The following is a 107649-nucleotide window of genomic DNA, read 5'->3' on the forward strand; positions in this document are numbered from 1 at the left end:
CCTATCCTATCATAATCTTGTATACCAAACATGACCAAAGTTCCCTATGTTGACATAGCTTAAGAGGGAAAAAAAGTTTCGTAGTCTATGATTGCATATTAATGGCCAGGTCTTGAGAAGTCAACTGTGCCTGTTTTGAATTTTACTGAAAATGTATGCAAAAAGAATTTCACGGGAAAGGATATCCTGGAATGACACCTTTGTTTGATCAAATTAAAACATAATGATTCTGAGGCTCATGGTTCTTGCATCAGCTTTATGATGATATTAGGACTTATGCTATTGCCTTTTGTTTTGATATCATAGGTAGTTTAACTTTATTAAGTTTATTCTTGGCAGGTTTTCAAATATAGCAAGCACTGCAGAGTCTGTGACAAATGTGTTGACCATTTCGATCATCACTGCAGGGTATTGGTGGATCTTAATTTGTTGGATACTTTTTTCACTTCATCAATGGTTCTGCTAATGCTTCTTTAATTCCCTTGGTTTCTGTAGTGGCTAAACAATTGCATAGGCAAAAGGAACTACCGACAATTTTTCACTCTCATGGTTTCTGCCCTTCTATTGGTAAGCACAGGTTTCCAACTTCTGTGTTCAAATCAGATCAGAATCATCATATTACATTATATAATACTCTATATTTCTTTGAGATCCCATATTCCTTTATAGCCAACCTCTTTCTTAGGAACATCTCATATACTGATCTTTGAGAACAATTACACTATGCTTGTTATTTGATAACAACAATATCAGCTTGTATTCTTGTTACCAGCATTCCAGTAATCAATAAACAATAAACGATGTTTGTTGCTCACTTTGGACCGTAGAATTGTCCTCTATTCTCTTGTCGTATTATATTTCAATTGAATGCCAAGTTCTTGAATAATTCCTGTCCCGTATAACATCATGAGATTGGTGCCATGATTCCACAGTGCCAGAAATGAAGAAAACCCAGAGTAAGCCTTTTTATTTTCTAGTCATTTTCATTTTAATTGAATATTGACAGGTATATACATGGTTTGTCTACCTTGGGCTTGAGATTGCAGCTTATTCTACAATGGTCGACTGGAATCCTTGTACTTATCTGCTGTTTCATTGAGAGGAAGCAGTTTTCTTTGGATATTGCATCGAAGTTGGGAAGCAGTTTCTCTTTGGTTCCATTTGTTATTGTGGTTGTAAGTGTTCTGTTAATATATACATTAATCCTTATTTCCCCCATCTTTTGTCCTTTTAATTTACACTGCTACTACTCAAGGCTATATGTTACCAATTCTAATTTATCTTTTTAGCTTGCTTTAGTTTAGCATTTAGGAGATCACAAAAACAAATCTATTAATTACTAGCACCCTTCAATTTAAAACGTTGAGCTAAGTAGTGTAATTTCTTACTTTTACAGGCGTTGTGCTCCATTTTGGCTATGATTGCAACATTACCTCTTGCACAGCTTTTCTTCTTTCACATTCTACTCATGAAAAAGGTAAGCTTGCCAAAACTTTTCTACCATGTGAAGGTTGTTTTTGTTTTAATACTCTAGTGGGAGAAGGCTTGAATTTCTTCCTGTCTTATCTTGCAAAAGTCAAATCCTAATGAGTATTAAGAAGTAAAGAAGAAAAAAACCAATGAGCTAATTAGGTCATGCCTGAATGTGTCTCAGGGAATCACCACGTATGATTACATAATAGCTTTGCGCGAGCAGGAGCAAGAGCAACAAGGAGTTGTTGGTCAGCACAGTCCACAAATGTCTCCTGTCAGCTCACTTACTGGATTAAGTAGTGCTAGTTCCTTTTCTACTTTTCACAGGGGTGCATGGTGTACTCCCCCACGCCTGTTCCTTGAAGATCAGGTAATTTTGACAAAACCTTCATCTTCAAGAGAATTAATATGGATTTGAAATTGTACATTGTACAATTAGTTTATCTTTTTGCTGAAGCTGATAGTTGTTTGTGTATCGGTGCTAGTTTGACGTTGTTCCTCCGGACACAGCATCTGTGAGTTCATTTGGAAAAAAAATGGCAGGGGAGGAACCGATTAGGAAGAAGAACCCCGGAGCAGTTAAGATCAGTCCATGGATGTTGGCACGGTTAAATGCGGAAGATGTTTCAAAAGCCGCAGCTGAAGCAAGGAAAAAGTCAAAAATCCTGCAGCCTGTGGTGAGACATGAAGCCCCTTTTGGGCCAGAAGCTGACAGCAGCTTTGGCAGCAGTGGCAGGCGAATGTTCCCCAGACCTGATGGCAACAGAAGAAGAGCATCTAAGCGGGTGCGTCTTCCAGCTGACCTGCCCCTGGAGCCCTTAATGAACATTCCTGCTAAAGCAGCTGAAAAAGGTTTCAATGACACATCAAGTAGTTTGGCACCTCTTCAGCGGGAAGCTCTAAGTGCTTTCCAAACTAGCGGAGCAATGTCAGGCTCTGTTGGGATTGTTGCCTCTTCACCCGAGAGCAGTTTAGACTCACCAGATATTCATCCATTTCGAGTCTCTTCATCAGGAGCTGAAGAATCAACACGACTTACAGGTTTACCTCCTGTCACAATGGGTGCTCAGAAGGGATTTCCATTGTCGAGATCTACTAGTGATGGGTATGAAGCATCTGGTGGGGAAGATAGTGATCGAGTTCCTTCCAGAATGATCCAGAGATCAACAAACTGGAGCAATGTTCTCTTTGGTTCTGAACAGGATGAGAGGGTTGTTAAACTAAAAGCACCATCTTCTTCCAGCCAGACTAACAATAGAATGCTGTGACTTATTGTGAATCAATGACGTTAATTGATTTGGATTAAAAAGTTCATTCTTTAATTTATGGGCGTGAGAATTACAAGTACCAGAGAGACAATCCTCGTTCAATTGATTTGGAATTTTTTGAATATTGGCCTTTGAGATCCTCAAAGTCAGGGCCTCATGGGAAGGGATGACGACGGCTGTAAAGACGACTCTGATTTCCATCGAGGCAACACTAGCTACAGGAGTTTCATTGAAGAGTCAGTTATTTGGCACTTGTATTTGTAGGATTGAGAAGAAGGAAATGTGTTTTTGTATGTCCTGGGTATAACACTCCGTTGTATTTCCGCGTGGGTTTTAGTGAAAGTGATTCCTCATGGTACTTCTCTTGAACATTTCCTGATTTTCTGGAAGAAAGTGAAAAAATTTACGTACAGCCCATGTCGAATCACTTCTCTCTTCATAAAGTTCACAATGTGTGCTCCGGCTGGCCGTCTTTAGCCCATCTGAGGTCCATGTGGTACTGCATCCAAGCTATGAATATATGGGTTTAGGACTTTTTCTGATGTTAATCTACTCAATGTTTTTGTGTTCTTCCAACAAGGTTGTAGTTCATGCAGATGGATCAGTTACCACACCGCAAGTTCGTCTAAAACATAAACCCAAAACAAAAACAGGCGGTGGCTTGTCTCGGTATACCAATTATCTGTCATTAAAACAAAATTTCAAGTTGCTATAAACAAACCAATCCGTGAGGATTGAATCAATCCCAGTGTTGCCATCTTCAGAAAGCAAAGTGGTATTGCATTCATGCACACAATCTTCCATGCCCCGAAGTCATAGTATGTCGAAGGCTCGAAACAACCACCATTAAACCATGCGATGGTTGCTGCTGAGCCACTTAAGAACGCAATGGATCAAGACAACATCCGTTCAATATCCCAGATGCACCCCACAAATAAGGCTACTTATCCAGTTGTCCTAATTTCTTTAATTAAAGGATGAATAGCAAAATCCAACGAGGATGCCCCTGTTGGCGGAACAAGAAGCATCTTTTATTAAACATGGAAGGCTTAAACGAGTAAGGGACTTGGCATAGAAGTAAATGAAATAGTCCAGAAATGTTCATCCAAGTAATAGGCTTTTTATTCAAATCATAATATGCTCTCATCCCATTCAAGCAGCATAAAAACCAAGATTTCATTCATTCTTCAAATCGTTCCAGCCCCAGCATTTCCTGTAACAGTTCAAAATCATGGACAAATACAAACAAAACTAACAAGCTAAAACCTTTTCTCCCAAATGCAAAGAGAAGCATCATCAACAAACTCAAACACGTTTAATATTTATTGATGCTTACAAATCTGAAGCATATCTTTACATTGTTCACACATCTTTCTTTTCACAAATACAAGTAAAACTAGAAAAACACTAAACGAAACAACAAAAAACAGACCTTAAACAAAACTCAAAATTCCTATTTCCATCAAGCGTAAACAATAGAAACAACATGAGGAACTTTCCCATCATCAAAAGGCAAACTTACATACTCTCTTGCAAATTCCTCAGCAATCTCCCCAGCAAGTTCTCCATGTATAGCCTTGGAATAAATATAAAAAACTGTACTTGCAGCCAAATTATAAAGCATAAGAAACATTAAGATAGAGGAAGAGGCCACAATATCTATAACAAATGGCCAAGTTTTCCATTTATCAGCAGCTGAATGAAGCCATCTTAAAGTTGAGGCCCAGGTAAGAATCCCACTCAGTAACCCGAAAAGCAGAAGCATCGAAAAAGCAACCTTTTTCAGTCCCTTAACTAAATTTTGACTTCGTTTTAATGGTTCATATCCCCAGCTTGATTCAACCACGACAATAACATAAGCAAATACCCAATTCACTTGTAAATAGAACACAATAAACATGAAAATAATCACGAAAACCATACAAAGGGAAATGAAATAAGGTGAAGAGAATTCAATTTGGAAGCCTAAGATTTGGGTTATGCTGACTAATGAAAAAAGGATCAAAGCCAGAACAAAAAGGACCCCAGAAATGATAAGCTCGGTTACAAGGAGAGTTGAGAAAAGGCGGAAGAAGGAAGTGAAAGCTGACTTGATAGCGGATATAAGCTTGACGGGTCGGCCATAAAAGCCGTGGAAAACGCTGTAAGTAATAGAACCCGTGGCCAAGAGAGAGAAGACGGAGTTGAAAAGGGTATTAAGGAGAGAGAAGATAAGGTATTTAATGGGGAAGATTGGGGGCTGTTGTTGTTGGAAAGGATTGCTAAGCGAGCCAAGGTGGGTTTCGATGGTGGGAGTAGAGGATTGGGAGAAGAGTTGATTGATAAAAGGGAGGGTGAAGAGGGAGAAGGAGAAAGGGAGAAGGAAGAGGACGGAGAGAGCTAGGAAGTGGCGGGAGTGGGAGTTGATTATCCGTTTGGATTCGGATAAGATGGCCCAGATATCGATATGGACCGTCGGAGCAAGTGGAGTTGCCATGGCGTATGAAGGAGGGACGACAGACGAGAAGATAGAAGATTTTCGATGCAGGCAGGTAATTGAGATGCCCTACCTTTATGCTACTCGGAACAAATCAACGATGATTTCGACAGAAGTCCTTTTGGACAGATTCAATTGGCGGTCAGTATACGCCAAGTCCGGTCAACTTTTGGAAATGTAATATAACTTTCTTTAATTTTTTTCTATTACATTTTTTCAAAAAAGAGTTGCTGAGAATTATATTATTTAATTTCGATAATAAAATAAATACAGATTTAATTTATCACTAATTTTTTAATTAATGTAATTTTATCATTATAACTTTAGAACAAATTTTCTATCATATTATTAATTCTAGAATAAATTTAGTAAAAATATAACAGTCAAAATTTTTCATTGAAAATTGTTTTATAATTAAAAAATATTTTTGAAAAGGACGTGAAAGTGAAAATTCTTGGAAGTCACTTGACCGTGTTTTTCATGTCATAGTTTTTAAAATTATTTTTGAATTGTAAAACAACTTCTAGCACTGAATTTTTAATTTAAATAATTAAAACTCAAAATATAATTATATCTAACAAAAAAACTTAAAGGATAATTTGTTTGGGCTTAAGAAGCTATCTCTTAATCAAAAGCCCTATGTCTCTTTCTGGGCCAGTAGATATTTGTTTGAGCCTGGTTAATTCCCTGATGGGCCCTTAATCCAATAAAATTAAACACGTAAACAAAAAAAATGATAAAAATAATCAGATCTAATAATTTGTTTATTTATATCTTTAAAATTTTTATATTAATATTATATTTTATAAAAAAATTACCTACCATTATTAATGTAAAAATATAAAATATAATTTTTTATTTTATTAAATTTACATATAATTATTAAAATAATTTTAATTCGTATTATTTTTATATTTTATTTTATAAAATAATATTATTAGATAAAAAATAGGACAATCTGATTTGATTTGAAAAAAGGTCTGAGAAATCAGAATTTTCCATCAGTTAATGTAAGACAAATCTCATTAAACTGACGACCATATGCTTGTTTCAAGGACCACCGACCTACTGTAAATCTTGATGGGACATGAAACGTGGTAATATTTTTAAGTTTTGGTTTTGTCAGAAGCCCGATTTTTTAAGATTCTTGCCCCAGATTCGAAAACTGTCAAAAACCAAAACCTGTCGGAAAAAAAATTTCCAATCTTGAAAACCCAAAAAGCCCATTACAAGCTGTTACAGAATAACGAACGCCGGCACCATGGCATTGCCCCTCAAAAGTGGCAGCTAACTTCCTTTAGGCAGACCCTTCTTGCGATGCAATATATATAAAAACAAAAAAATTGCACAACAATTCATGCAGTATAACCCACCAGGGCCAAAGCCACGATACCCGAACTGACACGTTTTCTAACCAATCCTTTGACATTGAATACCCGAAATTTCCCCTTCAATCCTACAATCTTCATGCTTTTCACTCGTCAATTCTTTGTTTGAGTATTTCCACTGTGTTTTTTTTGTGACTTCTCAGCTGTTCCATAGGTGGGTCCAGCTCTTTCGGATCTGATTTACACCTTTTGTTTTTCTATCATTTCCAATGTTTAGTTAGCTGCGGGGATTGATATCTTTTATGGGTATTGATTAAAATGGAAATTGCGAGCGTTACTTCTCCACGAATGAGATTAGATCACTTAGAAAAAGAAGGATTTAAGGAAACCCAAGGAGAAATTTTTGAGCTAGAATCATCCCATATTGTTAGTGATCATGACCACCAATTCCATTCGATGAATGCATTAGAGATCTTAAGAGAAACCGTTAAGATTTTGCGGTACAATTCGTTCGGTTTTATGATCATCGCGGCTTTGTTAATTTGCCCAGTATCTGCAGTCCTTATGTCTAATTTGTTAGTTGATCAATCCATTGTGAAGAGATTGACTGTTAGGCTTTTGTTAGTTGCCAAAACCAGTGGACTTCCTCTGAGACCTTTTATCAAACAGCCATGCCAACGTTTTGCTGAGACGGCTGTTTCCTCAGCAATGTGCTTCCCTTTGTTCATCACATTGTCTTTGTTATCAAAGGCCGCAGTGGTTTATTGTGTAGATTGTACTTATTCGAGGAAAACAGCTGATATTTCAACGTTTTTTGTGATAATTCGAAAGTTTTGGAGGCGGCTTTTTTCTACGTATGTGTGGATGTGTATGGTAATTGTTGGTTGTGTAACAACTTTCTGTGTTTTTCTTGTTGCGGCATGTAGTGTACTTTCTGTTATTGGGTTTACGCCTGATTTAATTGTCTTTGCGGTGATAATGATGGGGCTAGTATTCTCAGTTGTTTTTGCGAATGCTATTGTTGTCTGCAATATTGGGATCGTAATCTGTGTTTTGGAGAAAGTTTCAGGACCACAGGCATTGCTTCGAGCCGGTGTTCTAATCAAGGGGCAGACTCAGGTTGGTCTTTTGATATTTCTTGGATCTACAATTGGGTTGGCATTTGTGGAGGGGTTGTTTGAACATAGGGTAAAGACGTTGAGCTATGGAGATGCGTCTTCTAGGATCTGGGAAGGGCCTCTGTTGGTGATAATGTATTCGTTCGTGGTGCTTGTTGATTCCATGATGAGTACTGTTTTCTATTTCAGTTGCAGATCTTACACTATGGAAGCCTCAGCAGTTGAATGTCAATCAATTCTGGAAACCATAACTGCTTCTGCTGAATCATTGGGTGTTCAATGACATCATCGTGTACATTGTTATGCCATCGGCTAATATTTATCGAGTTCATAACATGAAGATGGAACTGCCATGCGATCAGATGTGGTTGCCAGTTTCATTCTTGGAGTACTGATGAGGATTATTTGTTGTTGTTTTGTCAAAACTCCAGCAAGAAGGGTCTGCAGCTCATGGCTGCTAAAGATGATTCTCTCAACTCTTCCAAAGTTATTCATGGCTCAGGTGCACGCAATTTCTTGTGATGTACCAGTCATAGAATGAAAGAATAGATATACAATAATTTGATTCAACTTAAATGGATAAAAATATTCATCAACCACATAAGATAGAATCTTTGATTTAAATGGTTCCATTTCAAGTGGTTGGACCTTTTCATGTTCCTTATTCTATCCTTGTACTTCCTTTTGTATTCTTTAGTGCTTAATATAATAGTAAAAACAGTGCTTGGAGTATTAATTGATCTTAAGAATGATATTGAGCATTGACAATGAATTGGTGTGGAAAGTATGTTTGTGGATAGTGAAAGCATTAAAATTATATTAATGAATCTGCTTGTTATTGAATAAATGCATTCTTCATTAGGACCATAACATGTAAATGAAATGACATCAGAAGATAAAATAAATGGCATTTGTTTTTATAATCTGTTTTGAGTTGCCTAAGCTTGTGCTATAATCTCTTTGTTTTTAAGCTTGATCTGGCTCCAGGCTTGAGGAAAAAAATAAGTTTCTGGAAGAAAAAGTGGGCACTGGAATAAGTTAAGCCCCTATCAAATTTTACCTTAATTGTCAATATAGTAGAAAAATCTATTTCATTTGCTGCTGAATTAAGCAACATGAAAATTTCCAGATGCCTGGAAACAAAATGTTACTGCTTTTATGGAAATTTCACATTTTTATCGTTAGTACTCCCAGAGTCGGTTCTGATACTACTTGTTATAGCCGAGACTCAAACCCCAAACTCGTGCCATTCCAGGACGTGGGAATAGACTCTTCCTCATCTCAGATCAATTTAATAGAAGAAATGGTGGTTCACATTCACTTATAAGATATTGTCCGCTTCAACTCATTAGAGTTCAGGTTTTGTCTCACAAAAAGGATCTCATAAATTGAAAGTGGTATGAACACTTATATCTCAAAAACAATTCTAATACATAGTTGATATAAAATTTATGGCTCCTCACTAAAACTATGACACTTGTGCTTGGCATCGAGAATTGTTTCTAGCATGAAACAATCTCCACTTAATTCAGAGTTTTTATTGGAAACTAGAATTTCACCTCAGCTTCGCTTTGGGTTTTTATGTATGGATAGACGTCAAATTGGATCCATCTTCAAATAAAATGTTAAATTTAAAAAATATCTGAAGTAATTTTAGAAATCAAACATGCCAAAAAAAAAAAAATCAAGGCAATCAATATCAGTTTAAAATAAACAAAACAATCAAATATTTTTGACAACCCTTCATATAAATGAAAAAAACTTTAATAACCCAAATAACGAATTAAATTCAGAATTTAACAACATGCAAGAAGTCAAAATATATACAATGAAATGGAACTTTACTTGATTCCATATGCATTGCTACTACCCTTGATCAAGAACTCTAGTTACAATGACAATCAGACAGAATCTTTTTTATTTTGCTGGGGTGGAGGGATATGGGCCAGGGCCCAGGAAGGAAAAAGGATCAAGCCACCTTGCAATTTGATCCATAGGTGATATATACAGTGCCCAAAATGAGCTGTATCTTTGATTTTGTGAGCAATAACAGTTTGAACAATTTGGAAAGCTGGTAAAAGGACCTGGCCAATCTTATCACCCTCAACACGTCATTTCAAAAGTCACTCGGCTCTGTTGGTGCTGAATGTAGCTTTTCCATCAAAATCTTTCATGTCCAATGGCTCTTATCTTTATCGAACGTGCAGGCTGCAGCAAGCAGAATTTGTGGCTTTTGATCTTTGTATTTTTATGGCAAGGGCACGTGGTGGGGTTAGGAAATTCTCCATTGGTAAAAATTAGAGCTTCCATTACATCAAAATTGGTACGTGTTGGCTCATTGGCTATGTCCTAGCCAGCAATATAGCATGTTCAAGTCTAAGAAACTTGAGAATAATTGTGGGTTGGGTAGGGCTTTTAGTTGGGCTTGGTTGAAAGGGTATTTTGTTAGAGGCTATTGCGAAGTAAGAGGTTGGCATCAGTCAGATTCATGTAAAACTCCAGGATGGATGGGACAGAACATAAAACTGCCATTTAAGTCTCAGTGAAATTAGTCCTCGAGGGGATGCTTCTGACCGTGGGATCATCGATCAACCTCTTCAAGAATTACTGACAAATCAAAACGATGCTTAGACATGAAAATGGAATTGATGTGACCGGTAATTTGTTAGTTTGATGTTTGATAATAGGCATGGAGGGTGTTTCGGAAAACAGAAGGACCGCACTATCCTTTGCATAATCAGATCAGCATCAGGCGCCATCAGCCATCTAAACAACAAGGTTCCATCACCGACACAAGGAATCAAATCCACCACCCTCTCTTCCCTTTCTAACTATCAAATATCCACTCACTTGGTGTAATAACCTGTTCTTATTTCCAACTTTTCCTTTTATAAATCGGCTCCTAACCCTAAGAACCAAAGAGATAATGAGGATAGACTTGTCATGCATCTAGTGGCTTATGTAGAGGGACCCTACTTTCTTGTTCTACCCCATGTTTGGTTTCAGATGCCAGAGTCCTTTCTGTCCCTTGTTGTGGCAGTGCAGCAGTACTTTAAAGCCATACAGACTACAGAGGGATAAAAGAGTAAAAAAAAAAAATCACAACCGACATTATTTATTATGGTGATGGCAAGGATAAAAAGAAAAGCAAAAAACAAAGAGAGGGAAAGAGAGAGAGACAGAGGGCTGAAGAGACAAAAGGGGAAGTCGAAAGTCAGACTTCAGTGGGCTTTACTTGAAATCCCAATCTTTTCTTGGCATTTGCTATGTTTTTGTTTGCTTCTTCACTTCTTTCTCTTTTTCTGTCCGATGAATAAAGCTGAGTTGGTTTTTGTAGTATACTTTGGTACTACTACCATACTTTTGTTTCTGGGTCCCACAATAAAGCATTTTCCCACTTTCTTATTTTCTAATGTAATCTAATTTTCCTCTTTTTTTTTTTTTTTTTTTCTTTTCCTGTGCAGAGAAAGAAATACGAATAGAAACCCCCTCAATCTTCAAGCTGATGCATGATGCAGCATGGGATTTGGAAAATAGGTAGGAGTAGTAGTAGCAGTAGACTAGCAGTAGCATGAACATGCACTGACCAATGCATAAACAGATATTGAGGTTTTCATACTCAGATAAGTACTTTATTTTAGTTTATATCCAAGTCCTTTTTTCGTTTTTATATAGTCCCGAACACTGTCTTTAGATTCCATCTCCTATACTATATCATAGCCATATCAATTATCATATGTCATATCCCTCCTTTTTCTTTATTAAACTGTTAAATATTTAAAATTTTATTATATTATTTCATTAAAATTTTAAAAATTATATTTAATGCATTTGAGATTTAAAACTCAACACTTTAAACTTTTTCTTTTATCAGATATTAATGATTACTACAATAATTTTAATGCTGTCAATGCAAATCATACAATTGCTATTTTGAGCTTGGCATATTTGTCAACACATATATGATTTGCCTTTCAGTGACGCATGGTTATTGTAGACAATAATAGGGCGGATGATAGTAAATAAGCCATATATTTTATGTTGTCAGTGCTATACATATATATGGTCAAACTATAAATTTTTCTTGGTGAATTGGTTTCGCTAAGATATTGGAAATGTCACAGCCGTCTGTACCAACCAAAACAAAGTAAATAAATAAATGAAGGTCGCTCACACTTACAGTTATGGTCCTCCAATTTAACTATCTATAACCATTTCTTTTTCTTGCTTTTTGTTTTCCTTAATAGAATGATAAATAATTGTTTTCTTCACTTATGTTTTCAGGACACGCTAGTGAACTGTACCAAGTATTCCTCCCAGAGTTACAGTGGAATTCTTGCCATTCATTACTCAGTTACTCCTTTTAGTTTAAATCATTAATGATTTGATGATTCTACACCTAATCCACATGAACTGTCAAGTTAGACTCCTGCATTTAGTATCATTCAGATTTTATAGAGCTTATTCTTTATGGAGTTTTTCTTACAGTTCTGTATCTAATGTTTTGTTAATCAGAAGCAGATTAAACTTTGATCCTTTTCGAAAGCTGGAAAGAACAAGAGGATATTCCTGCAAGGTACAAACTACATAGGAAAGACTGTTCACAATGAAATTTAACATTTGTCACTTTGCTGCGACGAGGATGTCCAACAATTTGCAGGATCAAATTAAGCTACTAAGAATAAATTCTTGAAGCCTGCCTACAAGTTGTAATCATGGAAACTGGCTCGCTAAAGTGGTAGTAGACTTTCATTTACTGCAACTACATCTGTGAATGTGAGGAATACAATTATGCAGTGTGAAGATCATATAATTCAAGAAATCTTGACAAGATGGAGCCTGTGATCATTTTAGCAGTAAAACATAAGCTTCTTAACATTCTCACTTAGTTTCGGTAGAGGTGTTGCCTTTGGAGGAGCTGCACGAGAGATTGTGGAAGAACTTCTCAGAAAAGTTACAGATTCCGATCGCTCTAGGTAAAGCCTGCCCCTATATGCAGCCAGGTGGGCATAGTAAGCAGGCGGCACCAAAGAAACTGGCTTGGTGCACCTTACAAACGTGTAGCATAGATTATAAACCAGCTTCTGCAGTTCATCAGAAGTGAATTGGTTCTCATCCCACAAGATATGGTAATGGGTTGGGCGGCTAGTACCCTTCACCCCCCAATGACTACAAAGATAGAAATCGAATTCCCTTGGATGGGTTATCACAGTATCCACTACGGTCCCTGGGGGAATATTTTCATCAAAAGGTTGGTTTTGAGTGGAAGGATCAATTTCAAATGGAAACAACCTTGTATGATGCCTCTTCTGAACTACAGCAAACGTAATGGGCGGTTTATAACCTGGAAATCTTGCACAAGCCTCTCTAACAGCTTGCAATTCCTCTTTAAGCACCTTATAGAATTGAGTTTCGCTAACGCCATCTCTGAAGAAGATTATTCTATTGGGCAATTTGTTTACTTCTTGGTAGAAGTCATCCAGTAATTCCCCCACCATTGCAGCAAGATCCTGAATAATTTCTTGTCGATGTGTTTGAGACCTCATTCTAGATACATACTTGTTTGCTGCAGGCCAGTTCATGCTACCAACCACAGCAGCAACGGATGGGCTGAAATCATCAAGCGGGTGAGGATGAGTCACATCAGCACCCATAAAGATGACAGGTTCATCAGGCCGGAGAAGACGTGGAATCTGAGAAGGTAATGAGTTGTACAAAGCAACAGTGCAACCTCCAACTTTGGCATTGATCTTCAGGGCTAAATTTGCAAGAAATTGAGAACTCAATTTCCCAAGGTTTGGATACAAGCAGCACTGGCTGACGACTCCCACACTGGTCTCTGCTATTCGCTTCAAATCTGCATACCCTTTGTGCTTTTTCTCCATTATACATATGAGCAGCTGGAGATTGTTTGAGGCAGCTCTATGGATTTTCTTGAGCTTAGATTCCAAAATAGTCACATTACTAAGCACCTGTGTTGATTCAAATTGGGGACTGACGATTGTGCTTTTGTTAAGAAAGATACCCAGCTGCTCACACCTTTGGGATAGCTGGTTTATGAATTTAGGAATGTTAGACTTTTGATCAGCAGTGCCCCCAAAACTTATAAGTGCCCACCGTTCTATTTTTGTTCCCTGAAATACATGGCTGTCCAGAAGGTTCCACTGCCGATCACGGCGGGAAGGTGTAATATCTCTTATGTGGCCACTTTCACCAAGCTTAAGCTTGGGAGGATGAAGAATTCTCCCATTCAACCGTGTCATTTCTCTTGAAACATGGAGTTTGAATTCTTCTGCTTGGTTGCCACTGTCAAGAAAAGATGCAAATGCTTAGAAGCAATCAATTGTAATCAAGAGAATCTAATAAAAATCTCTTCCAAGAAATCCATAACATTACCTTGTTGGCCCTACAGGTCCTCTCATGATTCCATCAATTATGGCTTTTCGTTCTTTTGGTCTCTGGCAGCCCATTTTAAGAATCCTTGCAGTCTGATCATCTGAAAGCTTCCCCAGAAATTTCTGGCCTTCACAAATCATACAAAGCTCCATTGGAAGATAGCATGGTTTGCTCCTACTGATCTGCAAGCATGGCAAATTCCTGAACTGTATATCGTAATTGTAGTGATCCTTAAAGTAATTAACAAGCCTCAAATTCTTCCCATCCCTGTCTGTGAAGTAAAGGTTTTCAGTAGCTTCTTCAGTTAAGCCATAAACTCTGTATCTTTGAACTGTTTCTCTATGGCAAACAAAAACTCTGATATTCCTCAATGCCTTCTCCACTTCTTTCCGTTCTTCGTCACTCAAACTCCTTGACTTCCTTTGAGAAAGGTCTCGAAGAAAGTCAATCCGCTTCTGCAGGTAAGGGATTACTCCAATACTCTCATGGAAGGCAGTGATGGAAAAATCAACATTGAGAGCCAGTCCTTGTTGTGTTGGCCTAAGACTCTGAAAGAAACCTCTCCATCCAATAGCTCCTCCTCCAATTTCCTTAGTACCTCCCATTGAACTTGAATAAAATGACCTCCCCACAGATATACACTTCTCCATTGGGCTCTCCCTAAGAACAACATCCAAAGCATGGAGATAATCTTGAGGGAGTGGGATCCAATCATCACCTTCCTTGCTCAGGTAACTACTCAAATCCTTTCCATCAAACTTTGAAACAGGTCTGATATTAATTCGAAATACTTTAAGCTGATTCTGCTTTTGTTGAAAGCCATTCAATTCCCCAAAAGGCAAACCTGACTTGGTGGTTGGTATTGGGAGACTAATAAAGAACTCAAGCTTATCATTTTGGAATTCAACAGGGCTGTAAAAATTCTTTCTGCCATCATATGCTGGACGAGCACCAGCGAGCAATCCTGAGTTGCTTTCTACCAGTTTCTGTTTGATCATTCTAGCAACCTCCTTGGAAGGATTAGGAGATATTTCAACATCATAATGGTAAATTTTTAGAGAGGGATCAAATTTGACTAGAAAATGGTTGGCAAGGAGAGAGATTACTGGCCCTTCTACACCACCAGAATCTGGTCTCCTTGCAGCCACTAGTACTTCCTTCGTAGTACTCATGATTTTTCTTCCATCACTTCTTTTACATGGTAAACTTGTTCTGCCTTGAAGCCCCTCTGGAGCTGTTTAGGTTTGTTGAAAACAGAAAAGTTAAGGACTTGAATACAACTACTTTGATATAAAGTTTTGAACAAAAACCAGCTAAAAAAGCTTGAATACTTGAAGCTTCTATAATCAATAAACTCCAGTAGTTTCAAGTATTAGAATTAGCAAGATATATCATTTCTAGCTATAAAATTTTATTTCTTGCATTTAACTAAAAATGAAATAGGTAAAGGAAATACATTGGAACAAAAGAATATAATAAAGATTCTTTTTTAATCTGTTCTGTTGATGAAGACCCTTTCATAATATTTAAAACAAAAATCAACTATGACCTTAAAATGATAGACATGCAGAGGAAATATGGAAAAAGAAATACTAGCAAAAAAAGAACAAATCAAATTATTAGAGTCACCTGGTGTAAATGTTACAACTGGGACTTGGGTATCAGAGATAGAGGAGGTGGCAAGAGGAGGATCATTAACCTCACATGAAACTTTCTGAAAATGGGTTTTTGTTTGAAAGGTTTGGTTTTGAGAGAGAGGTGGAGTTGAAGCCAGTTGCAAGGGTATTGGAGGAGGTAAGGGAAGCAAAGCAGGGTAATAAGAGTAACTTTGGAACTGGTTTTGGTTAAAGAACCCAAAGTGACTTGAGTATTGCAACAATGGGTGCTGGTAATGATGCTTATGTGGGTTGGTTCTGCCCTTGAAAGTCCTGGTTTTGGTAGTGCATTTCTTGTTGCTATGGTGCTCTTCGGTTTCTTCCATCATTTGATTGTGAAAAAAGCAACAGTTTGACAGAAATATAGGCCTGTGACCATGAGAAGGAAAGATGGATACAAAGGGAAGAAGTGAAGTGTTTCAGCGAAACTGTAGTTATTACAGAAAGAGAGAGAAATAAAAAGATTGGGTTTTAACTGCTGAGGTTCTTTGTGTCTGGTTCTAATTCATAAGGAGGCTTGATGGTGATGAAATTCAAAGCAAAAAAGGGCAGCATGGGGCTGCCTTATAAAAGAAAGTGAAAAAGGCCACAGCAAAGAAAGGGCAATCCTATTTGGCTTTATGCAGCTCTGTGTCATAGAGCGCATTGCAGATGATAGGCTACTGATATACCCTTCAATGATCCATTGACTATCTGTCAAACACATAAGGCTACTCCAGCCTTTTCCCTCTTCCTTCCAACTTTCTTTTGCTTTTTTTTTTTTCTTTGAATTTCTTTTTTCAGTCAAATAAGTGGAAAAATATTTTTTTAATGAAATTTAAGACACCTGACAGTGATTGATCAAATTTTTTTGGTATGATTTTAATAATGTTATTAAATATTAGTAACATTATTATATTAATCAAAATTTATCATTATCATTTGACTTATTCAAGATCAATGTTTAAAAGATATTTAAACATTTTAAAAACATTATGCAGATAAAATTAAATAATAAGTCATGAGGAATAGGAAAAAGAAAAAAAGAATTCATAAACCAATTATATTTTTGTTGATTCTAACCCTACTCCTTTTTATTAATTTTTTTTATTAATTTTATCACAACCATTGTTATTATCGTTTAAGTAGCTGAAATTCACAATCTACAAATAAATTTTATAATATACTACTAGACAGTAAAATTAAATGAATATAGGGCTTATCAAAGCCTTTTTGGAATAATACCTTCGGCACCCCAGATTTTTTTATTCCGTGACATCAATCTCTTACGAATTTTTTTCATCAAATCAAAAGTTACACCAACAAAATTTATTTTGTGAATTTGTTTGTTACAAATTAAAATTTTTGTTAAGTTAAATGGAAATAATGAGTAATGGATTCTACAGAATTTCTCGTGACTTCAGGTAAGATAAAGAGAGAAAAAAAAAGAGGAGCAGTGTTTTACATGTTTACAAGTATAAAGCCAAAGCATAGCCTCAAATCTTCAATAGGAGGGTTCATCATCAACCCGACAGTTGACCTATAAATGAAATTGGAGTCTTTTCTTTCCTGTTCATGTCTTCTACCTATAATAAAATCTTTGTAATTAATTATCTGCCATAGTTATCCCTTATGGCATGCCATTTTTTTTTTATCCCTCTTTGGCATTAGGCTGCCTTCATAGGTAACAATTTAGGATTAGGAAGGAGAATCTTCCATTTCCTTTTTCTTTTTGAGTAGCAAGAATTTTTTTTGGTTTCTTTTTTCATATATTCTCACTTTGAATCCGTCTAAAGAGGTTTATTTACGTTGAATTTAACTAATTCAAGAAAAAATATTTTTTCTAATTTTTTAATGGATTTGAATTCAAATAAAAAATACACTATCTTTGTCACTTTAGCCATCCTGTTTATGTGTTCTTCCATTAGATATATAATTATACTTTGCACCAAATCTGCCAATGCCCACAAACTGTTGGCAGATTCTAAAAGTTAATGTAAAAAAGGTTTGTTCATGTTTACCAAAGGCAATCGACTTCATAGATAAGAACACAGATGTGTGCTTTCTTTGTCTCTTCTTACATATTCCTTTCCCACAAAGGAAAAAAAAAAAAAAGGCATTTCAATCCATCACTCCTACTTCTAGCCTCCCTTGGGCCACATCATTTTTCAACATGATTAATGGAAGTGGGGAGGATAAGTCATAACACAGGCACTTGGGAAGGTGGATTTTGATCCATTAGAAAAATTTTAAGGATAAACCCAAGGTTTGGAATGTGGTGATGGGACAATATGATTAGTGTGGAGCCTTGAACATTAGAATATGTTTCTTTTTAGATTTTGGACCACATCATTCCCACTATACTCAGCCTGCTTCTGTTTGTGAAAAATCTTCATCAGCCTTATCAGAGTATTTGACACAAAAAAAAAAAAAAAAAAGCAATAGGATTGATCCGGCTACAACGGTTTTTGAGTACCCACAAATCCAGATGTGGCACAATCAAAATTTTGTTGAGAGTTAGCTGCCCAATTGAGTTTCAGCTTTACAGTTATCAGCCAACGGGAAAAGAAGGTTAAATTTTGGTCAATCAGCAGCGCCCAGCCGCATCAAAATTGAAACAATGTCTTGCTTTTTAGGTTCCTTTGGTTATGGATTCAGAGCTGCTCGGTTATGTTTTCAGACAAGAAAAAGGGATTTTTTTGTATTAAAAATTTAAAATAAATAGATTATTCAATCTTCAAAATAATATAAAATATATGGTATTCGATAATTTAAAATAAATTATTAAAATATGATATATCATATTCGATAATTATAATAAATAATTAAAAATTATGTATTTAAAATTATTTTAATAAATTATTATCCGTTAAACTTAAACTCTAAATTTTTACATTAAAAATGACGAATTTTTATCAATTAAATTGATTTATCGATAAAAAAAAAATTAAAACAATCGAAACTAATCATAACAGTTCATCATAATTTCATCATATTCACATCATACTACTATTATTATAATTTATTTTTTTCCCTTTTTTTTTTTTTTTTCTGTTTTCCGTGCATTGCGTGGGAGGGGATTTGTGGGAGTAAACATAAATTTGGTAGGTGTTACTATCAATGTATGCAATGCAAGGGCATTTTTCACATTCATAGAAAGAGCCAAATAGAATTGAGACCAAAGTGTTGCGTTTGCGACAAAAGGTCAAATCATTAGTGGCTAAGCTAGTTGTTTACGTGACATCAGCCCATTTAAATTAAAGACTACATTTTTTTAAGAAAATCCAAAGGGAACCAAAGGTTCCCATTAGCGGAATAAATTATGAAAAGTTATGATTGATTGATATTCTTATTTGTTATTAATAAAATAAAAAAAAAGTAATAAGAGCATGTTTGATCGAAGGAAATGATTATCATGCTCGAATACAAAAGAATTTGAATATTAGTATGTTGGATATCGTTTATCGTTTATATATAAAAATATAAATTTTAAAAATATAAATAATAATTGATTTAAATATTTTTATAATTTTTAAATTAATAAATTTATTTTTAAATATATAATTTTTATCAATTTATTTAAGTTTAATTTAAATTAATTAAATTAAAAATAGAGTTTATATGAAATTAAATTATTTAAAATTTACAATTTTAATTTCAAATTGGTAAAAGTGATTGGTTAGAATAATTTTAGTAAATATTTTTATAAATTTTAATTTGAATGAATTTTTTTATTATTAAACTCTTTTTTTATAATAATACTAAAAAGTACTAAAAATCGATTGACTAAACTACTTTTAATAAAATTTTAGTTTCAAAAATGTTAAAAGATATCGATTAAAATATCAACAATAGTTTTTTATACATTTTAATTTTAATTTTTTTTTTGTTATTAGACTCTTTTTTTATAAGTAAAATAATTTTTATATCAAATGAAAATACAGATAAAACGATATCAAAACTTAGTGTGCATAGGAATAAAATAATTATGTGAAGTTTGTTTATTTAGTTGTTGTAAAATAATTATATATGTATCTTATATTGATAAATAAATTCATTAAAGATAATCATAATTAAGTCATTGAAGTATAATTATTAATTTTTTATTTTAATATATTAACTATATATGTATGTTAATAATTTTATTATTTATATGTTTTATAAATTAATCATTTTTTTAATTGATAACATAATTAAAATTTGTTAATCCTTTGAAATAATTTTTTAACGTATTATTCCTACAATTAGTTTGACCTCTATAATTTTTTTATATTTTTTCTCTAGAATTTTATAATTATTATTCTCATAAACAAAAACCAATATAAAATCAAATGTAAATTAATTGCATCCCTTTTACTAATAATTAGCATTATATGATTTATTGAACATTTTAATTGAAATTTTTACTTATAGAATTAGATAATTTAAAAGGTACTCAAGCTTGGTTCTATTAAATTACCATAAGAATTGTTTACTTTGATTGAAATAATAATTTATTTAGTTTTTACTTACAGAATTAGATGATTCAGAAAGTGCTCAAGAATTGTCATAAAAATTATTTACCTTGATTGAAATAATAATTTTATTTAGTATTCTCTCAACTTTTATCTTAATATGCATATTTATAACTAATTTATATCTTAAAATTATTTAATCTTTCTCAATTATATTAAATTACTCGCTTTTCTTGTTATCAAAGTGATTGAACGATCTAACATAAATTATTATAAGTAAAAAATTATTAAGTGAAGTAAAATTAATTATTTTTTGATAAATTCTTTCAACATGTGACAATTTATTAAAACTATCATTAGAATATGTTTATATAAAAATTACATTTATTCATGAAAATTTATGTTATTAATGTTAAAAATAAAATCATTAAAGATTATATAAGTTTTACGTAACAAGTTTGTTATTTTCATAATTATAATTGTATAATCATCATAATATATACCAAAAACATCAATAAATATTTTATTTTTAAAAATAATCATTACGCAAAATAAAACATGTTATAAAAATATTAATTGGTGATGACCATTAGCATGTTACATGTAAAGCATATAAAACTTAGAGAAAATGAAAATTGGATTGTCAGAATAAAGCTAAACAAAGTAGCTTTTCAATTCAAAACTGAGATGACAACAAGTAATTAAAGCTCAATTAATAAAATTAATTAGAAGCTTGTTTAAACAATGGAAATGGGGAAATGGGGAACATGATTTAGGCAAATGGAGAGGAAGAAGATCTTTTGACGATTTGCACTGAAACGAGGAGAAATCATATGTAATTATGTTATAGATTTTGGGGTTTGAATAACTTTTCTCTTTTAATGGGAAAATTTCTTTTTTCTCTTTCTTAGATCATAATTAATCTTAATGCAAATGAAAATTGAAAGAAAGATGAAGAGAAGATTGAGAATTCAGAGAATCTTGACCAAATTGAGTTGATATCTTGACTGTTTTAAACAAAACTAAAAATTGATCATCAGAGGGTAGGTCTTAATGATGATTTTGGACCAAAATAAAGACATAATGATTATGATCATCTTTCTCTGAATATTGGCTCATTTTAATTTATTCCTTCATTAAGACCCATGTTTCCAATGTTGTCATGTTTTGCAACACTTGTCATTCTGTTTTTATTTATTTAAGGAAATTTATGTCCAATTATTTCATTCAATTGATCTGATCAATCTGTGCTTTTACACTAAAATCACCAAAAACTCACTCCAAGTGGATCATTAATATATTATTATTCTTATAAAGCCATGATAAAAGTATATGGGTATTTTACTAAATAATATATTTAATAAATTACTAAATTTCATCAAATTAATTTTTTATTATTGCATTTAATACAATAATATTACAATTAATCATAACAAAATCCTATTATATTTTTTTCCTTTTTCTTCTTCTTTCTTTGTAGGAGGACAGAAAATATGAGTCAAATCTAAGTACCCTGTACCTTTTACATTGTATAGGCTACATCTTTGTTACCATTAGACTCTGATCAAAAGTCAACATCCTAATCTTTTTTACAAGCTTTCCTTATTTTGGAAATTGATCTCTTAATCTTATTTAAGCAAATTTTTAGCAATTATGAACCCTAAACTTAGTCTAGCTAAGTAGTTCATGTGATTATGTAATAATGTTCGTGTTCAAATTTAAATATATCTAATTTTTTTATTCTCATATTATATTTTTTTTTACTGAAAAAATAGTGAACATGCATGCAATTGGGGTATTTATCATCATAATCCAATGGTTGCTAAGATTATGGAAAATATTCATTAATTGTTGATTGGAAAGCAATTCCTTAAGCCAAAAGAAAAAAAAAAAAAAAAACATACGAAAGACTTTGTATGTATGGGAATGAAATAAACATTACTCTCCAAGAGATGATGAAACATTATTAAAATTAAGAATGGTTATTACATCTGATCGAATATTGATCAGCTTACATTATTTTTTTCATTGGTTGTTCTTGGAAATCTTGTTTATTGACCTTAGATGGAGAATAAATCATGGCTGTAGGTAAATTAGTCAAAACTAATTACTCATGTAGCAGATAGGAGGAAGATCAAGGGAGCTCCATATTTCTTGATCATGTTCTTCCTTTACTTCGATTCTCTTTTCATCTTCTGTATTGGTATAGTTGTTTCTGATAAGGTTAGATTGTTGAGATAATTTGTCATTTCCCTTGGCATTGTTTTCTGATTCATTCTGCTTCAGCCTTGAACATTCAAGTATTCCATTGAAGGCGTATAGAGATGCTGAGAACTTCCGTTCATACTTCATTCTCTTCATCGTCTCTCTAAGCATCCACGGCTCATCCACATAAATATTCTCTTGCTGCTCCATTAGATTCACCATTTCCTCTGCTATCTCAAATGGAGAACAGCAACAGGATACTTGTAAAGCATCCACGAGCTGAAAATCCGATAGACCCCCCATATCAGTCTTCTCTTCTTCCGACCCTTCCCTTTTTTCCTCTCTCCCAGCTCCTTCAATATAATTGTTGCCATTACCAACATTACCCAAGTTATTGTCCAAATGAATTGCTTTGAGATCATCACCATATTCTGTTTCAGCAACAATTGACCCAAAAGTCTCCAACATGCAATCACTAATACTAGCAGAATTCAATATTGTAGTTATTGTAGAAGTGGTAGAAGTTTCACAATTATTGATATCAATACTACAATCTTCAGGCACATGGATGAAATCATCAAAGCAAATTTCCTCTCCTCCACCTGCTTCATACCCTTGATCGTTAACAAGCAAATTGGAAGCCATGGAAGCGGCACTGTTTCTTGCTTTGAGCCTAAGCAAGAGAAGATTGGCGATTTTCGAGGGAAGAGCTGGTGTGGAATGAGAAGATAGGGAACAAGGCCAGAAATTGGTTCGAGTATTAGCTCCACGAAGCAAATAAGCTGCTTCATCATAAGCTCTAGCAGCTTCTTCAGCAGTGTCATAAGTTCCCAACCACATTCTAATCTTCTGTGTGGTATCTTTTATCTCAGCTACCCATCTTCCTGATGGCCTTTGCCTCACCCCAACAAATCCTTTTCTTGCTCGCCGAGCTCCACCTAATGCTGCTACTGCTGCAGCATTATCCATCACCATTTGCCCCAAATTCGTCGCCTTCTCTTCATCACTTGCTTTTCTCTTCCCCATCAACCTTGTTTCCTACTTCATCATTGTCTTGCTTGTCTCAGCTGCTGTCAATGTACTTATAAGGGAGATCAGATTAGGAATCTGTTCAATGGGATGATTACTTGTGAGAGCTTTGTTGTAGCTATTTCTTTGTACTATGCTTAGTCCGGCTTTCCTATTGAATTTTATGCATACCTTTCACTTTCATGGAAGGAGGAGAATACAAGGAAAGAGTCATTGAAGCGAAATTTTTACTTTGACTTAGTTAGAAGGTTGAATTTAAGTTTTCATATGTACTGATCTCCTCATCATTTTGTTCTAAATTATTAAATGTTGCCGTATCTCAATGATTCAGTTTCAATCTTTTTTCACTGTATCAAAAAAGCTCTTTCTCTTTTTATTAGCATTCGTTTTGACAATTAATAATATTTTATTTTTTTCATTCGAACATTTAATTCAATGGTTGATGCATAATTTTTGTATTTGAATTTTGAAGTATGAAAAACAAGTGTGTGTTAGAAAAGAGAAACCTAATCGTTTCTTAAGAATGAAAAAATGTGTTTCAAAAAGTGCTGAGGCTCTTAAACTTTGGAGTTGGGAAAATAGAAACTGGAGAATGGATCAAAGAATGGCGGGCAAATTTCCAAAAGAGGAGACGAAAGTAGATGCCCTCAATGCTTTGAAATATACTATAGTAATATTCCTGGGTTGTGTTTTTTGTGCTGTTCTTTTGTTTCTTTGAAATTACCATCCATGATTAATACTTACGAGGACAATTCCAGTTACAATATTGGCATAATTTCGCTTTGTTGCAATAAATAAAAATTATAGGAGTAAATAAATATGGCAAATGGGATGAGAGCCCCAGCTCACAACCTTGAGTTCTTTTTATTTGATATTGTCAAGAAATCAAATCGTTAAAACCGCGTGATCGCTTTTACTAAAAAATTTTGCAAAACAAAATAAATAAATACTAACAAATAAGATATGAGATGTTTGACTTCACTATTCCAAACCCACCTAATTGACTAGAAAGTTCAACATTCTTTAACTGAGTTAACTCACCCACCCAAGATTCTAGTTTTACCTTAACAATAAGAAAAAAAATCTATCCATGCTTTATAATTTGAATGAGTGTTAAAATGTTTTCCTTCTCTTATACAAATGTCAGTTTCAAACCATGGCTATAATCTCGTTTATATTGTAATTCAACCATTTCGGAGATAGCAAGTAATCAAAACTGTGCAGCAAGGGTAAGTTCCTATCAATCTTTTCTTTGTGATGATACAATGGTGATGAAAGATGCATGAGCAGCAGAAGTTCAAGTATAACACGACACTAAAAGTTTTAGCCTGTGCTGGAGATGGACCTTCAGCTATTGGCCACATGACTTTGCTTTCCATCTTGATCTGAATGCAATAAACTAGTAACAACGAGGATACAGAGAACGAGTGGATATCATCTAAGCATCCAAAAATAAGCTAGCAACCTGGAATATGGTTTTACGATTAATGGCATAAGCAGGTTTTGTTAACAAGAAAATTTGGGGGAATGTCAGGTCAGATTTGTTTTGCCGAGACAAGCTTAGTGGGTTTTGCTATAGCTTATGGTTCATCTACATGCCACTACACAAATAATCATGTATATCTATGAGGACGCAAACAGGCATAGATCCTATGCACATTAAGTGCACTTTTCCTCAGATACCTGTGATTATTGATGCCACAAGAAGCAAAATCTATATGAAAAGGCGGTAAATCATAGTGTTACTAGTTAGGTCAATAAATAATAAAAACAATCATACCTTAATGTCGAACTTCAGAAGCTGATATAAGAGGGCTGTTAAGACTGTCACTATTTGTAGAAAACTGAATTGGTAACAAGGCTGGGTCCTGATAGGCAGTCACTAAATTATCATAGAATTCTGCCATTTTAGGATCATGTCTGTCTTCCCTGTCTCTCTTTATCAAAACCTGTAAGAAGTAAAATCCAAGTTAACATCAAGATAGAGGATTTAACAGCAACAGCCAAAAGACTTCTGTGTGCATGTGTGGGAGAGTGAGGAGAGCAGGAATAGTTACACTTGATGCTACCATCCCATCACTCATTAAGCATACAATATTTTTGGCATGTGAAGATATGTACCTCAGCAGGGTAGGCGATAAAATTTGGCAAGAAACGTTTCCTGCAGTACTCATTGAAGAGAAGTGTAATGACAGGAAGAGGAAAAACTAAAGTTGATGCTAGAGAGAGTTTCTTCAGCGTAAAGATTCCCACTGCAATGGCTTGCATAAGTACGAGAGAAAATATCATTGAATTGTGCACAATAGGCCAAAACTTCCCTGCAGTCTCATACTTGGGTGCATATACATTTATGAACTGCATAATAAATTTGCTAAAGATTAATGCAAGTTAGTCCAGATTAATCCCAGAAAGCACATATCTGTACAAATTGTGAAATACAAATGTCAAAAACTAAAATGTGCTGCTTCATTTCATGTATTTGCATGAGAATTAATAACTAAGGCATACAATTGAAACAGAAATGTTAACCAAAGAGCATATTGAAGGCTTCATAAATTATAATTTTCGATCAGTGACTCAAACTTCATACCTTAATCTTTCAAAGACGCAGTCACATGCAATCCCAAGAATTAGCTTATAAGTCAATGTTTACTATTTCCATAATCATCTTGAAATGCAGGTATATTTGTAGCACACTTGTGTATCAACATAATTATAAGAACTATATTCTTTTCCAAAGGTTTGACTACAAAAAAATCTTTTAATCAAGCAATCATATTGCACCACATAGGCCAGCTATATCTACAGCATATTATCATCCACTGACCAATACAAAAAAGTAGCCTTACATTGTAGTGACATATGATAAAGACTAAAGTAATGCCTTTTTATCTATGGCAACTTAACCAGATGCACTAGTTCATTGTAGATTACTCATCTCACCTGGTAAGTGAATTTTGATATAAGAAAAGAACTTAGCTTAACATGACGTACTTGAATATGACAATTACAAAACTCAGGAAAAATTACATTAGGAAAAAAATGCAAGTCAGATAGCTAACCAACCTGGTTGCGGTAGATGATATAAGCAAGACAGAAGTATACCAAGAGGAAGGGCAAAATTAATGGTGCAAGGAAGAAATATGTAATTCCAAGAAGTCCAAAGAAAAGAATTCTTGGAATGTCTCTATGGTAAGGAATAGATGGAACTTCAAATTCTTCATCCAAGCAACAACTGAAAGGTCTTCTTATTAGACTGCAAATAAGGGGGATTATGCGAAAAAGTTCTGATGACGTACTTGTCCATCCAGATGTTACGACATAAGCGATGAAAAAAGATGCCTACAGAAAGAATTAGCATTGTTATTATCAACAATCCCAGAAAATTAATATGGTATCATAGCAACAGGCCAAATTAACATATATAATAAGTTGAATGAGTGTACATGCACGGTGGGAGAAATGTTAATAGTTTCTGCCTTTAGGTTTAGGACAAGTCATCCTTTTAGGGAACACATTCCTTGAGGTTTAGTTTCCTTCTTCAGCCTTTCTACGTTAAGGAAATATTAGCAATTTGTAAGAATTATTATCTAACAAAATAAACATTATAATATGTTTTTTTTCGACAAGTTTCCATGTGTGGATAGCATTTCGGTAGAATGTTCTAATTTTTTTTCTCCATAAGATAAAAAACATTAGCAATGAGTTGTAAGATTATATTCCAGTACCAGTTTTACTTGCAGTGACTTCCTAAGTTTAGTGACTCAAATTTTCATCTACAACATCGTCCCTCAAATTGGATTCAATAATATTAATGTTATAATGAAATCTTGATCAGTATACACACAATCAAGAAGAAAGTGTCAGTCAATTAAGTTGGAGCAATTATTCAGACATTATTCTCCTGCATCGGTTATGCCCTACGTAGCACTAAAGAAAGAACGCCATTCCAACACCATTCCATTTTCCCCAATTATATTGGATAAAGCTTGTCAAGGAAATTTTCTGCTGAAAAATGTATTCTCACCTGTGCAGGAACAGCAACAGCGAGCCTTGCAGGAATATTCTTTGGATCAAGGATGATATTAATCTGATATAAAACTGATCCTGAAAATACAGTTGCAAAAAATATGTTCCATATTGTGAACCAGAGCACTTTGTTACAAGCACTCTTCTCAATATCACTGTGGCATATATATCCTTGTATGGAGGAAAGGAACTCCATTATTGGAGGCACAATCTTGAGAAACAACTGAAGAATAAGGCTGGGAAGGTACCCTGTAATTACCTGACTGACAAATGTTCTGCAAACAGGACAGGCAATAATTAAACTTTGCATTACTAAGCGAATGAATAAAGAAGGATAAATAACATGAAAATGCTCAGATATTGACATTTACAGCGCATAAGAGAATATGATTAAAAATTGTATATATAAAAGCAACTACACAAAATCATCAGTATTTATTCTGCAATCTTCTGATTAATCAGCATTAATAAAATTGTGAAAGTATAAAAATATACAATGAAATAGTAGGTTACACCATTTACTCTCCTTTGAAGAATAGATCAGAAACAGCAAAAAGAAGTAAGGTTTTTGAATGACATGAGACAAAGAAGTAAAATTTTAATCTGGTCATCATGACTGCATTTATATATTCCATCAATTATTCAACAAACAAGTGAAACAATGAGGGAAGTGTGAACATGCATGCCTAAAAAAGCGGTAAACAGAATCAAGGTTGACTACCATTAACAAAGGTGGTCTAAAAGATGAACTGCAGAACAGAATTATAACCAGATATCAGCTGCTTCTCAGTAGCAAAGCCACAACATCAATCTTGCTTTTTTTTCCCTCTCTCTCAATACAACAGAAGGAACCAGGACATTTACTCCTTATTAATGCAAAAATCTATAAGTTAAACAGATTAATTTCATCCATCTACAAATTGCAATAATCTGGTTCTGCCTGATATTATCAATTGAAGCAATCCAATTTAGCTATTATAATTCTCGAAGGCTTCTCTTCTTTTTTTGAAAAAAAAGTAAGAAAAGAAAAGAAAGATGTAACTTTGCAGAATGTAGAAACAGCTTGCTGGCAGATTTACAAGGAGAAAGCTTGGGCAGCAGCACAGACATGCGGCAATAAAACATTAAAAACAGGAATGATGGTGAAATGACATAAGCTGGAGCTCTTAAACTACCACTTACATGGTTAGAATGCTTTTCAAGAATGGAAACCAAATTTCCAACTGATTTAGGTTAGTAAGACCTTGCACAACCAGAACAGGAATAAGGAATAGAATTGTCAGGAAAATACATGCAACAATAACAACAATCTTAGAAAGCCATCGTCTCATGAATGATGATGAAAAGAAAGGCCAGTAGACATCATGTGGCTCAGGAGCTTGCTCTGCAACCCACTGTGTTGGATTAGTTGATTGTTGCATGTGGAAAGCAATTGCAGCACCATACCGAGACTTGAAAGAGACAAAAGCTGCTCGAACTTCCTTTTACATTGAATAAGAAATGCATCAATAGGATACTCCATGCACCACAAAAAAATTTAAAACCAAAGTAATTGCAAAGTTAAGATGTAATTTTATGTGTATATCATTGATTCACTTGAGGTTATAAACACTCTATAACTACCTTTTAGGTTCTTTGGCACAAATTAGTCTTAAAAAATAAATGGCCACAAGAATGAAGTAGAATATGAGCCAGCATAAACCATAGCAAGCGCAGCACAGTTGCACATTAGGAAATCCATTTAGAAAGGGAAATCAGGAACGAAAAAACCATCATAGAAACATCCTTTTTTTTTTTTTTATTTTCCAGTTTTATCATATTTTTTGGGGACAGACAGTAAAAGAAAATATCACTTCTGTGAATAAAATCCATTTGTAGTATCTTTGGTGATCACTCTAGCAATCTAACAACCACCAATTTTCAGTATTCCCTCATTTTGATTTCTACAGTTACTGAAGGGTCCATCTACTAGTGTCACCTCAGTTGCATCTTATAAAATCATTAGATTCACAAATTTCTTTTCAGAATTTCTTATGCAGCCAAAGTCAATTGCCGTATATAGAACCAGAAGTTCAAAAGCCAACTCTAGTGCCTTTTATAATGCATTACACAGATAATTTTATTGGAGTTCATTAAATTGTTTGCATTACATGTTCCTTTTATTTCAATAAGAAATCATAATTTATATTTTGATAATTTAAGCACTTAGATAAATGTGAGCATAAACAAAATATCCAGAAATTAAGAGCTTTTTGAAGCATTCAGACTACTAGATAAGATTCTGACAAAAGTTGGAAAATATAACAAGACCAATGTTAAAAGAAAGAAAAAAAGAAGGTACAAGCACATACTTCTGCTGCCAATGAAACTTCAGATCGCTCTAATCTCAGATTCTCCTCTATGTCTTCTAATTTCTTTTCATAATGATCCACCAGATCAACCTTGTGTCCAAACAACCCAACATGCCTATACTTCTGCTGATTGGGATCTGACTGTAAGTGGGTAAGCCTTTTATACAATCTTTTTGCATCCTTCTGAGAGGGATTAAAAAAGAACAATGAAATAACTGTTAGAAACATGGAAGGGAGGGATGGAACTTGACTTGCTCAAAAAAAAAAAAATGTAGACAGGATACATCCAGCACAACTAGAAGACTATTTAACCATACATGGCATGGCAACAAACCCACAGGCATGAAAAGAAAATTGCTCAATTATGTTTATTTATCACAAAGAAGAAAAGAACTAAAAAAGAATTAAAGAGAAAATAAAGAACATGGGTAAATGAAAACATAAAAAAATTAAAAAAAAAAAAAATTCTTACAATGAGACTTTGAAGTTTACTTGTTCGATGAACAACCATATGAGAAAGGTATGTAGAAGGATGATACTCCAAGAAAAAGCTTTCAACACTCTCACTAACACTGCTCCCAGCAGAAACAGGTATACCGCGTACTAAAATGGTGAATTGATGTGGCTGAGGTTTGGTTGAGTGAAAAAAATCAATCCTTTTTGCAGTTATATATTTATATTCCTGCAGAAAATATCAGTAACCAGTTCAATATAATTGCTTAAACAGCTCCAAAATCTTTTACAAGGAGAGAAGAATAATGATCAGTAACACCAAACTAAGTTCTATAAATTAGCATCCCTGTGACATTGAGGATAAATAAGGCTTCTACTTGTATAACAAACATAAGACTTGAAACTTCATATAATAGACCAAGGGCTTCGAGGAAGTTGAATTCTGTTAATCAAATTTCTTTGGTCCAGAGAAGTGGACTTACATAATAGAGTAGATAGCAAACAAATGCAGTGACAAGATACACAGCACAAAAGTGAGCCCATAACCTGCCAAAAAAGCCAAAACTAGTAAGTTTTCCTTTGCACTTGCCTAGGCCATAAGCATATAATAAAGATAAAAACTTTGAGGTTCTAAACGACAATCACCATTTCTTTAAGACTCAAGAACATAAAAACATTATCTTTCTTATGACATAATTCACTCTCTCGGGTTTCTTTCACATGTAATGAAAACTCAAGAGCATAAAATAATCTTTCTTGAGGAAGGTTATAGTTAATTTTTAAAGGCATCCATCCATTTCGTTAAGTCAAGTAGATACGTAGAATCAAAGTTCAACTTATCAGATTACACTAGAACTTACCTTTTTGAGCCACTGTTTAGATTTGAAATGGTAAACACATCCAAAGAATTATTTGACAAATCAGCAAAATCAATATCGTTAAGTTGATCTCCTGTGCAATTAACTGGAAGAAGAACAAATATCCCAATAACCCCAGCAAACAAAAATACTCTCAAACTGCAGTATTAAGAGCAAATAACAAACATGAGGTTGAGTCAGAAAAGCACAATTGGAGCTGCAAAATCGAGGAAACAATAACAAAAGTATACAAGCAAATGTATAAGCAAAAATCCATATACTGACTTACCTATTGGAGCTGCAAAAATCACATGAAATCTTAAGATTTTCGTCTTGATGCTAAAAAACACTTCCTGATGAAAGAAACCACTCACCTAAAGGTAATAAGACGCATAAAGACAACAGCATCTAAGCCAGAGGTTGACAAGAGGTCCTCTTCAGATAGCTTCCATGCCCTTTTGACCCAACCAGGAGATGGTATTAGTCTTTCTAGGTTGAAACGACTTCTCCGCTTAGAGCTCCCCTCAGCAAGAAAGCGTGGTATATAAACTTCATAATTACTTGGTTGTTTCCTCAATATTGAATACAATGTGAAGAATAATACACAAAGGCCAGAATTTATTCCCAAAGATGTGAGTAAAGCAGACACAAGCATTTCTTCAAAGCAAGTTCAAACCCTTCAAAAAGATGGCTTATACAAACTCAAAACTGCACCGAGAAGAAGGCAATTCTGTTATATATCCAAATAAAACTTTTCAAAAAAAATGAATTTCACAACAATCTCTCCACCATAAGCTAAAATTAAAAAAAAAAAAAAAAACCGGTTTGCAAGATTTCATTTCATACATGCAGAAATGATAAATTGCAAAAAAAAGCAGAATGATAGAGCGTTTCATATGTCGAGAACAATTTCAATGCTACAAAAAATAAAATACCTCAAAAATCTTGTATCTAAAAGCCAATTAGTAATTTTAATGTCCTCTAATTTTCCTGTATACAGTTTTTAGATGGCAGTGCCTAATTTTTTATACTTCATTTCCTCATTCCTGGATCTCCAAAAATGCAACCAATCAAGTTTTCCATCCAAAAACAAACAATCAAAGAACCGTAAACAAGCAAAGCAAGCTCGACAAATCTCATGTATTCAAATTTGAAATGGAGCAATTATTCAACTCAAATTGCAACGAATCACAAACATAAGCGTAGCTATCTTCACTGATGCTCATGACTTACAGCAGTTATAAGACAAAAAAAGAGACGAAATCAAAATTTTCGAAAATTAAAACTCAGCAATTGACAACGAAAAAAAAAGAATTGGAGAGATTAATCGAACCTTTTTCTTGTTAAAGTTTGGACTGTTTGGTTGCAAAGGCAAGATCTAAAGCCAGAAACTACACTTAATGCGAGCTTGCTTGTTGCAGTGGCTTCTTCTTCTTCTTCTTCTTCTTCCACCACTAAATTACCAAAGATGTCCTTTTGTGTCTTTTCGCTCGGACTATATTTAAAAACTGTTCCATTTTCGTGTTGGGATTATTTTTTTTCTCGCTTTTGTTTTTAACTGAGAAGGGATTTACGGTGATTAAGGAAAGAATTTTAGGAGTTTTGTATTTATTTAATTTGAATAAATAAATAACGACTTGGTTGGTTGGGTTATGGTTTAAGTCAACCGTCTGACTAAATGAGGGAGGCAACAACTAGTCAATCTACCAGCCAAGTTCTTTGATTTTGGCAAGATTTTTTTTGGCCTGCAGGATTAAGGGGGATAGGGATTGCTAGAATGAACCCATGTCTAACAATTTGTTTTTTTTAAGTTTCTCAGCCATTAAATCAAGAGATTATAATAAAATTATATTAAAAAAATATTGTTGATGAATCAAAATTGTAATTTCAAACATGCTTTAATACTCAATTAAGTATTCAAATGACATAAAAATAGAAAAAGTTGAAAAATAGCTGAAACATAGGAATAGTTTTAGATTTCATTTAGATCAATGATAAAATTAATTTTGATAAAATTAAAAATATTAATAAAAATTATTATAATTACAATTGAAAAAAATTTAATATAGTTAAAATTAAAAAAATTAATTTTAATAAAAAAAGTTATTAAAATAAATTTTATTAAAATTATTATTTAAATTCAATTAATAATACAGTAAATTCGATCACATCAGAACATGGTGGAATCCAAATTAATCCTTAATATTCATCCCCTTATTTGGAGGTTTTTATACGTCCAATGCACGACATAGGCCAAAATATCACACACAGAGCAAGTGATATATTTAATCAGGAAAAATTATGTACAAGTGACATTTTTAAGATTGATGCATTTAGATAACATTCCCAAAACCTCACTGAACTATTCTTCTTGTATGGATTTCCTGAACTTAGGTTTGTTTCGAGCCTTTAGTTTATTGAATCCAATAAATATAATCTAAAATTGTGACGAAGTGTAGTTACAAAATAATCCAAAAAAACCTTCTCAATTTATCATATAAGTGAATGTCATGCCAAATGCTTTAAGATAATATATAGAATGCTTCAATTTAATATTAAATAAGAAAAAGAAAATCACTGAATATATAAACATGATGTTGTATATCTTAATAAATTAATTTTGTGGAAAAATAATAATAGCATAAAGGTTTATCTCTTAGCTTCAACAATTATGGGCTTACTTTTAATGAAAAATACCTTAAATCAGGACAATACTTAGATAAAATTCATTAGGTTAAATTCGAAAAGTTTTTAATTAAAAATTGATTTAATAAAAAAATTTAAATCGATAAATTGATAAAATTTAAAGATAAAATTAATAATATATGAAAAGCTATTAAAAATATAATTTATAATACAAATTTGATATGTACTTATCAAACCGTAAAACTTATATCAAAATTTTCACCAAAAAGGCATATATAAAAAGTATATCAAAATATATTAATTTGTTAAAATAATTTTATCCACTTAATTTATATAATAAAATATTTTAATATATCAATTTTGATTTTTGATTTTAATTTTTATTCAATCATTTTTAATAAAAATTTTTCACAATCTTTATTTAAAAAATTTCATCTAAATTTTTCTCCTTCAAAACATACCAATTCTCTATAAACTCAGCATAAATGACATTTACCTGCTTAGGTAAATAGAAAGAAAGAATTAGGCAGATAAAAAAAAATTTAATCCAATAACCAAGCTTAAAAGTAAAAGTGTAGCTATAAAATTATTAAATTAAAAAAAATTTCAATCCTTCCTATTAAACAAAACCATCAAGGAAATTCAACAGTTATATTAGAAAAAATAAAAGAGAAATTTCAATCGATGAAAGGAGCCGTGGCCCACAACATCCTCAAATTCTTGCAACGAAAGACCCAAAACGAAGCTCCGTCGTTCACTGATTGAAGTGGACTGGACATGAAAAACAACAATTCAGTCAATTCCTACATTTTCAAGCCTCCTTCCGCTAGAGATATTTCGTGCCCTCGAAGCAGATTTTTTACCCAAGTTGAATGCTACAGGCTAAGTGGATAAACGTAGAGAACCTGGTATTTCAGCACCCAGTGACACCAACCTTGAGAGATAAACATGGATGAAGCCGAGGCATCAGATGGCTTCAGCGACTGGGAGCAAATCCAGGCCCCAACATATTCAACTCCTCCCTTAACAACATCAGGGGAACATGACAACCATCCCCAACATCAACATGATTTGTCTGTCTTCCCTCCAAGCCGCCATGAAGGATTACGAATAACATCAGACGATGATGATGATGATGATGAAGAAGAAGAAGAAGAAGTTCATGTCCATGATGAATCAGAGGTAAATTCATCAGTGGGCTCTTGGTCGTCTACCGGGGATGAAGCAAATTCACGGCCTTTGAAGAAAACAAACGAGATTGGTAAAATCCTGACTAATTGGATTGTGAAAGTTGGTGCTAGAGTTCGATGTCATATGGCCTTTGGATGGGGGTTTTGGCCAGTTGGGGCAGTTACTGGAGCCGTAGCAGCTGTGTTGCTGTCATTGATGTATGCCAAAGTTAGGAAATGGCGTGCAAGAATCAAGGAAGATAAGAAGGATCGATTGATATTCTTGATTCAAGAGAAAGACCAGGTTTTGCATCAACTTCCTACTCAGAAATTCTAATGTTTTCCTGATTTCTCCATTGCTAGTCAGAGTCATAAGAGTTGGGCTCCAAGTACAACATTTGATGAATAATTAAATATGTTATAACCCATTCTTCATTTTCAATTTTCATGGTGCAGAAGATCAACCAGCTGTTGGTTCAAATTGCTCAGATAAATGAGCTATTATCAGCACGACGCAGGGTTCCAGTGTTTCGAGTCAGCTGACTGACCATTTGGCCTGCCCATTGAGCAACATGGAACCATTTTAATTCAGGATTTCTTTGTAATTTTGAGTCAGCTTATATGAATTTCACAATATCCTTTTGTATAAGCAAAAGAAACACAGATACCAGTCTAATACTACATATTTATACAAATAGATGAGTATTACTATATTCTTTTTATGTTGTAAAATACATAATTATATAATTAGATCAGTTCATAATTTAAAATACGATATATTTATATAATATAAAAATAATAAAAAATATATATATATTTTATGTTTTTCTGACATTAATTTAAATATATAATTTTTGTATAAAATATTTATATTATGAATATATAAATTATATTATCTAATTAAAAGACAAAACTTAATTAAAAAAAAAAAAAGTGTGCTTTCTGCTATACCTAGGAAAAACAGTAGTGGTAAAAAACAACCATGAGTCAATCACATTAATGGGGATATTGCAAGATTCCCGAATGCAACTATTGCAATGAACATGTGACTTCCATTACTAATCAACTCAAATAGAATGCAAATTTTAAAATATTGGTACATATGGTAATTGGTTTTAATCTTTCTTTGTGACTTTTGAGAGCAAAATAAATATGACAATAATAAAATAAAAAATTAAGAAAAGTAAATTTCAAGATAGAAATAAACAACAATTTTGAAACATCATACAAAGTTCGTAATCTAAATTTCATGGATTGATAAAACATGTTTGTTGATACAATGAATCAACACTATTAATGTAAAAATCATTAAACTGCATACATTATAAGATGTTTTACACTAAAAATTGAAGGCTTTTTGTTATAATTTTATCCTTTTAAAAAAAATGTCAATGAAAAAAGTGCGATTCTTGCTTATAAAATCATAATCTATAAAATTACGGTTCAAAAATATATTTCTTCAAAAGTATATTTTATTATTATATTTTTAATTTTAAAAATTAAATTAAATTTTTAATAATAAATAAATACATGCATTTATCGTTAAATCAAATATTAAGTATATTAATATTTGTAGTTCGATTTTTTTTAAGTAAGATTTTAATTTTTTTAAAATAAATTTTTAATTTTGAGTTTTGTAAATAAAAAAAATATATTTATGAAAATTTATCTTTTTTATAAGGTTCGACTCAATTCGATTTTAGATTAGTTAAGATTTAAAATGATCAACGAACACTAAAAAATCTCAGATAAAAAAGATTCCTAAATTTTACATCCGAACTTTGAAAAGAAAATTTATTTACTTCAGAATACAAGCGCAATAAACTTTCACTAAAAAAAAGAAAAATCATTTTTTTAAAGTAGGGTAAGCAATCCTATTTGAAGCCCAAATTCAGTTAAAAGCCCAAAATCCTACAAAGCAAATTTCAATAGACCGTTTCTGTGAGACGAACTCGGATTGGACCAAAAGAAAAAGGTGAGCTACTTCCAGCCTAAAGAGTGCAATCTGAGTTAAAGAGGAAGCGTGTGACTCAGTAACAGATCGATTCATCCATTTTCTTCTCTCGGGGAGGTACGATTCACTCAGTTTACTATAGGGATTTGATTTGTCGTGGATAACTTTTGATTGTTTCTTTTTTCCCCTTAAATTCCCATCAGATTCAAGATATATGTGCTAATTTTCTTTAACTGCCGAATTTATGTTTGTGATTTAGTTCTTTTTATGATTATTCTTTGAAATGTTCTCTTGTTGTTTGATTTCGACGTTTTGCTGTTCCTCCTAGTTAACTCGTATCTCTGTGGTCAAGGTGGTGCCGTTTTCCCATCGCCGCCGTCGCCACCATCGATTTGTCATCGGCGCTGTTTTATTCCTTTTTTTTGTTCCAATTTCGGTTGTCGATCCGTGTCCTAATAAATTAAATAAATATTGTTTCTTTTATTTTTTGTGCGTGCGTCAGATTTATATCCTCGTGGTCAATGGGAAGTCTGTTGATGTCCGAGACAGAAATACGACAGCTTCATAGGTTTCTGCTGGTTAGTTCCAAGGTTCTTAGTGGGTGTTAATTTGTCCTTTGGAACATATCATATGGTGGCTATTGCTATGAAGTAAACCTCACAATCTAAAACACGATAAAATGGTGCCACACGAGCACAATATGAAAATAAGACACAAGGACACACCTTAAATTTGAACAATAACTATAAATGAGTTTAACAAAACAAAAAAAAAAGTATTTTAAGTTTTCGTGTCACGAATTGTGACACGTAATTTTTGTATAAAATATGGTAAATACAGAATTTTAGTATTTTATACGATACAAATACACAAATTGCCAAGTCTACTAATAAGTCAGGTTTTCATTGCACTGTGGACAGTGTGTTTGGAATTCTGAAGGTAAAGATATGGGGTAAAGGGGTGCAAATTGAGGAGGTTAGATGATACCAGAGGAAAGGAGTTGCTTGGGAATGGAAATCACATTAGAGTAAAGTAAAATAGAGAGCTTATGCACTGTTCTCTTTATTATATCCTGATCGAAGATCATTGGTAAAAATAAATTTTGAATGGTGGAAAGGGAGCGCTAAGTGAATCCTTCATCGTTTACTCTTATATTCTTTTGAGTTGAGAGAGATATGTTGATACCTATAGCAAGTTACATGCTTTGTAACTTGGGGGTGCTTATTAGCACTTTGTTTTAATCTCACATGGCTGTTTCTTCTGTGAGAAACTACATTGACATTTCATATTTATTTGAGCCTTACTGAAGTGAAACTTGAGTAGGTAAGTAGAGATCAGGAAAAAGAACCCTGGCGCTCTTTATTCTTGTCCTTTTGCGATATGTTGATATCTATAGAAAGTTACATGCTTTGTAGTTGCAGATATGTAGATCGTAGTGTCTATTGTCCAAAGAGTTGCTAATTTCACACTAGTTTCTATTAGACCTCTGACATGGCACATGGGACAACAGACATTGATTTGTGGTAAAACATGTTCAAAAGGGACTGAACAATAAAACTTCTTGTTTTCAAAATTTTTGATGAAAGGTTTTATGCCCTGTGAAGGTTGGAGTTGGCTTGTAAAAATAGTTCTGGCTTTGTAAAAAAGGCGAGTTGTTTGATGATGCTTGTCTTTGTCTTGAGTAATGAAATAATTTAATTAGTTGCTATTAAATTCCCTTTGACTGTTGTATTCAGTGAGTTGGTTCAATATAAGATTTACTAACTAAAACGGCTGCAATCTATGTTGTCAAAGTAGCTAGAAACTTCTTGGGTCTGTTGACATTTGTAGCCCTTTTTCTACTGGAATTTAATTATTTGTGCAAGTTCATCTATGTCAAATTGAATTGTTGATTTTGCAGGTTTTTTCTAAGCATTTACAATGTCTTCATCATATCTTCCAGCAACCACTGATTCAATTGCTCAGGCCCTAGAAGCCAACACACCATCTGAAGCCATCTCAATCCTCTATCGTGTACTAGAAAATCCTTCATCTGCTCCTGACGCTCTGCGGATTAAAGAGCAGGCCATAACAAATCTCTCGGATCTTCTTAGACAGGAGAACCGAGCAGAGGAGCTCAGAAGCCTTCTGACCCAATTGAGGCCCTTTTTTGCATTAATTCCAAAGGCAAAAACTGCTAAAATTGTCCGTGGTATAATTGATGATGTAGCTAAAATACCAGGAACATCAGATCTCCAGATATCACTTTGCAAAGAAGTGGTGCAGTGGACTCGTGCTGAGAAGCGAACCTTCCTACGTCAACGAGTTGAAGCAAAGCTTGCAGCTCTTTTGATGGAGAACAAGGAGTACTCAGAAGCACTGAATCTCCTTTCTGGCCTAATCAAGGAGGTCAGAAGGTTGGATGACAAGCTGCTTCTTGTGGACATAGATTTGTTGGAGAGTAAGCTTCATTTCTCTCTTCGAAACCTGCCTAAAGCCAAGGCATCTCTAACAGCTGCAAGAACAGCAGCAAATGCAATTTATGTGCCTCCTGCTCAACAGGGTACTATAGATTTGCAGAGTGGAATTCTCCATGCAGAGGAGAAGGATTACAAAACTGCTTATAGCTATTTCTTTGAAGCATTTGAAGCTTTCAATGCTCTTGAAGATCCTCGTGCGGTATTTAGCCTCAAGTATATGTTGTTGTGCAAGATAATGGTGAGCCAGGCTGATGATGTTGCTGGTATAATATCATCCAAGGCAGGGCTACAGTATTTGGGGCCTGAACTTGATGCCATGAAAGCTGTTGCTGATGCCCATGCAAAACGCTCCCTGAAGCTTTTTGAGATTGCTCTTCGTGATTTCAGGGCCCAACTAGAGGAAGATCCTATTGTTCACAGGCACCTTTCTTCCCTGTACGACACCCTATTGGAGCAGAACCTTTGCAGATTGATTGAGCCTTTCTCAAGGGTTGAAATCGCTCATATTGCTGAACTGATTGAATTGCCTGTAGATCATGTGGAGAAGAAACTTTCTCAGATGATTCTGGATAAGAAGTTTGCAGGGACTCTGGATCAGGGTGCTGGATGTCTCGTCATCTTTGACGATCCCAAGACTGATGCCATCTACCCTGCAACATTGGAAACAATCTCCAACATTGGCAAGGTTGTAGATAGCCTCTATGTGAGGTCTGCTAAGATAATGGCATAGGGTTCGAGATTTAGCATTGCTTATATATAGCTTGCTACTCACTTCTAGCCTGAAACAAATTAGTGTTCAGTGACACAAGTGGCTGCTAGATATTTAAGAGTTTTAGTGTTTCAGCTTTTAATGGTATTGCGGCAGAACATTTGATTCAAATATGTGGAGTTGATTCAGACAATCTTGCAATTTGCCATATATTTTACTAGAATTTATGCCAGATTGCCCCTTCTGTGAATGTGCTAGAGTTTGTGCCAGTATATCTTTTAATTTTACACCTTTTTTTAATTTGGTTTTACTTTGACCTAAGTTTTATCACACATCTGGCCAAAAAAAATTTTATCACTAGTTTGTTTTCCTTTTTCTGAAAGTATCGTTAACATATGATTAACGAGGACACAGAAAAGATAATATATTACCCCCATTTGGCACTTGTCTAGATTTTTTAAATTCATTGCTGTATCATTGTAAATTAGTAATAATGTATTTTAATTATGGAAAATCTTTTAATTTTTTTTTAAATGAAAATCCAAAGTGCTTTTACAGTTACTCCATAAGCTTGCACGTTTAACTACTTTCTGCAAACTATGGCTTGGTGTGCTCAGACGAATGTAAAAATAAATGAAGGTGAAAATCAGAGGTAAGAAAAGTGAGAAGCTTCAAGATCTAGTGCTTGAGCTAATTAAGAACACCTTGCTTGTAATGAAGACAAGGGGAGTACTCGTGCAGAGGAGTGTTCTAGGTGGAGATAGCTTGTGGGAACTAACATGGCTACATGTGAATAACATTGCCCTATCTTTGCAGTCCGAGGGAAGGATTAATCCGATTTATTCGATTAGTTGGAAAATCTGGAAGGAAAAAATCCGACTTCTATCTTCTGGATGTAACCCTATAAATTGCCTTTGCTCATAGATGTATAGAAGCATAGAATTAGAAGATTTTACTTGTAATGGTAATGAAGCATTTTGTTCTCTTGCTACTTTTACTTGTGCTGCATCACTGAATTTTCCAGAAAATGCTCGTTCATAGATAAAATTTTGGCTCTGCAACCGGTGGCTTTTTATGTGTACAGTGACCATGGTGAAGACAAGGACATGGTTGTTATGGTTGGATACCAACTCCCATCTGAAGCAGTCTTTCTGGATGATCATCCCATTATGAAGAATTTTTCATAATTCGATCTTCGATGGAAGAAAAAGAGTTCAAGGTTCCACTTTTCAACTTTTACTAATCTCCCATTTGAGGTACTGTCGTCCTCCCTTCCCCATAGACATGCTTCGTTTGACCTTCTTAGTATATTTGTTTAGAAATGGCACTCCTATAAACATTTTGTTCTTTTTCGTTTGTTTATTCATCTCACCCGATGCCACAAAAAGAATTTTTAAATTTCTTTGGAAATATAAATATGGGTCAAAAATAAATTTTTTTCAGAAACAAAAAAGAAAATAATAAAACGCACCGTTTAGGCTCAAAAGAGACGACCAACAAAGTAGGAACAAACACACAGAGAATCTAGCTGTCCAGGGAAGATCTCTATATCTCTGTCAGTCTGAGTTTTACGGTTCCTTAAAGAAGAATAGTCAAATAATTCTCCTCCTTTCCTCTTCTCTTTGCAAACAGTGGGATAAGAATTAGATTTTCTTACCTAAATCCCCAACAACCTACAACATTTTTCTCCAATCGGATCTAAATCTTTGGCTTTTCATTTTGGGTGATCTAATCTTGTCTGAAAAATTTTGAAGATGAGTGAGGTGTTCGAAGGGTATGAACGACAGTACTGTGAACTCTCAGCCAATCTGTCCCAAAAATGCAATTCTGCTTCTCTTATTCTCGATGCAGGTACTTCCTCAATCCATTCAATCCTCCACCCCTCAAAAAGGAAATTTTTTAATATAGTTCTTTATGGTGTTACAACCCTTTGCAGAACAGAAGAAGCAGAAGTTTTCCGAGATAAATTCTGCGATTGATGAGGCTGATGTCCTGGTACTGTGTTCGAAGGATATGTTTGTTTTTGTTCTTTCCTTTTTTTCTTTTTTTTTTTTTTCTTTTTCTCGATTGTTGTGTGATCTTGATTTGGATTTCGCTTTTGTTGGTAGATTCGGAAAATGGACCTGGAGGCAAGGAGTTTGCAGCCAGGGGTAAAGGCAGCACTTCTTGCTAAATTAAGGGAATATAAGGCTGATCTGAATAAGTTGAAGAGGGAATTCAAGAGAATTTCTTCACCTAATGCTAATCAGGCTGCTCATGATGAGTTGTTGGAGTCTGGGATGGCTGATGCTCACTCGGTAATTTCTGGATCATTTATCATCGTCTCGTTTTTTTCCCTGTGCTATATCTTTTATCAATTTCTCTCAGGGAAACTGTGTTTGATTTGATCACATAATTTAGGATGTTTGAGAAATGATCACTTAATGTAATTCTATGCATCTACTGTAACTTGTGTCCACCGTTTTATATGCTGCTGCATGGAATTCGTTTTCAGAAGCTAATATTGCTGTATTGATAATCCTGCTGCATCGCCATTCTGTGGTCTTGGTGTAGTTGGGGGAGAGAGGGTGAGCCTTGGTGCAATCATAAGGTTGCTCCATTGATCTTGAGGTCACAGTTTAGCCACTGTCTCACAGAAGCAGCTTCTCTGTTAAGCATGGGGAAGACTGCATATATCTGGACCTCCCTAAACCTTGCAATGGGTGTGCCTCGTGCACTGGGGATGCTGTTTTTGTTAGTTAGGGATGGTGGAATTTGATAAACGTATTTGTTGATAGTTTGGGATTATGAGAATTGTTCATACCTTCTCATTTTATCAGTTTCAAACACTACTTTTCTCAGTTTGTCGAAGTTTCATTATCACCCTTTGATGACTGCTAAATATGTTTGACTTGCCAATGATTCTGCATGAAATGTGAATGCTTATTTTTAGCAGTTAACCTATTTGGAAAATTTCTTAACTGGGCAGTGACTGATTGAACAGGTTTCGGCTGAGCAAAGAGAAAGATTATCAATGTCAGTGGAGAGACTAAATCAGTCAAGTGACAGAATTAAGGAGAGTAGAAGAACTATTCTGGAGACAGAAGAGCTTGGTGTGTCTATCCTTGAAGATTTACATCAACAGCGCCAGACTCTCCTACATGCCCATGACAAGGTGTTATTCTGATCAAAATTCTTATACATACCATATATTTTTTTTCATATCACTTCTTGAGGAGGGAGCAAAGACTAAATGCACACACATGATGAAGTACATGGGATGTTGATTATTGATTTTCTTTCTTTGTTGTTCTTTTGCAGCTTTATGAGGTCGATAATGCCATTGACAAGAGTAAGAAAGTTTTAACCACCATGTCACGGAGGATTACCAAGAACAAATGGATCGTCGTATCAATAATCGTTGCTCTTGTCGTTGCAATCATCGTAATCCTTTATTACAAGATTTCACATCGCTAATGAATCTTTGAACCGTTTTGCCACTTATGGTTGTTCTTTGTTGCTATTTCTGCCACTTGTATGTATACATTTTAGCCATATAATGACTGCATCCACCCATTTGATACTTCCTTATTGTGTGATGTTGAACTGATATGTAATGTATATTTACTTTAACAATCTGTATCGGTTTTCCTTTTATGTAAATCCATTAAGTGAAACTCTTGGCCACATATATTCTTGTATTCAAGAATGGGCCATCCTTTGGTGAAAGCATTGCACTGTCAGATTGGGTGGGTTGGGTTGATTCGGATTAGACACGGTTAGCTCCTAGCACCTCGGGCTGGACCCACCTCGGAAGAGAAAAAATCTGCCAGATTCGTCAGATATTGAGGAACCCAACTTCCCTTCTCCTTTCTCCCGAGCTTACTGTCTACACAGTTCTCCACGGCAAAGAAATTCCCGTCTTTGACGCCTTGGGTTAGACGAGCTGATTAACCTGAAAAGCTGCTTAAACAGAAGCCCAAGCTTTCAAAAGCTCACTAAGAAGAAACCCACAATTGAAAAAACCATGGATTCCCTGTCGTCAGTCTCGCCATCTATAATTCTTCCTCCGAGCAACCCTTTGCCCATGCAACGGCATCGTCCTCCTCAAGTAGCTGTCTTTTCCTTCGCCACCAATAACCAATTTCCTCGCTTTTCGTCTATCTTTAGCGTGCCTTCTTCTAAAGGGAGACTGAGTCGAGTTTTTTATTGTAAATGCAAATTGAACGGTGGGGACGAGAGAGAAGAAGAAGATGATGATGGTGATGATGTTTATGGTGAGAAAGAGGAGGTTGAAATGGCGCTTCATTTGGACGGTACGATTCCAACTACTTCCAGCGAGTTTGTGAAACGGGTTTCGTCTCGGGCGTATGATATGCGGAGGCATTTGCAGCAGACTTTTGATAGTAGCAGCTATGATGGTAAAAACTGTTCTTTGCTAATTTCTATCTATGCTGCATATTTTGGGTGTTTTAATGCGTTTTTCTACTTTCTGTTGCTTTCTTATTCCTGTAATTTTGTGCTTGTTTCTTTCGCCTAATTGCTTGCTATTCGAATTCTATGTTGAAGTAGTTAAAAAGTGGCAACTTTAGCCTATAGGCAGAGCCTTCTATTCTGTTGAAATGCAGGTTTATTCCTGGAATGTTTGGTCATTAATGAGAAGTATGCCTGGCTCCATCCTCTGATTTCTAGTGAATTGTCTCTGAACTGATCCTTTTCTATTCTCCATACTTTTTTTAGTTTTCGTTGGAACTGAAACCTCAAAGTTGGGGCACCTACCATTCTTCTTTCTTTCTAATTTCCAGGATTTTTGTCTGGTGGCTTATTGTGAATTCAACTTGTTGGCAACTACATTTCTTTAGCAAATGTGAAAGATCCATGTCTTGTTGTTTTCCTTCAAAATAATTAGAAATTTGTGGAACTTGTACCCAGCTACAACATGAGCTTATATTTTTTCTTTACTAGATAATAATTCACGTAGTTGTTATGCTGCCACTTCATACTTCTTCCATAGAATTAACAGTCATGCTAGCTGCATAATATTGACCCTTTATCTGACATATACAAAGTATGAGTTGCTATATCTACTTGGTCTGCAATAGTGGAATTTATGGATGCATATTTTTAGCGTGGGTAATAGTCGGAAATTATTTGGCAACCTGTATTATTTCTTCAAGGCTTGATGCTTTGTCGACAATATGGTACCATATCTTTTGTTTTGTTTCTTTTTTTCACAAAGCTTCACTACTTTTCCCGCACTTAATCTTGTTCAGTATTGGAGGCAAATCCATGGAGAGATCCTGTGAAACCTTTATATTTACTAACTCACAAGGAAAACTAGTTGTGCACAATGAGAACTCAAAGAAATCGCAGGTCTAATTTAGCTTGGAAACCTATGTATCTTTTCTTGAATTATTATTATGATTGCCCTGCCTCACATACTTTTCTTCTAACAGTGAAGTTGAAAGGGAACTTGGATTATTGTTTTCTAAAGGAGCAAAATGGAGTTCTGGAATTGGAAACAAAACTAAACAGCCTAGAGCTGGTTCCAAGTTTCAGATGCAGGTGGAGGATGATAGGGAAGGAGTGCTTGTAAGTGGTTAATGATTTAGTCTTTTTTATTTGTATCTTTCCTAAAGTTAGTTTGGATGTTTTAGCTGTGTAGTGTCAATTGTCGAAGGAAATTAGGGGACTGGAAACATGAATCAAATTCTGGTCTCAATTAATCAAGCATTTATTCTCATGCTTAACATGTCTTTTCTAATCCCTTCCTCTAGCATCTCCATGGTTAAAATTAGTATTGTTGCTGTATGCCATATGGTATGCCTTCATTTCCCCTGCTACTAATGCGCTGATGGTCATGGTGCATGCAGTTTTCCGAATGAAAATAGTTGAAGTTGGTGTTTTAATCTTACAATATTTGCTTTCTCTCGGTTGGTCTGCCGCTCTGGTTGTCAAGTTGAACAACTCCAACTCTTGTGACATAGGTATTTGAAGATGAGAATGAAGCTGCAAAATATTGTGACCTAATGCAGGGAGGTGGCCAAGGATGTGAAGGTGTTGCAGAGATGGAAGCCTCATCGATAGCTACCAAAAACTTTACTGTCTTTCTAACCCTACAATTAAATAGTTGTTTATGATAATAATAATAATCTACTTACTGTTTTCTGCAGGTATTTGATCTTTGTCGTAAGATTAGGGCTCTTGCTGTTATGTTCCGTAAGGGAAGAACACCTCCTCTACCCCAAAGTCTGGAGCTCAACCTGAGAGCCTGCAAGCGATCCCTTGAAGACCGATGAGGACTTGATATGAAGCGAGTCAGGGTAAATCCTGTAGGCCTATGCTGTAATGTAAAATTCATTTAAATACAGAACAAAATCTTAATTTGTGGTTCTGCATTTAGAAGTTGTCAGCATTTTATTCAAATACAAATTTTTGTATGACAATATGTCACTGCAGATTATGATTCCCAATCTTAGAATATAGCTTCTATAAAGTATTGCCAAGCATGAAATGGTCGGTCCAATTTAATTTATATCTATAATCAATATATAAGTATAAATGTGGAGAATTAATCTGTAACCACGGCTATAGATAAAGTGACATTCCCCGTACTTTTGACTTTCCACTTATATATCACCAGAATGCTACCATGCCACGGGGATATTTTTAATTTTATAAAAAATAATTTTTAAATTTTTGGATTTTTTGAATTGAAAAAAGTTTAAAAATCTTACATCTCTGAGTTTTTATAGGTATGTTTGTATTGATTGATTGTTGTTAATTTTTCTTTTGAAATTTATTAAAAAAATCTTAACTCTAATGTTTTTTAGTTTTTTAATTTTATTGTCTTTGTTTATAGGTGATGTTTTATGAAAAAAAAAAATTCTAGATTTGATTAATTTTTAAATAATTTTTTGTGTATTTTTTATTGATTTTTGTGTAGGTTATTATTGCTTTAGTTATTTTTTATATCGTAATATGTTAGTCTTATGATTTTTTAGGTTGATTTTTTTATTGATATTTAGAGAGTTTTTTTTATTATCTAAATGTTTAGTTTGATTTTTTTAAAAAAATTTTGAGAATTTTGTAATTGTTAACAACATTTCCTCCTATTTTTACTCACCTTTTATTATTTATTTATTATTTATATATTTTTATTATATTATAATTAGAATTAAACAAATAAAAAAATATTATTTTAGAAAAAATACAAGTAAACGGTTATTCACATGTCTTATCATATGTCACTGTCCTATCCTTTAAAGGAATAGATTTAATATGTATAGTGATACTTAGTATTATAGATAAAACGACCTGTGAAAATGTAGGAAAACATATTGTTTTTCTAGAAAAGAAAGGAGGGAAAAGAAAATACAATTTCTACGTAACAAAGAAAGAATTACAGAGAGAGAGAGAGAAAGAATGTTATTCTGTTGAAAAGGTAAAACATGGTGACGGATACAAAATTATATACAAAATAAAAAAGTTATTTATTTTTTCCAAATGCATTTCATTTTTTCCAATTTAGATTCCAACCAACGCTCCTCCACGGCGCCATATCAAACAGGAGAATATAATAAATAATAACAGAAGGAAAAAGAAAAATTGCGATCTATTCGATTGGACCCGAAAAAAGAAAACAGATCTTTGACCATGAGCTCAGACAGATACGGTGGAGAATTGCCAGCGCAGGGATCGAGCGGGAAGGCGAGTTCGACATCATCGGCGGAGAAGCAAAAGGAGAAGGCGAGAGTGAGCAGGACTTCGTTGATCTTGTGGCATGCTCATCAGAACGACGCCGGCGCTGTACGCAAGCTTCTTGAGGAAGATCGGTCTTTGGTCCACGCTAGGGACTACGACAACCGTACGCCTCTCCACGTTGCTTCACTTCACGGCTGGATTGACGTTACCAAGTGCCTCCTTGATTGTGGCGCCGATGTCAACGCCCAAGATCGCTGGAAGAATACGGTGCCACTTCAGCCTTTCCTTTTTCTCTTCATTTCTCTAATTTTCAGGCTTTCACTGTTTCCACTGTCTTTTCTTTTCTTGCATTTAACATAAAGTTCTTTTTTTATTTTGTTTGGTGATTGCAGCCTTTAGCTGATGCAGAAGGATCTAAGAAACATAATATGATCGAGCTATTAAAATCATATGGTGGATTATCTTACGTAAGTTCAGCTTTTTTGCTTTGCAATTTTTAATTATTGAGTATTTTGATAACTATTTTCTTTCAATATTTAGTCTAAAATTAGAGTTCTTAAAATGTCTTTTTTTTAATTGCATTTCTTCATTGTAATGAACTTTAATAGCCAACTTTAACATTATGACGGATGATTAATGGCAGGAAATGGCACTTTGATTAATTATGGATCAAGTATCTGTTTCGTTTTAGTCATCATTTTGTACATTTCATACTTGGTTGTTTGTCAGACCAAGGACTTAGATATTGGGGCTGACTCGAAATTGTGGATGGCCTTTAACTTTCCATTCAGCGTTCGTCTGTTTTTCAATCCTTCTTTAAGAATTATTTTGTTTGAATCCTAGAAGGACATCATTGGTATCATTCGTTTGAAATTTGCTAATATTGTCTAAAGTAGATCCTATTAGAGAGGGCTGCTTGTTCAGAATGTTGCATGTGTGTTTCCCTATCCATATTGATGTGACAATGTTTATTTTGTTTACAGTGATTCATGAACAATTTCCTTAACAGTGAAATGCACTCTGATTATGGCTTTTAATGCTTGTTCATTATATCTTCTGATCTGGTTGCTACTGGAGCTAGTTAAACAAGTTTAACTGATGGAAACCCTTTTAGACCTTGTGAGTTTTGCATTTTAGCTGCTTTTATGGGCTAAAAGTTTTTATTTTTGCAGGGCCAAAATGGAAGCCATTTCGAACCAAAGCCAGTTCCACCCCCTCTACCAAACAAGTGTGACTGGGAAATTGACCCTTCTGAGCTGGACTTCTCAAATTCAAATATCATAGGGAAGGTGTGATATCAATTTCTTAATATTGCTAACATGCAGGGCAGAGCTTGTTTCCCATGCATGCAAACTGTTTTAAGTGCAAAACTATACTGGGAAAATTTCTTGTTTCAATTTTTAGATGATGTATCTGTCTTGATTTTAGGCTTTGCTTGGTAAGAAGGATGAAAAGGAGAGGCCTAGAAAATTTTTTATCCAATGGTTAGGTTTCATAACCACCTTCCAACTTTGTACCTTAACCATTGAATTAAAAATTTTCCTTCCTCCTTTTGATCCTCCGAACCAAGCAAAGCCTTAATTCACTTATCAAACTAGGTGTTATGTCTTCTGTCGTTTTGCCATAAGTGCATGTGATTGTTAGTCAAACCATAGAATGCTTATTATGGATGTAGATGTGTGGTGTTTGCCAAGAAAGAATATAATAAAGATTCTCTTATGACTAACATAATGGTAATCACCTCTTTGGCAAGATGGTAAACATTTGATGAAATGGAGATTTAATCTGTATGAATTTGACAATTATCAGGACAATTACATCAGCACTGGCCGTAATCAGAACATGGTCTTTAGTAGTATGATCCAATCTCTCTGCACTTGGAGATGGCTGAATGTATACATTACCCTTTCTGCTTATTAGAAAGATTGATTATTATTAAGTTGATATTTCAGGATATGTTTCTTTGGGCTAATGTAAGTTTGAATTAGCTGTCAAACCTCTATAAGTGGTTTTAGATTGTTGGTGTGTCCCTTTGATGTGTAAGTTCCATCTGTCAGTTTGGAACTTGAATTCATATATAAGCTACTTAAATTCTGGTAGTCAACAATTCAGCATGCAAGTACCTGGTCCATTTTCCTTATACTATCTGGAATATATGCTTTCACTGATTATATCCTATACTGACAGGGGTCATTTGGTGAGATTTTAAAGGCCAGTTGGCGAGGAACGCCTGTAGCTGTCAAACGGATTCTTCCATCACTTTCAGATGACAGATTGGTGATGTAAGCCACTATGTTTTGAATATATCTCTATAGTTTGCTTCCAAAGCCCTTTCCCATGAATGTTTACTTTCTTTAATGTATATTCTCATTGACAATGAATAGTGACCAAAGGAAAAGATAAAACTCACATGAATTCATCCAAGGCATGAAAATTTTCCTTTAATGACTCATACCTCTCCTTGGTGTAATTAGCTTCAAATTTTGAAAGCCACTTATACATTTTACAGGGTCAATCTTTGCTGGTTTTAGATATGATAAATTTCCTGTCAATCCAGTTTGTTATTGTATTACAAATGCAATTCTTTGCGTGTGTTCTGCTGTGCTGGCTCAGTCAGGATTTCCGGCATGAAGTGAATTTGCTTGTAAAGCTCCGCCATCCTAATATAGTTCAATTCCTTGGAGCTGTCACTGAGAGAAAGCCTCTTATGTTAATTACTGAGTATTTAAGAGGGGTATGTGAATGGATATATGTTTCTCATTCTATTAGATGAGAGAATGCATAAATGTTTACTTCTCTGTAGAATATTCTATAAGAAATCTTAAATTTTCTTTAATTACCCTTTCTTAATCTTATCATTATATGCTATTAAAGGGTGATCTTCACCAGTATCTCAAGGAAAAGGGCGCACTTCATCCATCCACAGCCATCAACTTTGCATTGGACATTGCTAGGTATATAAGAAAGCTTCTATTTTAAGTTTATAGTCAGTGCAGCTCCATGTGCCATGCTTTTGGCATCTAAGTAGAACTTAGAGAAAAAGAGTGAAAAATGTAGAAGCATACCATAAATCATGTTGCATTTCTTAACTAGGATAAAATCATTACTTTTCTTTGGTTTTTAACAACTTCTCTCCCTTTTGACAGGGAGCTACTCTACAGAATATGTTTGGCTATGTGACTGCATTTAAAATTCTCTTGTATATGCTATTTTGCTAAACTAGATTTTATAAATTTTGTGGCCAGGGGTATGGCTTATCTTCACAATGAGCCAAATGTCATTATTCATCGAGACCTAAAACCCAGGTAAGTCCGTTGCTATTTCAGTTTTGCTGTGCAAACAATCCTGTCATTATTCATTGACCGTGCGCTTATGTAGCGGAAATGAGTTTTTGAATTTTGAATGCTTAATTAACTTTGGCTTTTTTCTGAAAGCACAAAATATTTTCCCCATTTCTCTAGTTGATTTCTTTTCTTTTTGCTCCCATGATTGCAAACTTTGAATTGCATTGACTTTTTCATGTTAAAATTTGTTTATTTTATCAGGAATGTGCTTTTGGTCAACTCCAGTGCAGACCATTTGAAAGTTGGAGACTTTGGACTGAGCAAGCTCATCAAGGTTCAAAATTCTCATGACATCTACAAAATGACTGGCGAGACAGGGAGTTGTGAGTGTTTCTTGTAGATTTCCTTTGGATAAAATATGATCCTCAGTTACTTACTTTCTTTACATTATTTGGAATTGGAATAGATCGTTATATGGCTCCTGAAGTTTTCAAGCACCGGAAATATGATAAAAAGGTTGATGTTTTCTCCTTCGCTATGATACTTTATGAGGTAATCTTCGTCCTCTCTCAAAATGATATTGATCATGAAGTATTTGAGACTAGTTCTAATGCTTTTTATTCTTACTTGGAGCAGATGCTTGAAGGAGAACCACCATTCTCAAATTATGAGCCTTATGAAGCAGCTAAGTATGTTGCAGAAGAACACCGGCCTTTTTTTCGTTCAAAATTATACCTCCCCGAACTGAGAGAGTAATTCATCAATAAATTTCTACTTTACTAGAAAGTTTCGTGGTTTGTGCCACACCATGTACAGTGTCCAACCATAACTTCATACTTTTAAAATGATAAGTTGGTTAGGTAAACTATCATGTCTGCATGAAGATTTGCATATTTTTAGTAATTATTTATAACTAATTAGCATCTTGACACATATCACGGCTTAATGCTGCCTTGTATAAACATACCACGCCTTAATGCAATAAAGTTTCTTAACTGAATTTATCTTATATTAAAACAAAAAATTGGAGTGCTGGACTTGGAAAAGTGGAATTGCTGATTGTTTTCTTCTTGAATCTTTCTTAGCTTAACAGACAAGTGTTGGGCTGCTGACGCCAACCAAAGACCTTCTTTCTTGGATATTCTCAAGAGGCTTGAAAAGATCAAGGAAAATGTACCTACAGATCACCATTGGAATATATTCAATGCGTGATATTCAAGATTTTATGTAGATGATATAAATCCTGTTTCCCTCCCGTCGTCTCCGGCCCGCCCATTTGTGACAACGGTATTTCGAATAGACTCACTAATCACCTCGTGATAGATGCTGCCATGACAGGATTTCCTCTATTCTTGCCAAATTCAATCTTGAAATCAGATGTCTGCTTTTCAACTGTTATTATTTTTTAATACAAGTAAATCTAGGCCACGCAGATTGACATATATAAAATGTTTCCTCATCTTACAGAGTTTTATTTTTCATCCTTCAATTGTAATCCCTTGTAGTCACTATTGATTATGAAGAGCAATAACAGGCAAAGCAAATTTTTGTGTTCTATTAGTGTCTGTTTGGAAATGGTTGGACAAAGTTGTGAAGTCTTTAGGCTGAATTTCTTGTAAACAATGAAGCTTTTCTCATTATCATTTGTCCATTCATTCGACTTTCATATTCTAAGCTTTGCATTTGGATTGGGGAATTTCGTTTTTTTTTTTTTTTTTTTGATCCAGTAGAGCCAATTTTAAATTATTGAAAATTCCAATTCCAATTAATCTAACTAGGAAATTATTTTTGTCAAAGCACATTTTCGCCAAAATATTTTACAAGAGTACAGAAGAAAACAACTGTTGTCTTACAATACTTAAATGAGCTTCTTTTTCTCGAAGAAGGTTTTCAAGTGCCAAAATTGTAACCCTGCTACTGACAGGCAAAGAAAAAGTGAGAGGAAGGACAACCAGAACATTTTGGAGGTAGTAGCTCGGTTGAGCTCCTGCATTTCTTCTTCCCTGCAAAATCCCACAGACACAACCAAAGGTGGTGAGTTAAAAAAACAAAGACCGCTTCGAGTTTCAGTGACAAAGATGTTTCGTTTACCTTTCCCGCAAATAAAACATTTCCTCGTGAATGGAAGTAACAGTATCATACAACTTCTTCAGCTCCAGTTCCATCGCCTGGTATTTACAATACAAGTACAAACAAAAAATGAAGCCTTTTGCTTTTCCATCCAACATTTTTTCTACTCAAATTAGATCAAGGGTTGGATCAAAGATGGAAACAAAAATTCCAATATCAAATAACTGATATGCTGGAAGGTTCGATGGCTTCAATGGTGTAAAGAACTAACCTGGAAAAGCAACTCTAATGCTTTCAGACTAAGGAGAGACAAAAGGTTGGCACTATATTTCATTAGTATTATCTTGCAATCTATCAATATCCAGTGAAAGTGTGTGCACCTAATATACAAAAAGCCAGTGTATAACTCAAAATGCTAAAACAAAGGCAAGGAAATTCTCATACATAGAATAGGGCAAAGTGCAAAGAGATCCAGCCTAGTGAACTTCATTATCAGCCACTAATGCTAAGTGAAGATGGCAGACCTGCTTAAAAAGGAAGATAACAGAGCTTAAGCCTAAAGAAAAAGCAGTAATTTCTATAAAACACCGAGACCCTTCAGCTTGGCACCAGGCAACTCTGGTTTTACATCTTTTTCAATTAGTTCTAATCTACCAAGATGACTCTAATGCTTGTTAGAAGAAATCTGCTTAGTTTTCTGGTACTTAAAAACCCATAAGCAACAAAACCAACAAACACCATTCAACACCCCCAACCCTCTTCTCCTCTCTCTTAAAAGATAGGCAGGCTGACTTTTCCATGAAATCGATAGCAATGCACCTTTGTTACATTATTTATCTTTTTCCTTGGGAAGGAAGAGCTATCCCCACCTAAAACAGACACAAGTGAAGCCAAGCAAAACCTCAAATAAATCTTTTGTAACAAGGAACAACAAGTCTTATGGACATATAGCACAAGAGAAAGACACCCCTTTTACAATTGCAAACCTGTTGTCTAACTCTAGCTGACAACACCAAAAATATCCAATGAATTCCAATTAGTCCTACCTAAACCTCCTCAGCACATAAAATCTCACTGATCACGGTTCGTAAATCTTAACCAAATTGCAGTCTTCAGCATGCTTTCGACAGCTTTTGAGCATAAGATTTCAACATACTGTATTGTAGAGGTATGGCCCTTAACCCTTTTGCTCTAGCAAACAGAAATAAAGCCAATCCCTTCAAAGAGTTAAACCCCTAACCAAGGTCTTTTTTCACATGCTAATTATCTTGATTTTAGGAGTTAGGTGACTAATGAGAACTGCCCCCATAAAAGAATAAGCTCAAAGAAAATAAAAATTTAAACGAAAAAACATGAACATTTTTTTTAAAGGACCAGAAGAAGACTTACATCGACTTGGCCTTTCTTGGCAACATTAGTCCAGTCCTTAGCGTGGACACCAGTCCTCCAATCAAAATCAACGGTAACCGTCATTTGCGGCGAATGATCCGGCGCCCAAAAGCAAGCCATGTAATCTCCCTGCTCCGCCGTCGTAAATGCGAACTGCCCCGTCTCCACCTTCTCAGCCGAGTGAAAACTATTCCCATACGACGACGTTACCTTCATTCAGTTACCCCCAAAATAAAACTTCTTATTAAAATTACTCTCAAAATTCATTGCAAGAATAAAATAAAACCCCAAAAAATTAAAAAATTAGGTTTTTGGTTTTAGTTTTTCTAGAGTACCCTGACGGTGAGCTTGTGAGAATCGGGCAAAGGGTGATCCTCGTTCGGATTGACAACGTGGTATTTTCCGACCGTCATTGAATTGCCTTTGATGTCTTCGGAGATGCATTTAGTATGTCCCGATTGCAACTCGAACCGTAATGATTGCGATGCAGGGAATAAAATCCCCACTACCAGAACCACGATTAAAACCGACCGAAGAATCATTGTCAGCAAATCAAACTTCAACTGCAAAACAGAGAGAGAGAGATTCTTTGGGTTTTTTTTTTTTTTTGGCTGGTGTGAAAGGGAAATCAGCTTGGGTTGGGGAGTTATTGCGGCAAAGAATGGAAAGCGGAAGAAGAGATTAGGAAAGGTCAAAGTTAAGTCTGCCACGTGGTGAGATGGCGTTGGAGGAGACACGTAACAGCGAAACCTAGATACGTTAAGGCTGTCCTGTCCTGTTTCCCAGATCCGTTTTACTTTAGATTGAATCAGTATTTTCCTAATTTTTATATAATTATTTATCGAATCAGCACCCCTATTGCTCTCGTGAAATGAAAAAGACTTAACGTATAAATCAAAATTTTTATTAAAAATTAATAAATCAAAAATAAAATTAAAAAAATCTCATTATATAAATTAAACATATAAAATTAAAAAAAATTAATTTTGATATATTTATTAATAAATATTTTTAATAAAAATATTAATAAATTTTTTACAATTAAATAAATATTTATTAAATTTAAATTATAAATAATATTTTTAATAAAATTTTATTTTTATTAACTTTATTAATTTATCAATTTAAAAATTTTATTAAAAATTTTATCTACCCATTTCTATTAAAAAATTCACAAATTTTATTTATAAAACTTCTTTCCAAATACACACAATCCTCAACTACTAGAGGAGAAGAGTGAGAACCCTCAATCCCTTCGTGCAGCAAATGAACACCCACTGTCCCATCCACCTCAAGCTCAACAATGAATGGCTATGTGTTCAAAGCTTTGGAAAGCTAACCTTAAACCTTCTCTAACATCCCATACCTCTGCCATAAGATTATTGTAAGTTAGAGATGTGCAAAATGGTCCGAGTGAGATAAGTTAGAATGCGAGCTAGGAAAGGATTCCATGCTTTTAAAATTTGTCAGGATTTTAACAAATGATATCTTCTGTTTCTGAAAACAATAAAAGCCATCGAAGAAGTAACAGTTTTATATTACCATTGTTTCAGCACCGTTGAGCATAAAATACAATGGCTAGGCGCCCTGCAAAGGTCATCAATGAACTTATTGGGTGGGGTGATTCCCAGGAATTTGACATTATTCTCTACTTTTCTTCTTCTTTATATATCAATTTTAATCTTTTTTTTTAGTTTTTTTAGAAACAAGATCCGTTATTAATTTAAAATCACACGCACACACCCAAATTGCCCCATGTGAGAAACTGATATCAGTGTGAAGTAGAATTCTGAATAATAGATACATTTATTACACAGCACCCAATTGTTCATATCATTTCATCTTTGCAATTAACACATTCATTATTCTTCTGACTCTCTCTCTTTCACAGGATTCATTGCTTTTGCAGCTGCTGCTTTGGTTCACGTTAGACAAATAGAAAAATTTTTAAACATATATAAAAGCAAGCTTTCCGTTGAAGGAAAGCTTTTGCAATTTGCAGTAAAAGGGGTATGAAAGTTTGAACTTTTTTGAGTTCATGTAGGCCGGCTGTTTGTCCATCCATATATTCAATGCAAAAGGGTGTGAGTGAGTGCTTGATTCATAATTGCTAAAGCTTTTTCTTTCACTAAATGAGAATGTCATTTCGGCCGTTTCTGATCAGATCTCAATTCAATTCCTATGTTGACAATTAGTATTAACAAAATTGAATTCAGAATGACACCTTGTCACCAAGGCATTTGGGGGTTAATGCTTTTCCATTATTTGCGTATAATTGTGCATCTAGTTTCCACAAATGGAACTAATTTAGTTAATTTTTTTCTATTTTGTATAAAAAAAGTTATAGCACGAGAATATGAAAAAAAAATAAATATATATATATATATATATTTTAAAAAATTTATATTTATTGAATATTATTTTTTAAAAATAATTATATGAAGTATTTGTGTTAACTGGTATTTCGTGGTGAGGTGAGATAATAGTAAACATTTTTAGCAAGTTTCCTTAGTCGGGCATTGATTATTCCTCGAAAACTCAGACCTCGAATTCATCTATGACAGGCCAAAGTCAGCTATCTTCTCTTCATTGTTTTGGTTATTTTCTTAATTCCATGGCGGCAATTTCTTGATTCTCTTAAGTTTACAAAGGATTTAATTACAATTAATAATTTATATATTTATATTATGTTTTATATAAAAATTATATATCATAATTTATGTTAACATAAAAATATAAAATAATTTTTTATTAAATTTAAATATAATAATTATTAAAATTTTAAATATTATTATTTTTATATTTTATATTTATATCATATTACCGTATCATATTTTAAATTATTAAATATAAATTCAATAACAACTACAAACTCATATGGATTTTTTGTTTGTTGGTTTATTAATTTAAACATTTTTAAAATGCACTTGGGATGTTTGTCGCTAGAAAGTACAATTATACGAGAGTGTAACATGTTCAAAGCTTATTAAATGACGAAATAAAAATATTTGCTTAGTCAAAATATAGAAAAATATTTTAAAATTTTAAAATTTAAAATTTAATTTAATTTAATTAATTATATTTATAAAATAATATTTAATTAATTTAAAATTTAAATCTCAATATATATAATTTTTTATTAATAAAATCTATAATAAAAATATAAAAAAAATAATTATATACAAAGTATTCTTGAAAATTATCATATTAAGCAATATGGAATGTGAAATTCATCAATTAATTACCAAATATGACATTAAATACAAAATATTTTTATAAAAAAGAACAAATAAAATTAACTTTATTAAAAAAAAAAAAAGCTTGTCCCCATTCTAACAAAAGAAATCTTCGGAACGATCGGAGCCGTCCAATTTTGCCCTTACATATAATTTTATTTTATTTAATTCTCTCGACTTCTTCGATCTTCTCAGTAACCAAACAGATCCCTGGCGCTTTTTAAAACCAAGAAACAGGAAACAGAAAAAAGAAAAAAAAAAAAAGAATTTCCTTGCCAAAGAAAGATAAAAATAATGAGAAAAAGGGAATAAAATTTAAAAAATATAAAATTTTCGTAGCAATAGAGTACATAGACTTTTAACGGTTTTTCCTCTTCGTCCAAAAAAGGAAAACCTCAAAAGATTTTCCAGTTACCATCTGTTTGGTTGGTGATATTCATTCATTCAATTTTTTTTCTTCCTCTGTTGATGCTCGTGATCTCTTTCTAGGTTTTTTTTTTTTTATTGTTTTTAAAAAGAAGGGGAAAATCACATTCTTGATTGTTATTTTTTAAGGTGTGAAAAGAGTTGATTTTTTTTTTTGTTGGGTTCAAATGAAGAAAAGGCAATGAGGAGAGCGGAAGAGAAATGGAGGTTAGATCTGAGAATAATATACAAGTGAGGTGCGACAAGATTTCTAGTCAAGTGATTCCTAGGACTCGTCTTCAGGTTTGGTTCTTTAGAGTTTGTTCTAGCATTTTGCTTTGGACTTGTTTGGTTCAGCTTGTTGCCGTTGGTGAGCTATGGCACCCGCGTTTGCTTACCGGTTTAACCAACCGGATTTCCTGGATCAACACTCGCCCTCCTCTTCGTCTTCAACTCTCGCTCCATTCCCCGCCTCCTCTTCTTCCTCCCAGTGAGTCCCCCCTCCCCTATCCCTATTTTTGCTCTTTTGCTTTGAATTTGCTCGAAATTTTGATAATGGTTTGGGAATTTGTGTTCAATTTGAGAAAGCCGCAACCTTGGTAGATAAATTGTAAGAATAAATGTTGTTTACTGTCTTTTTTATGAAAGGCATATTTTTGTTGTTTTTGTATTGCCTGCTGGAAGATGGGTTGTGCTAGGTTGCAATGTACTTTCAAGTTTGCAATTCATTATAGCATCCTTAATTAAGTGTTAAAAGTATTGACTGGACTCTCTGATGAAATGATCGTTGGAATGTCATCTATTTCATCCTTTTAGACAGGCTGTCAACATATATCTGATACTAAATTTCTGGATTCTTGATCATGTTCCCGAATTACTTAGGTTTATTAGGTTTATGGTATGCTTTGTCGGATAGTTGTTGCTACATGATACTCTAGAACCGCCATATCTTGGTTTCTGTAAATACCCATGAATTCCATGATGCTACAAACTTGTGCTACTGGACAATATTTGGAAATCATCAACTTCCTTATTACTTAACATGCATGACAATCTTCTTGGGCAACTGAGAATTTGATAACCTATGCATTATACATCATATATGTATCCATGAATTTTATTGAAGGAAATATTTTTGCCTTTTCAATTGATCTTTAGGAAAAGTAATACCTTCATTCTTGTATATTTGCAGGAAACTACAAAAGTAATGGTTTTCTCAAAGTTTCGTGCAATGGGGGCTTGAATCAAATGCGTGCTGCGGTTTGCATCTTTTCTCTAGCTCATATTTTCCTTGTTTGTTTATTCAATATTATGTTATTAATCCAGCTGATTGGGCTTTTTTAGATCTGTGACATGGTAACTGTTGCCAGACTTTTAAATCTCACTTTGGTTGTTCCAGAGCTTGATAAGAAATCATTCTGGGCAGATCCTAGGTATGTTTATCATTCTGAAAAGGTTGTTTCCTTCTTTCAACGCTGCTTTAAAAGTCTTTAACTCATGATCTGTTTTTGCAGTGATTTTGAGGACATTTTTGATGTGAGACATTTCATTGATTCTCTACGGGATGAAGTTCGCATTGTCAAAAGGCTGCCAAAGAGGTTTAGTAGGAAATATGGGTTTCAAGATTTTCGGATGCCTCCTGTTAGCTGGTCAAATGAAAAATACTACTTAGAACAGGTTGGTTGCCCATTATTAATTACTGTTTTATACTTAAAAATGAGTTCCTCTCCCATTTATCATTCCAACAGCAGCAAATTGGTAATTCTCTCAATTGATGGGTGGACGTTTTTGTCTCTTCTCTTTTCTTTTTGATTATGCAGTACAATCTAATGCCTGACATTATTCCTGACATTATTTTACAGATTCTACCCCTGTTCAGTAAGTTTAAGGTAGTTCACTTCAATAGAACAGATACACGACTGGCAAATAATGAGATCCGGCTCGATCTTCAGAAACTCAGGTGCCGTGTTAATTTCCAAGGACTGAAATTTACTCCTCAGATTGAGACTTTGGGGTATAAATTGGTTCACATTCTTCAAGAAAAGGGACCCTTCGTGGCATTGCATCTAAGATATGAGATGGACATGTTGGCTTTCTCAGGCTGCACTCATGGCTGCACTGTGGAAGAAGCTGAGGAGCTAAAACGATTGAGGTTTGTAATGTTTGAAGCTGATATATTCCAGTGACAACACTCAAATTATGTTAGCAAGTAGTGGTGTCCCCTCTGTTTAGGAGGCATGCACTAGTCACCCCAGCATGCACCCACACCACAAACAAAATAGCAGAGCCATGTCCTGCAACTTAAATATAAGCTTTTTTCTAATGTCTTTCCACTGTTGGTAGTCATCAATAACAAAATTTTGTTAGTTTTTGGGCAATATGATCATGGTGTATCCCTACCTTGTTGGTTTGAGTTGCATCAAATGTTTGAACTAGTGATGACAAGATTTATATCTATAGATCTATAACTAGTTTCATCAATAAAACTTAGAGTTGCATCAAATCTTGTGATTTCAACATTATCAATAGCAAGTATCAGGACATGACGATATAAACATGTAACTAGATAGCTATCTTTTCCTTTCAGGTATGCATACCCTTGGTGGAGAGAGAAAGAAATAGTGTCTGCAGAGAGGAGACAACAAGGGTTGTGTCCTCTGACACCAGAGGAAGCAGCATTAATTTTGCAAGCATTGGGTTTAGATAAGGGGACTCAGATTTACATTGCTTCTGGGGAGATTTATGGCAGTGAAAGGAGATTGGCACCACTGAGAGCTGCATTTCCGCGGATTGTGAGTTTTTGACCCTGCAAATGTTTAGCTTTTGGTATTGATATGTTTGTTTAAAGTTCTACAAAGCACTGCATTTCTATATTACCAACTCTTTTTGGTGCATATGAAAACTCTAAGCTTTTGTTAGAATTTTGGGAACCTAGTTGCAAATTGTTGTTGAAGTCTTCTTTGATTTCAATGCTGATGTAGCACTCACTCATATCAAAGAGACAGTTTGGATTGCATGAACCATTTTTCCTGCACTTAGTTGAGCTGACAGAATCTCTTTAATCCTTGACCATATGCATGTTTATTAATTAAGTATTGGGATTAGCTCTACTTCTGGCTTCTAAAACAGGCAGCTGTAACTGTAGTTTCCATTTTGTTTTTGCATATGATTCTTGTGGATCTCAAGACATTATTACAATTTCAGGTTAAAAAGGAAACAATATTAGATCCAGTGGAACTGCAGCAATTTCAGAACCATTCATCTCAGATGGCAGCTTTGGACTTTATGGTATCTATCGCCAGCAATACTTTTATTCCCACATACGATGGGAACATGGCAAAAGTTGTAGAAGGCCATCGCAGGTATGTATGTTGCTGAATTATGTAACAAGGGAGGGGGGATTATTTTCGTAGCCTTAACAAGCTTTTGTTCAGGTATCTTGGGTTTAAAAAAAGTATCCTGCCAAATCGAAAGAAACTTGTGGAATTGCTGGATTTGCATCAGAATGGGACACTTCCATGGAATGACTTTGCACTAGCAGTAAGGCAAGCTCATGAGAAACGGATGGGACAGCCATTCCTTCGCCGGGTTATTCCAGACAAACCAAAGGAGGAAGATTATTTCTATGCAAACCCTCAAGAGTGCCTATGTGAGGGAACACATTGTGAAGACTTATTAGGCCCTGGTAACTCAAGTATGCTATAATGATTGTGGGCGATCAGTTCTGAACTCGGCTTGAGATGGTTTCTGCACAACTGTTTCAAAATGGTGTGGATGATAATCCAGTAAGGTTCAGGACAGAATGCCCCAAACGATCAATGTTTACATGCACTTAAAAAAGAGTTTTGTAAGAAACGGCGGCAGAAAATCCTCCAGCTCCCATCTGGGTACCGAAAGAAAGAAAAAATTTTCCCCTTTGCTTATAAATTTATTTGTTTTTCTTATGCCTCTTGTTGATTTGTATTCAGCACTGTCACATAAATCCACAGTTGAATTAGCCAATATTTGTACAATTCCCTTGTCTCTCGTTCCTCAAAAGTGCCTTGATGCAACGAGTTGATTAGCACACCTTCCAAACCCAGCACTTATTGTCACACAAAGGGTTGCATAATGAGCAAATCATTAATGATTTTATCTAGCTGCAAAATAAACCTATTGAACCATCGGCATGAGACACGATTAAGTTCAACTCCATCCAATTCTTATTTTCAGCAGACTAACTACAAGCAAATTACAATATTAAATTGTTATGAAATAAATATAGCTCAAGTGGATGACCGATAAAACGAGTGGCATAAATCCTGGTAGAAGATTGAAGCATCTGTTGGTTGTATTATCATCTGTTCTTGCTCAATCTGAAAAAGGTGTGCCAGCTAAATAATAACAGTTCGGATGTTTTGGAGTTGCCATCAACAGTTGCCTCAATCTTAACACATGGGTGTTGATACTTTGACAAGTCCTAGTTGGTCTCCCAAAAGATTATTTCACCTTGCTCTCCAACTAGACCAAGATCTTTGAGCCTCCTTTCTTGGTAATATTCCAACTCATCCAATTCTGATTCCCTTTCCTTAAAGATCTCATCAATTTGCTGCAGCACCTTCTTTTCCCCTTCTCTTATTCCCACAGCAATTTCCAGCCTTGGATCTAGATTGCCCCCTTCCATCAGCTTTTCATCCTGCAATTAACAAGTATTCAACAATGACACCCTTGGGCAAGTTTGCTATTAGAAGAATATCGTTTGCTCAAAATTTTTCAAAGAAGCTGAAAGTAGTAATTAGAAAGGAAAGTCATTGCGGCATATGATGGATTAAGGATGCCATCCTAGTAGAATAATTATGTAGCTGAAATTTGTTTTTTGGTCAAACAGCTACCTTTCTTTAGCTGGAATTTGAAGTAAACATTTCTATTACTTTGCAAATCTAATTTGCAAACATCTATTTCTATCTCATAGGCTTTACTGAACAAAGCCAGGCTTTATTAAAGAATTAGATTTGATTAGGATACCAGAAAGATACATCTTTACCTCTTCAATGGTGGTATGATAGCCAGAGAGAGCAGATTTGCAGGCATCACGGACAACCCGACATATGAGCTCTTCATTGGCACGACTTACAGGTAAATCAAGGTGGCCCCAAACTGTGTTTCTAAAAATAGATTCCAAGAGGAAAGCATCTGTTCCCCCTAGTGCCACCAGTCGTAGATATGGAATCAGTCCTGGTGGAAGCGGCCGATCCAAAACAATGTCAAAATAGGCAGTCTCACCCAAACCATTGGTCTCAGCAATGTCGAGCTTGTCTCCAAAAAATGGGTCTGACTCTGGTATCTCCAACGTTAACGTATAAGCATTGCGCTCTGACTTTGATTCTACGAATCCATAATCGAGTGCTAACTCAGCATTACTCTTGTTTAAATCGTATTGAATCAAAACCTGTTGAATAATCTTCTCAATCAGTCATCGCATGTGAACATATGTCATATCATCATAATTCATCTGTATTATTGGAGATAGGCATTTAGATAAGATCAAGTTAATTTATCTCGTGATTTAAAGAGCAGGAATGCTTAGATGATGGTGACAGGCGGACAGCTATGAGTGAAAAAAGCTTCTCACATAACTTTTTGAAGCATCATTGTCAGAGTAATAAAATTGGAAAAACATGAAGTTGGAAATCCTCACCTGCTCTCCTGCCTTGACAGAAACAGGAGACCGCAAAGAAAAAAGGAGATCCCTAGAGAAAAGTCCAGCGCCTTTAATCTCCCATGCATAATCTTCTGTAGTAATGCTAGGGCTGTGGTTGATCTGATTAATGAATAAGATTGGAAGAAAGTTAAAATCTGAAATTAAAGTCAGTTAAAGGCAACCAAAAGAATACAATTTAAAGTGGACAATTGTCTTCTCCGAGACTGAAAGACAGCTATGGCAGTTATAACTTTTCTTCAAATTCTATCAGAGCTTTTGTAGCATGTAAGTTATTGGAAACTAGTTCCAGGGCAATTCAAGATGATCTCCCTTTTATATCAGACCAGAGTTAAATTAGGCCCATGACTAAAGTCTATTACATACTTCAGTAATTCTTGCATGTAAACTACTAGAAACCAATTCCAGGGCAAGCAAGATGCTCTTTTGTTTATTTCAAGGCCAAGATTAGCCCCACAACTACTTACTATAGGCTGCTAAACATTTTAGAAGAAAACTCCATCATTTTTCCAAATTTATTCTGTTTCTTTTCTCTGCAACCTAATTTTAAGAATAATAAAGGGGGCTTACCAAGTCTGCAAGAGGTATCAAAACAAGATTTTGACCACGAAGGCGGGAAAATGCCCTTGATCTGAGAATCCCAAATGCCCAGAAGAAATCATCCAATGTTATTGGAGCAGGAAATAGCTGCTTGTTAGCGAGGATGATTTCTTCTTCTACTTTCAAGAATTCGTTCCGCACATATTCTTTCACTCCCAATGTTGTGCTCAAGAGTTGAGTGCCTGTGCCATTTAATAGAACACTAGTGATTAGAATATACTATGAAGAATGAAACAAGAAAACCTGAAGTTAAATACCTGTAACATGGAAAATAATATTTCTAATTGATCTGCTTTGCTGCAGTGTTAATTAAAGTAAAGGGTATGCATAGTTAACAAAATGTACAAGTTACTTTGATGAGGAGACTATATCTTTTACAAACAAAGTTCTATGCATATAACAAAAATGGCCATTAAATGCATTTCATTGCATCTGATCTGGGTCACATTGTTAAAGTAATTTGTTTATGTAATCGATTATACTTGTGAGTCCTGAAATGGTCATCAGGCAAATGCATTGAAGTACATAGAAACCTTAGCAACAAATCTAACCAGAACATAAAATTGAGAGTTCTATAAAATCTTCTTCGACCTACAATTTGACTTCTGTAATGCCAATTTGCTTGTTGAACATGACAAAAAGTTTCTTAACATGAATATAAGACTATGACAGAACTAACCTTGAAGCTCAGCAAGCTCCTCTTCTGACCTGCACTGGAACCATACAAACAACACTTTATCAACCCCAAAGATCTAAACCCCATTCAGAAAAAGGAAAATTATAACCAAAACTAGAGATTTAAGAAAGGGAATACAAAAAAGAAAAAGAACTACAAAAGAAAGAAACGAGAAAACAAACCACACCCACCAAAACACAGTTGAATTTGTTAACTCTGGAAGTATATCAAGATAAACCCGCCATTTAGAATCTTCCCTCAACTTCTCCCTGATCAAGAACAAAGCTACAGACTCCCAAGGTTTCAATCCACTACACACACTTCCAATCTCAGAAGCTGCAACTGCATCCTGGTTTATCCAAAACCGGTTAGGAATCTCCAAGACAACCTCATTCCTGGAAATATCTTTTTTTGCAATGAGTCCAAATCCTTCAGGGACCATTCCAGGCTTTACAGGAGACTTGGCAGAGATTACACCCTGGTCACAGAGCCATTGCCAGAAGGTTTGGACCTCTGGTGGAGGGTCATCAGTTGCTGGTGAGTGAAGAGAAGTAGCTGAAAGAGATATGGGTTTCTTTGTAAGGTGGATGGAAAGTGTTGGTTTAGCAGTGAAAGAAGAAAAGTGCTTGAGAGTTGTCGAAGAAGAGTGGAAAGTAGAAGGTAAAGCCGAAGGCGATGAGAAAGTGAAGAGCATTGCTGCCATTTGGATTTTTTGGATGAGACGAGAATTGAGATGTGGTGGGGATTTTATTGCTTGTGGTTGTGGATTAGATGATTAAATTCTTTAATTTTGGACATCATATTGTCAAAAAATATTGTCTCCATTTATTTCTGCTTCGAAAAAAAAAACATGAAGCATCTCAATTCTCAACCTTCTCTTTTGAAAATAGTGATAGCAAGCCTTTTTACCCGTTATGGGCCGGAGTTTCTTTCATCTTCCTTTTGATGGAATGAGCCAAGGTTTCTTTCTTCAATCCAATTAGAATTGGGTAAAAATATTTGTCTACAACAAAATGCTTTGCATATGGTTGATCCCTAAGATACATACAATGCGATCCAAAAATCTTTGGCATTCACTAATCAAAGTTTCCTCTGCCTTGCATGATTCCTTTTCCTACCAACTGATGTTAGAATTAGTGATACTACTCTTACTCAAAATTTTAAAATTAAAATTAAAATTAAGTAACATTACTTATATTTATTTATAGAAGGTGTCTATTTCCTCTTATTTGTTCTCGTGCATCTTATAATTTTTTTTTTTTTTGTATTTGAGATTATTGAAAGTTGAATTTTGATTGAGTTTGAATTCAAAACTGAAAATTTTTATTTTAAAATTGATTTTAATATGACCCTACCAACTGCTCATTAGTGGGTACGTTGAATTTTAGAGCAAATATCAACCATTTTATGAGACATACATTGAATGCACGCATAAATAATGTAATTATGACTTACCAACGTACATATGAATACATGATCCCATTTGGAAGCCAGAAATAATGCACATGTATTATGAAGAAGGAAGCCTTTTCAAGCAAAAGGAAAATCCCATGTTAATAATTAGCACATTGAATGGGGAAAAAATTAAATAAATAAATAAATTATTATATTTTAAAATGTTATTAGGAATTTATCATTAATGCCGTAACTCACAATTATTTAAATAATTTTATACTTTTCTCTATAATTTTTTAATCTAACATTATTCAAGAAATTAATCAGAATCACACCACAATAATTCAACTGTTTTATTGACCGAGACATTTCAAATTATAATTACCTAAGAACCACAAAGTATAATTTTTTTTCTTAAATAAGCTAAGACTTTTCTAAACAACATTGTTAAAGATATTGTAACCAAAAGTTGCTATTAGAACATGAGATAATTTCAAGCATGTTATGGCTAAAGAGAGTTCAGAACAATTAATAGCTGCCGTTGATGACAAGTTTAGGCTAGAATCAAAGATGTGGCTTTGAATTTATCTTTTAGGTACTATCATTGAAGGTATGGTTGAAAACACAGTTTACAAATTCATTTTAGAAAATTTGTCAGAATCAAATCCTTCACATTATGTTACATTTGTGTTCCTATCAAATTTGTTGGGCTATGACTAATAACATTGAAGGTGAATAAAGAATCCTGTGCAAAAAGATTGGCAGCAGAGAACCTGTCATATAGAGGAGGACTTAGAAATTTACGTTTTTTTTTTAAAGGCAAAGCAGTGATCATTGTTGACGGGAATTCAACCTTTTGATCCTTCATTGTTATTTCATGCAAAGATTACGATGGTCAAATCCTTCACACGGTTAAAAGGGTTTGAAAAGCGCAGTAGAATTCTTGGATCTGCCTTGCCAATATCAGTTCAAAATTCAACCGAACGTGCCAAATAAAAAATTACTACTACTATTATTAAAATCAAGAAATATGACAGCTGGCTTCGGGGGATGTATTGTTTTTGTTTGGCTACTGGTTTTTTGTGTATACCTGTTTCCTATACGTTCAAGATGTACGGTCCGACTATATAAAATTTGAAGATAATATTGATGATCTCAGCGTTTTCCACAGACGACAATGATCACCCACTAACTCTCTGTACCTCAACATATTCAAAGGCAAAAGGAAAGTCTTGAACTTGGGTTGGGTTAGCTAGGATTTCCATATAAAAATTTGAGTAAAGAAACGATATAGGTTTACCTAAAAAGAATGAAAGAAGAGGGACTCATTCTCCATTGGTGGAGTGGTCAATTGTGGCTGCCTCTGGTTCTTTGAAGTAAAAATTTTTTTTTCCATTTTATTTCAGTTCCCACGTAGGCTAGTTCTGTCTGTTGTTGCTTTTATATGATGTTAAAAGCGGTATGATATCAATATTTAATAAATATTTAATTTTTTATAATTTTATATTTAGGTTAAGTTTTTTTTTTATTAATTAATTTTAAATTAAATATTAAATATAATATTAGAGTCAATTTTTTAATTTTTTCTAAATTTATCATGAATAAATTTTTTTTATCTCTATCGTTAAATAATATTATTTTATACTTAATAAATATTTATTTTTTTATATTTAAATTAAATCTTTTTATTTATTATCATTATAAATTAATTTTAAGTCAGATACTTGCAGGTTTTTACTAACCGAGCTTGAGGCACCAGGGTCTAAGTCTGCCACGAATTTCTTGGATGTTTACACCTTTTTGGTTTCTTGTAGTATTATATATATTTAGCCTCACCTAACGAAACCTTCCTCATCGGTCATCAAGTTGCTCTTTTAATTCTTATCTCAACTTGTATATGATTGTAACTCTCTTGCGGGGTTTTCTTCAATTTCAAGAGAGGAAGACCCAAACCTCAGAAGCTTTGGCATTGAAACTTTGGAAGTGTTAGCATTACAGTATATATTCACCATTGCTTAATCTGCATTGGCAGTACCAACAGGCAAAGATGAAGTTTGGGAAGGAATTTGCGTCGCAGATGGTGCCGGAATGGCAAGAAGCGTACATGGATTATGATTATTTGAAGATCCTTTTGAAAGAAGTGCAACGTTTCAAGCATAGGACCAAGCCACCGGCTACCCCAGGAGGCCTAAAACGAAAGCTGACATTGTATAGAGCTTTTAGTGGCCTAACCCAAAGGCACAACCCAACTAGCCCATCCTCACCTGACATTGAAAGCCAACCCATTTTGGTGAATTCTGTTAGTAGGAATGGCTGTCAAAGTTATGAAACTACGTTTCTGATGTCCTCGGATGAAGGGGGAGAGTATGAGCTGGTGTACTTTAGGAGGCTTGATGATGAGTTTAATAAAGTGGACAAATTTTATAGGGCTAAAGTGCAAGAGGTGATGAAGGAAGCAGATCTTTTGAACAAGCAAATGGATGCTTTGATTGCTTTCAGGATAAAAGTTGAGAATCCTCCAGGGATTAATTTTGACAGGTCAGTGGAGATGACTCGTCTTGCTTCAGACATTGCAGCTTCTGCTGCAGCATTGTCAGCTGCTACTCCATCTGGGCCTAGATCAGCAAGCGGTAAGTTTCTTTTCTCTCAAAGCTTTTACTTTGTGGGCTGTGGTTTATCAGTCGTTGCTTCTCTGTGAAAATGTACACATGTTATATATCTTCCTGTTTGATGTGTAGAAAGAGCTCCTCACCTGGAAGCCATTGAAGAAAGCACCCATGGACAAGGCGATGATGATGATGATGATGATGATGAAGGAAAAGAGAGAAATACTCCGATTCAAGAAGCCAAACCACGTAAACCCAAAATCAAGGGGATCAAACCTGCATCACTTGAAGTACTTGATCGGGTGAAAATAAACAACACTCTTGAGACTCCTCGTTCCACCATTAAAGGTGTCCTCAAGGTTCCAAATCATACAGAGCTGAGTTTCAGTAGGGAAAATCTAAGAAAGGTTGAAGAACAACTTAAGAGGGCTTTTATTGAATTTTACCAAAAGCTTCGCCTGCTTAAAAGTTACAGGTAATGACTGTTGGTATATCTAGCTACTTATTGCTTCATTTGATCTATAGTCTCTGTTTTCTTCAGATTGTAATGATCCTTCTCTCCTCGAATTAACAGCTTTCTAAATACGTTGGCTTTTTCCAAAATAATGAAGAAGTATGATAAGATCACTTCCAGAAAAGCATCAAAATCTTACATGAAAATGGTGGATAACTCCTACCTTGGTAGCTCTGATGAGGTAAAGTTTCATTAGCTCTGATGACCCTTTTCAACCCTGTTTCGTTCATTTTCTTCTTCTGTTCAATGCCTTATTATACAGTGGCCTAATCTAGTACCTTTCATCACAGGTTACAAAGCTCATGGAGAGGGTTGAAACGACATTCATCAAGCACTTTTCAAATGCAAACCGTGCCAAGGGAATGAACATCTTAAGACCAAAAGCAAAAAGAGAAAGGCATAGGATAACGTTTTCAACAGGTAAGATTTCTAGTTGAGGGCGTTAAACACGATTTTTCTCCGGTCTTGGATCTTTTTAATCTTGTTTTTCTTTCCCTGATTATGTGTTTTAAAAATTTTCAGGTTTTTTCGCTGGCTGTACGGCCTCTCTTCTTCTAGCCCTTATTTTGATCATACGTGCCCGTAAAATTATGGATCATCGAGGGAGAACCAAATACATGGAAACCATGTTTCCTCTTTATAGGTACCTTTTAGTTCTTTGTTCTTCAAGTTTAGCAGTGCATAACATTTGACAATTCAAGTATACACATGATCCCAAAATTTATGTTTAACAAATTAGTTGTGATAATCCCTTGCAGTTTTTTCGGATTCATTGTTCTACACATGGTAATGTATGCTATCAATATATTCTTCTGGAGGAAGTACCGAGTCAATTACGCTTTCATATTTGGTTTCAAGCCAGGAACCGAACTGGGCTACAGAGAAGTTCTTCTTCTGAGTTTTGGTCTTGGAGCATTAGCATTAGCCAGTGTGCTCTCCAACCTTGATATGGAGATGGATCCCAAAACAAAAGACTATGAAGCATTCACTGAACTTCTTCCTCTAAACTTGGTTCTTGTAAGATAATCTATTTAATACTCTATTCATTGGTCCCATTCGTTTTCCAACAACAGTTTTTAACTCTCATCCTTCCTTTTTCTATGTTGCAGTTTATATTTATCATCCTATTCCTGCCATTCAACATCTTGTATCGATCAAGTCGATTCTTCCTCCTCACATGTTTGTTTCACTGTATCTGCGCTCCTCTATACAAGGTAAATTAAAGAGAAATGGAAGACTTTTTCATTAAATTGATCAAACATATTGAGATTATAATTGTGGAACAAATCTTATTCATGTGTAACTATCTTTCCTGTTGCAGGTCACACTCCCAGATTTCTTCCTGGCTGATCAATTGACTAGCCAGGTTTGTGAGAAATTACTCTTGCTTTTTGTCAATCCCTCAATACTCTCCTTTCCAAATAATTTGAAGTTCATATCCTTGTATTTATTTTTACAGGTGCAAGCCATTAGGAGCTTGGAGTTTTACGTTTGCTACTATGGTTGGGGAAATTTTAAACACAGAGAGAACACTTGCAAAGATGGTGATGTGTACAATACTTTCTACTTCATCGTGGCTGTGCTTCCATACTTGTGTCGCCTCCTACAGTGCCTTCGTCGCCTCTTCGAAGAGAAAGATCCGATGCAAGGATTGAATGGACTGAAATATTTCCTGACAATTGCAGCTGTTTGTCTAAGAACAGCTTTCAGCATTAACAAAGTAATCGGCTGGAGAATAATAGCCTGGATTTTCTCAGCCATTGCAGCAATATTCTGTACATACTGGGACTTAGTCTATGATTGGGGTCTCCTAAACCGCCATTCCAAGAACCGTTGGTTGAGAGACAAACTCCTTGTCCCTCACAAAAAAATCTATTTTGGAGCCATGGTCAGCTTCCAAGTTTGAACTCATTATCATCATTAATTAATAACTAATTATCACTAATCAACTGCTTAATGAAATTTCAGGGTTTGAATGTTGTGCTGAGATTTGCCTGGCTCCAAACCGTGTTGAATTTCAACCTTCCATTGCATCCACAAACCCTGACTACAATTGTCGCTTGTCTTGAGGTCACTCGTCGTGGACTATGGAATTTCTTCAGGTAATCAATAGTTCATTCATCTAAGAATATGCAGACAAACAGATAGCTGAATCTTTTCTGACGTTTATCAAAGTTAGTACTCATCAATTATGCTAATTGATTATGACAATCAGGTTGGAAAATGAACATTTGAACAATTGTGGAAAGTACCGGGCATTCAAGTCCGTACCGTTACCTTTCAATTATGATGAGGACGATGACAAAGACGATTAAGTTCGTGCACAATCTACTAAAGAATAAGAAACCTGAAAGAAGCCACTGATGCCCTCAGACTTCATCTGCTACACATTAAAACATATAACCCAAAGAAGGCGAGATTCAGATGATTTGATAGAGATGGGGGCGTTACCTGATTTGGAGTGTGGTTGATGGTCAACGAATTTTGATGTTGGCATTCTTGAAATGTTGAAACTTCAAATTTCAAACCAATGCAGAAATAGAATTCATCAAGTTTTAGTTTTAACATATACATGAGTAAAAAAAATTCTTACTATGAATGTTATATTTGTTATTTTTGAATTAAAATAATTAAATATAAATATTATCAATTTAATTTTAATTCAAAATTTTTTTAAAAATTGTATAATTCTTATACGATCGTAAATATCCCTTTTATATATATTATACAATACACGTGATTTAGTTGAGCCGTTTCCACAGCGTTGGACATGGGCTAAGTTTTGGTGAAAAACCTTTATTGGTTTCTTCCACACACACGTTTCTCCTCAACTTTGAATGTTAGAGACATAGAGCCGCCCGACAGCCCTTCGAAGCGATCAGAATCATTTAGAGCCGCCTTACAGCCCTTCGAAGGGATCAGAATAATTGACCTAAAAAGGGCAATTGGGTCGATGGGATTTTATGTCTAGGGGCAATGCACAACGGCGAGAGACCCATTATACAGATTTATTTTAAATTTGTTTTAGAACCCCTTTTAGTTGCCGACATAGCAGTCCATAAAGTTAGTCTCAACCCTCAACTCTCTTGCTATCCCTTTGTTTTATGTGTCCTATTAATTAGCTTTATAATTATCACTTAAGAATAGTTAAAATATATTTTTTTAAAAAAATATTTAATAATTATTTTCATTAAATTCAAAAATAAACTTAATGCATTAGTTTTTTCCTTAAATATCATCTTAATTAGCGCTAATAAGGCGCTTACCAACATTTCCTATGTTTTATAAGAAAAAATATCAACAACATTTTTTTTCTCCTTAAATTTACATAGAATATATAGAATTAGTATAGTTTAAATTTAATCATCCGGAAAGAAAAATAATAAATACTTAAGATTAGATAATTTTATAAACATATAAATAAAATATTACAATAAAAAATATTAGTAGTCCTTTTTGTATATCAATGGTGAAGTATTAAGAAAAAAAAAAAACAAAATTGTTTTCTTGAAAATTCAGCTTCCATAAACTTCTTTGATTAATTCATTGATTTCCATGTTATGTTGTTTGGTTTTCACAATCCATACCTAACCAAAAAGAAAAAAAATCTAAGTTAGCTTCAATCATTGATCTCCTAATAAGTCATTATTATACATATTATTAATATGAGATGAAATTCAATCATTTTGATTTTTTATTTCTTACGGTGTACTAATCAATCATTGATTAGTGACAATTTCACATCTTCAATTTTTATAAATTATTATTATCGGACTGTCTAATGAGTGGGGAAATTAACATTGTTCATTCACTGTAACATAGAAAAAATATATATCTTTACAAATAAAAAACTTGGATTTTTTAATGATTTTTTCTTTCTGACCAATATGTGGCATATCAATGGACGGTACAGAAATGTGCAATAGTCGACTAAGAATAGTTTAAACCGAGGGGTACTTTGCCAGAATATTCAAAAGAAGGCCTCTGATTTTTTTAAGTACTCATTGAAAATGAAAGCATTTTGTTTTTTTGGATCAAAACCAACGTTTCAGAGGTCAACCATGGTTTCTTTCTTCTCATGAACAGGATTGTTTGCACCAAATTTTAATTTTAGGGTATTTTTGAAAAAACAAAAAAGAAGAATGGTTAAAAGTAAATGAAAGAGAATATTTTTTTCAATTACATTTTGACACGTAAATCAAAATAAATAAAGAATCATAAGAAGAATTCAAAGTAGAATAAAATTATTTTAATGCTGCTTAAACAATTATATTTATAAATAAATGATAAAAGATCATTAAGGGATAATAAAAATTAAATTGATATGATATTGAGTATGTCGAACCACTACATGCCCCAACAGGAATATTTCCAGGTGATCGTAAATGTTACTGTTTCATCATGTCAAAAGGTTTAACTTTCAAACCCCCTGCAAATCAAAGTCAAAAAGCCATGTCCCTCTCCTCTTTCACTGCCCCTTCCGTTCTATTTCCAATTTCACATTCACACCGCAAATCCTAGTTGTTGCTTTTTAAAAAAGAAAAAAAAAAACTGAAAGTTCTTTATGTGAATAGTGAACTAGCAGTAATAAGAAAGGAAATCAAAGGGAAAAAATCATTGTTTCACGGATATAAATAGATAAAGAAACAAAAATGTCGAGAGCAAACTTTTTATCATTAACTAAGTTGCTTTTGATTTTATTGTCTGTTGACGTTTCTTGAAGTTTGATTTTACTTCTAACTCGGTGATAATAGGTTGTTTAAATTCAACAATTAAATTTTCAAACTCAAATAATAATTTTGAAGTGGTAATAAAAAATTAGTTGTAGTCTTGTAGATGTTCTTGTCCAATATTTTAAAATTTTGGGGTCAAATGTTTTGTTGTACATGAATCTATCAGATGTTTTTGCAGTAGAATTAGATTAATTAGTCAATTGAGTGGTTCACTTTCCTCTTTGCTTCCTCAGCTTTAAATGTAATAAAAATGTCAAAAACATACTAGTTTGAACCAAATGGAACAGGGAAAGTCATCACTGCAATAAAACATGGTGCTTCCATATAGAAAACGACTAAGATTTTATATAATATGAGAACATTTTTTGAAGATTTGATTCAAAGTTATAAAAATCTAACTTCAATAATTTCATTTGTAAAGATTCAATTAGCTAGGCCACAAAATAGCATACTTCCCCATCTCTTCTCAATACTTGTAATAGGATTTGATGTCTGGATAAACTTGCCGACCTGACATCTACATCTCCCAAATGTAGTAAGACCCTGTTTAATTTCTATTCAACTAGAAAGCCAGAGTCATTTAAGCAAATCCTATTGGAAAACAAGATTTTGAAGGGCAGCGCCTTATTGAAGAAAATAATATCCATTAGTCAGCTGTTGCATGAATAGTTTTTAGCTTTATTGTCTTTAGTTTTTGTGGTGCAACTAAAGTTTTGTCATTTGTAGACCATCATTATCTGTAAGCTTGTAGATCCAAAACCCCATATGATAGAGAGAAAGAATGTCGGGGGTAAAAGATTTTAAAACCTGCCCTGCCCTGGATTAGAGCTGGTTATATTGTAATTGGATCAGATTTTGAAACCTGCCCGCTTTGCATTAGAGCCGGGTACATTGTCCTTGTGGATATAACGACACAAGGATCATATTTAGAATCATCAAATAATGAAAACAAAAATTCATAAAACAGATCGCATATGATTCTAAAGAGAGCAAACTGCAAAGAAATTGTGGTAGGTGAATGTGATCAACTAATATAAAATCTCAAAGATATGGTATTGTTTCTAATGTATGCCATAGTGCCGTAAATAAAAACCTGTGTGAACAGTGGGAGTATAAGCCATAGCAAAAATTTGTGTAAGTTATACCGTTATTATACTTCACATACAGCAGACTAGTATCTGCCTTTTTTTTTTTGGATTTTGAATACAATTTTCAATTATCCAAAAAAAAACCTAGACAACAAAGCTTAACTGGAGCAAGTTGTATTTAATCTTATATGTACTTCTTAAGTCTCTCTGACTGGCTAAGATCCCCATTCCAAAGCATACGAAAGAACAATCAAAAAAGAAAATACATATAGCATATGATACTTGTAGCGGGAGCTGCAATATCCAAATATCCACTGCAGAAACTACATCCACTTAACATGCTTACTTCCATAGATGTCTTGATTGTAACCAATCCATACATAAAATAATCAATGGAAACAGAAAGCCTACCAATATGGTAAACATCACAGCTGGGTCTTTTCTGTTGCAGACAGTTTGTAGAATGGAGGTAATAGCACTGCTTTAACATAAATAATCAGTCAACTTAATCTTACTTCCTCATGGAAAAGGATTTCTTCTCTTTAAGGGGTTCAAATCACGGAAAAGGAATTTACAATTCTAATACTAAAGATTTGTGAAATAGGAATGTTAGGGTACAATCACAATCCACAATCCAATTCAAACAAATATGCATCTGAAGACTGCAACGGTAAGCTAACTTGAATTAGATTGCATTTGAATAAACAAGACAAATCTCAGCATAGCTGGAGATTTGCGTAGCACCAATTCTCGGAAAACTCTCAAAAAACCTCTCCATTCAATTCAGTTCTTGAAAGGTGATCAAATTCAGATTCATTAACTATTTTCAAGTAACTGAAGAATGAAATAAAAAGTGTTCTTCAAAAACTATGAAAGGATTATTCACTACCCAGTGCATGAAGAAAGATTGTTCTTTAAAACAATTCTCGGTGCAAAACTAGAACCAACCAGCGACTAATCACAGCAAACCTCAAAGATCATTTGCAACATAGAAAATTTCAAAGTTACTAAATCACATAAATCAACCAACAAGTCTAAAATACAACAAGCAAAGATAAATCAAAGTCAAATTATTTTTCATTTCTGGTGATTTTAACTTTTCCTCAATTTCAACATCCTTTAATAAAAAAATAAATCAGTACCCAAAGGAGTACCCTCCGTTGTGATCAAATTGGCCCAATTTATAATTTAAAACAACAATTATATCTACCAAAAAAAAGCAACAACCTCAATTTTTCTTCGAATCCTCCTTGGGTTCCAAATTTTCCTCAGAATCTTTAGCGGCCTTTTCTTTTTCTAACTCCCTAATGGCTTCTTCATGGGCAGCCTTCTCTGCTTTTAGTATCGGCTCATAGTAATCGGCGTGAGCCTCCATGCACTTCTTCAAAGCCGCAGTTGCTTCCATACATTTTATGGCAATATCGTCCCCTTTCTTCTCGGCTTCATCCACGCACGTTTCCCAAGCTACAAAGCTTTCTTTGCAACCACCCGCTTTCATGAACAAGCAAAACCCACACTCTCCTTCTTCCTCTTCTCCTTCCCCTCCTTCTACTTCTTCTCCTCCTCCTGAATTCGAAGACTCGCGGTTGGGTTGATCATGGTCAACCGGGTTTGGGATTTCGGTAAAGGACGAAACTGGAGGGTTTGTTGGGGTTTGGGGATCGGTGGGTTCAGGGTTTAGAGACGACATGGTAGGTTCGATGAGTTTGAATCGTATGGAATTGGTGAGTTAGAGCGCGAGTTAGAGTTGTGTGAATCGCTAACGCTAAGGGTTTGTTGTTGAAGGGAAGATGCCAACGGCAGCTTAAAACCTCCTAAAACCCTGCGGGATATTTGTTCCTTTTTCTGGGAGTGTTATTTTATTTCCCTTTTCTTAACAAAAAAGGACTATTCTATTTGTAATTGGGCCCTCTTCTTAACAAAAACGGACTTTTCTATTTGTAATTGGGCGGTCGGACCCAAACCATTTCGGGCTTAACTTAGACCATTGTCATCTCCCCCCTATCTTATTATTATACGACAATTAAGGAGTCTTCAAAGCCAGGGAAAACTGCCGCCACCCACAAGGAAATTTAGGGATTTTTTTTTCATGGGAATTTTTGGGATTTATAGATTGTCTATTAATAGAGCATCGTGAGGGTTCGAACCTAGGTGCTTTGCATTCAGATCCTAAGCTTTAATAGGTACCTTGCATCCAAACCTTAAACTTTAATCACTTACACTAACCTCTATTGGCGATTATACGAGAATTATGTTGGTTTTATGACATCAACCATTTATGTTTTGTGTGTGTCCTGGAATTAGAGCAAACGCCTCATAGTTAAAGGTCTTCGGTAATCTTTTTATTTTACTAAAAGATACAATTATGTTCCTCTTCATTCATGACCTTAAGTTGCTCATGATACATAATTTTACTAAAAGCTAACCAATCTGAAGTTAAGCTGATGCTGTGATTTTGGTGGGTAAAAGCCATTAGCGACCAACCATAGCTACCTATACAGTAGATGCTTTTCTTCAAGTCAGCCAATGCTTTTTTACATCAGCATTACCTACATTTTTGAATCTGTTATGTGCAACATGTTCTAAATCCAGTTGCTGTAGACTTCTGAAGATTCTTACCGCTGCAAGATTGCCTTCCAATAATTGGATTTCGATTTGCCTTACCTGGTTCTAAAATTCTCTGGTTGGAGATCCTGAAGGTGCTTAATCCCTTATTTGAGACATCATCATCGATAATGAGAGGAAGGAGAACTGATTTGAATGTTCGGTACTTTCCAACATTGTTCAAGTGTTCATTGACTAACCTGACTAAACTGATGAAAAATGAACAAGGATGGCCTCTAAAAATACAAGTAATTTTCAGCCTGTCTCCGATTATTATTACTCCATTCTTACAACACAATTTTCCATGAAAGGACACAACCTTGTATGGTTAGGAGAAATAGAAAGCCTTTGTAGTAGATGAAGAACACAATCTTGTCATGTAATTCCATGAAATGAACTAGCTATATTATCATTTTTCAGTTATCTTGCATCAATCTAGGTGCTTAATTTGTAAAGAAGCTTTCTACCTTACTTTATGATTGAATCTGTCAACAGCACCAGATGCACCGTTAACATAGTCACAAAGCAAAATATATTAATTGATAAGGATCAATCTTAGAACAATCTAGGTTTCAACAAGAAAATTTGGATAAATGACATCCATACGAAGTTTTACTTACAAAAATGAAAAACTACTTATTTATCTCTGTTAGTCCACCAACAGAAGACACAACATGCTTAACTGGATGAATCACCATGCTCGCTAGTCTGTCCCCGATCTCCACTGCAACAGAAGAAGTGTGGCAACTTAACACGACCACAGCTCCTGCAATAAAGCAATGGATTGTAATTACAAATATGTTGATTTTACCTATGACAATTTATTTGCTTGTAGGAAGGTCATGAAGGGCACATGTTTTATAGCATAAGAAAAGTCCTGTCCGAATATTCCAATCAATTCCATCCCTTTGTTCAGTTTTAAAGAGATTTACAGGTTTTGACCTTGCATTATCATTTTCTTATCATGCATTCCCGGCATTTGTACATATGTAATCCATGTCAATGTGCATATGGGAGGAAGAAGAGTGAAATAAAACATTCGGATGCCAAAGCTCTAATAATCAGCGCTTTGCCATTCCTATTAAGGATAGCTAAATTTTTTTTCCCACTCTAAGCTGATAGCCTGCTACAAACCATTTAACAGGCTTTAAGAAGCAAGTCCTAAATTCACTACAAGGTTTATTACACCAAGGTTTCTAAAGCATAGAACAAATGTAGCAAGAATGTCCCTCACATGCAAAAATTGAACATTGTTACAAAAATGATGAACATCTACTGCTATAGAACCATTGGAAACACAAAGCTCTCATCAGTTTGAAGAAAACAAATAATAATAACAACAACTAAACCTAACAATGTTCACTACTAATTCAAGCAATTACCAAGACAAATATGAAACAAAAATTGATGAATCAAAAACACTTACTTGCATCTAATAATCACCGGAACAGGTTTCAAAGCCCTGGGTCCATTTCTTATGCCTCTCTTATGGCGACTCACCTACAAAATAAAGAAAAGTTTAAAATATAAACTTTTCCACTTGAAAAACCTTTGTGTTGTAAGACCATATATAACTGAATGAATATATAAAACTACAAAAAAATCCTTACTTTCTTCTTTGGGACAGCCATGAGCTCCATGGATCCTCCAAAGGGGAAACTTAGGAAGCCAAACCCGAATACGATGTTGTTGTTACTATTGCTGTCTGGGATTTGATCAGACTCGGGCAAAACAAACGGTTGTGATACTGTGGGCTGACCGATGGAAGCATCCAACGGCGGAGGGAGTGCTGAAGCATGGAGCCATCTCCTCAGCCCCAAGAATGAACCAGAGTCTGCGGTGGTGCGTTTTAGAATCGCCAGTCTCGACGCCATTTTTGGATGGAAAGTAGCGGGGAGCCAACTACGTCTAGGTATCCTCCGTTTAAAAGAGACTGGAAGGAGTTTTCATTAAAACGACGCCGTTGTTAATGAGACAAATTCTATTTGGGTTGGGCTTCGGAAGATTTTATATGAATTTGGGCTTCATTCCAGTGTTTTTTATTTCTTATTTCTTTGGTCAACATTATATTTTTTTTCTTTTTTTTTTATGCAAAAAAATATACATGAAATAGCCGATACTTAAGATTAAGTGTCCTCCTAGCATGATGTCGAGCTGATGGTTTAACCTTTTTTGAGCCACATCTTTTGTTATGATAATCTACTTCAGTATTCTTTAATATAATAATTTTTCTATGTTTAAATGAATCAATGATCTTTTTTATAATTATACAAGATTTTTTGATGTAGAAGATCTACATTTGTTAATTTTGCTTGAATAAAATAGTAATTAGTAAGTTGGAATGCTCATTCTCATTCACCTTGACCATGCCATTTATTTGATGCAAATGAAAATTTTCATCAATATATTTTCAATTAAATAACTCAAGTTAAATGATCATAGCGTTTAATTCATACAATTATATTTAAAATATAATGCATTTATCAGGTATGAGATTCAAATTTTAATATTTATGTATTTGTTATCTCAAATCTATGACTTCTTTTATAAAAAAAGATCGAATTAAATAAATTTTCACTAACTTTTACTATTGTAACTACTTAGTTTATTTTGATATTAACATTTATCTTGGTTAAAACAAGAATATGCTATTAGATCATGTTTAGTACATTAGATTATGATATGATAGAATAAGATGATATTATAAATAGGATTAGATTAAATAATATAATCATATTTTGTGTTTAATGTATGTAAAAATTATAATAAGATAATTTATTTATTTGTCAAAATCATCTTTTCTCAAAACTTAGATAATTTAAATTATTGATATAATTTTTAAATGTATAATTGGACATATAAATTTAATCTTATGGATTAAAAATAATTCTCTCAACTTAAGGAGAATTAAATAATCTTATGTCAAAAAGATATTAATCCTCCTTATAATCATTATCCCTCTTTTTAGATACAAATAAAATATAATATAAGATAATTATTATCCTAGTTTATATTTAATCTTATGCATCAAACATTACTTTAGTTTATTTTGATATTAACATTTATCTTGGTTAAAACAAGAATATGCTCTTCCAAATAGTTTTCTACTTTGATACAATTAAGTTAGAAAAAATAAAATAGAAATAGACAAACAGCATAATGATTCATGGCTCAAACCCTAATACCTTATTATCTTACAATATTTTATTTACTTTTCCAACATCGATCTCCCGTTACACTTCCCACTCCCAAAACTATTCAGCCATTTTTCTTCTATACATTCCCTAATAAATGTTTGATTTCTTTTCAATGGATATCCCCCTGTTGGATCGGGTAATCAAAATCATGCACCGAGATATCCGAAAAATCTTCTACGATGTTTCCTGTTGCAGCAGTCCAATGATATGTCGTATCATGCAAAGACATCGAGTAATCAAACCTTTCATTTAATTCTGGTACTTGGTAATTTGATCTGTCGTCGTCCAACATTAACTCGTCTTGAGCAAATCCTCCGATGCATGTAACTGAACCAGTCCTTGCTAGATCAAGCTCGTTTGCTGAGCTTTCGTGGCATCCGACCACGATGGGGATCGAGTTGTTCACGAATGTTGACGGTGGAGGCTCAAGATTGTTAGTGGAGATAGCGAACATGCCTGCAACTACGCTTTGCCATGCTTTAAGTACGTCGAGGCACGGTGATCTAGTCGATGAAGCTGTGGCTTTGCTACTTTTCACTACTCTAGCTGACAAGCTTGGCTTATTATTTTGTGTTGACACTAGTTTTTTTGACTCTCTGACCAGTCTGGCTTCTGCTTCGAGCCGAGCCCTCTCCCATTGAGCCATGTGGCTGAGTGTGCGAGTGTTTCGACCGGTGGAACTGAGCAGGTTTGATTTGGGCTTATGGGTGGTGGGATCAATCCCCATCTTGGTAAACCGTTTCTTAATATGTGTGTTCCAGTAGTTTTTAATCTCATTGTCAGTTCGCTTAGGTAAGTGAGCTGCTATGGTAGACCACCTAGACAAATTGGTAAATTGTTAGAAATAATCAGACAAGAGGAAAGAATTGAATGCATGCATTTCCTATCTTGTAGTACATGCTTCTTCAACCTAAATTTACAGTCGTGGGTTTTTTTTGGGCCAATGGAGCGATGATATTCAAATCCTCACGTCTTCAAATATCGAAAAAAAAATGGAGTAATAAACCTAAATTTAGTTTGTTTTTCACCTGTTTCCAAGAAAAGCATGGAGTCGAATGATGGTTTGTTCTTCATGTAAACTGAACTTTCCCCTCTTGACATCAGGCCTCAGGTAATTGTTCCACCTCAGTCTGCAGCTCTTCCCACATCTTTGAAGCCCTTTAATTTACAGTACACCACAATGCAAAAATGAATAAGAAAAAGCTTTTTTAAGGCACGGAGTTCAATCATGATATCTTCATATATATATATAAAGAAATTGAGAATCATCACCGGCTTTTTCAGGCAAGGTACGCCAGTTCCCAAAGCCATGTTCCTCTATATAAGCCAAGAGCTTCTGGTCTTCATCTGGAGTCCATGGCCCTTTCTTCAACAGCGTATTCTTGGAGCAACCAGTCGACCGTGCCATTTGTAGCCAATAATTATGCTTAGCAAACTACAAATAAGTGTTTTATTTTATTGATGCATAAGCAAGTATATATACTGCCGAAAGAAATACAGGAGAGTCTGGAAAGATAATTGTTAGAGGTGGGGGACAAGTGAACGTGAAAGTTGATTCAGCATTATCATGTAGATCCATGCATCTAGATTCTAGGGGTACAAAATTTAATTTATATACTATCACATGTGAATAAAATGATATTTTTTCATAATTAAACATAATTTTTTATTAACTTTTAAAATAAATACATAAAAACTTAAAATTTTTAAAAAAATTCTCATTAATATTATGACATCATCTAAATCACTAATAATAATATGTAAAATTTATAAACTTATTCATTACATTAATCAGTAGGCTTGAAAAGTGAGACAATCCAACAAATATAATCTTAGACATTAATTAATACATTAATTAGGAAGCCTCAGAAGTGAGGGGTCCAAAGTCTTGAAAGGACAGTCCTCTTTACCTTGCATATCCCAATATTAGGGTAAAAATTGCTCAACAATATTTAATCCTTTGCTACTTAAATTGACGGTGAAAAGAATATCCATCAATGATATTTGCCATTGCTATATTACCGAAAAGTTTAAGTGTTTGGATTTCAACATGCACACGAAAGACATCACACATCCCCCACCACCAAATTAAATTTTCACAAACCAAAACTAACATTATTACAAGTGCATGCATGCATTCTAGACTTAAGACCAAAGCACGTGACACATTGACATGGTTGGACTAATTTGGGTTTACATTTTATCCCTTCTGACTTGTTATTAATAAAACAGTTCTTATTAATTTCTAAGTACTGCAATTCTGCTTATTAATTTCTAAGTACTGCAGTTCTGGCCCTCTGGGTCGTGAATTTCTTTCATCAAACAACGAAAACAAGGGTTCCCATAGAGAGGCATGCAGGCCTAAATTTAATTGTCTATATATACCATAACTATCACAACTACCAGTACTACAATTGCTTAAAAGTAGAGGCGAATCCAAAGGGATAGGTCTGGTCATGGCGCTCTCTAAATTTTTTTACACCATTGTAGTGTAATAACTTAATCCATCTAACCTCAGAATCGATCCTATTTTTTTTTTTTTATTAACTTCACTGTTTGATTACCTTTTTATCTTTTATCTTACTTCGCCTCTGCGTAAAAGGATAATCAGATATAGTCAGATTCAAATCTATCTCTAGGTAAAAGAATTAAAGTTGTCCATGTCAGTTGTTGAAATTTTATTATCCTCAAAGTTGTAATTATCCAGCAGCCTCTATTCATATGGCCGACACTTTCTTTTGAATCTTTAAAGTGATCAATTAAATTTTTAATATTTTGTAATTTTCGAATTAAGTATCTCTTGTTCACTTAATCGTAATTTGGATGTTTAAGTTTAGAGTTATCCAGATCTTTTCCACCCAAAAAGTTTCGATATAATTAGGGTTTGGTGAGATTTTGTTCGGTGGAAATGGCATAAAAGCTTTCACTTTACAACCAATAGAAAGTAAGTTCATTCAATTTTGTGCCACGCTACTATCAAATATCAACATCGATATGTATCGCCATCAAGGTCTCAAAGGGCATCAGTTAGCATTGGTTCTCTTTAGGTGGAGACCAATTGGATTGTACTCAGAAGGCCATAACAATATCTAGGACAGCGGCTGCAACAGAATCATTCACTGATATCAAAGCAGTGACAAGGCCCAATTCCCAGTATCTCACGCCACGCTTCTGATCAGAGCCTTACTAAATGTTTCTGCTAGATTTATCAGAGGTCTTACGTCATTCCACAGCAAATTGGCCCATGCGCTATTGAATGCAATATATCACCCTTTGTCGTAATTATTTAAAGTAAATTTAGAATAGAATGTTTATGTTCTATAATATATTGGATTAATTTGTTTAATTGATTAAACTCGCTCTTTTGAAATATTTAAATTCAAATCTCATTAGCAATCTTTTATCAATACTAATTTTGAATGCAATCAATGAAACTTTTTAAAACTTACACATTGCATTAGTTTAGAGATTAAAGCAACTTATTAACTTTTGAATTTTTTTTAAAATTGATTTAAGTAAAATAAAATATGATCATATTTTATTTCATTATTTATGTCAGACTATCATTAATATTTGAATTTACTAAGGAAAATTAAAAAAAAAAAACCACATTTATATGTGGCCCCAAGAGATTGAACATTTTGGCCCGTGACCGTGCCATTGTAATAAATTTCAACTGTTAAATTGAGGATTAGGTTAGGGTAATCTAAAAACCTAAAGAACTAAATGCTCTCATTGAGAACCAATAAATGTGAACAACAAGACATATCTCTCTGTGAATTTTTGAGGAAATAGTACAAACTACAAAATATTCTGATATGTAATAGTTAACGGCTACAATGAAAAGCATTAAAGTCTTTGATTGAATCACTTGTACTGTGCAATAGTGCCAAATCCTCCCCTCTCGGCCTCTTCTGATCAAGTTCTCCGGCCTCCGCTTCCTTCCTTCCCCATCGATTTTCACACACAATTAGCTCACAGCCCACAGCCTCTGAACCTTGCAGTCGCAGATCAATCATCAAAGATTTTTTCGAACCGTAATTTGCAGCAAACCAACAATTTTTCAAAAAAAAAAAAGGATAATTTTAAATTCCTCTTGCCTTCAAATTTTAATATGACTTAACTTCAAACACAAGGTTTTTGATTCATAATTATCACTATTAATTAGCAGTAAAGTCCTTCTGCGTCGAACACACATGCATCCACACATGTTCTTTCTCCAGGATAGGTTTGGAAAAGCTTAAGTTGGGGATTAAAAAGTTAAAATCTTTTCCCCAATGTTGCACCAAGAGAAAATTAAATGGTTTCAGCATCCCCCGATGCCTTTTCCTTTTGAGACCTGATCAATAACCATCACAGTTAGGAAACGGAATAAAAACCAATAAAGAGTCTTTAGGCTAAATTCTTTTTTTGGTGTTTTATAGATGAGTTATAGGGCCAACAGGAGTATACATGTGGTGTAGCCCAGATATATGCTGGCCCAGAGCAGATGGTGGTACCAGCCCTGTCTGAACAGCCCATGTTGGCTGTTTCAATATTTGTTACTATTTCAAATAGCCCAAACCAAACCCAGCCGAGTTAACCCTTTCTTCGTTCCCTTTCAATCCCTCCATTGCCTCCCTCTCCAGTCTCCACACCCTGGTTTGTTTTCTTGTATTCTTCTTCGCTAGATCATATCTCTCTGGTCTTGCACTGACAATTTAGGTACTTTTCCATTTTCATCGTCCTGCATATTATATTTTTTTTTCTGTTCTTGTTTGAAGCAATTGAAACTTATTGATTTTGTGAAATTTGCTCTCTTTTTAACACTTTATACCACCTGCTTTTGACAGGACTATGCCAAAAATACATCTTTGGGAATGATTTAAGACTTGGGTTATTGATTCAAACTGACTCTGCTGTTTAAAAATGGAGGAGCAATCGTTTTTTGATAGAATGATTACTCATCTCCGTTCAACTTGCAAGTAAGACCATTATTCATTTATCTTAACTGTTGTAGATAATAATGCAGTTATATTACTTTCAGTAACACTTTTATTTTTATTTTTATCAACTTTTAATCATGTATTGTATTGATAAGAATGTTGTTTGATTGAGTATTTCTGTTCACCTCTTTTACTTGTTAAAATTCAAGGTATTATACTGGTTATCCAAAAGATCTAGGGCCATCACGGGTTATTCATTTTACATCCGAGCGTGAATTTGTCCAGCTCCTTCATCAAGGCCACCCGGTTGTTGTTGCATTCACTATCAGGTCACTTGAAATTGAAATCCCTCCCTTTTCCACCTGTATATTCCCTGAATTCTATCTGACCCTTTATGCCTTTGTTTTAATAATGCAGGGGGAACTACACAATGCATCTTGATAGAGTGCTGGAGGAAGCTGCTGCTGAGTTTTATCCAAATGTTAAATTTATGCGTGTAAATTTTTTTTCTTCTGATAGTGTCTAAATGAAAGGGTCATTGCTCATTACATTATTATAGTCTAATCAAAGCATGGTCCTAGAGTGGATGTCAGTTAGCATGAGTGTATGCTTGTAATTTTAGCATTTTAAGCATAAAGTGGCTGTTTTTACTACAAACTCTTGTTCAACCGCAAGAGGATATCCTAACTGCTACTATCAACTTGGAGACTTGGATTCAATCCTTGGGGAAGGGCGATAGGGTATATGGAATGGGAAATGGTTACGTCCCGTCATCTAGCCCAAGTCCAAAGATCTTTTTTTGTACCAAACCTACCATTGCACCATATAACAATCCACATTTTTGTCATTGCATCTATGATGTGGCGACAGAATTTGTGCTAACTTACTGTTATTTAGTTTCTCTATTCTTTTCTTACCCTCACAATCTAATAACTTCTAATTTTCTTTTCCAGGTTGAGTGCCCAAAATACCCAGGGTTTTGTATAACGCGGCAGAAACAGGACTATCCATTCATTGAAATATTTCATAGTCCAGAACAAGCATGTGACTTATCTTTATTTCTATTTTATCCTTCTACTGCTATTGCCTTGCTTTGATCCGTTGCATAATTTGTCATTATCTGGTAGCAGAATACCAAGATTAACGACAACTTGGCAGTGGCTTGGGGCTGGCATGAGTTTTCTATAACATGCATAAGTATAACAGTTTCTAAAATTATGATAACTTTCTCAAGAATAATAACTGTCTGCACTTTCTACTAATTTGGTACTATTGATTCAGCTATGACTACTTATAACTAGTAGACCTTTGTAGAATCAGAGCACGTTACTCAAATCATTGTGGTTTGGTCCTCAAAAACGTCATTGCTTGTGGAGGTTTTGCATGAAAATCTCATGTGCTAGGTTTGCAGCCTTGCGGATGACGATCAATACAAATAACTTATCAGTTAAAATTAAATATAGCAAAAAATGGAAAGATAAGAAACAGATTAACTGTGAGTTACTGAATGAACGCTCCTACATGTTCTCTTTTTGGTTATATTGTTGTGAGAGAAATGAAGTATAAACTTGGGAGTGTGGTGATGAGGGAAATAACACAAAAGAAAGAAGGCAAAGGGACTGCTATATGATTTTAGTGACAACAATAGAGTCAGTATGGGAAGTTGTTTTTTCAGTGAGCTTTCTTTAGTGGTCTCATCATTCTTCTAACTTCCAAATTAAAGCAAATGTGAAATTCCAAATCTGTTAATTCAATCTTGTGGCTATTGAACAAAATGTGATTGAGATATTGATGTTGAAATGTTGCCATGTATGATGGCAAGTTTACTGAGTTAGTATTTAATGTGAAATTCTGTTTCAGGCAGCCAACGAAGGGAGGGTTGCTGATCCGAATATTACAAGATATTCTGTAAAAGTTCTACCTGTGAGTTTTGGAGCCTTTTCCCCTGAAAATTTGTTATCAATTTAATAGCATTGAAGGTGCCTTCAGCTGTTCTTACATTTTTAGCTTTGCACCAATATATTTCCCTCTGCAAACACAGTTTAGGCAAAATTTCTGATATGTCTTCTGTTTATATATACGTATAGATACTGCAAGCTGAGATTCTTATATAGTGCTTTTCGTATAGTAGGCTCATGGGCATTCCCTATGTCAAATAGGTTATGCATAAGCATTGTTAATTTCATATGTCAGTCACTTGGTTTCATGACAATAAGGGTAACTCAATGATCTAGCAGTTTTTTTTTTTTTTTCTTTTGTGCATTTGCTGATATTCTTATCTGTTTTCTTCTACTTTATCCAGTTCAATTATGATCTCAGTGCTTATGGATTTAGAGAATTCTTCAAGCGCCATGGGATACAGACATTAGATCCAAAGTAAAGATTTGGCTAGATTTCTTACCTTTTCTCTTTTCTTGCTTAAGAACTGAAATGGTTTGTTTGTTGCTTACTTTGTGGTGAACGACATCCAACCGTGGGTGCTGTTTTTTCCCTCTCCGTCTCTTGTACCACCTCTATATGGTGGCGTGGCGAAAAGCCTTGTTTTTAGCATAAAATAATTGAAACTCAACCATTGCGTGTTTAAAGTTGGTCATTATGATCAAAACTCAGAAAAATTACTGTAACTTCCTTTGCAGCTCTAATTTCCTTTTTCTATATGCTCTAAAATTACCTACGAAACTAATGCTAGCAACATCATATAATTGCTCTTTCAAGAGATGATTAATTAAAATAATGAATTAAAGAAAATGTGGTTAAAGATTATGTTTTATCACTCAAGACCAATAATATGAATCTTGCATTTAGTCATGCGGTTACTCTCAGACTCTTAACTCCACAGTCAAGGATTCAAAACCTCCTATGAAGGTTTCAAGATAAAGTTTCGCTTATTAAATACTAAATCACCATATAAGATTTTGTTGGGGTTTTTTTTTACTTAAATTTTAATAATGTTTACTAAGAATTGCTTTTCATAAAAAGTTATTTGGCAATTAATTTTTTTATTTGGTTAATAATTTTTTGAGTTTTTTTAGTGCCCATGTGGGTATATGCTTATATTTATAAGATTTATAGTGTTTCGTTTTGAAAGTTGAAAATATTGAAAATATTGACTCCGATCTCAAAAATAGTTTGATAAAAGATATTTTCGAGTTATATTTTTGGATTCATTAAATGTATTGTTTGATGATCGAAGTTTACTTAATGGTAAATTTACTAGAATTATAAATATCTTTTGGGGTTAAGAAAAAAAGTATTTATAAATATGTATTTTTGAATGTTACGATTAATATTATTAGGGATCGAGTGGAAATGCTCATAAATATGTTATGATTTGGGAGTAATTGTTGTACTTGTAAGATTGAGATTGATTATATATGTTTAAGATTTGAGTTATGAGTTTGAGTAGTTGATTTGTTGATTGTTGATATGTTTATAATTTTTTTTTATAACTTGTGAATTTTTTTTGAAAATGACATGGACATGAGAAGTGAATGATGATTTGAAATCGTGGTCGCAATTGAAACAAATGAATTTCAATCAGTCGACATTAATTAATTAATTTGCAATTTCACACATATTATGAACGTAACCAAGGGAAGGTGCTTATTTATTATCCAATTTTACACGGATACGTATTGATAATTTGGCGGTGATATATAGTCCAGGGCTGAGAGCAGAAGCAGGAGGAATGTCACGGACTAAGCTTTCTCTCAACAAGCAATAAATTGTGTGGCACTTGAATAGACGCTTCCACACAAGTCAGCCTTCAATGGTTCGATATCTGAACAAATAATTATAAGTCATGATTAGTCCCAAGCATTCACAATAAGACACATTATATCGAGATTAATCTCAAGCACACACAAGAAGACACATTCACATCGAGAAAAAAAAACACATCGAGGTAACATTCGAGACATTCAATCGGAGTAAATTTTATTATAATCAAGAACCATACATCAGGATTTCCCACTATCACCAGAGCCAGGAAGGGCAACCTTTGGTGGATGACCTAGGCCCGCATAACAACTGGTGAGATAGCCCGACAGTTTAGAGATTTTAGAGCGTACCGTCATTCACCCCCTAAAGAGCCTTAGAGATTTTAGAGCTATGTGACAGGTAACCATTACAATGTTTGAAATGGGGACACTTTTCCTAGCACAAGAGTTCTACCCGGTCATGGCCCTATACATGGGTGGCTCATGACAACCTAAGCCCCGGTCATGGCCCTACACAAGGTTGGCTCATGACATCCTCCCTCACCTATTCTATCGACGTCCTCGTCGACTTGCTGGCTTGAAACTCTTCGATCTTTCTGTTGAATCTCTGGAGGTCGTGCTCTCTTTCCCAGCTGGTTTCTTCTAGTCTTAATCCCTCCCACTTCACTAAGTATTCTCGAACAAGTTTTCGAGAATACTTGGTTTCCCTGTCGGTTAAGATCTCTTCGACTCGACGCTCTAAGGGTGGTTTCATGGTGATGACGGCTCTAGTTGGCTCTCTTCGGCTAGCATCTGTAAGGTCTACATGGAAAGGTTTCAGGTTACTCACATGAAATATTGGGTGCACTTTCATCCACTTTGGTGGGTCAATTTTGTAAGAAGCACTCCCCACTTTGAAAAAGATTTTCACTGGACCCTCATATTTGCGCACCAGTCTACAATCTCTCTGCCTCAAGAACCTGGTTTGTTCAAGGACTAGTCGAACAAGAGCCAAATCACCGGCTTGGAATTGTTGGGCCCGCGACCTTTGTCTACCCATTTCTTCATTCGCTTCAATGCTTTCTCCAAGTAGGCTTGTGTAATCTTCGTGTTTTCTTTTCACTCCTTGCCGAGGTTGAAGGCTCTCGGATTCTTTCCTCCATATTATTCCAAGAAAGTGTGGGGTAGCCTTGGTAACTGTCCCGTGACCACCTCAAATGGGCTCTTGCTGGTGGAAGAGCTTTTGTTAGAATTAAAGCAGAGTTGAGCAACGTCCAATAATGAAGGCCAGTTCTTTTGATTGGCTTGAACAAAGTGCCTCAAGTATTCTTCTAGTAATCCATTGAACCGTTTCGTTTGGCTGTCGGTTTGAAGGTGGTAGCTTGAGGAGATGTTGAGTTGAAACCCCAATATCTTGAAAAGTTCTCTCCAGAAAGACCCCGTGAATCTCGGATCTCTATCGCTGACAATGTTTTGAGGGAGACCCCAGTATTTGACCACATGTTTAAATAATAGTCGAGTTGTGTCTTTTGCTGTACAATACTTGTGAGCAGGAATGAATGTGGCGTACTTAGAGAACCAATCAATCACTACCAAAATAGCTTCGAGATCACCAACCTTGGGTAGGCTCAAAATGAAATCGAGAAAGATGCTTTTTCATGGTCTGGCAGGTACCGATAGTGGTTTAAGTAAGCCTGCAGGTTTTCTCTTTTCAACTTTGTCTTGTTGGCAAATGAGGCAAGTATTTGTATAATCCATTACATCTTGTCGTATCTGAGGCCAATAGTACCCCTGTTTCAATAACGCCAAAGTGCGTTGCCAGCCTGGATGACCCGTCTATGGGGTGTTATGATATTCTCTCATCAGCATCTGTCTCAGACCTGCTGCCCTTGGTACAAATAATCGAGGCCCGTTGGTCCATAAGATCCCATTTTTTTACTAGAAGTACTTGGACTTCCCCTCTTCCACTAGCTTCAGGATGGCATTGGCCTGTGAGTCCTTCCCTAAATGATCCTCAATCAATTTGTGAACATCTGTCGTGACTCTACTAGCCACCATTAGAGCAATTCTTTTAAGGGCTGCTAACTCTGTTTGCCTGCTCAATGCATCGGCCACTTGATTGATCTTTTTAGCGATGTGCTCAAAGTAAAAGTCAAACTTCGCTAAAAATTCTTGCCATCTAGCTTGTTTCGTTGTAAGCCTTGGTTGGGTGAGAAAATGGCTAATAGCTGCATTGTTTGTCTTCAGACAAAGTGTGAACCCAACAAATAATGTCGCCAAGCCCTCAAGCAGTGAACTATCGTCAGGAGCTCTTTTTCTTGGGCCGTATACTTTCTCTCAGCTTCACTTAGCTTCCTACTTTCAAATGCTATCGAGTGATATTGTTGTAAAAGTACTCCTCCAATAGCAAAATCAAATGCATCTGTCTGAACTTCGTAAGGCTTTTCAATATCAAAGAGAGTTAAGATGGGATCTTTCATAATAGCATTCTTCAATCCCTCAAAAACCTCTTGGCACTCACTCGCCCAACACCATTTATACTCTTTCTTCAATAGCTCTGTGAGGGTCGTGGTCTTGCGAGAGTACCCTTTCATAAAACTTCCATAATAGTTGGCTAGTCCAAAAAACGAGCTTAATTCACTAACATTCTTTGTTGTTGTTCACTCCTTGATGGCCCTAACCTTTTCAATGTCTATTCGAATATGGCCACGTTCAACAATGTGATCGAGAAAATAGATTTGGGTCTAAGCAAATGCACACTTCTCCCTTTTCACATATAACTGGTGGTCCTGAAACCTTCGAAACACCTAACGCAGGTGTTTTTGATGTTCTTCCAGAGTTGAGCTATATACCACTATGTCGTCTAAATAGATGACTACAAATTTGTCTAGGTAGTCATGAAACATCTGATTCATCAACGTACAAAATGTGGCAAGAGCATTGGTCAATCCAAAGGGCATAACAAGAAATTCAAATGCACTATACCGTGTTACACAAGTGATCTTTGGCTCATCTCCCTCAATGATTCTAACCTGATGGTAGCCAGATCTCAAGTCCAATTTGGAGAAATACTTGGCCTAGCTTAATTGATCAAACAAGTCTGTTATAAGAGGGATGTGATATTTGTTTCTCACGGTGACTTTGTCTAGGGCCCTGTAGTCAACACATAATCGTAAACTTCTATCATGCTTCTTTTTAAATAGCATTGGCGCTTTGAAAAGAGCCTTTGATGGTCTAATGAACCCAGTTTGTAGAAGTTCATCTAATTGTTTCCTTAGTTCGATCAACTCTGACGGGACCATGCAGTAAGGAGCTCTAGCAGGGGGTTTCACTCTTGGGAGGAGCTCAATTTCATGGTCCACTGCTCATCGAGGGGGTAAAACCTTAGGCAACATCTCTGGCATCACCTTTTCGAATTCTTCTAACATTTTTTTCACGCCATCGAGTATCGGTTCCACTCTCGACCCTTCTTTGTAGATCGGTATGGCCACAAAAAAGGGTTTCCCTCTCTTTACCCCTTTCTTGAACTGTAAAGCTGAAATCATTCTCTTCTCACTCTTTGACAAGATATTGGTCGGCACCACACATGGGTGTTCTCCTAAGAACAACAAGCAGCTAGCAGCGGGGATAGGGATCACTTGAGCCAACATCATGAAGTTCAATCCGAGGATGATATCAAAGTCATCCATGGGAGAAAATGTAAAGTCCACATTCCCTTCTCATGGCCCCAATTTGGTTGTCACACTCTTGGAGCTTCCACTAATCGTAAAGGCTGACGAATTAACCGCCTTCATTCGTCTACAGTCCTTACTAACTTGGAGACCACACATTTTTGCTTCTTCTAGTGTGCTGAAAGTATCGACTGCACCCGTATCTACCATGGTCATGGTGGCCTTCCCATTAATCATTAAGTTCACATACATCAGGCCTCTACTCTATTCTTTCTTTATCGTGTTCAGTTGGGTGTGGAGGGCATTGAGAAACCTTATTAAACCCATCATGGCTGGCTCCTCTTTAACTTCTTTGACACTCTCTAGCACTTTTACAGACTCTTGAGACGAGGTTATTAAGGCATTAAGGGCTCCTCTGTGTGGGCATTCGGCCACCCGATGCGGCTCCTTGCAAATGAAGCAAGCTAGCGATTACCTAGGCTTGAAAATCACTGCGTTGCTTGTCTTGGGTTGGGTGCTATCTCGACCAAAGGACCTCCTATCTGGTCCCCCACTGAAGGGTCGTTCCAACTTGGTCATCTTCCCCCCACTCCAAAGTTGAAGCTACTACCAGCTGATGGAGGATTTTTTTGTTTTGAGGAGCCATCATTATAATCGTGAAGACGTTCAGCTGCAGCCATGGCCGTGGCCACGTCTTGCACTTTTTGTCTTTGTAGTTTTGTCCTGGCCCAAGGCTTGAGGCCCTCAAGAAAAGAAAACATCTTATCTTTTTCGGACATGTCTCGAATATCCAACATCAGGGTAAAAAAGCTTCTTACAAACTCTCGCACTGTTCCTGTTTGCACCAATTTTCGAAGTCTCTTTTGAGCCATATACTCCACATTCTCAGGGAAAAACTGATTTTTCAGTTCTTGTTTCAGGTCCGTCCAAGTCTTAATCGGACATTCGTCATTGATAAACTTGGAGCGCCACCATAGCTTGGCATCCCCTATGAGGTACATCGATGCCATTGCTACCTTGTCTTCCTCTGACTCCGTGTGTAAAACTCGAAAGTACTGCTCCATGTCAAACAAGAAATTTTCAAACTCCTTAGCATCCTTTGCCCCCTTATAGCATCAAAGCTTCGGCACCTTGGATCTTTTTACCCTTTCCACCGAGCTCGAACCTGATCTGGCCATAGCCATTTGTAAGATGCTCACCTGTGCTCTGAGTTCCTCAAACTCCTTTTGGAGAATATTCAAGGCATCTCTAACCTCCTCGCTCACATTGTGGAGAGTATCGGACAACTCTCGCTGGGTTGTCTCGATCTCCCTTACTCGATTTTTAGTCACCGTGTGAGTTTTCATTGCGGCCATCGCGGCCTCAAGTTCCTCAATTCTTTGTTGGTAATTGGGTCCACCACTTGTGGCCATCTCTTTCATTTTCTAGCACTTCTCAACCGTGCTATGATACCACGTGTCATGGATTAAGCTTTCTCTTAACAAGCAATAGATCGTGCGACACTTGAATGGACGTTTCCACCCAAGTCAGCCTTCAATAGTTTGATATCTGAACAAATAACCATAAGCCATGGTTAGTCCCAAGCATTCACAATAAGACATATTATATCGAGATCAATCTCAAGCACACACAAAAAGGCACATTCACATCGAGAAAAAGAAAAACACATCGAGACAACATTCGGGACATTCAATCGGGATAAATTTTATTATAATCGATAACCATACATCGGGACTTCTCACTATTACTAGGGCCAGGGGGTAGCCCTTGGTGGATGGCCTAGGCCTGCATAGCAACCGGTGAAACAGCCCGACAGTACGCTACCGACTCACCCCCTAAAGAGCCTTAGAAATTTTAGAGCTATGCTATCAATAACCATTACAATATTTGAAATAGAGACACTTTTTCTAACACAAAAATTCTACCCGATCATGATCCTATACATAAGTAGCTCATGACAATCTAAACCCCGATCATGATCTTATACAAAATTAGCTTACGACAAAGAGCCTGGCTGACTTCAGCATCGTGGCCTATCTATTAATTCATCTTCAATGGAGACTGATAATTACACTATATGGAATAAAAAAGTTCTATAATGAAACTGAAAATTTTTAATATATATATATATATATTTCACCATATAATTCCAAGGTTGTAATAATCCTCGAACTAACAATATTTTGGAAGCTAGCTTTGGTTTGGAATTTGGTCTATCAAACTACTATAGAAATTTCAAATATATTATAGCTTATTTTCTTTTATCTGACTGAAATGTCGCACTTGTCAGAATAGGGTCACGTTTCTATTGAAAATTGAGCTCTGGTTATTATCGTTACGTTAAGAGCCGAGGTTAATTAACAAGTGGATTTAGCTATTCGTATTTTTTTATTTCGTATTTAATTCATATAAAATATAAAATTAATGTCTTATAATTCGTGTAAATATATTAAATATAAATTTTTTAAAAAATTTATATATAATTTTTGTTAAAATTTTAAATTATATTAATTTTATATTTTTTTCATTTAATTTTTATATCGCGTTTAAAATTATATAGTATCTACTAATAACTGATATTGCTTTTCTTAAGATTGATAAATTTCACTTTAAAGATTTGTTATATTTCTTCCATATTCAGTTACTCTTCATTGCAGCCATCATGGAAATTGAATATAATTATTAAAACCCATGGTTCAAAGAGTTAATTACTGTATATAATGAATTAACATCGAACCTGCTAACAAAGATTTGGTTCAAGTTATTGAGATTAGAATTGGAAATGGAGATTTTAATCTATAACAAGGGTGAGAGGTGTTTAGCATAACTAGCTAAATTGCTTCTGGCTTTTTTCATTAGCTAGACTAGAAACCTAGTGACTAATTTTATTGATTGGAAAGTTTTTCGTTACAGTTAATTGGAATGTTAAATTACTTATAAGTCAAATTCTAGACCTGGGACTTTTATCCAGCGCTGAACAACTTCAAAACACAGGTGAATCAGATGGTGAAGCATTAACCAAATTGAGGATGGTATTCCAGTAGTTCTTGTTCTCCTCGAAAGTACTAGCATAGTTTGTTCCATTCAAGTTTTGTCCAGGCGCCGCCATTGACGAACTCTGTAGATGATCGCCAGAATCACAAACCATTATATCCGAATAGCATTCCATCATGTTTTCTGCCCTGTACGAGTCTTGAAACCATGCACCCTCTGATGAGTAGGCCATTTCATGCAACCCCATTGAGTTATCCAATCTTTCCCTATTTAACTCCGGAATTTGGTTCGATTTCTCCAGACATTTCCATTCATTTGCGCTGCTGTCGACCTTTACAATATCCCCAGCTTCACAAGGAATTGATGAGTTCCCAAGAAAGTTGTCATTGAATCCATTAACAGACGAGATAGCTAACGTGTTTTCCATGAAGTTCAACGTTGATGTTGGAGACTGGAGGTTGTCACTGTTGAAGGTGAACAATCCGGTAACTACACCTTGCCAAGCTTTAAGTACGTCAAGGCATTGTGGTCTAGTTGCTGGAGCAGCCACAACAGCATTGTTCGTGAGCTGTGGAACCGAGGAAGAGGAGGCGCCAGCAAGCTGGTTTTGAGGAGGGTTTGAAATTAGTTTCGACTCTCTGACCAATCTAGCTTCCGCTTCTAACCGAGCACTCTCCCATTGAGCCATGTGGCTGAGGTTAGCTGCATCCCTGGGGTTACCACTTGCGGAGCCGAGGGCATCGGTTTTAGGCTTGTGAGTTACGGGATCAATCCCCATCTTGGTCAATCTTTTCTTCAGATGTGTATTCCAGTAGTTCTTGATCTCATTGTCTGTTCTTTTTGGTAAATGAGTAGCTATAGCCGACCACCTATATATATTTGACATGAATTTATTCCAATTATAGGAGTCCAATAATCTCACGACAAAAACTAGCATTGCTTGATGATAAATTCTAAATGGAAACATAATCTGTAATTAAAATAATTAATCATGATCATTCAAAAAATATATAGGATGATTAGTAATTAACAAAAACCTGAGGATCTTCAAAATTAATCACCTGTTTCCAAGAAGGGCATGGAGTTGAATGATGGTCTGTTCTTCCTGTAAACTGAACTTTCCTCTTTTGATATCTGGTCTCAAGTAGTTAATCCATCTAAGTCTACAACTCTTGCCGCATCTTTGAAGTCCTATATATATCAAAAGTAAAGCCAAAACATAAGGTTAACACTGAATCAAATTTGATTTGTTACAAAAACGGATTAAAGGGGATGATCAGCAGACCAGCTTTAGCAGGCAAGGCACGCCAGCTTCCATGGCCATGTTCTTCAATGTAAGCCAAGAGTTTTTGATCTTCTTCGGGAGTCCATGGCCCTTTCTTCAACCCCACCTTCTCACAGCATGGAGACCGCCCCATATTCTTGGAAATTAAGCCAAAGCAAACAAATAGAGAATTTTTGTTCCTTAGAAAATAGACAATAATATAGAAAGAGAGATATGAGAGAGAATGTAGTTGAAAGCAAGGAAAACGTAGGGAGAGATGCTTCAAGTAGAAATACTAGTGCATTATATAGGCGATAGTGTACGTAGTAAATATTGGTTAAGGCTATATGACCATTATACCCTTCATTATAAATAAATGGATTAGATTAATTAATTATGGATAATTTTATTTAATATTTACATGTTCCTTTCTAATCATAAAATTCACAACTTTTTAAATTTAGATTTGAATAAATAAATATTTGATTGTGCCAATTATTTGCTTGCGACTTAATTGCAATTAATAAGAAAAGAATTTTTATTTTTTATCAATTAAAATTCAATTCATACAAAAAATATTTTGAGAATAAAATTTTAAATATATTAAATCGATACGAGCAAGTAAAATTATAAATATACTAAATCAATATGACATAATGTGAAGATTGTTCAGGAAAAAATTAAGAGTAACAAAACTTGAAAACATCCCTAATCCTATATGAAAATAAATTGATTGAATTAATTACAAAATTCTTTTTTGTGAATTTTTATTTTATTGGTGCTTATGTGTATTTTACATGTAGCGATAACTGTTTACATGTTTGTAATTTGATAGCATAATTACAATTTTTTTTCAAATAAAATCGGAAATTTCATTGAAAACGTGACAAATAAAGTGAATGATTTCCATTATGTATTATTTATATTTTTGCATTTATGTTTAACATATTAAGATATTTCTATATTAATTATTATTTTTTAAAAAATATTTAAGATTAATTTGGAATTGGACTAAGATTTACGGTCCAAAATTTTTTACGTTCTTGGTTGGAAAACTACCCATTCTAATAAATACTATGTTTAACTTTAATAAATTATTTAATATGTCAACGATAAAATTTGGTACCACGGCAGTAAATACATAGATAAATAGGACCATTGTGGGTTTTTTTTTTTTTTCTTCTTAAATACTAGTAAATATAAGAATTTGAAGTAGAGGCATTGGATAAAGGCAAAATGGTGATAGACATTATTATACTGTTTATACTAGTCTGAGATTCGAGAAGCCATGTAGACCCTTTTGTTTTTCCATGGTATGCACATTTAGGTCACCTTCTTAATTGCCTGCTATCTATAGGCCCAAGCATCAACATATAATAAATTTTGATTTATTTATATACATTGATGGTAAACATTTTTGTTGAATTGTGTTATACATTGACGTTATAAATTTGTTGCCTTTACGTACGAAAATCATAATTGCTTTTTGCAGCTAATTAAGCGCTGATTTGTTGTTAATTAATGGATTAAAACACTTACAAATTGGAGTAAAGTTGCACGGGGGATTATTCTTGAAGGATTTTTTATTTGGTTGTGAAAAGTAAAAGGAAAGAGAAGGAAAGTTGATAACTGTATATGTAGTATAGGTATTTATGTAAAGAACGTGGGGAGTGCTGACATTTGCTTAAAATGTATTTACTTCGAGTGAAAAGCCATGGGTCCAAAACATATTAATTCGACCAAACATTTGATTAAAGATGAAGCTTGACACAGATAAATGCAACGAATTTATTCAATATAACAAATGGTATTAATTCCTTTGTTTCTTCATTTTTCAGATATATATATATAAAATATTTATATATATGTATGTATGTATAGTATTAATATCTATAGATTTTAATACTACCTAAAAGTTTGTCTGAAATGTTTTGAGCAATGGCTGGTAGGGGAAAAGAAAACGGGACTCATCACTCACTGTCATGAAATTCAAAACTGATTTAATTGCAATAATAATGATAAGCTATAAAACTGTTGAGACTTTGTGATGATCAATAAATTAAGCAAAAGCAGCAAGACTGTTCATCCCCACTGAGAGGAAGAAAAAATTTTCATGAATTAATTATGCATTTAAAGTCGATGATCCGAATTTAATTGATGAAATAAAATTGTGGAACTACTTATTATAAATTATTAGGTTTCCATGGAATGTCCAAATTACTCTTAGCTGGAATCCAAATTTAAGTCAAGGAAAAGTCTGGGAAATTTGGATATTAATAAAATTAAAACGTAGTAATAAAAATGTGATTAATTTTTGACTTTGTTGTTGGGTTGAGTCATGGCCAATATTTATTACTACAATTGTGTTGTATATTAATTAATTATAGGGTGTTGCCCATTGCCGACCTCATCCTTTATTTTTTTTTTTTTGGAAAAAGAGAAAGAAAAATAATTCTTTCTTTTGATCTGACTTAATTCATAAATATTTTTAATTATTAAAATATAAAAATACTTTTTAAGTTGGTAAAAAGATAAAAAAATTAAACTTGACAATTTAAAATATGGTATATTGATATAATATAAAAATAACACGATTTAAAATTTTAAAAAAATCATAAATATATTTAATAAAATTAAAAAATTATATTTTATGTTTTGGTGTCAATATAAACTGTGATATGTATTTTTCGTATAAAATGTAATATGAATATAATATTTTACATGATATAATGACATGAATTATTAAATATATAAAATAATAAAAAAAAAACAAAAAATAAAAATAGTTATATTTGATATTTCTTCGAAATCAGCCATATTTAAATTATATAGAAAATTGAGAAGAAGAAATAAGAAAATGCTGTAATCAAATTTGTTTATGGGGTGGGGGGAAAACTAATACTTCGTAAAATTTCTTTAATATTTTCAATTTATAATATTTATGGGCAATAGAGTAAAGAAATAAATGTAAAAATTAATACGCAACATTAATCAAAATTAATGTTGACTGGTGAAGGCAGCCGAGTATGGTTGTGAGGGCTGAATTTATTTACCCTTCACGTGCCCAACATATATTTGGTCATCATGATTTGTCTCTTTGACACTGATTCTAAAGCAAGCAAAAAATTAAAAGATTTCGATTGTTCCATAATATCTTGAATTAATTCAATTCGAGTAATCATTTTCATCTTGAAAATATCGTCAGTCGTCCAATTTGAGGAGATATGTTTCCCTGAAAACAAGGCCAAAGTATGATCATTTTTTATACGTATGATTCATTAACTTATTAAATTGTAATAAAGTTTTTAGGAAGACGACATACGGTCCATTAATTTTTCAGCCTCTCGTCTGATTGAGTCCACGTTGCTCCCTTTGCCTAGGAGGGAATTTTAGACTCTGTTTGATTTTTGAGAAAAAAATGTTTTTTTATTTTTATTTTTTAAAAATCGTAATTGATAAATAAAAATAAAAATTATTTTCTGAAAATGTAAAAATAAAAAAAATAAAATATTCAATAATAATATTATTATTAATGTCATCTAATTATAAATATAATATATATTTATTAATTAATAATATTAAAAAAAATTTAAATATGATAATTTTTAAAACATAAAAAAATAATAATGTAGATCTCTTATGTTCATAATTGAATTTTTTTTTTTTTTTCATATTTCAACTCATTTTATTTTTGTTTTCTAAAAATTTATTTTTATTTTTAATTATCAAATACGGTTTCACTATTTTTTTATTTTCCAAAAAAATAAAAATAAAAAATAAAAGACAGCTTTATTTTATGAAATCAAATACTACTTTATTTTTTTTATATTGAAAATAAAAAATGAAGTTGTTTGGGCTCAAATCAAAGATTTAGATTAAAGTTATTATTAAAAGTAATATTTACATTTAAAAAATATTTTTATCCAATTCCAATGTTAAATAATAAAAAATGCAAATTTTAATACTCAATAATCCATTTCAATAATGCAATTGAGTTTGTGGTGGTCAAATTTGACAATAAATATGATACTAAACAAAATATAAAATAAAAAAAAAATTATTTTGTTCGTAAAAATTTCAGATTATGATTCTACCTTTAATAATAATCTTTAATCACAATTGTGATCGCAATTGAAACACTAAACAAAATTTTGATTTACTTTGAATGATATGGCGCTTCAAGAAAAACAAAGCAAGCAAAAACTTGAATTCAAAATCAAATTTTAATCTTTAGATTTGAATCACTTGTCACGAGCTCCCATTGGTAAATTTTTTTGGTACTATTACAAACATATTTAAAGATTGTTCTTAAATAGAGTTGATCAGCTATAAAGTGCTAAATAACTCATCATAAAACCATAGAGGGTGTCATAAAAAAGTAGGTTTGTAAATTAATCAATAGAAAATAAATATAGTTGAACACGTATCCAGACCATGAATCCAAACCCAATAGTTAAAAAAAATATTTATGATTTCCTGTTTTCCACCACCATTTACTCGGCAGCAACGCGTAAGATTTAATTTTCAGTGTATGGCCTTTGCTACTTCTTTACTGTAAGTAAAGATCAGTTATCTCTTGCAACGGTCATCCCTCGCAATTATCACATTAATTTATGAACTATTAATTTTTTTATTTATTGAATCTCATTATTTATCTATAATTGATAGATAAATTCATTCTCAACAAGTTTTGATTTGATTCTATTTTTTAAAGTCGATTTTTTTTTTTGAAAACTAAATTTTGGATTGAATAATAATTAAAAAAAGTCATGATTAGGTCAAGTTTTAAACAAATTCGACTCGATCTTATATGTATAAATTTTTTCTAAAATTTTATATTTATATATTTATTTAATTTTATATTTATATTTAAAATAATATTTTATATTTTAAAAAATAATATTTTATTAATTTAAAATTAAATCAAATGGAATATAATTTTTATAATATCGGGTCGGATATAAAAAAATAAAAAATAAAAAAATCGTGTTAGACAAGATCAAATTCGGATATAATAAATATAAAATTAAATCAAATTCGAAACAAGTAAAATTTTATTATAATCTAACTTGATTCGTTGCGATTTCTAATTTTATCTTATAAAAAAATTTACAAAATTGAATATAATAAGAATATTTATAACTTACAATCGATTTTAATAGATTCATGATTTTTTTTTAAGATCGCGTCTGCAGTGCTTTCACTGCTGGATCGAGTGCGCTGGACCGGGGGCAGGGGACAAATCGTGAAAGTGGAAACGGAGATATTTTCATGGTGATAACCTGAAGGGTTTTCTTTTTCTTTAACTAGTTGAGCCAGCAGGTGAAAGGTAAAAAGCTTGTTTACATGGTTTACCAAAACTGGTTGCGAAGAATTTCTCTCCACTACCAACAAATTGTACTTGGCAATCATGAGCCCAACTGGCTCAACATTTTAGGTAGCTCTTACCATTTAGCTACTTCCTTTTATATCATGTGGCTTCTCTGACAGCACTGATTTACAAACTGATACTTCTACGTTTCAACAGGGATTGTTCTACACTTTTTTTTTTAATCTTACAATATCATATAATTTGTAATTATTTATAAAAGATGATATTTAATAATTTTAAATTTTAAAATTTAATATTTATAATATTTATATTTTTAAATTACAATATTTTTTAAAAAAATTGCTATTGCATAATGGAATGGAAATGTCTAAGTTATTAATCTCCCACTGTTTTGAGAGAAACAAAAATTTATGGTCAACTTTAATTTGTATAATTCAATCTATTACAAGTGACAACTATGCATATTTTTTGTAAAATTGGCATTCAATTAGATTGAGAAAATCATTTATTGAGTGAATTTTAATGTGGGTATTGCATAGGATACTATATATCGGCTTATCAAATGCTAATTTGAGAAACACTTTGTAAAGGTTTTGAATAATTCAGAGGCCCGCGCCATTTGGTTTTAAAAAATGTTTCTCATTTCATTTGTACTCTAAAAAAAATGATGAATAGAATAATAAAGATAGTAAATAAATTTGAAAATTGGGGAAAAAAACAAGGATTAATTTGGAAAACGAATAAAGTTAGAAAGCCTGCCTATTTGTAATAATTTTTATCACATATAAAATTAAAAAAAAAAAAAAAGGTTTCCAAATTAATTATTAACCTTATTTTAATAATGATCATTTATAATGTAAAAATGGAGATGAGAATTATAAAATGAAAAACAATTATAAAAAAAAAACTAAAACCGACCTTAATAATTAGTAATTCCAGATTATCATATGTGTTTTATGTTTTGCATTGCACATTATCTAGTTTCCATTATTTATTCGATTTTAAATTTAAATTTTTATATCAACTCTAATATAATATTACATTACGCGTATCAAATTTTTTTAAATATTATATTCATTAATTATAATGTAATATCAACTGATCTAAAAATAATAGCGACTATCTCAGCTCTTAATTTGTCTATATTCAGTATTACAGATGACACTACGTGGAGCGCATGAACCATAAAGCTTAAGACAACTATTCATTCATCGACCGCTAAATAAAACATATTTACTTTAATGCATTGAGATAATTATTTGGGTTGACCAAATAAGCCCAAATATAAACATACAGGTCAATGAATATACGGGCCTAGGCAAGACGCTGGACCCTGAATATTGATTATGATTATTCGGTTGGTCCACAAGTTAGCCAGTCGAGAAGACATCACTCTGACTGTGACCGATTCCCATTTATGCCTTGGCATTTCCAAATCGAGAGCCATTTGTTAGCTAACCAAAATAACTTTGATGATACATCAAATATGTTTCACCTCAGCTTTCGACTGATTCAGCAACTTTTGCAACGATCATTGAATTAGGCAACTAATAACCATCTAACAATTTCCAAAGGTACTAAATTTTTTGTCCTTACCATTATTTTTTTATATTTAAAATTATCGAGATTTAAATACTAATTACTGAATTAAATTAAAAATTCATCATTCTAGCAATTCGCCTTGCGGCTGTTGCCATGGTCCTTATGTTATTCCTTGCTACTTTAGGAAGAATTATATTTTAGATACAAGTAGGCTTAAAAGTACATTTCTCTTGAAAGTTGAAAGTGAAAAATTCAAAGAGAACTTCTACAGCTGAAACCTCAGTCAGTTACCCGCAAATGAGGAAATTGGAGCAGAAAATTTGAGCCCCGCTTAATTATTATTAGTAAACTTTATCGTTAAGAAATTGTATAAACCGATTAAGTTTCAAACCATGTTTCTTGCTTTGGTGTGTGTATATATATATAGATGCTCAGCGGGGAAATAATTAAAAAGCAAAGAAACAAATGAAATTTGATCTAATTTTGTCTAGGGTGGTTTTGATTAAAAAAACCTTTTCATGGTGACAAAAGATTAATACAACAGCACAAACATATACTACTGTTAGATATAATCAGAACACAGCCGAACCATATGGTGAAGAATTCACCAATTTGAGTGCACTATCCCAGCAATTATTGTTCTCCACTATGTTGCCACTGAAACTTTCTGTTGATTTCTCGACGCCCATCGATGCATTCAGAACACCAGAATTCAAAAGTAAAAGCATCTGACAAACCATCCATTATATTTGCAATAGGTACATTTTCATAATTTCCTACCCTAAATGAGTCCTGAAACCATGCATCAGTATCGCTGGAACCCGTCATGGCATGCAATTCGATGTAGCTAACCATTATTCTTTCCTCAACTTCTTGCATTTGGTTTGAATATTTCTCAAAGCATTTCAAACTGATTTGGCCGTCTAATTCCATGGCAGTTTCTCCCCATCCAGCTGAAATCTTATCAAGTCCCATTTCACCATCTGTTTAGCCAGTGAGTCCAATGACAGGAGCTTGAACTGTTCCGTCAGGGAAACTAAGAGTTGAGGTTGGTGACCCAAGATCCTGGCTGGAGAAGGCGAACATGCCAGATATTACACATTGCCATGCTTTGAGTACGTCAAGGCACCTCGGTCTCAGCTGACTCTGAGTGGGGAGAGTAAGCTGCTGTTTCTTTGGTTTGATAGGATTTGGCACAACCTGCTTTGATTCACGGACCAACCTAGCTTCAGCCTGAAGCCGAGCACTCTCCCACTGAGCCATGTGGCTTAAATTTGAAGCATTCTTGCCAGGACCAGATGGCAAGCTTGAGGCATCTGTTCGAGGCTTGTGAGTCGTAGGATCAATACCCATTTTGATTAGCCTTTTCTTAAGATGTGTGTTCCAATGATTCTTGATCTCATTGTCTGTTCTCTTTGGCAAGTGAGCTGCCATTGCCGACCACCTAAATAAATTCATACAAACAAAAGGTGCAGCAGTTATGATGACTGCATAAAATAAACAACGAAAGGTGGCTAAAATAAATAGCAAAGAGAAAAAGAAAATTTGGTATAAATATAAATATATATATATATATATATATTTTGCTTTTTCTGGTATATAAGCAGGAAAGACATTAAAGTCCCGAAAGGAGAAATGTTAATAAAATGTACCTGTTTCCAAGAGGGCATGAAGTTGAATGATGGTCTGTTCTTCCTGTAAACTGAACTTTCCTCTTTTGATATCCGGTCTTAGGTAATTAATCCACCTCAGTCGACAGCTCTTTCCACATCGTTGAAGTCCTAAAAATGGGATTTTTTCAATTAATTTGTTAACTATATTACGATACAAAAGAATACATTTATATATATAAGCTACAGGCAATTGGCAAATAACGAATCACCAGCTTTCTCAGTCAAGTCAAGCCAGCTACCATGGTCATGTTGTTGAATGTAAGCCGTGAGTGTTTTGTCTTCTTCAGCTGTCCATGGTCCTCTCTTCAAACCCACCTCTTTCTTACAATTCGGAGACGGCGGCCGCATTTTGCTGAAAATAAAACAGGCTAGGGGAGTTGAGGGAGTGGTTAAATTGATTGAGGAAAAAAATATGAAAAGCGGATAATAGTTGAGAGTGAAGAGTCGTGATGGGTAAAAATGAAAGCTTTGGTGGCAAATATATAGACGATAATATTTGAACGAGAGACAACAAAACTCATGAATGATAAAAGTCTAAATTAGTCCAACTACTTCATGAATGATGAATGATGACCCCACGTAAACAATGCTTTCCAAACAGTAACATATATAAATCATAGAGGTGAAAAAAATTAAAAAGATTATAAATTAATTCAAAATTATAATGTTTAATTTAATTTAGATTTTTTTATTTTATTCAAATTAAATTTAGATATTAAAAATATATATTACATTCAAATCAAATTTTAAATCAAAAAATTAAAATTAAAAAAATAATCGAATTGAATTATATATTTTTATTAATTTTTATATATATTTAAATTATTAAAAAAATAATTATTTATGCTTAAATCTATTTAAATATATTTAAAATTATATTAAAATATTATATAAAAAATTTAAATTTTAAATTTAAAAATTAACAAATCAAATCGAATAAATAAAATTTGATTTTGATTTAAATCAAATTTTAAAAATTAATAATTTTATGTATTATTTAAAAAAATAAATAAATTTAATTTGATATAAACCTTATCACTTTTACTAAGTAAAAATTTTTATATATTCATTTGTTTTACGATCCGTTTAATGGATATTTATGCAGTAATATATATCTATATACATGTATATCAATAAAAATTCTATTGGTATACAAATTTATGCAGCAAAGGCGTAAAGACGAAGAAAAACAGGTCAAGACGACTCGCTTTTTACCTTACCGACGACAACAATTGCTCCCTAAAGATTCTTGCCGATTCTTTCCATTGCCATCCAATCAAAGCTTTGGTAATGGGAAAATCAAAACAAAAATGGAAATAGGGATCGTCATGTTTAAAATTTCCCAATCATCAGGGTAATAAAAT

At 34.1% G+C, this 107649-nt stretch overlaps 19 protein-coding genes and 2 pseudogenes across 36 annotated transcripts in view; 10 read left to right on the top strand and 11 right to left on the bottom strand.

The window, feature by feature from the left end:
• Positions 1–3106, top strand: part of LOC111318304 (putative protein S-acyltransferase 22) — a 5739-nt gene extending 2633 nt beyond the window's left edge. For both annotated transcript variants that reach the window (XM_089756130.1, XM_022921076.2), the window contains 6 exons: positions 340–408; positions 496–567; positions 1047–1175; positions 1397–1477; positions 1655–1843; positions 1959–3106. In XM_089756130.1, the coding sequence (XP_089612256.1) occupies positions 340–408; positions 496–567; positions 1047–1175; positions 1397–1477; positions 1655–1843; positions 1959–2741 (1323 nt within the window). In that variant the 3' untranslated portion in view covers positions 2742–3106. The remainder of the gene's footprint in view (positions 1–339; positions 409–495; positions 568–1046; positions 1176–1396; positions 1478–1654; positions 1844–1958) is intronic.
• Positions 3107–4037: 931 nt separating this feature from the next.
• LOC111318305 (uncharacterized) lies at positions 4038–5365 on the bottom strand. The gene has a single exon (XM_022921077.2). It carries the CDS (start codon positions 5215–5217, stop codon positions 4204–4206), a length of 1014 nt encoding a protein of 337 aa, XP_022776812.2. The 5' UTR covers positions 5218–5365; the 3' UTR covers positions 4038–4203.
• A 1017-nt stretch (positions 5366–6382) lies between these two features.
• Positions 6383–8412, top strand: LOC111317601 (uncharacterized). Of its 2 annotated transcripts, XM_089756141.1 has the most exons (2): positions 6383–7664; positions 7853–8412. In XM_089756141.1, the coding sequence occupies exons 1-2, from the start codon at positions 6864–6866 to the stop codon at positions 7886–7888; spliced, it is 837 nt and encodes a 278-aa protein (XP_089612267.1). In that variant the 5' UTR covers positions 6383–6863; the 3' UTR covers positions 7889–8412. The 2 variants fall into 2 exon arrangements, with proteins under 2 accessions (XP_089612267.1, XP_022775773.2); XM_022920038.2 differs by having other exon boundaries at positions 6383–8412.
• A 3798-nt stretch (positions 8413–12210) lies between these two features.
• Positions 12211–16351, bottom strand: AGO7 (Argonaute family protein). Its single transcript, XM_022921078.2, has 3 exons — positions 15689–16351; positions 14060–15293; positions 12211–13969 (listed from the first exon to the last, which is right to left on the bottom strand). Exons 1-3 carry the CDS (start codon positions 16041–16043, stop codon positions 12514–12516), a joined length of 3045 nt encoding a protein of 1014 aa, XP_022776813.2. The 5' UTR covers positions 16044–16351; the 3' UTR covers positions 12211–12513.
• Positions 16352–22110: 5759 nt separating this feature from the next.
• LOC111317751 (ethylene-responsive transcription factor ERN1-like) lies at positions 22111–23522 on the bottom strand. Its single transcript, XM_022920159.2, has one exon. The coding sequence runs from the start codon at positions 23376–23378 to the stop codon at positions 22251–22253; it is 1128 nt and encodes a 375-aa protein (XP_022775894.1). The 5' UTR covers positions 23379–23522; the 3' UTR covers positions 22111–22250.
• A 930-nt stretch (positions 23523–24452) lies between these two features.
• On the bottom strand, positions 24453–32502 carry LOC111318307 (Early-responsive to dehydration stress protein (ERD4)). Of its 6 annotated transcripts, none has more exons than XM_089756160.1 (12): positions 32405–32502; positions 31446–31779; positions 31075–31230; positions 30697–30760; positions 30234–30443; positions 29762–29944; positions 28593–28891; positions 27409–27685; positions 26448–26723; positions 25503–25736; positions 25162–25330; positions 24453–24766 (listed from the first exon to the last, which is right to left on the bottom strand). In XM_089756160.1, the coding sequence occupies exons 2-11, from the start codon at positions 31724–31726 to the stop codon at positions 25163–25165; spliced, it is 2148 nt and encodes a 715-aa protein (XP_089612286.1). In that variant the 5' UTR covers positions 31727–31779; positions 32405–32502; the 3' UTR covers positions 24453–24766; position 25162. The 6 variants fall into 6 exon arrangements, with proteins under 6 accessions (XP_089612286.1, XP_089612288.1, XP_089612283.1 ...); XM_089756162.1 differs by having other exon boundaries at positions 24453–24846; XM_089756157.1 differs by having other exon boundaries at positions 24453–25064.
• A 2031-nt stretch (positions 32503–34533) lies between these two features.
• Positions 34534–35597, top strand: LOC111317602 (uncharacterized). The gene is made up of 2 exons (XM_022920039.2): positions 34534–35190; positions 35343–35597. The coding sequence occupies exons 1-2, from the start codon at positions 34666–34668 to the stop codon at positions 35427–35429; spliced, it is 612 nt and encodes a 203-aa protein (XP_022775774.2). The 5' UTR covers positions 34534–34665; the 3' UTR covers positions 35430–35597.
• A 1312-nt stretch (positions 35598–36909) lies between these two features.
• LOC111318310 (26S proteasome non-ATPase regulatory subunit 11 homolog) lies at positions 36910–40240 on the top strand. Its single transcript, XM_089756205.1, has 2 exons — positions 36910–36957; positions 38741–40240. The coding sequence occupies exon 2, from the start codon at positions 38761–38763 to the stop codon at positions 40027–40029; it is 1269 nt and encodes a 422-aa protein (XP_089612331.1). The 5' UTR covers positions 36910–36957; positions 38741–38760; the 3' UTR covers positions 40030–40240.
• A 1298-nt stretch (positions 40241–41538) lies between these two features.
• On the top strand, positions 41539–43650 carry LOC111318313 (vesicle transport v-SNARE 12-like). The gene is made up of 5 exons (XM_022921084.2): positions 41539–41859; positions 41945–42003; positions 42117–42305; positions 42992–43162; positions 43309–43650. Exons 1-5 carry the CDS (start codon positions 41763–41765, stop codon positions 43462–43464), a joined length of 672 nt encoding a protein of 223 aa, XP_022776819.1. The 5' UTR covers positions 41539–41762; the 3' UTR covers positions 43465–43650.
• Positions 43651–43798: 148 nt separating this feature from the next.
• On the top strand, positions 43799–46501 carry LOC111318312 (uncharacterized; annotated as a pseudogene). Its single transcript, XR_016334595.1, has 4 exons — positions 43799–44408; positions 45261–45360; positions 45444–45579; positions 45975–46501. The product of XR_016334595.1 is annotated as an uncharacterized LOC111318312 (transcript).
• LOC111318308 (serine/threonine-protein kinase VIK-like) lies at positions 46173–52532 on the top strand. Of its 4 annotated transcripts, none has more exons than XM_022921081.2 (12): positions 46173–46310; positions 47519–47958; positions 48084–48158; positions 48864–48980; positions 49879–49973; positions 50305–50425; positions 50566–50645; positions 50937–50996; positions 51237–51358; positions 51442–51527; positions 51612–51727; positions 52061–52532. In XM_022921081.2, the coding sequence occupies exons 2-12, from the start codon at positions 47644–47646 to the stop codon at positions 52185–52187; spliced, it is 1314 nt and encodes a 437-aa protein (XP_022776816.2). In that variant the 5' UTR covers positions 46173–46310; positions 47519–47643; the 3' UTR covers positions 52188–52532. The 4 variants fall into 4 exon arrangements, with proteins under 4 accessions (XP_022776816.2, XP_089612323.1, XP_089612328.1 ...); XM_089756197.1 differs by having other exon boundaries at positions 51612–51664; XM_089756192.1 differs by having other exon boundaries at positions 46177–46310; positions 47558–47958.
• Positions 52533–52711: 179 nt separating this feature from the next.
• Positions 52712–55092, bottom strand: LOC111318311 (transmembrane emp24 domain-containing protein p24delta9-like). Its single transcript, XM_022921083.2, has 4 exons — positions 54770–55092; positions 54435–54644; positions 53067–53143; positions 52712–52978 (listed from the first exon to the last, which is right to left on the bottom strand). Exons 1-4 carry the CDS (start codon positions 54974–54976, stop codon positions 52834–52836), a joined length of 639 nt encoding a protein of 212 aa, XP_022776818.2. The 5' UTR covers positions 54977–55092; the 3' UTR covers positions 52712–52833.
• A 2704-nt stretch (positions 55093–57796) lies between these two features.
• On the top strand, positions 57797–62088 carry LOC111318314 (rhamnogalacturonan I rhamnosyltransferase 1-like). Its single transcript, XM_022921085.2, has 8 exons — positions 57797–58565; positions 59268–59335; positions 59420–59508; positions 59590–59752; positions 59938–60227; positions 60663–60867; positions 61280–61437; positions 61510–62088. Exons 1-8 carry the CDS (start codon positions 58298–58300, stop codon positions 61778–61780), a joined length of 1512 nt encoding a protein of 503 aa, XP_022776820.2. The 5' UTR covers positions 57797–58297; the 3' UTR covers positions 61781–62088.
• Positions 62089–62254: 166 nt separating this feature from the next.
• On the bottom strand, positions 62255–65806 carry LSMT-L (Rubisco methyltransferase family protein). The gene is made up of 6 exons (XM_022921086.2): positions 65241–65806; positions 65053–65081; positions 64344–64555; positions 63753–63875; positions 63099–63503; positions 62255–62750 (listed from the first exon to the last, which is right to left on the bottom strand). Exons 1-6 carry the CDS (start codon positions 65750–65752, stop codon positions 62535–62537), a joined length of 1497 nt encoding a protein of 498 aa, XP_022776821.2. The 5' UTR covers positions 65753–65806; the 3' UTR covers positions 62255–62534.
• A 2491-nt stretch (positions 65807–68297) lies between these two features.
• LOC111318316 (phosphate transporter PHO1 homolog 3) lies at positions 68298–72131 on the top strand. 2 transcript variants are annotated; one of them, XM_022921088.2, is made up of 11 exons: positions 68298–69074; positions 69183–69525; positions 69625–69745; positions 69855–69984; positions 70087–70207; positions 70323–70581; positions 70674–70778; positions 70886–70930; positions 71024–71452; positions 71533–71666; positions 71780–72131. In XM_022921088.2, exons 1-11 carry the CDS (start codon positions 68492–68494, stop codon positions 71877–71879), a joined length of 2370 nt encoding a protein of 789 aa, XP_022776823.2. In that variant the 5' UTR covers positions 68298–68491; the 3' UTR covers positions 71880–72131. The 2 variants fall into 2 exon arrangements, with proteins under 2 accessions (XP_022776823.2, XP_022776822.2); XM_022921087.2 differs by having other exon boundaries at positions 68360–69074; positions 70886–71452; positions 71780–72017.
• A 4309-nt stretch (positions 72132–76440) lies between these two features.
• On the bottom strand, positions 76441–77231 carry LOC111318319 (uncharacterized). The gene has a single exon (XM_089756236.1). The coding sequence runs from the start codon at positions 77073–77075 to the stop codon at positions 76614–76616; it is 462 nt and encodes a 153-aa protein (XP_089612362.1). The 5' UTR covers positions 77076–77231; the 3' UTR covers positions 76441–76613.
• Positions 77232–78504: 1273 nt separating this feature from the next.
• Positions 78505–79898, bottom strand: LOC111318318 (uncharacterized). The gene is made up of 3 exons (XM_022921089.2): positions 79600–79898; positions 79416–79489; positions 78505–78755 (listed from the first exon to the last, which is right to left on the bottom strand). The coding sequence occupies exons 1-3, from the start codon at positions 79861–79863 to the stop codon at positions 78668–78670; spliced, it is 426 nt and encodes a 141-aa protein (XP_022776824.1). The 5' UTR covers positions 79864–79898; the 3' UTR covers positions 78505–78667.
• Positions 79899–81098: 1200 nt separating this feature from the next.
• On the bottom strand, positions 81099–82594 carry LOC111317752 (transcription factor MYB106-like). The gene is made up of 3 exons (XM_022920160.2): positions 82459–82594; positions 82215–82344; positions 81099–82004 (listed from the first exon to the last, which is right to left on the bottom strand). Exons 1-3 carry the CDS (start codon positions 82592–82594, stop codon positions 81296–81298), a joined length of 975 nt encoding a protein of 324 aa, XP_022775895.1. The 3' UTR covers positions 81099–81295.
• Positions 82595–85705: 3111 nt separating this feature from the next.
• On the top strand, positions 85706–88753 carry LOC111317603 (Thioredoxin superfamily protein). 5 transcript variants are annotated; one of them, XR_016334613.1, is made up of 8 exons: positions 85706–85890; positions 86019–86150; positions 86321–86440; positions 86529–86607; positions 87065–87155; positions 87976–88090; positions 88199–88328; positions 88414–88753. XR_016334613.1 is itself a non-coding variant. In XM_089756249.1 (7 exons), the coding sequence occupies exons 2-7, from the start codon at positions 86095–86097 to the stop codon at positions 88489–88491; spliced, it is 483 nt and encodes a 160-aa protein (XP_089612375.1). In that variant the 5' UTR covers positions 85706–85890; positions 86019–86094; the 3' UTR covers positions 88492–88753. The 5 variants fall into 5 exon arrangements, 2 of the variants coding, with proteins under 2 accessions (XP_089612375.1, XP_089612384.1); XR_016334612.1 differs by having other exon boundaries at positions 87976–88086; positions 88243–88328; XR_016334617.1 differs by having other exon boundaries at positions 87065–87151.
• Positions 88754–96192: 7439 nt separating this feature from the next.
• Positions 96193–98016, bottom strand: LOC111317604 (transcription factor MYB106-like). Its single transcript, XM_022920042.2, has 3 exons — positions 97760–98016; positions 97536–97665; positions 96193–97343 (listed from the first exon to the last, which is right to left on the bottom strand). The coding sequence occupies exons 1-3, from the start codon at positions 97890–97892 to the stop codon at positions 96464–96466; spliced, it is 1143 nt and encodes a 380-aa protein (XP_022775777.1). The 5' UTR covers positions 97893–98016; the 3' UTR covers positions 96193–96463.
• Positions 98017–104930: 6914 nt separating this feature from the next.
• LOC111317605 (uncharacterized) lies at positions 104931–106633 on the bottom strand (annotated as a pseudogene). The gene is made up of 3 exons (XR_016333789.1): positions 106525–106633; positions 106265–106483; positions 104931–106056 (listed from the first exon to the last, which is right to left on the bottom strand). The product of XR_016333789.1 is annotated as an uncharacterized LOC111317605 (transcript).
• Positions 106634–107649: the final 1016 nt, after the last annotated feature.

This window comes from Durio zibethinus, chromosome 2 (genome assembly GCF_047325235.1).
Source record: "Durio zibethinus cultivar Kanyao isolate XHJ-2024 chromosome 2, ASM4732523v1, whole genome shotgun sequence".
Classification (NCBI taxonomy): Eukaryota; Viridiplantae; Streptophyta; class Magnoliopsida; order Malvales; family Malvaceae; genus Durio; species Durio zibethinus.

What these genes read in the sequence shown, in the direction of transcription:
- LOC111318305 (XM_022921077.2), bottom strand. Translation starts at nt 5,217, where the DNA reads ATGGCAACTCCACTTGCTCCGACGGTCCATATCGATATCTGGGCCATC.
- LOC111317601 (XM_022920038.2), top strand. Translation starts at nt 6,864, where the DNA reads ATGGAAATTGCGAGCGTTACTTCTCCACGAATGAGATTAGATCACTTA.
- AGO7 (XM_022921078.2), bottom strand. Translation starts at nt 16,043, where the DNA reads ATGATGGAAGAAACCGAAGAGCACCATAGCAACAAGAAATGCACTACC. An exon ending in AGTTGTAACATTTACACCAG is followed by an intron (nt 15,294 to 15,688) that starts GTGACTCTAATA and finishes AAACCTAAACAG; the next exon opens with CTCCAGAGGGGCTTCAAGGC. An exon ending in GGACCTGTAGGGCCAACAAG is followed by an intron (nt 13,970 to 14,059) that starts GTAATGTTATGG and finishes TTTTCTTGACAG; the next exon opens with TGGCAACCAAGCAGAAGAAT.
- LOC111317751 (XM_022920159.2), bottom strand. Translation starts at nt 23,378, where the DNA reads ATGGGGAAGAGAAAAGCAAGTGATGAAGAGAAGGCGACGAATTTGGGG.
- LOC111318307 (XM_089756160.1), bottom strand. Translation starts at nt 31,726, where the DNA reads ATGCTTGTGTCTGCTTTACTCACATCTTTGGGAATAAATTCTGGCCTT. An exon ending in ATGCGTCTTATTACCTTTAG is followed by an intron (nt 31,231 to 31,445) that starts GTGAGTGGTTTC and finishes TTAATACTGCAG; the next exon opens with TTTGAGAGTATTTTTGTTTG. An exon ending in CTGTTGCTGTTCCTGCACAG is followed by an intron (nt 26,724 to 27,408) that starts GTGAGAATACAT and finishes TTCTTTCTGTAG; the next exon opens with GCATCTTTTTTCATCGCTTA.
- LOC111317602 (XM_022920039.2), top strand. Translation starts at nt 34,666, where the DNA reads ATGGATGAAGCCGAGGCATCAGATGGCTTCAGCGACTGGGAGCAAATC. An exon ending in TGATTCAAGAGAAAGACCAG is followed by an intron (nt 35,191 to 35,342) that starts GTTTTGCATCAA and finishes TTCATGGTGCAG; the next exon opens with AAGATCAACCAGCTGTTGGT.
- LOC111318310 (XM_089756205.1), top strand. Translation starts at nt 38,761, where the DNA reads ATGTCTTCATCATATCTTCCAGCAACCACTGATTCAATTGCTCAGGCC.
- LOC111318313 (XM_022921084.2), top strand. Translation starts at nt 41,763, where the DNA reads ATGAGTGAGGTGTTCGAAGGGTATGAACGACAGTACTGTGAACTCTCA. An exon ending in TTCTCTTATTCTCGATGCAG is followed by an intron (nt 41,860 to 41,944) that starts GTACTTCCTCAA and finishes AACCCTTTGCAG; the next exon opens with AACAGAAGAAGCAGAAGTTT. An exon ending in GGATGGCTGATGCTCACTCG is followed by an intron (nt 42,306 to 42,991) that starts GTAATTTCTGGA and finishes CTGATTGAACAG; the next exon opens with GTTTCGGCTGAGCAAAGAGA.
- LOC111318308 (XM_022921081.2), top strand. Translation starts at nt 47,644, where the DNA reads ATGAGCTCAGACAGATACGGTGGAGAATTGCCAGCGCAGGGATCGAGC. An exon ending in ATTCAAATATCATAGGGAAG is followed by an intron (nt 48,981 to 49,878) that starts GTGTGATATCAA and finishes CTATACTGACAG; the next exon opens with GGGTCATTTGGTGAGATTTT. An exon ending in TTTGCATTGGACATTGCTAG is followed by an intron (nt 50,646 to 50,936) that starts GTATATAAGAAA and finishes TTTTGTGGCCAG; the next exon opens with GGGTATGGCTTATCTTCACA.
- LOC111318311 (XM_022921083.2), bottom strand. Translation starts at nt 54,976, where the DNA reads ATGATTCTTCGGTCGGTTTTAATCGTGGTTCTGGTAGTGGGGATTTTA. An exon ending in CTCACAAGCTCACCGTCAGG is followed by an intron (nt 54,645 to 54,769) that starts GTACTCTAGAAA and finishes AACTGAATGAAG; the next exon opens with GTAACGTCGTCGTATGGGAA. An exon ending in ATGTTTTATTTGCGGGAAAG is followed by an intron (nt 52,979 to 53,066) that starts GTAAACGAAACA and finishes GGGATTTTGCAG; the next exon opens with GGAAGAAGAAATGCAGGAGC.
- LOC111318314 (XM_022921085.2), top strand. Translation starts at nt 58,298, where the DNA reads ATGGAGGTTAGATCTGAGAATAATATACAAGTGAGGTGCGACAAGATT. An exon ending in TCATTCTGGGCAGATCCTAG is followed by an intron (nt 59,509 to 59,589) that starts GTATGTTTATCA and finishes CTGTTTTTGCAG; the next exon opens with TGATTTTGAGGACATTTTTG. An exon ending in GAGGAGCTAAAACGATTGAG is followed by an intron (nt 60,228 to 60,662) that starts GTTTGTAATGTT and finishes TTTTCCTTTCAG; the next exon opens with GTATGCATACCCTTGGTGGA.
- LSMT-L (XM_022921086.2), bottom strand. Translation starts at nt 65,752, where the DNA reads ATGGCAGCAATGCTCTTCACTTTCTCATCGCCTTCGGCTTTACCTTCT. An exon ending in TGATACCTCTTGCAGACTTG is followed by an intron (nt 63,876 to 64,343) that starts GTAAGCCCCCTT and finishes TTCATTAATCAG; the next exon opens with ATCAACCACAGCCCTAGCAT. An exon ending in CTGTCAAGGCAGGAGAGCAG is followed by an intron (nt 63,504 to 63,752) that starts GTGAGGATTTCC and finishes ATTATTCAACAG; the next exon opens with GTTTTGATTCAATACGATTT.
- LOC111318316 (XM_022921087.2), top strand. Translation starts at nt 68,492, where the DNA reads ATGAAGTTTGGGAAGGAATTTGCGTCGCAGATGGTGCCGGAATGGCAA. An exon ending in ACCTTGGTAGCTCTGATGAG is followed by an intron (nt 69,746 to 69,854) that starts GTAAAGTTTCAT and finishes CTTTCATCACAG; the next exon opens with GTTACAAAGCTCATGGAGAG. An exon ending in TCTGCGCTCCTCTATACAAG is followed by an intron (nt 70,779 to 70,885) that starts GTAAATTAAAGA and finishes TTCCTGTTGCAG; the next exon opens with GTCACACTCCCAGATTTCTT.
- LOC111318319 (XM_089756236.1), bottom strand. Translation starts at nt 77,075, where the DNA reads ATGTCGTCTCTAAACCCTGAACCCACCGATCCCCAAACCCCAACAAAC.
- LOC111318318 (XM_022921089.2), bottom strand. Translation starts at nt 79,863, where the DNA reads ATGGCGTCGAGACTGGCGATTCTAAAACGCACCACCGCAGACTCTGGT. An exon ending in TGGCTGTCCCAAAGAAGAAA is followed by an intron (nt 79,490 to 79,599) that starts GTAAGGATTTTT and finishes TTTATTTTGTAG; the next exon opens with GTGAGTCGCCATAAGAGAGG. An exon ending in CCGGTGATTATTAGATGCAA is followed by an intron (nt 78,756 to 79,415) that starts GTAAGTGTTTTT and finishes GCTTTATTGCAG; the next exon opens with GAGCTGTGGTCGTGTTAAGT.
- LOC111317752 (XM_022920160.2), bottom strand. Translation starts at nt 82,594, where the DNA reads ATGGCACGGTCGACTGGTTGCTCCAAGAATACGCTGTTGAAGAAAGGG. An exon ending in TACCTTGCCTGAAAAAGCCG is followed by an intron (nt 82,345 to 82,458) that starts GTGATGATTCTC and finishes TGTAAATTAAAG; the next exon opens with GGCTTCAAAGATGTGGGAAG. An exon ending in CATGCTTTTCTTGGAAACAG is followed by an intron (nt 82,005 to 82,214) that starts GTGAAAAACAAA and finishes CAATTTGTCTAG; the next exon opens with GTGGTCTACCATAGCAGCTC.
- LOC111317603 (XM_089756249.1), top strand. Translation starts at nt 86,095, where the DNA reads ATGGAGGAGCAATCGTTTTTTGATAGAATGATTACTCATCTCCGTTCA. An exon ending in CATCTCCGTTCAACTTGCAA is followed by an intron (nt 86,151 to 86,320) that starts GTAAGACCATTA and finishes TTAAAATTCAAG; the next exon opens with GTATTATACTGGTTATCCAA. An exon ending in ATTCTGTAAAAGTTCTACCT is followed by an intron (nt 88,035 to 88,413) that starts GTGAGTTTTGGA and finishes TACTTTATCCAG; the next exon opens with TTCAATTATGATCTCAGTGC.
- LOC111317604 (XM_022920042.2), bottom strand. Translation starts at nt 97,892, where the DNA reads ATGGGGCGGTCTCCATGCTGTGAGAAGGTGGGGTTGAAGAAAGGGCCA. An exon ending in TGCCTTGCCTGCTAAAGCTG is followed by an intron (nt 97,666 to 97,759) that starts GTCTGCTGATCA and finishes TGATATATATAG; the next exon opens with GACTTCAAAGATGCGGCAAG. An exon ending in CATGCCCTTCTTGGAAACAG is followed by an intron (nt 97,344 to 97,535) that starts GTGATTAATTTT and finishes AAATATATATAG; the next exon opens with GTGGTCGGCTATAGCTACTC.